The sequence below is a fragment of the Talpa europaea genome (genome assembly GCF_964194135.1).
Source record: "Talpa europaea genome assembly, chromosome: 16".
NCBI lineage: Eukaryota > Metazoa > Chordata > Mammalia > Eulipotyphla > Talpidae > Talpa > Talpa europaea.
Window position 1 is genome coordinate 28,434,125 of NC_140084.1, and position 127,388 is coordinate 28,561,512.

General features: G+C 42.8%; 4 protein-coding genes across 7 annotated transcripts; 2 read left to right on the forward strand and 2 right to left on the reverse strand.

The window, feature by feature from the left end:
- Positions 1 to 2,268: 2,268 nt before the first annotated feature.
- MT4 (metallothionein 4) lies at positions 2,269 to 4,073 on the reverse strand (the record flags this gene model as incomplete). Its single annotated transcript, XM_084257523.1, has 3 exons — positions 2,269 to 2,360; positions 2,892 to 2,957; positions 4,043 to 4,073. The coding sequence occupies 3 exons, from the start codon at positions 4,071 to 4,073 to the stop codon at positions 2,269 to 2,271; spliced, it is 189 nt and encodes a 62-aa protein (XP_084113649.1).
- A 41,958-nt stretch (positions 4,074 to 46,031) lies between these two features.
- Positions 46,032 to 72,788, forward strand: BBS2 (Bardet-Biedl syndrome 2; the record flags this gene model as incomplete). The annotated part of the gene is made up of 17 exons (XM_084257658.1): positions 46,032 to 46,148; positions 50,302 to 50,529; positions 55,614 to 55,739; positions 55,962 to 56,024; positions 57,437 to 57,514; positions 59,348 to 59,452; positions 59,537 to 59,623; positions 61,621 to 61,756; positions 62,015 to 62,154; positions 63,203 to 63,347; positions 63,434 to 63,605; positions 64,247 to 64,376; positions 65,658 to 65,789; positions 66,264 to 66,401; positions 67,077 to 67,189; positions 69,703 to 69,851; positions 72,682 to 72,788. The coding sequence occupies 17 exons, from the start codon at positions 46,032 to 46,034 to the stop codon at positions 72,786 to 72,788; spliced, it is 2,166 nt and encodes a 721-aa protein (XP_084113784.1).
- A 16,453-nt stretch (positions 72,789 to 89,241) lies between these two features.
- On the reverse strand, positions 89,242 to 105,683 carry OGFOD1 (2-oxoglutarate and iron dependent oxygenase domain containing 1; the record flags this gene model as incomplete). 4 transcript variants are annotated; one of them, XM_084257260.1, is made up of 13 exons in its annotated part: positions 89,242 to 89,841; positions 90,600 to 90,658; positions 91,426 to 91,548; positions 93,541 to 93,854; positions 94,066 to 94,145; positions 96,020 to 96,133; positions 96,415 to 96,543; positions 96,750 to 96,841; positions 97,392 to 97,508; positions 100,473 to 100,573; positions 103,587 to 103,633; positions 103,948 to 104,090; positions 105,530 to 105,683. In XM_084257260.1, 13 exons carry the CDS (start codon positions 105,681 to 105,683, stop codon positions 89,680 to 89,682), a joined length of 1,635 nt encoding a protein of 544 aa, XP_084113386.1. In that variant the 3' UTR covers positions 89,242 to 89,679. The 4 variants fall into 4 exon arrangements, with proteins under 4 accessions (XP_084113386.1, XP_084113385.1, XP_084113388.1 ...); XM_084257259.1 differs by having other exon boundaries at positions 103,948 to 104,093; XM_084257262.1 differs by lacking the exon at positions 96,415 to 96,543 and having other exon boundaries at positions 103,948 to 104,093.
- Positions 105,684 to 106,094: 411 nt separating this feature from the next.
- Positions 106,095 to 121,619, forward strand: NUDT21 (nudix hydrolase 21; the record flags this gene model as incomplete). The annotated part of the gene is made up of 7 exons (XM_084256858.1): positions 106,095 to 106,210; positions 110,880 to 111,080; positions 111,899 to 111,962; positions 117,653 to 117,742; positions 119,042 to 119,117; positions 119,801 to 119,927; positions 121,598 to 121,619. The coding sequence occupies 7 exons, from the start codon at positions 106,095 to 106,097 to the stop codon at positions 121,617 to 121,619; spliced, it is 696 nt and encodes a 231-aa protein (XP_084112984.1).
- Positions 121,620 to 127,388: the final 5,769 nt, after the last annotated feature.

Genomic DNA, 127,388 nt, shown 5'->3' on the forward strand with positions numbered 1-127,388 from the left:
CATTTTATGAGTTTGATCAAATGTTTAATGACATATACTCGCCATTAGAGTATTATAAAGAGTAGTTTCACTGCCCTAAAATTTCTGTGCTCTACCTATTCATCCCTCCCCTGTCCCAATACCTGCAAACCTCTGTTCTTTTTTTTTTCCCCCACTGTTTTTTCCATTTCCAGAATGTGATCTAGAAGGAATTATTCAATATGTGGTCTTTTCAGGTTGGCTTCCTTCATTGAGTGGTAGGCATTTAAATTTCCTACATGATTTTTCATGGCTTGATAATTCATTTTTCAGTGCCAAATAATATTCCATTGTCTGGCTGTACCACATTTATCCATTTACTCTCTGAAGGACAGCAGGGAAGAGAAGCTGGAGCATCTGCCTCCAAAGGCCAAGTGCCTTCCATTGCAGTATGCTCTTTATGTCTAAAGAGCAGCTCACAGACTGACTGAGGGTGAAAACTTTCCCAGGGAGACCCTACTGATTTCTAAACAGGGATGATGATGGTGCCCAGTACCAGGAGACACATGGTAAATCCTGCTCATTTTGCCAACTGAGTCCATCTCCACATAACACCCCGGAGCTGCCCGTGACCTTGGAGAAGTCTCCGTTCTCATCCACTTCTGCATCTCGTGGTTGTGTTGACATAGGCCAGTGTGTGTGTGTGTGTGTGTGTGTGTGTGTGTGTGTGTGTAAGACTGGTTGTGTGAGATGCTGTGTGTTAATAGAACTATACAGTAAGGGACTAGCCCACCCTGGAATGTCCCAAAGTGAGTGGCGCCTGTAGCTGTCTTGCCTAGAAGGGACCAGAGTACCAAGGTAGGACAGTAACTTTTACTTTTTGTACTACCTTTTTAATTTTTTTAAAGATTTATTTATTTATGCATACAAGAGCTGGGGTGTAGGCCAGAGGTGCATGGGATGGGGGCGTGGGTGAGAGCATTCACCAGAGACAGAGTGGGGAGCAGAACAGGAAGACTGACTGAAACACACTACTGAAGGGAGCAATTGGCAAAACAGGAGAGGTCTGCTGTGTCATGTGGGTCAGCTCCCTGGCCAGGCATCGAACTTTGTGAACTTTGTGTTGCAGTGACTGCCGATAGTTTCATTGTGCTGAGACTTAACCCTTTGTGCCCCCAGGGAGACCCTGTTTTGCACATTCTTTACATAGAATTCAGTTTTTAAAATTCAAGGATTCCTTCATGCAACCAACCCTTGGGCAGGGCCACTGCAGAGATTAAATATGTAGATCCTCTGCTCAGTGATGATGCTGGGGTATCATAAGCGCTGCTGTTATCATCAATAAACTTGACTGGCATTGTGCTGGTGTTGGGAAAGCTCTGATACATTTGTCAGCAACGGGTTGGGGCAGGGGGAATCCTAAGGCTTCAGTGTGTCTGCACATTGTCTAAAAGTCAAGAACTTCAAGGAACAGCACCGGCTTCTCCTGGTCCCTGTCTGCCCAGCACCCTGTCCTGTCGGTTGATCCAAATAACCAAGCCAGGGCAACTAACACCCTCAGTGTCTTGATGTTGGAATTTTGTTAGATCCTCACAGACTTCCTGCCTGTTCACGGAATTCAGTGCTGAAGTCCCTTACACAGTAACGTTTGCACAAGGCATGCTGGGCCAGCTGGATGCCGGGAGAACCAGGCTAAGACTGGGTTCTCCCCAAAGCAGACCTTGTACATGTGGGGAATCCTAGAGAGCACCACTAGGAGAATGGAGAAGTGAGACAGGGAAGGAAGGAAGCCAGTATGGGGCCTGTCTATGAACAGGGGACTGGAGTTGTTGCTGGGTCTTCATGGGGACAGTTTAGAGCAATTCTCTGATTTGTCCCATCGAAGTGTAAAGAGGTGGGTGTTTGTCCACTGATTCCTGGGTGCCATTAAGAGCTGGTTCCCAGGGGTTAATGCCCCAGTACTCCAGGCCTGCCCTGTGCATGTGGCCAGCAAGTTCCTACAGCAGGAGATGTCCTCAGGCAGAGTTGCAGGATCCTGGGTTCACAGCCTTCTGCCAAGGGAGGGATATGTGCTGGCACCTATGCCAGCTGTGACTGAGTCAGCCCTTCGTGGTCCTGCTCGGTTAAGACACAATGCTCTGAGCCACCAGACAACCATAAGTGAAAACTTTATTGGTCCCAGCACTTTATGTGAATGTCACCAACACCACGATGGGACTCATAATATAAAAAGCACAAACTACTATACAATTGTTCCAACTTCTCCACTAGTGCACTGTACAGACACGTCCTTGGCATGCCAGATGGGTTTCAGGGACAGCAGCTGCACTTGTCTGAGCCCCCTTTGCAGATGCAGCCCCGGGCACACTTGGCACAGCCTGGTGGGCAGCAGGGACAGCAGCCTGGAAAGGTGGAGAGATGGACAGGTCAGTTTGGGATCAATATTCTGTCTTATCACTTCCCTACCCTCTTCTGGAAGTAGAAAAAGAACATGCCCTACATTTCAATCCACAGCAGCAAAAAACCTGGGACAGGAAGTTGTGGGATTTTAGAGCTGGTGGGGGGATCTGAGGGATCATCTAGAGTCCCTCAGAGGCTCAGGGAGGGGAGGGGTTTGCCCAAGGTCATTGGACAGTGGCAGATTCAAGACTAACATCCGGCACTCATGACTGCACTCATGACTGCGAGCCTGTGCTCGATGCCCTTCACCTGCGGATAAGATCTCCCTTGAGTCCTCTTCCTACTCCAAACACCTGAAAAACCACTCCCTGGTGGGCTGCAGTCCCGTGGAGCTCAGCTTTCATTTCAGATCTCTCACACACAGGTAAAAGGCACCCAGCACGCCCTGAATCCCACCCTAGCTGGCGGGCTGGGGATGGAAGGAACAAGCTTTCTGGGCTGCTGGTCCCTGGTGCCCCAGTCACCACACTCACTTTTTCGACATGTTTTACAGTTGCAAGTTGTGCATTTACAGTTGTCTCCACAGATGCAGATTCCTCCTAGGAGAGAGGACAGAGACACAGACATGAGGACCAGGGGACGGGCTGCAGACTGTCCCAGGGGCAGGCTCTGGCAGGATGCTGCTGGACAGCAGGGGGAGATGCCTCTGAGCAAGGGGCAAGAACTGTCCAGTGGTTCTGTTACAGTCCACAGAGGGACACTGAGGTGGCTGCGCCGGCACATGGGATACTAGCTAAAATGCAGATTCACAGGACCAGCCCCTGATATAGTCTGACTTATAAGGGAATCAGCATTTTAAAAAGCAACCCAGTGACTCTGATGTACAGTCTGGGTTAAAAGCCACTGTACAGGACCAAGCCGAAGCTCCCTGACTGTCAAAGGCTTTCATAGCCTGCCCACCTTTCAAGGTAGCAACCCGGGTGGGTAGAAGCAAGCGAAAGGACATAGCAAACTCACCTCACATTCATGGCATGAAAACCAGCTACACATTAAAAAAAAAATTCATCCCCACATATTGTTTTGAGTTTCAAAATGCTGGAAGCTTCTGCCACTTTGGCAAGTGTTTGATACAGACACATCCTATCAAGGAAGTTTCTTGTTCCTATTCTAAAGGTCATAGAACCCAGGGTGGTTCTGAACCCCTCCGACCTCTCTCTCACTGGCAAACATGCTTCCAGGGAGTTAGGCCATCTCAGAGACTCGGGAATCCGCATACATTTCAAATAACTCCCTGACATCAGCCCTGCGGGGTGGGCAGCTGGGGAGGAGTAAGCCCAGTTAACAGGTGAGGAAACTGAGGTCCAGAAATAATAGATGTCACAAGCAAATGGCAGCCATGGAGCAAAACTAGGTTGCCAGGCTCCTGGCCAGAGCACCCCCCAACCCTGGTGGCTGCCCCTAAGGGCCTGCCGCTAGGTCCCCATTTGGGTCCATCTTGAGCCAGGCCATCAACTCCAGCAAATCAGGCCGGTGGCCAAAAGAGAATGGGAGCCACCCAAGAGACCACCAGAGAGAGACAAACCCCACTGGTGACTCTTAACTGGAGGAAGGGAAGCATTAACCAGAGTCAGCAGGCTCCCTGTGCAAGATGTCACAGAGTCCCAGGACAGGCCTCCTTACTCACCAGACATGCAGGTACAGTCCCCAGGGTCCATGGTCCAGGCTCTGAGCTATCTGGGAGCTATCAAGGCTGGGGAAGGGGAGCTGAGTGAGCAGCCACCAGAGGCTCCTTATTTATAGCTCTGTAGGTGTAGACTTGGGTTCACCCCGCCCCTCCCTGGGGCCAGACGCCCTGCACACGGCCCAGCCAGACACTGCAGGCTGGGGGATGGGGAGAATAGGCAAGAGGAGGGCAGAGGAGGCTGGGCACTAAGTTAAGCTCTTCACAGAGGTGCAATTGGCTACACCTGCCTCCTGCCCTCCTGCCAAGTGTCAGGAGCCAAGTTTAGGCGCTAGTGGCACTTGCAGTGTTCAGCCGACACCCAGCCATTGGGTCTCCAAGTCCCGGGCATCCTATCTGCCATTTCTGTTCCCTTCATCACAGGGGCTGCTTCCACTTCATTCTCTCTTCCCTGGTTCACTGATTTACAAGGCAGGAAGGGGGTCTCTCTCATGAGCCCTGGGCTTTAGAAGGCCCCATTCAGATCCTCTTCTGGGCAAGAAAGCCAAAAGTCAGTGCAATGTATCCTGCATCTGTTAGGGGGAAGTGATGTCCTGAGTTAATCCCATACAGGCTTTGTGGACTCCACCCCCACTCCAGACTAAAGCCATCAAGACTCTGGGAAAGACAAATCCCATCACCACCAAGGGAGGGTGGCTGGGACCTGAGGGTGGAGTTGGGCAGCCAGGTTGAATATAAAAAAACCAAACACGTGGGCCTCCTGGCTTCACTGCTCCTGGCTGGCGGCCAGCTCTCAGAGCGCCATTTTGGGATTCCTAATCGGCGGATCGGGTAGGACTCATTTAAAACTTTGTCTCCCACTTTTCTCCCAGAGCTGTACATTTCCTCATTTCCCCTTCCCTTTGTAAATAAACCTTTTATTAACCTTTCGCGTGTGCCTGCAGTAGAGCATTGATAAGTCCTTTTAAGCGCGCGGGTGAGGACCCACAGTCAGGCACCCCGTTTTGTATCGGGGTTGCTCTACAACACATCCTCTCCTAGACCATATATAGAGCACTCAGGATTCTGGAATTTTCTGTCATCTTGAGTCCACTTGCTGTCAAAGGTTTGCTCATCTGACTCCCCAGGCTCCAGGGGCGGGTGCGTACTCGGTGTGAGCCCCTCTAGATCTGAAGGGTGACTAGGGGTGGCTCTTTGTGGGGATGTGAACAGAGGGAAGGAGTTGGGGGGCGAGGAGAAGGGAAATACGGCATAGATTGGGGGTAAGGGCCACAGAACATCAGCAGGAGAATCTGGGAATTGTACATTTGAAGCTCACCCTCCAGGATTTTAGGGAAGTCTCTTTGTCAAGGTAAGAGCACAGAACATATTTCATTTGCTCATTTGATTCATAACTAAGTATCTTAGCCAGGGGGCATGTGATTTCCATTGGTGCTCTTGCTTTGTGCCTCGAAACTTCTGGGGGAGCTTGGAACTCTCCTCCTGTGGTCTCACATCCTCCTCTTCATTCTCCATACTGCCCTGGAGCTAGATCCCTAAGAACAGCATTGACCCCATTACTCTCTAGGTCAACACCTTCTATGGCTCCCATCATGAAGCCCGCACAGCTTAGCCTTGCTCTCCAGGCTCAAAGAGCACCACGCCCTCTACCTGCTCCACCCAAACCTGAGTATAAGCCCCCTGGCTTGCCTTGAACTTTCCACCTCCAGGCCTTTGCTCCTATCAGGAGCTCACCCTTCCCATCACCTTCATTAAAAAAACAAATTCTCCCCTTTTGCTGAACTCAAACTCCTTTTCTTGACTGTGGAAGCAATAGGGTGTTTAGGGGGGATTTTACCACCTTCTGCAACCTCCATCGTAGCTTCATTCTCTGACACTTTTTTTTTTTAAAGAGTTATTTATTCATGCATAAATAGCTGGGGTCTAGGCCAGAGGTATGGGAGGGTGATAAGCTTCACCAGAGACAAAGTGGGGAGCAGAACAGGTGGATCTACTGAAATGCACTGCTGAGGGGAGCAGCGGGCAAGATAGGAGAGGTCTGCTGCACCATGTGGATCAGCTCCCTGGCTGGGGATCAATCTCATGCTGCAGTGGCTGCAGATAGTTTCAGAGTGCTGCGATTTGACCCCTTGCGCTACCACGGAGGCCCCAGTCTCTGACACTTTTGACTACCTTTCGGTCTTATGTAATGCCCTCCAGTTGCTGCAGCTTCCAGCTTCCCCACAGGCTGCCGTCCTCACCACTCTCCATGCAGAAGTGATATAGCTGTGGCCCAGGATCCTTCCTCTATGGAACTGCCTCTCTCAGCTGGAAGAAATCTTTCTCTGTGTGGCTCCTCCATGATGTCTTGTAGTTTTCTCATGACGCACTCCTCTGCTGTGTGATTACCTGTGTTCATGGCTCTTTCACCCTCACCCCAATTGGGCATTCTCAGGGGCAAGGCTGTGCCTGAAGTATCTCCATACCCATGCGATGCTCTGCCCAGTGTTTAGTAGAAGAATGAGTGAATGATCAGATGACAGATTGGCTTAAGACTGAATGAGAGGGCCTCCCTGGTGGCACAGGAGGTTGGGCACAAGCGGTTGAGCACAGTGCTGTGAAGCTGTCCGTTGCCTCAGCAGTGCCAGTTCCATCCCCCCAGCCATGGAGCAACCCACATGGCGCAGAAGACCTCTCCTGTCTCACCCACTGCTCCCCTCAGCAGTGTATTTTGGTCATTCTGCCTGTTCTGTTCCCTGCTCTGTCTCTGGTGAATCCTCTCACCCTCCCGCACATCTGGACTATACCCTGGTTCTTATATAAATAAAATAAATCTTAAAAACAATAATAACAAAAAAATTTTTTAAGTTACTTTCAGAAAAAAAAAAAAAAGACTGAATGAAAGTGAGTGGGCACAGAAGTGAGCAAATGAATGAGTAAGTGACAAGTGAGCGAGCCAAGGCACGGGTCTTCTATTTGTAAGTAAACTGAGGATCTCTGCTAAAAAAATACTGTCACCATTCAGTGGGGTTTCCATTAGTCATCCATAAGGATCACTGGGGTCTCTGCTGACCCATGGAACCATGGGCTGGAAGTAAGAACTTCAAGGAGGAGAAAAGGATGCTGCCCCATGGTCAGCAGCAGGGGGCTGTGGAGGGCGGGTGAGGGGCAGCATTGGAATCATCCAACTGGTTCCTTCCCAAAAAGAGTTCCTGGCCTAGTCAGGGGTCCAGGCACCTTCATTCATGCAATGCCTTCTGAGGTCAGCCACTGTGCTGGGCACTGGGAGCCATGGGTGAGTAAGTCAGAACTGATGGTTCAGAAGGTCAGGAGGACATCCCGGCTCAGGAAACCCACGACTGGGTGGGGCTGCCCTCCCAGGTTGGATGTATCTGACTGGGCCTGCAGTCCCAACCCCTTGACAGGGCCAGCATCCCCCACCCTTCTCGGATCTGGCCCAACCAAGTGAGACTATCGAGAGGGAGGGATTTTCCTTCACCCTTATCTAAGCCATCTCTCCATTTCCTTAATACTGATGCCAGGAATGGCTCCTTGCTTAGATGATTGGCACCGCAATATTGCTTAATGCCCTAACAGAGCAATCAACCAAAATTCAGTCCCCTGGCCAGAAGATATCTCCCAGGCTGCCCCTGTGTCCACATTGGGCAGCCAAGTCCTATAGAACTGTGCTGGTACTGTCTGGCACAGTCCCCCTGCCCAGTGCTGAGGAGCACAGCCCAGGTCCCCTTTGCTGGTCTTGTGAGTCCATCTCCTGATTTCTACTTGGCGGTGGGAAAACAAGAACACAGGCCACCCCAGTACAGGCAGTGGCTGGCAGGCACAGTTTAAGTCCTTACTTAGAAAATAAATATTCCTGGGGCCTCCCTGGTGGTGCAAGAGGTTAAGTCTCAGCACTATGAAGCAATCTGCAGCCTCTGCAGCACGAGTTTGATCCCTGATCCCCGGCCAGGGAGCTGACCCACATGGCGCAGCAGACCTCTCTGTCACGCCTGCTGCTCCCCTCAGCAGTGTATTTCAGTCAATCTGCTTGTTCTACTCCCCTCTATTTCTGGTATATCCTCTCACCTGCTGTACCTCTGGCCTACACCCCAGTTCTTGTATGCATAAATAAATAAAAATAAATCCTCAAGAAAAAAATATTCCTGGGCCTCCCCGGTGGCTCAGCGGTTGAGCGCTGGGTTGTGAAGCTGCCCGCAGCCTCTGCAGAGCCGGTTTGATCCCTGGCTGCTCCCCGGCCACCGGAGGAGGGTCCCACATGGCGCGCAGACCTCTCCTGCTGCCCGCTGCTCCCCTTAGCAGTGTAGTTCTGCCTGTTCTGCTCCCTGCTCTGGCTCTGGTGAATTCTCTTACCCTCCCGCGCTTCTGACTGTACCCAGTGCTTGAATAAATAAATAAATAAATAAATACATAAATCTTTAAAAAAAAATATTCATTCAGAGGAATTCCTTGGCCTTCTTGAGGGTGCGAGGAGCCCTTTGACAGGCTAATGCAAGCTCTCAACCCTCTGTCCAGACAAAGAATACACAAATATGCAATACTTCTCCCTCAAGTGGCTCTCCTGCACCCCATCAGTGGGCCCCAAGGGGTCCTAAGCTAAGAATCCTGGCATCCAGCAGTCCTGCCTGCTGCCCTTTTCGGTCCTCACACAGCACTGTGGCTCCTTCTCCAGGTATGGCTTCTGCTTTGTGTGTGAGTGAAGTCAAGTGATTTTCTCAGAACAATGAATCACATTGTTCCAGAGAAGCAGCAAAGCTAAATATATACTCTCCCTGTGCTCAGCAGTACTGCCAGAAAGAAGTTTCTGTGACTGATGCCTCAGGAATTGACCTCAGACACACAAGGATGGCAGAGAGGGGTGCAGGGCTGAGACTTCACAAACTCTTCTGGGTTTGGGGGGTCATCCTCCTTTCCCATGCAGGGACCCTCTTGACATGTGTCTCCCCAGGAGCAGCCTGGAGCCGTCAGTTTTATGATGTTGGCTTATAAACTGACCTCTCCCTAGACCACAGGCGCTGTGCTAATTTAATCTCAGCATTCCCTCAGCCAGGCACATGAGGGCTGCCCCATGGCCGGCGCCCAGGAATTAATTTTGGGCTGATGATGAATAAGTAGTTCAGTTAACAGAGTACTGTCTGTTCTGGCTCTTGATGAAGGGATTTGTAGCAACTTGTCACTCATGGAGCGGTCGCGGTTGGGAGGTCTGGAGTCTCACTGCCAGGGTTCAGATCCCAGCTCTGCTTCTTTGCGGCACCATTTGAGGCAAGTTACTTGGCCTCTCTGAGTCTGTTTCTGAGTCTAAAGTCTGACTAATGAGAATGATAACCTTACAGCACTTGTCGTGCTTATGGATGATTATATTTTATATGTACGTATATGCAAGATTAAATGAAAGAATGCATATTAAGTACTTAGTCCAGAATCTGGTACATAAATGTTATCCCCTCCTCCTCTTCCCCTTTCCCTTTCTCTCCCCCTTGTACCCCCCCCATTACACTAAATTGGAGTGGTTCATCCACCCACCCATCTGTATGTTTCATTCTCACACATTATTCTTCAACTAGCCCCAGGCTGAGCAGGATACAGTCATCAGTAGTAAGTATTGTAAAGGTATACTCTCTGGGTTCCCTGCTTATAAGTTCAACCCAATTCCTTTTGAGTCCTGGGGTCTGGCCCACCCTTTCCTTTCTGATTGTCCTTATTGTGCTTTCCATCTGTTTGGAGGCAAAATTGGCCTTCCATCTTCAGAGTCCTCTCATGGGGTAGCTCTGGCCTGTCTACAGGATGAGGGCATGTGGGTGGACAAAATCAGAGCAGGCTGGGCCTCCCTGGTGGCTCAAGGGGTTAAGTCTCAGCACTATGACGCTAGGCAGACACTGCAGTACCAGTTTGATCCCCGGCCAGGGAGATGACCCACATGGGCAGCAGACCTCTCCTGTCTTGCCTACTGCTCCCCTCTGCAGTGTATTTCAGTAGCTCCACCTGTTCTGCTCCCCATTCTGTCTCTGGTGAATCTTCTCACCAACCCCCTGATCTCTGCGTAAGCACCCCAACTCTTTTATACATAAATAAATAAAATAAATCTTCAAAATCAGAGCAAGCAGAGGCTTGAGAGGGCGCCAACTTGAATCCTACATGATTGGCCCAGGAAGAAGCCTGAAAAGTCACAGGCCACCGCTTTGTACAAATGAGGAAACTAGGGCCAAAAAAACCAAGATCAATCCCTTGTTCCTGAGGGTAGGTGGATGACAGGGGCACTTGGACCTGGCTCCTCAGCTCATAGCCAGCGCCATGCTTTAGATCCAAGGGCCTCAGGATGGATTGTTTAGCAGTTTGGAGCCTCTTGGCTTTCTAAGCTATTGACATTAATTTTAATATAAAAAGTTCAAACACACCAAAAAGTACAAAGGACAATTATTACACATACTATGGAATCTACCAGCCAGAGTCAACAGCCAGAATCTACCAGCCAATATCAATGCTGTCATATTTGCTTCAACTTTTTTGTTTATAAGAAATAAAAGATTAACAGGCTCATGGCTTTAAACATCACCTCTGTGCTGCTGACTCCCCATTTACATCTCTAACCAGGGCCTCTCTTTTGAACTCCAGACTCATATTTCCGGCTGCTATTTAACATCCCTCAAACAGCATCTCAAACATGAAATATCCCCAAGTGAACTCCTGCTCTCCACCTCAACCCCGACCAAACCCCAGCCAGCCCCTCCTCCTGCACAGGGGCTGCCTAGTTAGAGCCAGCATCATCTCCTGTGAAGATTCAGCATTCTTCCCCTGACTGGCCCCCTTTCATCTGTCCTTGTGCTAGACCCATAACACCATGTTTTTATTTCTTATCAAAATGCTGCAAAGAACATCCCCATTCATATCATGTACAAGACTCACTCATCCCTAGAAGGAGGGTGGCTACGTTGTAGGAGGAGAAATTTGTCTCCAAAGATTCTCTTCTAATTCACCCTCCTTCTGCAATTTCTGAGCATCACCATTTCCATAACTCCTCCTCCTCCAATACTACCTATATTCAGACTTTAAAATGTGTGCTCACTGCTAGGTGTGAAGAAGTGTAATGGTGTCTCACTGAGGTATAATTTGATGGTCCCTGACTCACAACTTCACCAACCATTAACATCCAGAGAGTAAGCCATGATCCAATCTCATTAGCCTTTCACACTTCAGCAAGAGAGAGCATAGTGATAATCACGGGCTGCAGTCCTTCACACCTGTTCCAATTTGGGTTCCTACATCTGCTCGCTGTACAATCTCAGACAAGCTCAACTGTTAATGGGAATAACTGGGTCTTCTATTCATAGAGTGGTGGTAAGAATTAAGAAAAAATAAAGACCAAGTGCTTGAGAAATGGTAGATATTAAGATTTCATGCTTATGGTGAAGTGGCAAGGCAATTTGACTTGGAGTCATATATGACCGAAGTTCAATCCTAACACTGGGAAGACATGTCACCTATCCAAACATCAGTCTGTTACCTTTAGAAAGCGAATAATAATAAGTGGAAAGAGCAGGACAGGAAATAACTAGTGTAAAACTCTTGAAGAAATATGAAAACCATGAAGAAGAGAAAGGACAGACATCTTTGTCCATGGCCTGTCCTGGAGAAACATGATGCAGAGAGGTGAACCCCCACAAGCCCCAAATCCTGGCAGCTTGAGCTTTGGGTGGGAGTCTGTTTGAGAGGACCAGGGCAGCCACAGGAAAGCATCCCATAACCAGTCTTGGTAGAGGTGGGTCCTAGCACTGTGGATTGTAAAAATCAGGTCAAGGCTAATTAGGAGCCACCCTACTGGGTACCCAATCACCCATGCCCTCACCAGTTTCACAGGCTCTCTATGGCTTATGGCTGCTGGTTAATTACATGGACTCCAGCTCCAGCAGTAATTCAGTACCCACTGGGCAAGTGAAACCCTCTGCTTTGCACACGGCCCCAAGGAAGGATTGGTAAATCCAAAGCCCACAATTATCCACACTCATTGCCCCCAGCAGCAAAGTGGCTGGTCCAGATTGGCTGGCGGCCCAGATTAAGACTTTGGAGAGGGAAAAGGAAGCTCCTGTCCTCTTCCCTCCTGCCCTCCCTCCTACTCTCCCTCCCTCCTTCCTTCCACCAATCATTCAGCAAACAGTCAAGGTCTACTGTGTGCTAGGCCCTCTGGATGGGATAGGTGAGCCAGACACAGGTCAGGGGCCTCAGGAACTTGCTGTCCAGTGGGGATGATGAGCATGTCCATAGGGATCAGAAAAGGAGAAAGCAACAGGGTTTCTATGAAAGCACACGGTGCAGGAGGACACGTGAATGACCCTGAGAGCAGGTACCTCCTTAAATTTGGGGCTCTGAGTGCTTTACTTGCCTCACCCTAGTCTCAGCCCTCCATTTATCCCATTTAGGAAACTTCTGGGTTCCTGGGGGGATGTTGGGGCTGGACTGAGTTTTCACACATGCATGTTCAAAGACCAGGGGTTCACGAGGGGTGTTGTAGGGGCAGCCAAATGTGGGATGCTGAATCCCATCCTTCCCTCCTCCCTCTATTTATTTATTTTTAAAGATTTTATTTATTTTTGCATAGAACTGGGCTGCAGGCCAGAGGTGCAGGGGGTCAGAGGATTCACCAGAGACAGAGTGGGGAGCAGAACAGGTAGATATACTGAAATACATTGCTGAGGGGAGCAGCTGGCGAGACAAGAGGTGTGCTACTGGGAGTTTGAACTCAGGCAGTAGAGGTAATAGTTCTGAGACTTAATTTCTAGGCCACCAGGGAGGCCACCAGGGAGGCCCCCAGTTTCACTTTTTAAAATCGATTTTGTCCTGTGTAAATCCTCCCCCAACCCATGATGACTTTGTCTGGGGAGCGGGCACTCTGATCTTGAACCATTTAGCAAAACACTAAACACAGGCCAAGGCTTCAGGGTCAGTGCACTTGACCATGGGAATGAAGGGAAGGTGCAGTGCTGCATCTGGAATCCCCATGGCAACCCTGCCCCATGAGCTCCCTTGCTGCAGGGAGCCTTGATGCCCCAGCCAGATAAGACACTGGCAAGCAGCTAAGAAAAAGGGCCTCACACCATGGGGCCGAAGCTCAAAGAGCCTCACACTGTGGGGCTGAAGATTCCTTGTGCCTCACACCCCAGGCTGAAGATTTAACATCACTTCGTTTTTTTTTCTTGGTCATAAAAAGAGAAAAATTTATCAGAAAGTACATTCGGCAATAAATTATACATATCAGCATACTGTAAGTAAATGGCACGGAAAATTATCTGTTTAGAAATTAGTTATTAAACAATTTGGCCCACTTGACAATGGGAGACAATTTATTGAACATGCCTGAAAAGCAATCCTGCACAACAATTATAGTATGTCCTTCTTTTGCCTTTTTAGAAATTTCCTTTTTTTGTTGTTAAAGAAGTTTCTTAGGAAAGTTTTTAAATGAAGTTAATTGTGTTAAGGAGTTTCTGGGTAGAAAAAGTTCTGATAGCTGAGAAGCAGCTGGTTTCCGGCTGAAGCCCATGTGCATAGAAGAGTCTTTTGATGCTTAGGCTTTAGCTGATAGGAGTGTACCAAAAGCTATCAACTGTCTTAGAAAATTGTTTAACTGAAATAATAAGTTTTAGTGTAAGGCTTAGTTTTCTATCTATTAACCTTGAAGGCTGCCTTCTTGCGGAAGGCACATAACAACAAAAAGTCTAAGGGATGCACTGATTGTTTCTGCTTTGTTTCTATGCACATGCACTTAAAAGAAGAGTGGTATCTGCCTCATTCCCTTCCCTTCAGCCCTTAACGTGTTGCCTAGGCCCTAGGCCATCTCCTCTTTTCAGGAACCCCTGACGTGACATTTTGCTGTGGCACTCCCTTATTTCCTTTTTTTTTTTTTAATTCTGAACAATTTTTAAAACAGAGAACAGAAAATTCAATATGAAACCTTCCAGTGGCCTCCCTGGTGGCACAAGGGGTTAAGTCTCTGCACTATGAAGCTATTTCAGCAGAGTTTGATCCCTGATCCCCAGCCAGGGCGCTGACCCACATGGCACAAGAGACCTCTCCTGTCTTGCCTGCTACTCCTCTCAGCAATGGATTTCAGTCAATTTGCCTGTTCTGTTCCCCAATCTGTCTCTGGTGAATCCTCTTACCCCCCACACACCACTGGCCTGTACCCCAGGTCTTGTATGCATACATAAATAAAAATTAATCTTTAAAAAAATATGAAACCTTCCACTGTTATCAAGCATTAAGCCTTACTCATTTCCATTCATTAAAGAAACCTAACAATCATGAGAGCAGAGATCCCCCTAGAAACACCCCATGTCTCATTCACACCCCACAACTAACCTGGGAACCAATTTTATAAAATGTTTATCAGGCCTGTGCATGTTTTTCCACATTTACTACGTGTGTGTATCTATAAAAATCACATAGTCTTGTTTTACAAGTTTATACATTTTATATAAGCTGGCATAATCTTTGTATAAGCTGGCATAATCTTTGTATAGTCTTTTATTTCTCTTGGACTTTTTACTCAGCATTTTGAAATGTATGATTTTAACCACTTTATACCATCCTATTCTATGACTGTTTCAGTTTATCCTTTTTCCTGTTGAGGAGCATTTAGATGTTTCCACTTCATTATTACAAACACAGATACCACCAATATCTGTGTCTGCACACATTTCCTGGTGTGAAATGTGCCAGAGTTTTCCAGGGGAGTAACTTGAGGGGCATACTTGCGAATAGACTTGCTGGATGGAAGAGAACAGGCTTTTTCTCAGAAGTTCACACTCCATGAGCAATGGACACAAGGACCCATTTTTCTATGACCTTTTTTTTTTAATGATTTTTTTTTAAAGATTTATTTATTTATACAAGCACTGGGTACAGTCAGAAGCATGGGAGGGTGAGAGGATTCACCAGAGCCAGAGTGGAGAAGAGAACAGGCAGACTGACGAAGTACACTGCTGAGGGGAGCAGCGGGCGGCAGGAGAGGTCTGCAGGCCATGTGGGACCTTTGCCCGGTGGCCAGGGATCGAACTGGTGCTGCAGAGGTGCGGGCAGCTTCACAACCCAGCGCTCAACCGCTGCGCCAATGTGGAGGCCCTCTATGACCTTGTTAACAATTGTCAGACATAATCTGCCAGTCTGTCAGCTATGAAATGGCATTTCTCTGGTCATTGATTTGCATTTCCCTAACTGGAACTGAGGTCAAGCACACTCTTATAATATCGTTGCCCATTGGATTTCCTCTACACAGTCTGGCATTTTTTCTAACATACTGCCTCCCACGATTACCCAGAGGGGTGTAGCTCTCCCCAGTCCCACTTTGGGACCTTTCTTTATCATTTTCTCAGACACACGGCATGTCCCTGATTCCCTCCAGTATATTACTAACTTCCCAGTTCAGGAGACTCAAAGTGTCCTTGGGAGATGGAGTTGAGCATTCTGGTACATCCCAGGAAGATCATTCAGTGATCTGGGGAGAGGAAGGGGCACCCCAGAGCCACATCCTCTGTCCTCCACAGTGGTCATCAAGTCCAAAGAGTATGGTCAAGTGGCAAGATTCATCTTAGACTCCTGCTTTATCCCTTGTATTGGGAAACCTTGCTCTGCAATACCTCCCAGGGATACTTGAAGGATGAGGGCAGCAGAAAAACTACTAGAGTTCGCAGAATTTTAGAATGCCAGCCTTCCAGAGGCAATCAAGTGGTCCAAACCTCTCAGCCCTCAGGCCAGATTGGGAGCCTGAGGCTGGAGAGGGGAAATACTTGTCTGTGGTTCCGCCCTCTAGCTTACACCCCAATTTTTCTACACACACAGACAAAAAAATAGTGGTGATGATAATAAATGCTTACCTTACAGAATTTTCATGAGGATTTAATCACACAACATAATTAGAGAGTATTTTATAAACTCAACCTATATAATATTAGTTGAGATATGATGGCCAGTTAAAAAAAAAAAAAAGACCATCCCTAGGACTCAGGGTATCTGAGTCCTTTATTTATTTATTTATTTATTCATTCATTTATTTATTTATTTATTTATTTATACAAGAACCGGGGTACAGGCCAGGTGCACAGGAGGGTGAGAGGATTCATCAGAGCCAGAGCGGGGAGCAGAACAGGCAGACTGACGAAATACACTGCTGAGGGGAGCAGTGGGCGCAGCAGAGAGGTCTGCATGCCATGTGGGACCCTCGCCAGTGGCAGGGGGTCAAACCAGCGGTGCAGAGGCTGCAGGCAGCTTTGCAGCCCAGCGCTCAACCCCTGCGCCACCAGGGGAGGCCCAGTATCTGAGTCCTTTAAACTCATTCTCTGGAGTCACTCACTCAAATGTTCATTTCCCTGCCCTGGGCCTCAGTTTCCCCAAAACAGAGAGATGTTCATAGCTACATGAATTAATCCTCTCCCAGTTCTGTCCTTAGCTCTGGTAAAGGGACAACTATTGGGGGGATGCATGTCTCTAAGATTTTTATAGGGATAACCCACTCAGCCAACTTTTCCCCAAAGCAGTTTGTATCTAAATCTTTGGGATCAAAGCCACTTTTTCTAGAAACTTCACTATTAATTGCCTGCAGGTGATTTTCCTCCAAAGGTAGAGAAGTGAATTCTTCAGCTCAGGCCCAGCACCCCCTGCAGCTTGCTCTCCCCACAGTGGGCCTGCCTGAGCTCTGACATTTTCTCCAGTTCTGAAATCCTTGGGGTCTGTGGACTTGGGCTTCAGCAGCCCTTGGGCAGGGGCGTCAAGCCTCAGCCCCACAGCCCTTCCCCTCCAGTCTCACTAATGACTTGGGCTCACAGTGCACTGGTTATTTAATTTGTTGATTTCTCCAGTCTAAATAGACTTCTCTGAAAATAAGAGGGTCATTCTCCAATTAATGTTAGGGAGTAAAACAAAGACAAGTCCGAGGGTTGTAGAGGAGAATAATTATCCACTGCAATCATTTCCTGCTTCATAAAGGGGTTGATGACAGTGCCAGTTGCCTCCTCTCCCCAGTGGGTTACGGGCTTTCTCTTGCTGGGGTCTGGGAAGCCCAGTGTGACGAGGATGGCCGTGACAACTGGGCTGGGCATGAAAGCCTGATTCTACAATCCCTGGGTCACATTCAGGTCTGAATGAGGCTCAACAGACAGATTTATGCAGCCACTGCTTTGATTCACCCCCTCCTTTCAGAAGCTATTTGACCTTGGTTTCTCTGCCAATAAAATGGGGATAATAACACACCCTTCGAAGGATGCCTCTTGAGGATAATTGGCCAGCTTTTGTGGGGCACTTTGAAGAAAATTGCTGTGAAGATGCTCTGTTGGCGCTGGAATTTTTCTTGCTGCAAATATCAAACAGAAGATGGCCAGTGTTCCGATTCTGGCACTCTCAGCTGAACCATTTCTCCCAGTTCAGTTGGAAGAGAGAAAGAAGGGAGAGAAGCTGTGGTCACAGCCTGGGCCTGCCTGGAATATGAAAGGCACAGCCCTGCCTTTGATGCCTGCCTGCAACGCTTGTTAATTTTAATGGGAAGCAACTGAGGCGGGAAGGTTCTGCCTGGCAAAAGAAAAGAGGTCGAGGTCAGAGAGGATTAGTGCCAACTCAGTTCGGATCTTGTTTGACTTTGAAGTGCTGGGCCCCAGTGCTGGAGTTATAGGACAACTCTAAGAATGTCAATTGGTGGGAGGCAGGGGGCTGGAACTTTCCTGCTCAGACAGGATAAGAAGGCCTGTCTCAATTTGGGAATCATCTCACAGTCAACAAGCTGCCATGCCAGGTGATTTCTGGGGAAACTTCAAATAAAGGTGTTAAGTGTAAGTACCTTTAGGAATTAACTAGTTAATGCATGAGTGAAGTAAGCTGATTGTAAGTAACAGGGAATGGTAGGGACTGTGCCAAACTAAATCAGTTCTACATTGAATGTTGGGGTTGGGAATGGGGTCAAATTATGTCAACTTCCCTGATTTTATAGGAGAAATTCAGTATCTAGATCGAGTGTGCATATGAAATGTTCAGTTTTTTAAACACTGATCAAAATTGTTTATTATTTTGAAATAATGTCCATCAGCAACTACATTCAAAGACCAGAGTAGCTCATTGGGTCCTGTTTTGTGACCCCTCTCTTGGAATCCTAAAGCTTCCAAGAGCTTTCCATTCTCTTTAAAATACACCAAGACCTTCAGTCACCATTTTCTAGAGACTTCAGACCAACCCCCTCATTGAGAGCAACAGAATCACCTAGTAAAAGCTTTTAAAAACACAAATATTTAGGGATTCAGATTCAGTAGAATGGAATCTGTGGAGGTCCTCATCTATTTTTTAATCCTCAGATGATTCTTCTTCTTTTTAAGGTTTTATTTATTTATAGATACAAGAGCTGGGGTGCAGGCCAAAAGTGGGGGGAATGAGAGGATTCACCAGAGACAGAGTGGGGAGCAGAACAGGAAAATCTACTGAAATACACTGCTGAAGGGAACAGCAGGGAGAAGGAGAGGTCTGCTGCACCATATGGGTCAGCTCCCTGGCCAGGGATCGAATCCATGATGCAGTGGCTGTGGACAGCTTCATAGTGCTGAGGTTTAACCCCTTGCACCACTAGGCACAGAATCATCCTCAGATGATTCTGACTTGCAGCCAGAGGTAGAAATGGTGACCTCATAGTTTCCTTTCAATGATTTTTAATCATATTGAGACACTAACCCTTTTAAGAAGCCAAAGAAAGTTAGGGAAAAAGAGATGCTCAGCTAGGAAAAACTTTCCTACAATGGCAGGAGGTCTGAAGCCATCTAGAACTTCTGATGGCCATCTAAAGCCACCAAGTTAGAAAACTTAGCATTGCTAGAAGGTGGGGTCCCATTACAAGAACCATGAAAATGGCTTTTAGGGTCTCCTTTGTACTCCTTCCAGTGACAGGGAGCTTATTACCTTTGGAGATCGATGGTCTCCTTTACTCAGATCTTTAGTCTTCAGAAATATCCTTTAGGGGGTGAGCTAAAAATGGGCTGCCTCTTCCCAATAGCAGCCTTCTCCATTACTCCTAACTTTCACCCACAAGTTCCATATCTGGCAAATCTTGTTTTTCTGGGATAGAGAGAAGAGCCCCTGCAAGCCAGGGGAAGCTGGGGGTGGTGAACCACGATGAGGAGCTGTTTCTCTTGGGATCTGTGAAGTTGGGAGCAGATTCTTGACCAGATGCTGGCAATTCCTGTTTGTGTCACCTCGTCCCTTTGCCCACTTTAGAGTCCTCCTCCATTCATCATACGAAAAGCCAAAAGCATGTACTTCTGCTTTACCACCCTCTCCCTTTCTCTCCCCTTAGCCAAGCATCTCTGAGTGATTAACCCTCAAACTGGGAAGATGAACCTTTTCAACATGATTCAGGTACAGCTTGAAGCTACCAGAAGCATCAAGATAGGCGTGGTTTGAATCTGCTCAGCCCCACACTCTTGTCTTGGCCCACATGGGATAGGCACAGGGGAGAGGAATACCACTCTCCGTGATATTGTCACTTGCTCACTCAACATCAGCTAAAGGTTACACACAGTTGTAGACTGGCCTCAACCCAAAACTCAGACCTACCACTTAGGAACTTGAAATATTCTTAAACTGGTTTTTAGTCTTGTGGTAGAAAACATTACAAGTCCTTCTGAGTAAAGTGGGTTGACAGTGGTAGAGGGTGGTCTTAAATTCTTAAACTTCAAAGGAGGCCTCTCTTCTAATTGAGTTTGGGTGCCCATCATCCCTCTCTGCAGCTACTTAGGAAGTTTATAGACTGGATTCAAGCCTAGTCTCCTCTTCTTCATAGGCAGCTTCATTTTCTTTTTCTTTTTTTAAAAATTTATTTTTGCATACAAGAAATGGGGTGTAGGGGCCTCCCCGGTGGCGCAGTGGTTGAGTGCTGGGTTGCAAAGCTGCCCGCGGCCTCTGCGGCGCTGCTCCCCAGCCACCGGAGGAGGGTCCCACATGGCACGCAGACTTCTCCTGCCGCCCGCTGCTCCCCTCAGCAGTGTACTTCGGTCCTTCTGCCTGCTCTGCTCCCCGCTCTGGCTCTGGTGAATTCTCTCACCTTCCCGCGCTTCTGACTGTACCCAGTGCATGTGTAAACAAAAACAAACAAACAAACAAATAAATAAATAAAACATGCCTCTATAAAAAAAAAAAAAAAGAAATGGGGTGTAGGCCAGAGGTGGGGAGCTGGAGGTGGGTGAGAGGATTCACTAAAGACAGATTGGGGAACAGAATAGTCAGACTGACTGAAATACACTGCTGAGGGGAGCAGCGGGGAGGCAGGAGAGGTCTGCTGAGCCATGTGAGTCAGCTCCCTGGCCAGGGATCAAAATCATTTTGCAGTGGTGGAAATAGCTTCATAGTGCTGAGACTTAACCCCTTGCGCCACCAGGTAGGCCCAGGAGCCTTATGTCCTAGCTCTATCATTTCACCCTCCCTTTGGTCACTTTATTTTTTTTATTTAAAGATTTATTTATTTTTGCGTACAAGAGCTGGAGTATAGGCCAGAGGTACAGGGGAGGGGGGGGTGGGTTGAGAGGATTCACCAGAGACAGAGTCTGGAGCAGTACAGGTGGATTGACTGAAATATACTGCTGAGAGGAAGCAGCGGGTGAGGCAGGAGAGGTCTGCTGCGCCATGTGGGTCACCTCCCTGGCTAGGGGTCAAACTTGTGCTGCAGTAGCTGTGGATTGCTTCAAAGCGCAGGTGCTTAACCACTTGTGCTAGGAGGGAGGCCCCCTTTGGTCACTTTAGACACCTGCCTGCCTGACAGATACTCAAGCTTGAACACAAAGGCCTATATGTGTTTTTACCTACCGTTGAGGGAGACAATACTTGTTGTGCCTGCAAATATAGGCCCAAGTGAATCCATTGGGAGGTTGGGAAAAGGGTTGTTTCTTACCAGCTCACAGGTAGGTGGGGGTGATTGGCCACTTGTCACTGAATTGACACCCATACACCTGGCAGAGTCCCCCTCGTGTATTCATTCACATATTACGTCACAAATATTTGTAAGTTCCTAAGCTGTGCCATTTCTGGGCTGTGTGCTGCAGATGCAACAAGCAAAACACCAAGCAAATCCTTGCCCTTCTGGATTTTATATTTTATTTTATTTTTTTTTAATTTTTTTTTATAGAGGCATGTTTTATTTATTTGTTTGTTTGTTTTGTTTATACAAGCACTGGGTACAGTCAGAAGCGCGAGAGGGTGAGAGAATTCACCAGAGCCAGAGCGGGGAGCAGAGCAGGCAGAAGGACCGAAGTACACTGCTGAGGGGAGCAGCGGGCGGCAGGAGAGGTCTGCGCGCCATGCGGGACCCTCCTCTGATGGCCGGGGAGCAGCCGGGGATTGAACCGGCGCCGCAGAGGCCGCGGGCAGTTTCGCAACCCAGCGCTCAACCGCTGCGCTACCGGGGAGGCCCTGGATTTTATATTTTAATAGGGGGGACAGAAGTCAAACAAATAAGTACACCCATAAGTAATTATAAGTTGTGATATGTGGCTTAAGCGATAACTGTAGCTGTAGTACGGGAAACCAATTCAGAAAGAGGAGGTGACCCCTCCACTGAGGTTTGTGGAGGGAAGGGTGTTGCAGGCAGATAGAGTGGCACAGGCAACAGGGCTGAAGCTGAAAAGATATTGGTTTTGTCCACAAAATTCAGAGAAGGTCAATGTAGTGAGAGATAGTGACTTCAAGAGATGTGTTTCTAATGCCTACAGGGTCATGAATCCATGAAGTGAGCCAGGTCAGAGACAAAAGGGAATAGTGGGGACTATGGTAAATTGGTAAATGCATGCCATGTGCAAAGGAGGTAGCCAGTGCTCTGCTTCAGCCACTCTTACACATGTGGAGGTGGAATCTGTGAGTCTAGGGTTGCCAGACCTTTTGATTTTCAAGAGAACTCTCAAGACTAGATTTTTTAAAATATAAAACTGTATTTTTAAAGAAACACTGAGATCCTCATGACACATTTAGGACCAAACATGACCTGCCGGGTGACACCCCTGCAATCCCCAAGAATGTGCAGTAGAGGAGTGTACAGTAGAGAATTAAGGAATTGGAGAGCAGAGTGTTCCTTGATCATGTAGGTAAACTGAGGTCCTGAACATGCTCAGCTTCCAGTATTTACTTCTTTGGGTGGAACAAGCAGCCTCTCAGGGTGATTTTCTCTTAGTCCTGAGGCAAGCTTTTAACTGTGGGGCTCTTTTCTGATTTATAAATGGGAGGGTTGAGGCCCTGTTTGTTGGTTGCCCAGGGCTACAGCATGTGCAGCAATTAGAGTTTGAAGTCAACTTTGAAGCTTAAAGAGTGAATTACTCTGTAAAGTTCCTCTGGAAATTTCATGACTTGCTCTTTAAAGTGCCACTGCTATAAAAGTCCCACCCCAGCCACATCTCCGGGGTCCTTCCCAGATGGGAATGCCAGGGGTTCCAGAGAGTCCCCAGCACATACACGACCCCCACCCCCAGCCTATCTTTTATTTCCTCCCCTCTGTTCCTCTTCCTTTCCTACCCAGGTCCTCAATGATTCCTTGGATATGCCAGGCACAGACATAACTCCAGAAATATGTGGTCATGGAGCTCGCAGCCCTGCAGGAAAGCAGGAAGTCAGAAATGACACCTGCAGTGTGTATTCAAAATAGAACCTGCAGGGGATCATTAGGAGCACCTAATCCATCCAGGGGTTCAAGAACCCCACGACTAAACCATTCAGGGGTTCAGGAACCCCACTCCCATCCCGAGTAAGTGATGCTTCTGCTGAAGTTTGAATGTTGAACAAGAGTTAGCCAGAGTGGAGAGAAAGGTGGGTGAATACTCCAGAGAGAGGGAACTTCCAGGATCAGGGGTAGAGGTGGTGGAGGGAGCTTGAAATATTCTAGGATCTTAGAGAGGCCCAGCTGGCCAGGGTCCCCAGAGCCCAAGGCTCAGTGGTAGATTGGTGGCTAGGAGGGGAACAGAGGTCGGTTCAGAGACCTTAGGAACGAGAGCTAGAATTTTTTTTTTTACCTTAAGGGTAATAGGGAATTAAAAAGTCGCTAAACTTTGTTTAATCCAAAAGAAAATGTTAAGATTTGACTGCATTTTTTTTTTTCAGAGTTCCGCAAGTCCATTTCCTTGGTTTCATCTCTCTAGAGGATAAGCCTAGCCAAGAAATCCCTTTACGTTCTCTTCTGTGATCTCCAAATTCCCTTTCTGCACTTTTCTGCCTCCCAATAATACACCAGCACCTCACCTGCAAAGTAGGTACTATTGTAAATCTGTATTTGGGATGAGAAACCTGGTTCAGAAAAGTCATCTGCCAAAGGTATACATCCAGGCAGGGACAGAACAAGAATCTGAACCCTGGTCTATCTGCTTGAAAAGTTCAGACTTGGTCCACAATGCAGGCGTGGTAAAGATGAAGACCCACACCTAGAAATGACCGATCTGGCCACATCCCCAGGTAGAAGAGGCTCCTTTTGCATCCTTGTGAATGTGGATGTTGGAGGGGAAAGATCCCCTTCTAACATCAACAATTACTCCAGGCTGGGTCAAGGAGTTGCTCAGCAGCAGCTCTGCTCTGCCTACGTTTGCATACTAATGAGGCAGGGAAGCCAGGGGCTAATTAACCAGGGCCTGACCTCCAGGGTTCTTAGGATGCCAGCTTTTGTCTGAGACTGTTCTCTTTCAGAGAACACAGAGCCAGTTCCTGCAATGGAAGCAGCACAAAAGGGCCTTTCAGGGCCTCCTATGAATGAAGTGTTCTGTTCCCACCACAGTTTTTTAAAGATGTGGGGGAAAAGCAGAAACCCAGAAGGACTAAGATGTTCTGATTCTCAGAGGTGGGCAGGAGGGGCACTGCAAAGGCCAAGGACGACAGGCCCCCACAGCCTCCTGGTCCTGCGAGCTGGCTTGTGGGCTCCTTAGAGCTGGGGTGAGTCCCGTGCTCAGCACTTAGGATAAATTATTGCCCTTGGGGCCAAGCCAAAAGGAGGTTCAAGTTACTGGGCATGCCTGTGGCCCAGATGCCCCAAAAGATACAGCTCCTCTTATTTCCAGTCCCAGAGGGATTCAAAGAGGGCTCAGCCTGGATTTAATAGGGGTAGGGGAGTCCTCATGGAAGGGCTGCTTCTGATACCAAGCACCTGCCTCAGTTTCCCTCAGTCAATAGAAGGAAACAAAGTTTGAAGAGAAGGACAAACTGAGGAGGACAGCAGGCTTGTGTCTGAAAGACCCTGTTCTGCTCTTTAACAGAGGGCAGGGATATTTATATAAAGGAATAAAAAAGGGGGGGGATGGGCAAGGGTGGGGAGATTGACTAGGATGGGGTTGGCACCAGCTCTTCTTTGCTAACCCCCAGTGTTTAATTTCCATGTTATCTTCTTAGGAATGTTCTTTTCTTCCTAAAATGCAAGAAGACAAACTTGTTAAACAAGCAAACTTGTTAAATGCAAGAGATAGGGATGTTCATTTGGTGGGGCAGGAAGAGAGACCTGTCCAGTTGTTACTGCATCACATCCAGACCATTCATGTAAGTCTCTTAAATCTCACACATCAGGGAGAGATGAAAAATATATAACAAAAAAGGGTTTCCCTGGTGGCGCAGGGGTTAAAGACACAGTGCTATCAAGCTATCACCAGCCACTGCATCATGAGTTTGATCCCTGGCCAGGCAGATCTCTGGCGCAGCAGAGACCTCTCCTGTCTTGCCCGCTGATCCCCTCAGCAGTGTATTTCAGTAGATCTGCCTGTTCTGCTCCCCACTCCATCTCTGGTGAATCCTCTCACCCACCAAACCTCTGACATACACCCCAGCTCTTGTATATATAAACAAATTAATCTTTTAAATATATATATATATATATATATAACATGACTTCTAAAGCAAATGATAAGATTCTCATCTACATTTGTAGTAATGGAAATGCAAATCAAAGTGATAACATCATTTGAAAACAAGATATATCTGATTGGCAATTGTTGTGCCCAAGATCAGCAGACTCGGCAAGCATAGCCTCCAAGAATCCAAAGACAGCCATTGCAAACATAAAAGGGAGTTTATTACAGACTCGAGTCCGGGCTTACGGCACCAACCAACACAGTGGCAGATATCAAGAGCCCCGAACAAAGGGAACAGGGATCTTATATAGGGTTACAAGCAGATTTCTAAAAATTAAATCATGTTGGCAACCATTCTTTGGTTACACAGGTGCATTTCCTAACAACGGTGGGTACACAGTTTCAGTTTTTGAGCTGATTGGTCACATAGAGATGCAGCTCTATTTTATGACTAGTTTGATCCCATTAGTAGCCTGAATTGCTCAGCTCTGCTGTGGCTAGCCATCTGAGATAAGACCAGAGCGGGGTGGGGGTCGAAACCTTCTCTGGAATGCAGTCTTTCCCGGGACAGCAAAACCTAAAATTCTAAGATGGCAGTTACACACAAAATGACAAAGCAATGGCTAAGAATACTTATGCTTGGTTCCACAGCAATGATGCAAAAATGTGAACTATGCAGTGTGGGGAGGCTGTGGGGAAGTAGAAAACTACAGGATGGACTCAGTAGCTTCCAACATGTAAAAGGCACATTTGCACGAAGCCAGCACTGTGGGAAATTATCCCCTACATTTATTTACACATTGTGCACAGAGAAGCAGGTGTAATTCATTGCAATCTTGCTCGTAAAAGATTGGGAAAGGCTTAAGTGTCTATGACAATGGGGATTAGTTCAATAAATTATAACACATCTATGCAATAGAATTCTAGGCAGCTCTTTCAACATAATATGAGTTAGCTCTGTATGTCCCCATTTGGAGGATCATGAGATCAAGTGTTAGAGGAGGGAAAGCCAGGTGCTGAATTGTGTGAAGCGTGTATCTCCAGTAGTCTGTCGGGGGAAGGTACTCCTCTTCCAGGAGGTGCATGAAACAGGTAATGGTGGGGAGAGGGACTGGGATGCTGAGGTCTGTTCAGCTGGGAGGGGGACTTACACTGTATGTATTTTTTGGCATTTGAATTATTTTTACCATTGTGTTTGTATTACTTTTTAAAAAAGAGATGGAAAGGAGAGACAGAGACAGAAGAAGAAACTACAGATAGGGAAAAAGAAAGACAGCTCCATGATAATCCCCCTACTCAGAAATAAGTATAAGTAATAAGATTTTGCCTCAGGGCCTCCCCTGGTGGTGCAGTGGTTGAGTGCTGGGCTGCAGGGCTGCCCACAGCCTCTGCAGCACCGGTTCAATTCCCGGCCACCGGCGAGGGTCCCACATGGTGCGCAGACCTCTCCTGCCATGCCTGATGCTCCCCTCAGCAGTGTACTTCGTCACTCTGTTCTGCTCTCCACTCTGGCTCTGGTGAGTTCTCACCCTCCCGCACTTCTGACTGTACCCAGTGCTTGTATAAATAAATAAATAAATCTTTAAAGAAAAAAAAAAAGAGCCACTGTTAAAAAAAAAAAAGATTTTGCCTCATATCTTTCTATTACTTTTAATTAGTTTTTGATTTAAAGAAAAGTTGCAAAAATGGCATAAAGGACTCTCATATACCCTTTCTCAACTGTGGATCTCTTGCCATATCTACTTTGTAATTCTTGCCTCTCTATAGAATACATTATTGTGCATAAACATTTATTTATTATTTATGTTTTTCTCTATGAACCATTTGAGGATTAGTTGCCATTTTATACTGAATACTTCATTTTGCATTTCCTGTGAACCAGGATATTCATTTACACAGCCATTACATAATCAACCACATCAGGAAATGTAATATCGACAAAATTCTATTATCTATTCTACATCCTTTATTGAAATTTCACCACTTGTCTCACTAACCTCCTTTATAGCAATTTTTTAATGATGTGTGTGTGTGTGTGTGTGTGTGTGTGTAGAAGAACTGGGGTGTAGGCCAGAGGCGTGGGGAGACTGGAGAGGACTCACCAGAGACAGACTGAGGAGCAGAACTGGTGAATCTACTGAAATACACTGCCCAGGGGAGCAGCAGGTGAGACAGAAGAGTTCTGCTGCACCATGTGGGTCAGCTCCCTGGCCAGGATTAAACTTAGGTGGTAGCAGTGATAGCACTGAAACTTAACACCAAGGCCACCAGGGAAGTAAGTCCTCCTTTATAGCAATGATTGCTTTTCTGCTCAAGGAGCTAATCCAGGACCACACAATTACATTTTGTTGTCATGTGTTTTACTCTCATTCATCTTAAAACTCTTCTTCCACTTTCTTCTTCTTTTGTGACCTTGATCATGTTGAGAACAGAAGCCAGTCATTTTGTTTTGCCTGCTGTTTCCTTATGAGTAGATGCAGGTTCCGCATTTGGGGCAGCAACACCACAGAAGTGGCCTTGGATCCTGGATGCACCCATGAGGAGGTCTATGGTGACCATAACATGCATGCTTCCTCCTTTGAAGGATTCTTTTAGATTGTTTCTATTAATTAAAAGATTCTTTTAAACAATCTATGTTGTAACCTTACTCCCCCCTCTCCAACTCTATGCTATGATTATCCTTATTTTGAAAAGTTGGTACTATTAATTTATTCTTGAATAAATAATACAATCATAGGGTTCAAAATTCAAAGGGAATGAAAGGGGCAGCGGTGAACAGCCTCCCTCCATCCCAGGGCCAACCATGTAGCTATCCTCCTTTCTGAAACAACTGTTCCCTGGTTTTTGTGTCTCCTTCCATGGATTTTTTTTTAAAGATTTATTTATATTTATTTATGCATACAAGAACTGGGGTGTAGATCAGAGCTACAGAGGGTGAGAGGATTCACCAGAGGCAGAGTGGGGAGCAGAACAGGCAGACTGACTGAAATACACTGCCGAGGGGAGCAGCGGATGAGACAGGAGTGGTCTGCTGTGCCATGTGGGTCAGCTCCCTGGCTGGGGATCGAACTCAGATCTCAGTGGCTGGAGATAGCTTGATAGCACTGAGACTTTAACCCCTGCACCACCAAGGAGGCCCCCTTCCACCAACATTTTCTACAAGCTTCTGTCCAGAGGCACTAGGGAAGTATGCCAGGTGGGCAAGCAGGAGCCCTGTGCGTGCTGTGTTCTCTGAGGGTGACCTGGGACCCAGGCTTCCCAGGATCTCTTGGAGGCTTCTTTTGATGCTTCTCAAAAACAGCCTGAATCTCTGGGAGCCCAGGTAGATGGGTGAGGCAGCCAGTCCCTAGGGGTCAGAAAACAAGGGTCCTCTCAGACCTGCCATGAGCTTTTCTCTTGATGAATAAATGGACTTCGAAGAAGTACTCACCATTCCCTCTTTTCATGTAGTTTGCAGTATTTAAAAAATAGTTTGGGAAGTAGCATCCATGTATAAGTTTATCATGAATATGTCTTCCGTGCCTGAGAATCTTAATGTTTTTACTCTCGGAGTGAAAAAATAAAAACTTTTTACAGTGAGATTCTGACAGGAAAAAAGATAGGGTCACTGGGGCCTCCCCGGTGGCGCAGCGGTGGAGCGCTGGGTTGTGAAGCTGCCCGCAGCCTCTGCGGCGCCAGTTCGATCCCCGGCTGCTCCCCGGCCACCGGAGGAGGGTCCCACATGGCGCGCAGACCTCTCCTGCCGCCCGCTGCTCCCCTCAGCAGTGTACTTCGGTCCTTCTGCCTGTTCTGCTCCCTGCTCTGGCTCTGGTGAATTCTCTCACCCTCCCGCGCTTCTGACTGTACCCAGTGCATGTATAAACAAAACAAAACAAAAAAAGATAGGGTCACTTCCTCCAGGCTCCCTCTTTCTTTCCTTGTACCCCAGATCCTTAAACAGAGGATTTATATTATTTCACTCTATTATTCTTTAGAATTCATAACCATGTAAATTCCCTCTATGTATTTTATTGAATTCATTTCTCCTTTGCTCACCTATCTGATGCTGTATTGATGGCTCATCCAGCAGAAGAACTTGGGGGGCGGGGAGAGGAGAAGGGATTTTCCTCCCTGCCTGGACAGTTGTTTTAATAGTTTTAATTGGCTTTAATGTTTATTAGGGACAAAATGCAACTAACACATGAAACTAGTAATTTCACAAGGTTGGTGCTTACAATGAATACATTTTAACTGAGTTGATGTAATAAACAGACTAAATCCATTAGTCTTCATAGCAGAATGTAGTTATGGCACCAGTTGGGGTGAGTGTTCATGGGAGGCAGAAGTGTGGGTGATTCTGCTCTGGTTTATGGCCACTTCTGGCACCAGAAAAGGAAATTTCTGGAATGGCCTGTAAGTTCACCCTGCAGGCTACAGGCTCCTCTGCTCAGAGACTCCTGCCTTCTTCTCCCCAAACATGCCTGCCTCTTTGCTGCCAGCTGTGGGAACAGCCCTTTTTATGGGAGATGTCATCTTCAGAATGATTCAGCATTGCCAGCCAAAACCGGCCAAAAGCACTGTTTGGAAGTAGTTTGAGCACTTTGGATTTTCCTCATAACCAGCTAATTGGCAGCTGTTCTCACCAAGCTGAGTAAAGAGCCCAAATATTGTCCATGGAGCAGGCTGATGCCTTGGGCTTGGGTACCTTGCCAGCCTCGTGGTCCAGCCTCATGGTGGAGTCCCAGCTCTGAGTTCCAGAGGAGCTAGGGGATAATGACGATGAAGCTGGCTTCACTACTTCATCACATTTCTGGGAGTCTCAATTTTTTTTCTTCCGTGAAACAGGGGTGAAGGTGCTCAGATCAGACCACCCCAAGATTCTCAGAGTTGGTTTTCTCAAGATGCCTAACTCTGGTAGGCAGATTATTTTGAGCTGAGGATAATAAAGGCCCTAGAAGATTAAGAGGCCTTGCCCTTCCCTTAATTCTTCTGTCCTTCCCTAATTAAGGGGGAAGCGACTGTCACTCCCTAAGCTCCCTTCTCTCCTGTGGGTTCCCCCTTCCCTCTCCTTTACCCCATTCTTTAGCTCAGATATAATTCCCCTCTCACCTGGGGCTTACATAACCATTGGAGCCTCCTCCCATGTGCATGTTATTGTGGTGATTTTCCTTTGTTATCCATTAGATGCTGTTTGTTTTTTTTTAAAGATTCATTTATGGGCCTCCCTGGTGGTGCAAGGGGTTAAGCACCACACTATGAAGCAATCCACAGCCTCTGCAGCATGAGTTCGATCCCTAGCTGGCCAGAGAAAAACCCACATAGCGAAGCAGACCTCTCCTTTCTCGCCCGCTGCTCCCCTCAGCAGTGTGTTTCAGTCAGTCTGCCTGTTCTGTTCACCACTTTGTCTCTGGTGAATCTTCTCACTGCCCCCTCCCCCGGCCCCTTACCTCTGGCCTGTACCCCAGCTCTCGTATGCATAAATAAATAAATCTTTAAAAAAAATAAAGATTCATTTATTTATGCATACGAGAGCTGGGGTACAGGCCAGAGATGCAGGGGGTGAGAGGATTCACCAGAGACAAAGTGGGGAGCAGAACAGGCAGATCTACCAAAATACATTACTGAGGGGAGCAGCAGGCCAGACAGGAGTGGTCTGCTGTGCCATGTGGGTCAGCTTCCTGGCTGGGAATTGAACTTGTGCTGCAGTGGCTGGCGATAGCTTGATAGCATTGACCTTAACCCCTGTGCCACCGGAGAGACCCAGGGTGTTTTGATTATGTGGCCAGGCCAGTTCTATAAGAACCCAGAGGAGTGGGGATCTCCCCTGTACTCTAACAGGGGTCATCATATGAAGTGGCTGGTATGGGACAGTTACTCCACATTGGAATGTCACTTCCTCCAGGGGGCATCCCTAGACATCTCTACTCTCACCACCAGAACATTTCGTGGGTTCCTCTCTCAGCACTGATCAGTTCTCTGCCTTATATTAGGGTGAACAGTGCTCCTGTTACCGGGTGGGGCTTATGTTTAAGACATCATTATATTCCTCTCTGTAGGAAGCCCAGGCCCTGGCAGAAAAAGCAGTAAGTGTTTGCATGCCTGAGAAGCAGCGTGGTGGTGGTGTGAACAAGGAGGGCCCTGGAGCCCCACTCAGTGGGTGCAGTCTGGTTCTGACATTCATTAGCTAAGTGATCTTTGACAAGTTACTTCACCTCCTTATGCCTGGGAGTCCTGTCCTGTAAAATGGGTATTATTCATAATAGCAGCTACATCTTACAAGGGTGTCAGGAGGATTAAATAAGTTAATGTGGAGAAGGTGCTTAGAACGTGACTGCCACATGCTAAGAGCTTTTTAGCCTTTGGCTATGATCAAACTAGCATTTAGCAAAGGGCCTCCCCTCCACCCCCCGCAGAGGCCTGCATATATATATATATATATATATATATATATATATATATATATATTTGTTAAGTTGAACTGAAAAGACTATACATTCCCCTACTCTCCTGGAGTACACAGGCACTTTGGAAGGTTTCTGAAATTCTACCCTTCCTAAACCATTCTTTGGAGCCAAGGTGTTATATCTTATTGAAATGCAAATGTCTTCTTCAAATGTTAGCTGAACATTTCCAGGTGTAAAGGGCTTTGTTCAGGAATACCACTCCATGGTATTTAAAAGAAAATCAAGGATACACTCCAAAGCTTATTGCTAAGGCAAAAAACAAAGTATAAAGCTGAATGTCTAGCATGCTACCATTTATGGAGTAAATAAAAGTGAGGAAGAAGGTTATGTACAGGAAGAGAAGATTTATCTGTACTGTGTATCACAGGCTGACTGGGAAGGAGCCCCCAGAAGCTGGTCTGGGGGTGTGTGGGCCCCAGCAAGGTGACCCTGGTGGCAAGGACAGGAGTGGGATGAGAGTTCCTTTCCATTGTACATGCTTTTTAAAAATATAAGTGTCTATTGTGGTAAACTAGACATGACATCAATGTTTTCACCACTTCATTTTTATTTATTTTAAAGATTTTTAAAATTTATTTCTGCATACAAGAACTGGGATGCAGGCCAGAGGTGCGGGGGTGGGGGTCAGAAGAGTCACTAGAGACAGAGTGGGGAGAAGAACAGGCTGATCTACTGAAATAACACTGCTGAGGGGAGCAGCGGGCGAGTCAGGAGAGGTCTGCTGCACCATGTGGGTCATCTCCCTGCCCAGGGATCAAACTCGTGCTGCAGTGCCTCGGTGGATAGCTTCACAGAGCTGCATCTTAGCCCCTTGCACCACCAGGGAGGCCCCTGAATCCCTGTTTTCAATTATTTTCTGTATAAACCTAGAAGTAGAATTACTGGATCTTATGGTAATTCTTGATGTTTATTTATTTATTTTGAGAAATCATCATACTGTTTTCCATATTAGCTGTACCATCTTACATTCCTACCAGCAATTTATAAGGATGGCAACTTCTCCATATATTTATATATATGCTTTTCTACTTCTTAATTTGAAATTCTTGCTCTTACCAAGAGGGCCAGGTAGGGCTTTTTTCAACGTGCACACAGCAGGACCCTTGTTGCCCTATACGATACGGGAACTGGAGGTTCTGTGAGCCTCTGGAGCTCCGTTACCATCTCAAAGAATGCAGTTTTTTTTTTAAAGATTTATTTATGCATACAAGAACTGGGGTACAGGTCAGAGGTGTGGGGGGTGAGAGGATTCACCAGAGACAGACTGGGGAGCAGAACAGGCAGATCTACAGAAATACACTGCTGAGGGGAGCAGCAGGTGAGTCAGGAGAGGTCTGCTGTACCATGTGGGTCAGCTCCCTGGCCAGGAATCGAACTCGGGCTGCAGTGCCTGTGCATAGCTTCATAGGTTATGTCCTAACCCCTTGCACCACCAGGGAGGCCACTAGAATGCAGATTTTGAACTGAGAACAGTGAGGGCCCTGGAGGCCGAGGAGAAGCTTTTCTCTTGGCATGAGTCCTCTGCCCTTCCCTGATCAAAAAAGTCCTAAGAGATCACCACTCCCTAAACTTCTACCATTTTCCTAATAGGAAAAGGAATCACTGCTCCCCCTTTTATAACCTAGAGGAATGGAGAGAGGATTCTCATCTAGTTGTAGATTTATCAGTGAACATGTTCTTTATCTGAGAATCTCACCTTTACTCTCAGCATAAGTAACAAACAGGTCACCTCCTCTTGTCTGCAATGGGAAGTCCCCCTTTCTCTCCTCGATGCCCCAGATGCCCAAACATAGAATAAATATCCCTGATCCACCCCATTATTCTTTGGTATTTACAATCATGTACATTCTCCATGCAGTTATTGAATTTATTTCCCCCCTTTGTTAACATATCCTATGCTGTTTTGATTATTTGTCCAGCTTGCGAAAAACACAGTTCGGTATGGGATTTTTCTCCCCTGCTCCCTGACATTGTGTTTTCAAAGCATTGCCTATTAAACAATAAATTAAATATTTTAAAAAGACGTGCTAAAGAGATGTGGGTGGGTGAGTCAAAACACAAGACAGGGGCCTCCCTGGTGGCGCAAGTGGTTAAGTCTCAGCACTATGAAGCAATCCGCAGCCATTGCAGCACGAGTTCTATCCCCAGCCAGGGAGGTGACCCACATGGCACAGCAGACCTCTCCTGTCTTACCTGCTGCTCCCCACAGCAGTGTATTTCAGTACATCTGCCTGTTCTGCTCCCCACTCTGTCTCTGGTGAATCCTTTCACCTCTGAATGTCTGGCCTGCACCCCAGCTCTTGTATGAAAAATGAATAAATCTTTAAAAAAAAGCAAAACAAACAGGGCCTCCGCTGGTGGCACAGCGCTTGAGCGCTGGGCTGCGAAGCTGCCCGCAGCCTCTGCAGCTCCTGTTCGATCCATGGCCACCCGCAAGGATCCCACATGGCATGCAGACCTAGCCTGCAACGCCTGCTACTCCCCTCAGCAGTGTATTTCATCAGTCTGCCTGTTCTGTTCCCCACTTTGGCTCTGGTGAATTCTCTCACCCTCCCATGATTCTGACTGTACCCAGTGCTTGTATAAATAAATAAATCTTAAAAAAAAAAAGCAAAACAAACAAAACACAAGACAATCACATAATAAAAAGCAGCCTTGCTACTCAGAAGAAGCATATGACTGTGCATCCAGGGAGTGGAATTTTAGTCTCTGCTTTTAAGTGGCTGTATTGCTCTTTGATAGTCAGTTTCCAGTTGATGGGTCAGGCTCTCCGGAGTTCTTTTCTGCTCCCTCAGCCAAAGAGCTCATTCAGATAGGTCTTTAGGGTAGACATGTCTCCTTTCAGGTAGATTCTCAAATTGTCTCTCCCTGGTCATGGGGCTTTGGGTGCATTGCTGCCTCTGTGAATCCAGCTCCAGCAGGGACTCTCTCTGGGCTCCTGAAACAATGGTGACTTCAGGCCAAGAGCTGGGGTATTAGCTTGCTGGGGTCACCAGAGCAGAGCCATTGTTTAAACTAATGACTTAAACAACAGAAATGGATAGTTTCCTGGTTCTGGAGGCTGGAAATCAGGCATCAGGGCTGGATCCTGCCAAGTGCTGGGAGGAGACATGTTCCTTGCTCTCCCCCAGCTACTGGCACTTTGCTGGGGCATCTCTGCCACTTCTTGGCCTGTAGCAGCATCACCTGAACTCTGCCTCCACCTTGCTAAGGCATTCCCTCTGCGTGGCTGTGTCCAAGTCTCCCCCTCCTAGGAGGGCATTAGTCATATCGACAATGACACCCCAATGACCTCTTCTAACTTGATTACCTCTATAAAGACTCCATCTCCAAATAAGCTCACTTTCTGAGGTGCTGGGGGTTAGGACTCCAACATGCCTTTTTAGGGAGGTCACAATTCAGCCCCTAACTGGTGGTCACAGCTTCCACCATTGCCTCCTCCCCCACCTTGGCTTCCCATGTCCTGGCTCCCTTGTGCCATTTCTCACAGTCCCGTTGAGCTCATCTTCTGTGTCTTGCAGGGATCCACCTTGGCCAGTTGGCTTTTGACTATCTTCTCCCAAATAACCCTGATTTTGCTTCCTTGTGACTGATCTGCTGGAGAATTGTGCAGCTGCCAGACACCCTGTTCCCTGTGTTATGTTGCTGTCATCCTCCCTGGCTTACACCTGGGGTTCTCGAGGCAGGGGGAGGGAAAGGGCTTGTGTGGGTGGGGAGGGTGAGAGGCAATATGTCACAATATGTTACATCTGCTTTTAAGTTCTGTTTCTTCCTTCCAGAGCAGGCCCCTTGAGGAAGAAGTAATGGTAAAGTGTACCCTGATGGGTAAAGAAGTTAGGAGTTCCCTTCCCCCTGCTCCCCCTCCAGGAGTCCTTGAAGGGTCTACTCAGGGTGTTCAGAAGGGAAGATGTGACATCCATAAATACCAAGGAGCTGACATGGGCAGAGAGATGGAGGTGACCTGTCTATTTCGACAGAGGGAGGACATATGCCTCATTATATTTAGAGAATCATGTTCCAGTCAAATGGCCTCCATATGAGTGGTGAACCCCCCACCCCCGCCCCCTGGAAGCATTCAAATGAGCATTGGATGGCCATACTTGCCTTGGTCAGAAGTCTGGGCTGATGACTTCTCTGGCCCCTTCCTACTTGAAAAGGCCAGGAATATGAAAATGCCATTTCCTTTGATCTGCTCTGCTCCCTGGAGATCTGATACTCCTATCTGCAAAGCTGCACACTAGTTACAGCCACAAGAGTTCATACCAAGGTAGAAACACTCAAACCTTCACAGCAGGTGTCCCAGAGGTTGGCTTCCCTGGCAAATAGGTGGGTAAAGCTGAGTCAAGCCTCAGCTAGCGTCTGATGCTGCCCACACCCAGAGATGGCTCCAGGGGGCTATAAAGAGCACACTCCTTGGAAAGAAACGAACAGACTCCAGCTATCAGCTTTGATCTGAAACACGGGGGCGGGCTGAGCCAGGAGCCGGTCCCTCTGCTCTTTACATCTGGGCCTACCACCTCCTTCCCATTGTGCCTCCTGTAATTTCTAAACCACCCCAAGATTGTCGAGTCTCTCCGTTGCCCTGACAGAACTGAGACTTGTCATTGTCAGCATACCGCTGTCCACACCTTTCCATCAGTGCCACTTACCATTGCAGCTTTGGCAGGAGGAGATGAAAGCCGGAGGAGTTTTTCATCAATCCTGACAGCAAAAGATGAAAGAGAATAGATTTGCAGATTAAAAAAAAATCCCAGCTTATGTAAATTACAAAGGTATTTCAAAATCAGAAGCTTATGCTTTAAGTCAGAGTATGTTAGAGAGAACATCACCACCAAAAATTATTCAAAATGTGTTTCTTTGAGTGAATTGTTTATTAAGGCAAATATTTGAATGCTGCCAGGCCAAATCTTTCCTTTATTTTCCTAAAAAGTCTTTTAGAAGTAATACACTGGATCAAGAAGATGTGGTCTATATACACAATGGAATATTACTCAGCAATCAAAAAAGATAAACTCATGCCATTCACAGCAACATGGATGGAGCTGGAAGGGATTGTGCTCAGTGAAATAAGCCAGAAAGAAAAAAGAAAAATAGTGGATGATTTCACTCATAGGAGGAAAGTAGAGGAACCAAATAAGGGATCAGGAAAAAAAGTAATTATAATAAATTAAAAATCAAAATCAACAGGCAACTATGAATTAGGGACATTCTGCAGGGGAGGAAGAGGTAGAAGGATCAAAACAGGGGAGGGAAGAGCACAAGCGGCTATGGTGATGGTGCATGGGTCAACTGGTGGTGGGAATTTCACAGGTACTACACCTGAGAGGAGAAAGCATACATTGTACAAAAACAAAGAATGATGTAAAATAAAAGAAGTAATACACTGAATACACATTTAGTAACAGAGGATGAGATACATTTCTGCGTGGCCTTATTATTTATTTTTTAAAAAATGAAGTCTTGGTCCCAGGTGTGGAGGTGGTAATCAGCCTGCCCATGGTTTCCCTTCTTGGCTTTGGGAGTCTCTGCTTCACCCAGAATCATGAGTCATGTTCAGCATTGTACCCAGAGTCTCTAGCATGGCCTTGTGGGTGTCACGGTGCAAGACAAGAAAAGAAAGAGATGTCCCTTCTCAGTGCTCATCGGTACAAGACAACACAAACTGTTTTGTATTTTTCAGTGAGGAGAAGTTCCACAGGCCAGTCCTACAAGGTGGAATTGACAAAGCAGGGTGATGTGTGGGAGAGGCTGGGTCCTTTGGGCAGGACTCCCCAAGGTGGGGGGCACTGAGCAGAGATCTGATTGACATGTAGCAACTGGAGAGACCTGGAGAGTGGTGTCACGGGTCCTGCCAAAGGAGTGATTTAAGACACAAGAAGATCATCCTTCATTCATCAAATCTTTAAAGAGTCCTAGCTACCTGCCAGGGATGGCTAAAGCTGCCTGGATGATGTTAGGCTGGACTGTTTCCAGTGGAGGGAGTGTGGCAGCTCCTGCCTCCATGGTTGGCAATGCCACTGTTGCCACCATTGCTCGCCAGTAATTGGATGAAATAAAGAGTGGCTGTACTGTGGATGCTCACAAATAGAGTACGTAAGACCCTCTTCCCCTGTGCGCTGGACTGGACAGTCAATGACGGGTAAGATCGGGGGCAGACTAAAGAAGGCACTGGCCAGCCTCATGTCTGTGACTCCTGACGACCTAAGACAGGCGCAGTCCCCGAGGGGCTTCATCATAATAAACTTTGGCGTTCAGATCAAACAAGGCCTACAAGCCTATAAGCCCAATCTAGGCAATAAGCCTGCAGTAAAAAACCCCTTCTTTGCTTGAAAACAAGGCTGCTAAGAGCGTTGCCTACAAACAAGCCTGATGGAATTACCTACAAAGCAGTTAAACCATTTTTTTTTTAGATAATAAATTTTATTGTTATATTCCCCATACAATTGCAGCCCCCCTATTCTGACCCCAATCCCTCCCCTCCTGCCCCCGCCCCCCTAAAAGTGTCTCTGGTTCATAGTTTTTTGTTGATTTTGATTTTCACTTTCTTACAGTTATTCATTTTCCTGGTCCCTTATTTAAGTTTTCTAGATTCCTGCTATGAGTGAGACCATCCGGTATTTTTCTTTTTCTTTTTGGCTTATTTCGCTGAGCATGATCCCTTCCAGCGCCATCCATGTTGCTGCAAATTGCATGTGTTTATCTTTTTTGAATGCTGAGTAATATTCCATGGTATATATGTACCACATCTTCTTGATCCACTCATCTATTTTTGGGCATTTGGGTTGTTTCCAAAGCTTAGCTATTGTAAACAGTGCTGCTATAAACATAGGGGTGCAGGTGTTCTTTGGAATTGATGTTTCTGTGTCCTTTGGGTAAATACCTAGGAGTGGAATTGCTGGATCATATGGAAGCTCTATGTTTAGTAGGTCCAGAAATCTCCACACAGCTTTCCACAGTGGTTGGACCAGTTTACACTCCCACCAACAGTGCAGAAGAGTTCCTTTTTCTCCACACCCTCGCCAACATTTGTTGTTGCTAGTTTTTTTAATATGTGCCATTCTCACTGGTGTAAGATGGTGTCTCATTGTAGTTTTGATTTGCATTTCCCTGATGACAAGTGATGTTGAACATTTTTTCATATGCCTGTTGGCCATTTGCATTTCCTCTTCAGAGAAGTTTCTTTTTAGCTCTTCTGCCCATTTTTTGACTGGATTATTTTCTTTGTTGTTGTTGAGTCTCATCAGCTCTTTGCAGATTTTTGTGATCAGTCCTTTATCATTAGTGTTGTGTGCAAAAATGTTCTCCCAGTTGGTGGGGTTTCTCTTTGTTTTTGTTATTGTCTCTTTTGCTGTGCAGAAGCTCTTTAATTTGATGTAGTCCCAGCTGTTTATCTTTGCCTTCACTATCACTGCTTTGGGTGATGTGTCTGTAAAGATGTCTTTGATGTGCAAATCCCGTAGTGTTTCGCCTATATTTCCTTCTATATATTTTATGGTTTCAGGTCTTATGTCTAGTTCTTTAATCCATTTTGAGTTGATTTTTGTGTATGGTGTGAGGTAGTGGTCAAGCTTCATTCTTTTGCATGTAGCGACCCAGTTTTCCCAGCACCATTTATTGAACAAACTTTCTTTGCTCCAATGCATAGTCTTTGCAAAGCAGTTTAACCATTAACCAGTTAATCATTGTTTCTGAATAAGTAGTAACTTAGCAACTTGTCCATAATTAATTTTCTTACCTGACTTTTTCTATATATGTAAAAATCAGTTTCAGGAAATGTAACCACATATGCTTAGCAACTTGTAAACTATTAGCTAGAAAATTGTATTCTATGCCTAGGTAACAAGAAACATTGTTATGCTGGGAAAATAGATTTTGTGTGACCTAATGCCTTTTGAAAATGTATAAATATGTGTAATGATTTGAGCAAATTACACTCAGATTTTCACTCTCCCTTGAGTGTGTCTGTGTGTCATTCTTTCTTGTCCCCCGCCCTAATTCCTTCGACCACCTTTTGCTCGTTCTCACTCGACCCTGAGATTGTCTCAATCTCCCACCGCCGCTGAGCTGGTCTGCGGCAGGGAGCAAGAATACTGCAAGATAGCCTGGGTGTCTTTCTCCCCAGCTGCTTCACTCTTATTCTTGGGTGTGCAGCTCAGCTTCCTCTGGAGAGCTGGCCTGACTTCTCCCTGATGTGTGATATCAGAGGCCTGTCCTAGGTCTTTGCCTGAGGAGTACCTCATTCTGGGGTTCAGGAGTAGGAAGCTCATATTCTGGTAAATAGAAGTGACATTCTCCATTATCAACTGCGGCCAGGGATCACATCTGCTTGGCTTCTCTCTCTCTTTAACTACATATGCATGGAGAATGTACCAGAAGGTGGATTTTAAAGTAAATGGGCAAAATAGGGTATATGTCCTGAGCTAAGGAATGGGTTGGAGTCCAGGATTTTAAGAAGCGAGGAGGTGGACTCATCTGATAACAGGAGGGCTTAGATGATAAAGACCAGATACTCTGGAATTAGATATTTACCCTGCCGTGTAGATAGGTTTCTCTGATGGAAAGGTTATTTCTGCTGGGCCTCCCTGGTGGCACAGGGGTTAAAGTCTCAGAGCTATCAAGCTATGGCCAGCCACTGCAGCATGAGTTTGATCCCCAACCAGGGAGCTGACCCATATGGCACAGCAGACCTCTCCTGTACCACCTGCTACTCCCCTCCGCAGTGTATTTCAGCAGATCTGCCTGTTCTGCTCCCCACTCTGTCTCTGGTGAATCCTCTCACCCCCACACCTCTGGCCTACACCCCAGTTCTTTTATGCATAAATAAATAAATAAATCTTTTTTTTTTTTTTAAAAAGGTTATTTCTGCTAAAAGTATTACTCTGGGTAATATTCCCCAATTTTCATTCTTCTAGGTAGTTAAGGGATAAACATTACCCGTTGGGCTTGCAGGGTCTCAATTGCCCTTCACTTGAAATAATCCACATGTCAAAGTGACATGTCTTGGGAAGACCTGTTCTGAACATCTTGGGGAGTTCTGTCCTTCAATCTCTTCCTGAGATTATTCACAGTACTTCAGCTATAAGAGTTTAGGGATGACTGTGAACCCCAGCCTCACCTGGGAGATGGGGTGAGGGCCCTGAGAGGAGGGTATGATGCCTCAAAGGCTAGGGGCCCAGGGTGCAGGGATTGTGGTATCTCCAGGGAGTTTCAAGTCCCAGGGAAGTGCAGAGTTCCCCCAATCCAGAGGCCACAGGAGTTTGCACAAAGATACTGGAGGTATCTACAGAGACTGGAGGTCAGAGCCCCCTCTCCCTCTCTTCAGGCACCACTAGACCTTCCTGGTTCTAATGGGTCTTTGAGGGGGCAGGTAGCAGAGGAGTGGGCGATAGGGGATACCTAATACTGACTCTGATGTTATTTCCTCACCTCTTCAGTAGGAGTTAGAGAGGGGAAGAGGAGTAAGGACGTGGGAGGTAAATCCAAGTTGAAATTAGTTTCTCCCTCTGTAAAATGTGTTTAATAATGTTACCTAGCTCAGGGCCTCCCTGGTGGCACAGGGGTTAAGTCTCAGCCTACCAAGCTATCCGTAGCCACTGCAACATGAGTTCAGTCCCCAGGCATGGAGCTACCACATGGCGCAGCAGACCTCTCCTGTCTCACCCGCTGTTCCCCTCAGCAGCGTATTTCAGTAGATCTGCCTGTTCTGCTCCCCACTCTGTCTCTGATGAATCTTCTCACACCACCCCCACACCTCTGGCTTATACCCCAGTTCTTGTATGCATAATAAATAAATAAATCTTTAAAAAAAAGTTACCTAACTCATAGGATTATTGTGAAGATTAAGTGAGACAATAATACAAGAAAAGTGCCTCTTCAATTCTCACGTGGGCGAACGGGCTGACAGAGACAACCATCTAGGTCAGCGTCACCCACACCCACCCAGGAGAGTTAACAGGGAGTCGGCCATGAAGCACTGGAGGCTGGGACATTGGGAGGGCTGTGGGCTGCCTGCTCTGCCCCGGCGGTCTCCGGTTCCCCCCTCCAAGGGTCATGCCTCTAGAGTATTCAAGGGAACCTAAGACTGCGGTCCTTTGTAGACAGATTCTGGGGCAATGGGGGTGGGAGAGGCTATGGATCTGGCTCTCTGAAATTCACAGCAGCACCCCCCCAAATTACATGATTTTAAAGTTGTATATTTGAATTACGAAACAAATGTGCCATAAAAACAGCAAATACAACAGTGCATACAGGAAAAGGCAGAAATTCTTTTCCAGAGTCCCCCGCCCCCAGCCCATTCCTCAAAAGTCAGCCCTGAGACCCCTGGAGACCTTTCCTGGGGGTTCCTCTCACCCAGCTTCCCTCCAGGCCTCTCACCTGAGTTCTGAGGCTCCCAAACCTTGGTTCTTTGCACCTGCACACCCTCTAGTGGGTGCTTTGCATATAGAAGGTGAGGCAGTATGGGGAAATAGCATGGCCTCAGTTCCTCATAGATCAGGATGTAAATTCTTGTTCTTACCTTGTCTTACTAGACCTTGACTGGCTAGCCCATGCAGGACTAAGAGGGAACCAGGAACAATGTCACTGCTAAAAAGAGAACTGACCACCAAATTGTGTCATTGGTGATCCTAATGAGTCAAAGGCACAATGACAACAATAAGAAACATTTATGGAAGCTCTTATTAAGGTCCAGGCATTGCTTTAAATGCTTGATATATGTTAGCTTGTTGAAATTGTTAGTTAATATTGCTAGTTTCTCACAACAGCATCCCTCAGAAGTAGTATTATTAAGTAGCAGCTCCCCTCTGTAGTCAGATTAACCTGTGTTTGCCAACCTGATTCTGCCACTTTGCAGCCGTGTGATCTTAGGCTTACATAAACTCTCTGACTCAGTTTCCTCTCTTGTCAAATGAGGATGATGACAGGATCTCCCACAGTGGGTGACTGTAAGGATTAAATGAACTTGTCTGTTAAGTGGTTGGCACAAAGAAATGTGATTGGCTCGGGAAATGTGATGAAATTCTGGCCCTGAGTCTCAGCGAGTGACTGACAGGGGAGGAATTTGAACCCAGGTCTGCATGCCCAATAGAGCCCATCAGGTCCCCACCAAGTGTTGGGGCTTCAGAAGCCCTTTCTTTCACTGAAGTAAAGATGACAAGTGTGCCCTCTGAAGATCCATTTCTTGGGGGCCATGGGAAGTAAAGAATGTGCTGGAATCCTATTGGGGGTGAGGTCAGCTTTGTGCCAGGCTTTCCTGGGGAAAAGCCTCAAAGTGCCCCATCTTGATCATTGCTTGGCAGGGAAATTTTCTACTCGTTGGGGGATTCTGTGGATCCTAATTAGGGCTGTGATTCTAAGATTCAAATACCACCAATGTGGCAAATAATATAATTGCCAGGGGTCTCCCTGGTGGCACAAGGGTTAAAGTCTCAGTGCTATCAAGCCACTGTGGCATGAGTTTAATTCCTGGCCAACGAGCTGACACATATGGTGCAGCAGACCTCTCCTGTCTTACCTGCTACTCCTCTCAGCATTGTATTTCAGTAGATCCACCTGTTCTGCTCCCCACTCTGTCTCTGGCGAATCCTCTCACCGCCACATCTCTGGCGTACACACCAGTTCTTGTATGCATATATAAATAAATCATTTTTATTTTTTTAAAGATTTATTAATTTATGCATATAAGAGCTGGGGTCTAGGCCAGAGGATTGGGGGGTGAGAGGACTCACCTGAGACAGAGTGGGGAGCAGAACAGGCAGATCTACAGAAATACACTGCTGAGGGGAGCAGCGGGCATTACAGGGGAGGTCTGCTGCGCCATGTGGGATGCTTCCTGGTCAGGGATCGAACTTGTGCTGCAGTGGCTCCCGATAGCTTCATAGTGTTGCTACTCAACCCCCTGCACCACCAGGGAGGCCCAATAAAATATATCTTTAAAAAAATATATATGTATATAATGGCCCGGGGACCAATGAAGGCACAGAAAACAGGCAGCTGCCTCCTAAGAGCAATCAGAGAGAGGCTGTAAGGCCTGACTCTGGAGAGGGTGATGGCCATTGGTCATCAAAGATGGAAGGAAGGTAGGAAGTGAAGGGAAGGACATTCTAGTTAGAGGGCCAATGTGAGCCAAGGCAGATAAGCTAGAGGCAGCTTCTGAGAAGGGAATGAATTTGAGGCAATAAGTGGCAAAAGATGAGGCTGCAGAGGTGGGCAGAATTTGGAGCTCTGCATGTAATCTGTCAAAGAGGCTGAAATTTCTTTGGTTGAAAAACCAATGAAGAGTTGTGAAGGGAGGGAGTGACTCTGGTAATGTTATGTCATCTGCAAAATGGGATGACTCCTTCAGTGTCCTCTGTTAGTTCCTACTTATCTCATCCCTCCACCAGTAAATATGTATTTCCAGAGGGCAGCCAGAGTGAATTTCCTCTGCTGGAACAGAGGAAAGTAGGTTCACCCCCTGCTTCCTTCCACGGTCACGTCTCTTTGGGGTCTCTTCCCTGCAACCTATCTAGAATTGTACTCCCTCCCGTTATTCCTCTTCCCTCCTTTAATTTTCTCAATAATGATTCCCACCAAATGACCTACAACGGTTTTTTCTTGGTTAGTGCTCATCTCTGCCGACTACTATGTCAGCCCAGGGAAAGCAGAGTTTTTATCTTTTGGTAACTGATGTATTTTTATGGTCTAGAAAAGTGTCTGAAATATATTAGACCCTAAAAAATATATTATTGAGCAAATGAATATAATAAAGATTCTGGCAGAACTTCCAGCCCAGGTGCAATTGTAACAGGGTGGTCCCCAGGAAAGGGGGAGGTTCCCTGCCCCACCCAAGGGAGGGTGGAGCTGAGCAGGAAGAAGAGAAGCTGAAGAAGAGACTGAGGAAGGAAGCAGGATGGAGCCAGGAGACCTGGAAGAGGCGCATGGAGCCTAGAGACACTTGAAGAAACTGCGCTTGTCTTTTGGTCATGGACTGGGTGACACAGATGTGGGTGAGACCCGTGGGGAGGTGACAATGGCAGCTTTTATCTTGATGTTGATTTTGCTCTTTTCCTTCCGGGCTTGTCCGGTTGTTTGTGACCCTTTTCTGTGGGTCGCCACTGGAAGATGCTTTAGACTTTTAGCAGGCTTTGGGGCCTTGTTCTGGGCTGATCCCATATGGATGGACTTTTACCCACGAGGGGATGGGTAACTTTGGGTGCTTCATTTAGAAACTAGACTCTTTGCCTTACCTGTATTGTTTCCTAGTTTTATTAAAGTTCCTTCCCATTAAAGTGTCATATGTTTTGTGTTGATGCGGCGGATGGCAGAACCCATTTAGAATAGGCAGGTTTGTGGGGTTTGGGCTGCCCCTCTCCCTGTCCTATAACACAATGACCATTCCAATGCAGGCATAATCAACAAATTTGCTTACTTACAGCTCCTTCCTTTCAAGATTCATGGTCAGGGCCTCAGCACTCTTATCTACAACGTCGAGCAGACCGCCAAGCTGGTCTCTCTCTCCAAAGCCATCCACAGTACCAGGCATCCCTGCATCTTTCCCCCCTTGTCTTGTCCCCCTTGTCTGGGACTTTGCAATTGGTTGTGCCTGCCGAAAAGCGATGTTATCAATCGCTTGTCCATAACAGATATGGACACAGTTGTGTATAAAAGGAACCTTTGGTCTTTAACCAGGTGCTCAGACATTAAGGGGCTACCCAGGTCTGGGACCTCATGCATGGGTAATAAACTTCTCCTGACCTCACCATTCCTGAAGTACCGCTTGTTCTTCCCCTGCCTGGGTAAAAGTCTAGAACTTATTTCTGCAACAGCAGTAGCAGGGTGTGGAATGGGCTGGGAGCACATCAGTTAGGCTCTCTAAACCCCTGAGGTTGCACTGGCTCCATCATGGTCATGTGTACAATAGAGATGGTTGTGGTGTGGAATCCATAGGAGAGTTATTCCTTTGCTGTCCTGTTCGCTGCGGGTAAGTTACAAGAAAAGACAAAACTCCACCGTAGGGTAAGGTAAAAGGATCAGGCTTTTCTGCCCTCCCGCCAATTGGATAGATGAGGGAATGCTGCAGTCCTGAATGCATGCCTGATGGCAGCACCTGGAGTAGGGTGTGGGCATATGTAGATGGGATTCACCTGGGCTAAGACTGGGCTTTTAAGGGCGGCGTCACGGGGACGCCAGCAGAAGCCAAGAGAAGAGAAGCCGAGAGAGAAGCAGAACAAATGGAAGGGCAGAGAGCCGAGACCACCAGAGAATGCCTGAGAGCCCAGATACAGTGAAGATTTGCTGGGGGCTGGGAGGCCTGCCAGCCTGCCATGTGCCTGGTAAATTTAAATAAAAAACCTGCAAAGCCACTGAGGGTTCCAGGACTCCTCCTTGACCCGTTCTGCTGGATCAGAAAACCTGCCCTGTGTCATTCCTGCCCACTACATCCACCTAGAGGGAAGCATAGCCTCGCGGCTCCAAAGCAAGGGGGTAAATTTGCGCAGCCACAAAAGAGGGTGGCGGCTCTGCGCAGCCGCAAAGGAGCGGGGCGGTTCTGCGCAGCCGCAAAGAGGCGAGGCGGTTCTGCGCAGCCGCAGAAAGATCGGCGGGGCGAGGCCCACCCTCACCTGGCGCCCCTTCGCGCCCGGCCCGGCTGCCGGGCGGGCGGGTCTGGGTCCCGCGCGCCTCGCCGCGGCGGCTGAGGCCGGCTCTGCTGCGCCCGTCTCGGGTCGCCAGCCGTCCCCCTGAGCCGCCGCCGTCATGCTGCTGCCCGTGTTCACCCTGAAACTGCGCCACAAAATCAACCCCCGTATGGTGGCCGTAGGGCGCTACGATGGGATTCATCCATGCCTGGCAGCTGCCACCCAAGCGGGCAAGGTAACCGCTCCCACCCGCCCCGAGCCCGCCCCGGGGTCCTCTCGGCTCTGCAGGCCGTGCCCCTTCTACCCCGCCCCTCTGTGCCGGCCCCGCCCCAAGCTCGGGTTGCCAGGCAACCGGTTGGCTGTCACTCAGCCAGCTGCGCTCCACCCTGCGCGGATAGACGAAAAATGGATTTCCTGAGAAGTTAGCGCTATTTGGCGCCAGGCGCTTGGGCAGTGTTGGGGTTTCCATACGGAAAGGGAGCTTAGGGGGAAAAAGTTCTCTTGTGGGGGATGGGCCTGATCAGGGATAGTAGTATTAGCGGGCCCCAGGTTCGAGCCCAGAGTTTCTACCTGGTACTCTGGAAATCCTTCCACTACCTCACATTTGTCTGTCAGGCCAGTTTTACAGGGGAGCAGTTGGCGAATACAGCGACTCCTAAATGACTCACCCGCACTTTTGATTTTTATCCATGTACATACATGTCTTTTCCCATAATTTATTCGTTAAGTACCTACTAGGTGCTTATTATGTGTCAGGCACGTTGCAAGGTGTGGGAGTCACAGAGGTGGAAAAGACTAGGTCATTCAACATTCGCCGGACTTTTACTGAATACCTTGGTTGTACTGAATGTTGAGAATTCAGAGTTAAAGCTGTATTCCCTACTTTCAGTTGGTTGTAGCCCAAGTGGATAAGGGACAAGGCAAATCAAGATGCTGTGCCGATGGAGGCATGTCCGAATACATGAAATCCAGTGACACCAAGCGTAGTTACTTCTAACGCTGGCAAAGCCTTATTAATGATTTCAGCATCGCTGCAGTGCCAACGGGCAGCTGCATGACACGGCTGTGGTGGATCCTGGCTCCATTACCTACACATTTCATGACCTGAGGCAAGGCACTTAATAACAGTATCAATCACATGGGATTGTTACAAGTATTAAATAAGATAATACATGTAAAATGACATAATTGTTAGCTTTTAATAATTGCTTTTTATTACTCCCATTTTACTGGTTAGAGTAGTGGTTCAAAGTCATGGTAGCAGCTTGTCAACTAGAAAGTGGTGCAAATGTGATTTGAGTGCATGTCTCTGATTCAGTGTGGTATAAGCAAACATATAAGGATGTATAGTTTTCAAGACACTTCTGCAAATTTATCATTTCATATGATAGGCATTGTGATGTATAGGTAAAAAGCATGATTCATTTTCATTAAAGAATGAAGTGCTTAGCACAAAAGAATTTCATACTGGTTCAGCTATAGATGCACAGCAGCAAAATAAATGGATGAAAGATCCCATTGATATTAGCTCAGCATCTAATTTTTACTGGGGACTTACCTATGTGTTGGGCACTGTTCTTAGCTATGCAGTTGCAAGGGTATGGCAGACAAGTCTCAACCCCCTTGGAGTTTACATTTGAGAGGGAGAGATGAAACACATACACTGTCCTCACAGGAGGAAAAAATCCAATAAAGGGATGGGGATAAAGGGAGATTACTATTTTAGATACACAGGCCTCTGTTAAGATACCATTTGTTGTGAAGTTGGAAGGAAATGATGACACAAGCCCTGCAGATATGTGGTAAATGTCTTCCAGCAGAAGAATCAGAAGGAAATATGCTGCTTGTATTCCAGGAACACAAGGAGGCTGCTGGGGCTGGAATGAAATGAGCCAGTGAGGTAGCAGGAACCAGGTCATACAGAGGCTTGTAAGCCATGATAAAGACCTTGGTTTTGGTTAAGTGGGTGATGGGATTTGATTTATTTTAGATAAAGCATAATTTTGACTGGTACTTGGAGGATGTGCTGCAGTCAGGCTCAGGGAGGCAGTAGGAGTGGAAGCAGGGGAAGCCCTTTCACTAATGTGACCTAGAATGAGGCAGGACTCTGGAATGTAGGTCTGCTTCTGAAGATGACAAAAAAAAAAAGGTCTTGTGTAAGTTGGACCCTTTGTGTTCAGAACTTTAAACAAGTCTGTGAGTTCTGACTTGACCTTTTATCTTGAGGCTTAAAGATTTTTTTGATAATATTTTATGATCCAGGTAACACAGATATGTCCTCCTTGAAAAACAAACTTTCCAGGTAAGGCTTAAAGCCCTCCTTGATCATTCCGGACCCTCATCTTTGATTTTATTATTAGGACTCTGTTGTGAACACGGACCTTACTATCTGGGGTCTGGTCTCTGAACATGAACAAAAATACTTTGAACAGGGGTTTCTTGCTAGATGAACATTAGTGTTTACCTCTGGGGATGTTTTCCTCTTAGCCTGAATCTGAGGGGGCCTGTTGAATTTATATTGTCAGCAGCACGCCCTCAGTTAGGAGGTTGTGTGAACTTCAGTCAGTCCTTTGGTTGAAGGCGCCAGAAGTGGTCCATTTGTTTTGTGACTGAGCTTGGCCTGAAGACACAGGTAGGTCTCCTGGGAGCTTCCCTGTGTGTAGAGAACCACAGGTGGGGAATTAGGGAGAAGGCAGACTCCTGGGATTTTTGTTGCTCTTGACAATAAACTTCAAACTCTTTCATTCCAATGACAAACAATTCATGAGTTATTTCCTGTTCTTTCTCAGTATATCTAATTACTAGACTGCTCTGTGGGAATTCTTCTGTTCAGAACTGTTATAAAAGGAAGCATGAGCTCAGGGTCTGGAGGCAGACCCCGGGCATCATGTCTGAGCCCTATCACTCACCAGTCTCAAGATCCGAACCTTCTGCCATATCAGTGTGACCTTCAGTAACGTTTATAAAAGCTTGTTGTAGAGTGTTACACAAATGAGAATATGAACAGTAACCACACACCTTTTCTATGTTTCTAGTCAATTCTTTTGAAACTTATTTTTATTGAATAGACTTCCTTGTTGAGGTAACAATTAAAAGTTAGTCCTGTTTGGATTTATTCCAAAGGGATGAAGTACTCATTTAAAATGATTGAATTTTAGATTTAGAAGGGGCTTAAAGGGATTCCAGTCCAGTGCATTCCCTGCATTGTTGGTTTTTTTTTTTTTAAGTTTTTTTTTTTTTTTTTATAGAGGCATGTTTTATTTATTTATTTGTTTGTTTGTTTTTGTTTACACATGCACTGGGTACAGTCAGAAGTGCGGGAGGGTGAGAGAATTCACCAGAGCCAGAGCGGGGAGCAGAGCAGGCAGAAGGACCGAAGTACACTGCTGAGGGGAGCAGCAGGCGGCAGGAAAAGTCTGCGCGCCATGTGGGACCCTCCTCCAGTGGCCAGGGGAGCAGCTGGGGATCGAACCGGCACCGCAGAGGCTGTGGGCAGCTTCGCAACCCAGTGCTCAACCACTGCGCCACCAGGGAGGCCCGTTTTTTTTTTGTTTGTTTGTTTTTTTGTTTTTATATTCCCCCTAAAAACCTTTTTTTTAAGGCAAGAAAAATTTTCCTAATGAAATTTTATACCACAGATACACTGTTTTTGTATTGTGACCTTTGGAGGAACCTTAACTACTCTAAGATCACTCCATATTGCTTTTTTGAGAGCGCGTGTTTTAGTCTAAACCTTGTTTTCACATATGAAGCCCAAGGAAATTGGATGGTTTGTGCAGACACTGAGGTGATTGTTATAATTGAAAATGCCAAATTAATGAACTTTGAGCTAATTATTTGATTCTATCTTTACTAGTTTAGACTATGACAGTGTTCAAGAAGTTTGATTTGTATAACTTAGTTGAAACAGATTTCCTCACTAGCAGGCTTCAAAATTAACAGTTTTAACTTTTAAAAGTAACAGTTTTAAGGGTTAACAAGTGAATTTATTAGGGGCTTGGGTGAAAGATACTAACGGACATGTTTATTATTTTATTTCCAGTGATCTTGTAGCTGGTTGAATCTTCCTAAAGGTTAACCAGCAATAAGCCATTTTTATAAGACTGCTTTGACCACTAGCTGGTCAACTAGTATATGAGCTGCTCTGATAGCAAATACTGGATCTTGTCCATTACCTTGTATTTTACAAGACAAAAGCCACTGAATTTCCACCCATCATAGTGATTGAAGGCTAGTACAGAACTGTGGATAAATGTTTTAAGTTTCCTTAAGGTGATTAAGTGACTTCTTAATGTTTACATCTGTTGTAACCTGGGTCTTTAAAAAAAATAGGTTAATTTTACATTTTTGGTATTTTAAGGAAATGTAATAAACTGCTTTTGCTTTAGGTTTTTATTCACAATCCTCATAAACGGAGCCAGCATTTCAGTGTGTCCAGAGTCTTGCAGAGCCCCCTGGAGTCCGATGTTTCGCTTCTCAACATTAACCAGGCAGTCAGCTGCCTGACTGCAGGAGTGCTGAACCCTGAACTTGGCTATGACACTCTGTTAGTGGGGACACAGACTAACCTTTTGGCTTATGATGTCTACAATAATTCAGATTTGTTCTACAGAGAGGTAAGTATCCCCCTTTGTAAATATACAATTGTCATTACTCATTAATGCCCATTTGGATTTTTTATGCTTGAAAGAGAGCAGACATTTATTTTGGTTTGTTTATTAAGTGACTTATAGTTAAGTAATCAGCAAGGCTTGCCATTTACATCTGCTTTATCTACTTGACACTTATTTATTTGGTTGGTAACTACTTGGTGACACTCCAGCTTGTCTCTCATGAGATGTAGCTATAATACCGCCATCTGTCAAGATCTCCTAATGAGAATTCAGCCAAGAGCCAGAAAACCAGCAAACAAGTCTCCAGTGGCTTTGCATTAAAGTTTAGTGCAGTAGTTTATAGGAGAAGTACTTAATGTGACTTGTTATCTGTCAACTATAGGCAGCTTGAATACCCAAGTAAATTCATAATTTTATAGAAAAGATAGGGAAGCAAATAGAAAAAAAAATCAATGATATTTCTTCATGTAGAAATAACATTTTTTTTGCTTTCAGAAGAGAAAAGAACATTGTATTTAAGACGACTATTTTGAAAATTGAGGTAACATTAATTTATAGCATTATATAGGTATCAGGTGATACCTGACTCAGTTGAATTGATTTATCCAGGTTTTTTTTACTAAGTGTATATATAATTGATTTTTTTTTCCTTTTTACAAAATGGTATCATACTGTATAAGTGTAGCCTTTTACTTTTTTCCTGAAATAGTTACATTAAGATATAATTTATATACCATACAATTCAGTGGTTTTAGTTTATCCAGAGAGTTGTACAGCCATCACTACAATCAATTTTAGAAAATTTTCATTATCCCAATAGAAACCCAAGCCCATCAGTAGACACCTCCCATTTTCCCTCAACTTCTCATCCTTAGGCAACCACTCATCTACTTTCTGTCTCTATAGCTTTGCCTATTCCGGGTTTTTCATATAAATGACATCATATAATATGTGGCCTTTTGTCACTGACTTCTTTCCCTTAACGTAATATTGCCAGGCTTGATCCTTGTGGTGGCATGTACTTCATTCTTTTTGGGACTGAATAATATTTTGTTGTATGTATATACCATGTTTTATTATCCAGTTGTTAGTTAATGGACATTTGGGTTGTTTCCATTCCATGGTCTTTTTATTCAATATTATTTTGTGAACATCTTTATATGAGGTATCTCTATATCTATGTTTTATTCTTATTGATTGCATAGTATTTCATTGTGTTAATATATCAAAATTTGTTTAATTAATTCCATATAGTTGCATATTTATGTTATTTCCATAGTTCATACTTTGATATGCTCAGATTTTTGCCAGTTTCTCTATTTCCTAAGATAAGTTCCTAGAAAAGCAATTACCTTTTTTTTTTTGGTATTTTTTATTTGGGTAAAATGTACAGTGAAATGCACAGACCTTAAACTATATGACATTTTCATCACTTCAGAAAATGTTTTTGTGTCCTGTGTCAGAAAATTTCTGTTCTCCATAGACAATCACTGTTGCTCTGATAGCTATAGATTAGCTTTCCCTATTCTTGAATTCCACACAAATGGAATCATACAGAATATATTCTTTCTTGTCTGGCTTCTTTCACTCCATGTATTTGTAAAAATCATCCATGTTGTTGCTTATGACTTTAGTTCTTGGTCATTGCTAAGTGGTATTCCATTGTGAGACTATATCATAATTGCTTATTTGTTCTTTCATGATAGACTTGTGGGAGGGACACTGGAGCTGTTAATAGTTTTTGACCTCTATGAATAAAATTGCTATAAACATTTTTATATGAGTCTTTTGTGGCCTTTTTTTAAAAAGATTTATTTATTTATGCATACAGGAACTGGGGTGTAGGCCAGAGGTGTGGGGGATGAGAGAATTCACCAGAGACAGAGTGGGGAGCAGAACAGGCAGATCTACCGAAATCCACTGCTAAGGGGAGCAGCGGGTGAGACAGGCGAGGTCTGCTATGCCATGTGGGTTAGCTCCTTGGCCAGGGATTAAACTCATGTTGCAGTGGCTGGCAATAGCTTAATAGTGCTGTGTCTTTACCCCTGCACCACAAGGGAGGCCTAGTGGACATATGTTTTAATATATCTTGAGTAAATACATAGGAGTGGTTGTATCATCTTATCCTTCCATCAGAAGAGTATGAGAGTTCCAGTTGTCCCATATTCTTTGTAATTTTTGGTGCTATGTCTTTTAATTTTAGCCATTTTATTTATTTACTTATCTTAAAGATTTAATGTTTTAATGTTAAGTAGTATCTCATTGTGGTTTCATTTTGCATTTCCTCATGAACAGTGATGTAGAACAGGGCCTCCCCGGTGGCGCAGTGGTTGACCACTGGGTTGCAAAGCTGCCTGCAGCCTCTGCAGCACCGGTTTGATCCCCGGCCACTGGGTGAGCGTCGAAGACCTCTCCTGCAACCCGCTGCTCCCCTCAGCAGTGTACTTTGTCAGTCTGCCTGCTCTGCTCTCCGCTCTGACTCTGGTGAATTCTCTCATCCTCCCACACGTCTGACTGTACCCAGTGCTTGTATAAATAAATAAATAAATCTTTAAAAAAAAAAGTGATGTAGAACAGCTTTTCTGTGCTTGTTGTCTATTTATGCCTTTTACGAAGTACCTAAGTCTTTTTTCACCCGTATTTTATTGATTTGTAGACATTCCTTGTACAATTCCTTTATCAGCAAAGTTTCAACTTCAGTGAAGTTCAAATCATCAATCTTTTTCCTGAACATTTATTGTTTTTACTGTCCTTCTCAGAAATCTGTCTGTTTCAAGGTCACAAATGTACTCTCCCTATGGTTTCGAACAGGGCTGATACTGAGTTTTGGGATTACTTATACTTTTTTTTTTTTTGCTTTGAAGTGAGGTATAGGCCAGAGGTGTGGGGGCTGAGAGGATTCACCAGACAGAGTGGGGAGCAGAAGAACAGGCAGATCTACTGAAAAACACTGCTAAGGGGAGCAGTGGGTGAGACAGGAGAGGTCTGTTGTGCCAGATGTAGGCTAGCTCCCTAACTGGGGATTGAACTCAGGCTGTAAAGGGGATAGTGCTGAGACTTAACCCTAGGCCACCAGGAAGGCCCACTAGGGATTTATTCATTTTATGAAATTGGGTCACACATTTGTAAAGGATGGGTTTCGAAATTTAAAAGGTAGACTGGTCGACTGGAGGCCCAGTGAAGAGCTGATGTTGAAACTCAAATTCAGAGGCAGTCTGGTGTCAGAATCTTTCCTTCCTCTGGGGAGGGCCTTCTTTTTCCTATTTAGATCTCTACTTGTTAGATGAGGCCCACCCATATTATGGAGAGTAATTTGCTTTATACAAAGTCTACTGATTTAGGGGCTGCCCTGGTGGTGCAGGGGTTAAAGACAAAGCGCTATCAAGGCCAGCCACTTCAGCCAGGGAGCAACCCACATGACACAGCAGACCTCTCATGTCTCGCCTGCCACTCCCCTCAGCAGTGTATTTCGGTTGATCCACCTGTTCTGCTCCCCACTCTTTCTGGTGAATACTCTCACCCCCCCTCACCTCTCTGGTCTACACCCCAGTTCTTATATATATAAAATAAATAAATCTTAAAAAACAAAAACAAAGTAAATTGATTTAAAAGTCAATCTTATCTAAAAAAATACTTTCACAGAAACATCTAGAATAATGTTTGGCCAAATATCTGGGTCTGATGGTCCAGCCAAGTTAACACATAAAATTAATGATCATAAGGATTCAACTTTGTAATTGCTGAGTTAAACCTGTTTAGATGAGTTTTTTAAATAGATATTGCTAGATTCCTCTCTAGAAAGACCACCATTTTTCTATCTATTTCTCAGAATATGAAAGTACCTGTTTTATCAGACCCTAACCAGCAATGGATAGTATTGTTTTTTTTCATCTTTGCTAATCTGAAAAATGATATATTGTGAGAAGGAACATTTTTTGTGTTTGTTGGCTATTTGCATTTTTTCTTTTGTGAATTTCCTGTTAATTTTTTTGGGGGGAGCTTTAGGCACTTACTGTTCTTATTTATTTGCTCTTTACTAACTTTCTATCTTACTATAAATTACAGTTATCCTCCCTAGTACGTTGTTCACCTTTTAACTTTGTTTTTGATAGATTATTTAGCAGTTTAGTTTCTTTTTTCAGCAGTTTAGTTTCTTATGAAGGCTTTTATTTCCTTTGTAGCCACGCTTTTTCTTTATGGTTTTCTTACTTAGAGATGGTGTAAGTAAAGACTGTTTTCCCATACAGTATTAGTGCTTATAAAGATGTTCTTGAAGGGCCTCCCCGGTGGTGCAACAGGTTGAGCGCAGCGCTGTGAAGCTGTCCATGTTCTCTGCAGTGCGGATTCGATCCTGGCCTACCGGGGAGAATCCCACATGGCGAAGCAGACCTCTCCAGTCTCGCCCGCTGCTCCCCTCAGGAGTGTATTTCGTCAGTTTGCCTGTTCTGTTCCCCAATCTGTCTCTGGTGAATCCTCTCACCCTCCAGCGCCTCTAGCCTGTACCCCAGCTCTTGTATAAATAAATAAATCTTTTTAAAAAAAAGATGTTCTTGAGTCTTCCAAAAATAAATTATGCATATGTATGTCACTGAAATCTGGAATGTTTATTAATTCTGCATGGTGGTTTTATTACTCTTTGTACTTTTTAGTAACTTTACAGTTAGAATGTTAGTAAAAGAACTGGGTAATAAATAAATATTAAAAAGATTTCCATTTAAAATAAGTTACAAAAGTGGGTGTTTTAAAGGCATATGTCTTGATTCTCTGGAGAATTTTGCCTATAGAACCTGGTGGTTTTTGAGAGCCTCAGATTTTGTAGCAGTTTTTTTTGCAGTAGATTGGTGTGAGTGATCAAGGGCCCGGGTTTAAGTGGCTCTGCCCTCATCCGAGCAGAAGTTCACATAAGCCACAGTTAATGTCCTGAGTGGACAGCCGTGGCCAGCCTCTCAGGAGACCATGTGGCTTTTCGTAAAGGGTGACAGAGGAATTTAAGTACCAAAGAAAAATAAGGATCTGTGTTACCTCCAGGCTTTCTGTAAATCCTTGTATCTGAGGTTTTATGTCTCTTTATTTCTTTTCCTTATTAGGTAGCAGATGGGGCAAATGCAATTGTGCTAGGGACATTGGGAGATATTTCCTCACCTCTTGCAATTATTGGTGGAAATTGTGCTCTACAGGGTTTTGATCATAAAGGAAACGATCTCTTCTGGACGGTAAGAACAAACACTCTGACACTTAAACATTTTTAATTTAAGATTATTGACTCAAATGAATATAAAAATAAAATAGGACATTTATAATTCTGTATATTTCAAAAAGGATATGAGTACTTTGAATAGCCTGTTTGTAGTTTGTATAATCCTCTCATGTGGTTAATATATTTGCATTAAGTGAAGAAAGATGGCATTATTAATGATTTTTGGTTTTATTTTCAGGTTACTGGAGATAATGTTCAGTCCTTGGCCTTGTGTGACTTTGATGGTGATGGGAAGAAAGAGGTCTGTGGGGGAGGATGTGATTCTCTTGTGTGTTCAGCTGAAAAAATTTTCCCATGATGTTTGAGAGCTAACACTTTGTTAGCATCTCATGGTTAATTTTTTTTTAAAGATTTATTTATTTATGCATACAAGAGCTGGGGTACAGGCCAGAGGTGCAGGGGGTGAGAGGATTCACCAGAGACAGAGTGGGGAGCAGAACAGGCAGATCGATAGAAATACACTGCTGAGGGGAGCAGCGGGAGAGTCAGGAGAGGTCTGCTGCACCATGTGGGTAGCTTCCTTGCTGGGGATTGAACTCGTGCTGCAGTGGCTACAGACAGCTTCATAGTGCTGTGCTTAACCCCTTGCGCCACCAGGGAGGCCCTCATGGTTAGTTTTGGTGCTCTGTTGCCTAAATAATGAACTAACTGGCCTCATTCATCTTTCCCCTCTTTTTTGAACAACAACAAAAGAAATCCCTTCTGTTTGTCTAATATAAAGATCTAGGCCTTGATATTTCAGAGGCATGGGGTGGGGACAGAGGCCAGAACAGCTAATGGAACTACAGTCATATTCACAATCGTATGGTTGCTTCAATTCTTTGAACCATATTAATAAGTATTTTTCAATTTTCTTTCAGAATCTAGAAGTTTTAGGGATTGCCTCTTAGCCTTTGAAATTATTATAACAATTTTTTCTAGAAATTAGCTTCTTTTTTTTTAATTTTTTTTTTTTTAAGATTTATTTATTTATTTATTTATACAAGCACTGGGAACAGTCAGAAGCGCGGGAGGGTGAGAGAATTCACCAGAGCCAGAGCGGGGAGCAGAGCAGGCAGAAGGACCGAAGTACACTGCTGAGGGGAGCAGCGGGCGGCAGGAGAGGTCTGTGCGCCATGTGGGACCCTCCTCCGGTGGCCGGGGAGCAGCCGGGGATGGAACCGGCGCTGCAGAGGCTGCCGGCAGCTTCGTAACCCAGCGCTCAACCGCTGCGCCACCGGGGAGGCCCTAGAAATTAGTTTCTTGAGTAGCCATTGAAGTGCTGTGTGGGATACTAACTTACCCCCTGCTCTCCATGAATACTGAGTTCTTGCCTTTGGATTGGGCTTCCATCTACAGGAAAAAGGGCACTAAACCAGGAACCTGTTTCAGGTGCTTAATGAAAGAACGAGACCTGGCTGGCTGTGTAGCACACAGGGCAGGGTGAAGTCTGTAACTGCCGTTTGTTCGTCACTGGATGAACCTGTGACCCTCCCATGACAGGGTCCCTCCCTGAGCATCGAGTTACTGGGAGATTGGAGCTCTTGGGTGGCAGTAGCAACATACCAAGTATTATGCAATTTTTATGTTTTATTTGTGGAAATTCTGTTGTGTGCACTGGTTGAACTAAATATGCATGATATCTCCCTCCCACCCCCCACCCCCCCCATTTAGCTTCTTGTTGGCTCTGAGGATTTTGATATCCGGGTTTTTAAAGAAGATGAGATTGTGGCAGAAATGACAGAAATAGAGGTAAGAAGCGCACCACATACTTCTGCTTACTGTGGCAAGAGAGGTCAGCACGTCAGAAGTGCAGCATCAAGTGAGAGTGCTGGACATCTGCTCACAACTCAGGGAATCAGGAGGCACTGACAGTGGGGAATAGATAGAGCTGTACATCACAGAGGAAGGAAGCCTTTCAACATCCTGTATCGCTTCCTTTTGGCCGGAACCACTCTCTTGTAGGAGACAGCCAAAATGACCAACCCAAATGAAGGAGGAAGAGAGTCATCCTAGTCCACGAAAGAGAGAAACCATGAACTGATCAAGACCAGGGGTTAGGGAATCTGGAACCAATTGATAAAAATGTGGACTTAATGAAATCTTTATTTCAGGGCCATTTTCCTGTCCTCTCAGTTTTATTTTACTCTGAACTCAAATGTCTTTTCCTAGCTCAGCAAAATCATAATTATCATCTGGCAGCTGAACAGTACTAAGTATTGCCAAAAGAATGTCTTGAGCTAAATCATTCTGAAATCCTACATACCACTTTGTATTCAGAGTTAGTGAAGTGGGTGGTTGTGTCAAAAATGTGTAGGTGTAAAGGAAATTACATAAGTATTCTCTGCTTTATATTTTCCTTAATATCTCCCGTATTAGGGTCAGAATTAGAAAGTAAATCTGCAAGATGACAGATCTCATCATACTTTGATTGTAACTTTAAAGGATAGTTTCGTTCGGTATCTCACATTTTTTTAACTTTTTTAAAATTTGTTTTTGTGTAGAAGAACTGGGTTGTAGGCCAGAGGTATTGGGGGAGGGGGGTTGTGAGAGGATTCACCAGAGACAGAGTGGGGAGTAGAACAGGCACATCTACTGAAATATACTGCTAAGAGGGACAGGGGGCAAGACAGGAGAGGTCTGCTGCGCTATATGTGTGTTAGCTCCCTGGCTGGGTATCGAACTCAGGCTGTAGAGGTGATAGTGCTGAGACTTAACCCCTAGGCTACCATGGAGGCCACAGTATCTAAAATTTTATCCTTTTAAGGAGGTCAGCTCCTTGAACAGTCCTAGAAATATTTCTGGTAACACACATTTGAATATTGTTATGTACACATACTTAAGTCCTTAGGTTTTCATATTTGAAAACCTTTCCCTAGCATTCTTGAAAACCTTTCCCTGGCAAAGATAATTTAATTGTGGATTTTGCAAATCTTTAAAATTTAGACTGTAGGATATTACAAGTTAAGGAAACTGGAATAACCATTAAGTATCTTGAGTTAATGTGTATAACATCTATTGTACATAATCTAGATCATGTATGCCAGTTTATTTCCTCCTTAATTCCTGAATCTTACCATGGGTTTTTTTTTTTTTTAAAGATTTATTTATTTGTGCATACAAGAACTGGGGTACAGGCCAGAGGTGTGGGGCGGGGTGAGAGGATTCACCAGAGACAGAGAGGGGAACAGATCAGGCACATTGACTGAAATACACTGCTGAGGGGAGCAGTGGGCGAGACAGAAGAGGTCTGCTGTGCTGTGTGGGTAGTTCCCTGGCCAGGGATTGAACTCGTGCTGCAGAAGCTATGGATAGCCTTATAGTGCTGTGCTCAACCCCTTGTGCCACCAGGGAGGCCCACTCTGGTTGTTTTTTTTAATTAATAATATGCTTAAATAATTCTGAGGGTCCATGTCATCTTGTGGATCACAGTGAAGGGGAAAACATTCCCAGTTAATGAATTGGAAGTGCATTGATACCTAGTTTTAACAGATTTGTAGCAAGACATAAAATTTTATAAAGCCATGCTTCACATTAAAATGAACCTTAATGGACAGGTGTATTTTTGTTTATTATTTTTTGCAGAAAATCACCTCTCTTTGCCCCATGTATGGCAGTCGATTTGGCTATGCCCTTTCCAATGGCACAGTTGGAGTTTATGACAAAACATCCCGCTATTGGAGAATTAAAGTTAGTATGACTTAGCCTCTCAATATTCAATAATTTGATCGTTATTGAGAGGCTTCTATATAAATTGTTGAAATTCCTTTTCAGTCCAAAAATTATGCGGTGAGCATTCATGCTTTTGACCTTAATTCTGATGGAGTATGTGAACTGATAACTGGTTGGTCCAATGGGAAGGTAAGTCTAAATAGCAGCGTTCTGAGTATTAACTGTCTGAGATGTATCAGCTATGTGATTCAGAACAGTAACTTGAGAATACAAGCATGTATTGCTGGACTGTGTTTTCAACCTTAACTTCATCCTCTTTCCACATTTTTTTTTCTGTAGTGGTCAGTACTGTTGAGTACTTACTTAAAATGAACCTTAATGGACAGGTGTATTTTTGTTTATTATTTTTTGCAGAAAATCACCTCTGGTCGTATAAGCCCTATTTGGGGGGAAATCTCCAGGAAGGTTTTTCTCTAAATCTCATCTTTGAAGGAATGAGGATCCATTCAACTAGGTTGATCCTAATAAAAAAGGGAACTTTAATAAGCTAATAATGAACTGTTTCTATAGTTGTTTTAATAAGTCTTTGAGAGTTTCTGAAAAATAATGGGAACAATTATGTTATATTGTTTTTCTAGCTGTGACTTCAAAGTAAAACCTTTTTGCTTTCTTTCCTTTTTTAACTTCCAATCAGAATTTCTGCAGTCTTGGCAAGTCAGGATTGTCTTGCTAGAAACTAAAAGGTTGCCAGATCTCCATGGATACCATGTTCCTACTTTTCTGATCTGTCAGTGCTGCATTGCTGGCGAGATCAGTTAATTCCTGTCTTTTCTTTGATTTTCCTTGGCTTTTGCCTGGTACCATATAACCTTCCTTTTGTGCTGTATAAAGAACAGGGTCTAAGCCAGCTATTATGTTGGTTCCTGTTTCTCCACCTGATAGAGTCTTTGGTGTGGATATTAAAAACTGTAAGATGAGACTGTGTAGTTACTTGTTAAGAAACTTCAAAGTCTGTAAAATGGACCATATTCTGTGGGAATATAAATTATATTTGATTCAAGAATTAGAAAATACTGGTCTTCAGCTAGCCTTTTGTTGCTAATATATGTGTTCTTGTATGGAACAAAATCATTTTTGTTGTTTGGAGATACATTTGGTTTCTGATCAGTCAGTTGTTTACCTCTCTTTTTTTTTAAAAAAAGATTTATTTATTTATTTATACAAGCACTGGGTACAGTCAGAAGCACGGGAGGGTGAGAGAATTCACCAGAGCCAGAGCGGGGAGCAGAAGAGGCAGACCGATGAAATATACTGCTGAGGGGAGCAGCGGGTGCGCCAGGAGAAGTCTGCGTGCCATGTAGGACCCTCGCCTGTGGCCGGGGATCAAACCGGCACTGCAGAGGCTGCGGGCAGCTTCACAGCCCAGCACTCAACCTCTGCACCAGGAAGGCCCTGTTTGCCTCTCTTGAGGAGACTGAAAGAGAACAGGAGAAAGTAAAATATCTGGGTGGTTTTGATTGGAAGAGGAGGGTATCTAAAGTGGGTATTATAGAATGTTACGGTGGAAGATTGGGCTAGCTTAAAATTTTTCAAACTTTAGATATAAATATACTTTATACATTTCTATGTAATAAAAATAACCTTTTAAACAGAGCTGACATTTCTTGCATCGTTATGGGTCAGACCTGTTCCCAGTGCTTTACATGTGTTAACTCTTTTAGGACTCTATAACTCTGTGAGGTGCATGTGCTGTTATTTTCATTTTCTTCTTGTTCCCTGGATGAGAAGCCCAAGCTCAGGATGGTTAAGAAACTTGCCTGAGATCCCATAGGTAGTAAGTAGCAGAGCTGAAATCTGTTTGGGCTTTTGTACTAGGCTGTGTGTACTGTATGTACTGCCTCTCAGCCAATGCATTTCCTCAAATGAAATGTTATATGAAGATCATGATGTAAAATGGCTCCTATTTATTTATTTTAAAGGAAGAAAGCAAGCTGGTTGAGGCCCCTTAATGTCCCACTGACCCCAATGGTCTTAAGTACCTTCTGAGAAGTCAGAGGCCTCCAGAGGGTGCTCTCGAAAACTGCTAGACAAACTGACATTTGCAACTAATTTCAACTCTAAAAAACTAGCCTAGGCAGTTTTTCAATTTCTTATTTTTTGATTTTTTTTTTTTTTTTTTTTTGCAGGTCGATGCTCGAAGTGACCGAACAGGGGAAGTCATCTTTAAAGACAACTTTTCTTCTGCAGTTGCTGGTGTGGTAGAGGGAGATTACCGGATGGATGGCCGCATGCAGTTAATCTGCTGCTCTGTGGATGGGGAAAGTAAATGGGGATGAGGAAAGTAAACAGGGTTGAGCTAAATCCTTGAAAAGTCAGACTTTTAATTTGATTGGGTGGGAATACAAGTTATCCCACTATGAAGCATTAGTATTGATATTCTCTTATTCTAATAATTTCACCCAAGTTGGGGAGATGAAAACATAGGTTTTTGGTTTTTAAGGACATGTAATTGATGACTTGCTACTAGACCTAGCCATGTTGTGACGTTCCTTGTTCTGATGAGTGTTTCTTTTGGTGCAGTCCGGGGCTACCTGCCAGGCACAGCTGAAATGAGAGGGAATCTCATGGACACCAGCATAGAGCAGGACCTGATCCGAGAGCTGAGCCAGAAAAAACAAAATCTGTTGCTGGAACTCCGAAACTATGAGGAAAACGCCAAGGTAGGTCCTAAAGTGAAGGGAATGGGATCTGAAAAGTTTAGAATGACCAGAAGGATTGGCAAATGAGTGTTGATGTCTACCAGAGCCTGGGCTCCCCCCAACTCGCTGGCAGATGTGCCACTGCTTTAGCTTCTTTGCCAGGGCCAGGATTAAGGGGGCATGTATTTGGTCTAGAAATTCTCCATGTATATAACCTAAACTATAGAAATATTTGCAAGGGTATTCAAAGACATTTACTACAGCACTATTTGTAGGAATAAATAGTTGCAGGCCACTTAAATGTTGATCTGTAGTAGGGAGTATGTGCTAGGGAATTGTAATAAGCAGCTTAAAAGAATAAAGTGCCTATATACTTGGTCTGATAGGGAAGGATATCTGTGGTATTAAGTGAAAAAGCAAGAACAAATACCTTTTTCTTTTTTTTTTCCCTTTGCGTAGAAGAACTGGGGTGTAAGCCAGAGGTACGTGGGGTGAGAGGACTCACCAGAGACAGAGGAGCAATACAGGTGGATCCACTGAAATCTACTAAGGGCAGCAGCAGGAGAGATAGGAGAGGTCTGCTGCATAATCAAATTCAGGCGGTAGAGATGATAGCGCTGAGACTTAACCCCTAGGCCACCAGGAAGGCCTTGTGGCCATATTATTTAAAATTGGCTGGGCCTCCCCAGTGGCGCAGCGGTTGAGCGCTGGGTTGCGAAGCTGCCCGCGGCCTCTGCGGTGACGGTTCGATCCCCGGCTGGATCCCCGGCTGCTCCCCGGCCACCGGAGGAGGGTCCCACATGGCGCGCAGACCTCTCCTGCCGCCCGCTGCTCCCCTCAGCAGTCTACTTCGGTCCTTCTGCCTGCTCTGCTCCCCGCTCTGGCTCTGGTGAATTCTCTCACCCTCCCGCGCTTCTGACTGTACCCAGTGCATGTGTAAACAAAACAAACAAATAAATAAATAAATAAAACATGCCTCTATTAAAAAAAAAATAAAAAAAAAAAAATAAAATTGGTGTTAGTTCACTGTTTTGGTGACTGAGTTGGAAGTGAATGGGGTGTTTTGCAGGCTGACTTGAGCAGCCCACTGAATGAGGCTGATGGGCATCGGGGCATCATCCCAGCCAATACCAAGCTCCACACTGCCCTCTCGGTGAATCTGGGGAGTGAGATTCAAGCTGCTCATGCAGAATTGTGTATTTCCACATCTAATGGTAAGAAATTATTTATTGCTGGCTTTGTAGGCACCTGTGCCATCTTGGAGTGATTCTTGAGATGCTGTTTTCTCTCTTCTTTGCAGACACTATCATCCGAGCAGTATTGATTTTTGCAGAGGGAATTTTTCTGGGTGAAAGCCATGTGGTACACCCCAGCATTCACAACCTCTCCAGTTCAATCCGCATCCCAATCTCACCTCCCAAGGATGTCCCTGTGGACCTGCACTTGAAGGTCTTCGTGGGTTACAGAAGCAGGTGACCCTTTTCACGTTTCAGTTCATTTCCAGATTGCAATTAGAGGGTGGAGGATGTGTAGACATCCCAGTATGTGATGGATTTCTGGGGCAGACAAGCCATTTAATGGTCCTACCCTTCCAGGCAAGCTTTTCTATCACCTTTTATTTAAGGGGGAAAAAGGGCATTTAAATTTTAGTTGGTATTTTCTGGTTTTAGTCAGATGATCTTATAATCTTAAGAGTTCCAAAAATGTGGCTACATGATGATTTATAAACTTCTAATGTTAGCCACTTAGATTACAAGATTTTGACTGTACCTCTTTTTTTTTTTTTTGGCTGTACCTCTTTAGTAAAGTTATACAGAACCTCACAAGTGAGGAGATGCCACTAGATTTGTAGAAGATGCAGCCTTTTCACGTTCCTTTTAGGGTGTTTTAGTCCCTTTAGTGTCACTGTAAAACTCCTGTTATTTCTAAGTCCCAAGACCTGTGAGTAGTGCTTGAACAAACCTCACATTTTTCTAGGGTTTCTTTTTTAGTGAAACCCTTCGATATCAACATGATGACCCAGTAGTGGTTTTACATTTATTTTGTGGACCTTACATTTTTTGAAATAATGTTCTGTACCAAACAATTCTCCTCTTCCACGGATTGGCCACAGCACCCAGTTTCATGTATTTGAGTTGACAAGACAGCTCCCCCGATTCTCCACGTATGCCCTGACCAGCCCAGATGCTGCCAGCGAACCACTCGGTTATGTGAACTTTGTTATTGCAGAACGTGCTCAGAGGGTGAGTGTCTGGCTTTTTTCTTGCGGTACTTCTGCATTTTAGAATCCTTCAGCTGTTATTTTCTAGGTAGGGGGATGTTACATGAATGTGTCACTTGGTGCAGTGATTATGACATGAAAGTTATGTGGTTTGGAGTTGGCTTATGACCTGTAACAAAAATATTGCTGAAATGGCTTCTCTCATTTTGAAAAACTATACCTGTTATTTACCTGAGCAATTCCTTAATTACAGGTAAATTTTTACCAGTTTTTCATTCCCCTTTTTCTTTTGTTAGGGTCTTAGTATGTTCTTGACGCAGAGTGTCAAGAGCAGCCCATATCAAAATGGAAAGAGACGGGCTTGCAGCTAGGAACACTCTTGGATTCAAGTGTTACCTTAATTAATTAAATTCCTGGCGATCTGGGGAAACTCCCTTGTCTGTTAGTGGGGGTAGTTTTGTAATGAAGTGAACCCCTGATGATCACATAATTAGTGTGACAGTACCTACTATAGCTTAAAGGACTAACAACCAGCGGACTTTTAACCTTGGCTGGACTTGAGAATTCTCCGTGAGGGTTTTCAATGGTGTAGAATTCAGGATCCTTTTCAGGTTATAGAATCAGAAACTCTAGAGGTAGACTCTTCCAGAAGGCCTCACAGGTGGTTCTTACGTGACACCTGTGTAGCAAACCTCTGTAAAGTATTATTATAATTAATACAAAAACTTATTGTGTAGGTGTAGTCTGTGCTGAGTGTGCATACAGGCTTCATTTAAATTTTTTTAAAGAATGGAATTTTTTTTTAAAGATTTATTTATGCATATGAGAACTGGGGTACAGGCCAGAGGTGCAGGGGGGGGGGGTGAGAGGATTTACCAGAGACAGAGAGGGGAACAGAACAGGCAGATTGAAATACACTGCTGAGGGGAGCAGTAGGTGAGTCAGGAGAGGTCTACGCCATGTGGGTAGCTCCATGGCCAGCCAGGGATCAAACTTGTGCTGCAAAGGCTGCTGATAGCTTCACAGTGCTCTGCTCAACCCCTGCGCTACCAGGGAGGCCCTGGAATGGAATACTTTTAAGTAGATTACATTATCCAGGAGATAGCACCAGATAGCTATCATGTAAACAGGATTAGCATTATGCCCAAGTCATTTCTATATTGTGTGTGAGATTATGTGTAAGTAGAAAATGAAAATTGTAGGACCAGATGTAACTACAAAGGTTACTTAAGAACATGTATAAGGTGGGAAGAGGGAACGTACTTTAAAAATGGAAATTCATTGCATCCTATTCATTTTTAAGGTTGTTATGTGGCTCAGCCAGAACTTTCTGTTACCAGAAGACATTAACATTCAGAATGCTCCATTTCAAGTGTGTTTCACATCCTTACGGAATGGTGGCCAGCTGTATATAAAAATAAGACTTAACGGAGAGGTAATGTTTATTGTGATGGACATAGATTTTGTATGCAGTATTTACCTTTTAGTGCAAAGTGAGGCACCAATTTCAAGGTCATAAAATCACATTTCAGTTTAGTCTGTTGTGTTATCTTTGTAGGCACTGAGGTATAATCTATCTAGAACAGTGGTTTTCTGTCTTCCTCCTTCTTACGCTGTACCTCTTCTAATTTGGAAAGGGTTGGGACTATAGAGGAAAGCACTTTCACTGTTCGAGTGATTTTGTTATTTATTTTGGAAGGCTAGAATATCCATCTTTTAGCCTGCTGCTAGAAATAATGAATTTGATTTGTAATTTCCTTGAGGGCTATCCTTATCTTAGTCATCACCACATATAAATGTAAGCTCCATAAATATGTTGAATATGGGGAAATTTAGTCCCATTTCAGCTAAATTTGTATGAGACAATATCTGAGATTGCTAAACTTGTCTCTTTTTTTTCTCTGGATAGATCACCATAAATACTGATGATATTGATCTGGCTGGCGATATCATCCAGTCGATGGCGTCATATTTTGCTATTGAAGACCTTCAGGTAGAAGCTAATTTCCCCGTCTACTTTGAGGAATTACGAAAGGTGCTGGTTAAGGTGAGGACGCCAAGTAGAGGCATTTGTGAGAACATGATCATCCAATAGTCTTTGAAACATCTTTGAAACATTTCTCTTAGAATATTAACAATACCACAAATACATGTAGACGATAGTCATGTTTTAAAGTAGTTATGCAAATTCATAAAGTCAAAATTGAACAAGTATTGGAGAATCTACTCATTAAAGAATTTCTTCTATAAAAGTGAGTGGTTGGCTCTTGACTGTCTGCTTTCTTGCTTAGTTTTGGGGGACACTTTACATTTTTAATAGCATTTTCCTTTGCAAGTCCTCCATCTTGTCCCTAGTATTTATTTGCCTCCCTGGTTTCGTGCTTTAAACAACCCAAAATCAAAAGAAAAAAAGAAAAACAAGGATTGTGACCTGTTCCAGTTATGACGGCATTGCCACCCAGGTCCCTGGAGTGTTAATATGTGTGTTGCTAGGACTGGGAGTGCTAAGACAGGGGACGGATCCAAGTGGAAGGTTGTCTTCAGTGTGGGAGGCAACGCAGACTGTCTCAGTGAGGAGCCAAAGCATGAGAGAGAGAGAAGATGGCATCCTCAGACAGGGGAAAAAGAAGGCCAGTGTGTTGTAGACAGTGTCTTCCTAATCTGATTAGTTTTAAAGAAGTTTGTGAGGCCTTTTTGATTCCTCAGTGTTTGTGGTCTCTAGGTGGATGAATATCATTCAGTGCACCAAAAGCTCAGTGCCGACATGGCTGACAATTCTAATCTGATCCGAAGTTTGCTGGTCCGTGCTGAGGATGCTCGTCTGATGAGGGACATGTGAGTATTTATCATGACCAGGACAGATGTAGGGTTAAAAATGTCAGCACTATGGAATAGCAGCTCTTGGATGCTACTGGTAGGTGCGTGAATTGGTACATTGACTGTGGAAAATAACTTGGTGTTGTCAGTAAAGTTGAGAATGTGCACTCCTTATGACCCAGCAATTCCACTCTTGGTTTATAACTTAAAGAAACTCATGTACATATAAACCAGGACATTTTTTTTTAAATCTTTTTTTGGTGAAGTATTGGGGTGTAGGCCAGAGGTACAGGGAGTGAGAGGATTCACCAGCGACAGAGTGGGAAGCAGAACAGGCGGATTGACTGAAATACACTGCTTAGGGGAACAGCGGGCAAGACAGGAAAGGTCTGCTGTGCCATGTGGGTCAGCTCCCTGGCCGGGATTCGAACTCAGGCCATAGAGGTGAAAGAGATGAGATTTAACCCTTAGGCCACCATGGAGGCCTTAAACCAAGCTTTTTGGTGTAAGTATGCTTATAAAGGCATTGTTCATAAGAATACCAAATGGGGGCCTCCCCGGTGGCACAGCGGTTGAGTACTGGGCTGCAAAGCTGCCTGCAGCCTCTACAGCACCGGTTTGATCCCCGGCCACCAGCGAGGGTCCCACATGGCACGCAGACCTCTCCTCTCGCGCCCGCTGCTCCTCTCAGCAGTGTACTTCATCAGTCTTCCTGTTCTGCTCCCCGCTCTGGCTCTGGTGAATTTTCTCACCCTCCTGTGCTTCTGACTGTACCCAGTGCTTGTATAAATAAATAAATAAATCTTTAAAAAAAAATATACCAAATAGGAACAATTCAAACTAACCTCACCAGAGTGATTGCCCTGTTATGATGTGTCCACACGGTGGAATGCTGCAGCACCACAAGAATGCAGGTATCACGGTGACATGTAACGTGGACAGATCTCAGAAATGTAATGAAGATTGGAAGATGTAAGACTCAAAAGACTATGTAAAAAATGCTTCCATTTATATAATTTGGAAATGGACAAGATTAAACCATATCATTGGGAAGCATACACAGGTGATAAAAAAATATAAAGAAATGCAGGGAACAGACTATCATATGAGAGAGTGTTTTCTCCCAGGGGAGGAGGGACTTCTGAGAAAGAACATACTGGGAAAGTGCTGGGATGCTGGCACTCTCCTGCCTCTGACCTGGTCAGCACATAACTTCCTCTGTCACTGGTGAAAAATTTTACTGAATCAGTCTGTTTATTCTGTCCCCCTCCAGGAATTATTATATCATTTTGCGTTCCCTTCAGTACTCTAAGAGAGTCCCTGTTTGCCTTTAACCTTGCCTTGATTATTTACTGATTTGATGGATGAGAAATGGTCTCGTTTTAATTTAATTAAATTTTTAAAAAAATTTATTTATTTATACAAGCACCGGTGAAGCTATCCGCAGCCACTGCAGCATGAGTTCAATCCCCCGCCAGGGATCTGACCCACATGGTGCAGCAAATCTCTTCTGACTCACCTGCTGCTCCCCTCAGCAGTGTGTTTCAGTCCATCTGCCTGTTCTGTTCCCCACTCTGTCTCTAGTGAATCCTCTTACCCCACACCTCTGGCCTGTACTCCAGTTCTTATATGTATAAATAAATAAATCTTTAAAAAAAAAGATGTCATATAAAGGAATAAATCATAGCGTATAGACTCTTGAGTCTGACTTTTATTTGCCCTGATGGCTTTGAAGTTCATCCATGTTGTGACAGTAAGTGTTTTGCTTACCCAGTCACCAGTTCACATGTGGGTTGTTTCCAGACTTTGGTGGTTGTGAATAAAACTGTTAGAAACATTTGCATACAGGTTTTTTTGCTCACATGTTTTCATTCATTTGGGGTAAATATTTTGCATAGTGGGATTGCTGTGTTGTAAAGTGGGTATATGTAACTTTATAAGAAACTCCCCAAATCCTTTTCCAAAGTAGCTGTCCCACTTTGCATTCCCATCAGTTGTGCAGGTGACCTCCAGTTGTTCCATGTTCTTCCACCATTTGGTATTACTATTTATTTTATTTTATTCCTTTTCATCATTGTACAGTAATGTCTTACTATGGTTTCAATTTTATGCATTTGATTTTAAAACCTAGATAAAATATGAAGCTGAATTGTTTAGTTATGTCAAGGAGGTTTATTTTTTATTAAAAATAGGTCAGTTTTGTTTAGTGATTATTACTCTGAAATTTGGGTTCTAGCCTGTCACCTTGCTCACTATCCTCCCAGCACAGCGGGCATATAAAACATAGTAATTCTTGGTTCCTAATTTCAAACAAATGCTGGATTAATAACCAAAGGATTTGTCTTCCATTTATTTGGAAGAAATAGAATATTTGATAGAAAAATTTTTAATATTCTCAAGGCAAATTGTTGTAATGACTATATACTAAATATCTTCTGATTTCCTTTCATGGCTAAGAAATTTACAAATGTTTCCATTTAAGCCTGCCATATTGATGTACAATGATGTTAAATTTCTCTTGATTTATGCAGGAAAACAATGAAGAGTCGCTATATGGAACTCTATGATCTTAATAAAGACTTGCTAAATGAATATAAAATTCGCTGTAATAATCACACAGAACTGTTGGGAAACCTCAAAGCAGTAAACCAGGCAATTCAGAGAGCAGGACGTCTGCGTGGTAAGTCTCTTTTTCTAGCATTGTAATTAGACTGTAATTTTGAGGTGAGAACCATTGAAGATGGTGGTGGATTCAAGAACTCATATTAGTAAACCAATGGCACCTTAATAAATGAAAAAAAGCAAAAAAGAATTCACAATGGGACTAAAGTAGCATACTTTAACACTCATGTTGGTGCTGGCCACTTGAGTTTCAGTTTATCATTTGGCTTTAGTCTCCATACTTTTTTTTTTTTAAGTTTTTTTTTTTTTTAAAGATTTGTTTATTTATTTATTTATACAAGCACTGGGTACAGTCAGAAGTGCGGGAGGGTGAGAGAATTCACCAGAGCCAGAGCAGGGAGCAGAGCAGGCAGAAGGACCGAAGGACACTGCTGAGGGGAGCAGTGGGCGGCAGGAGAGGTCTGCGCGCCATGTGGGACCATCCTCCGGTGGCTGGGGAGCAGCTGGGGATCGAACCATCGCTGCAGAGGCTGCGGGCAGCTTCGCAACCCAGTGCTCAATCGCTGCGCCACCGGGGAGGCTCTAGTCTCCATACTTTAAAGGGAAAAAAAACTTTCACCTCTTTTTTTAGACTTTGTATCTTCCAAAGATAAGCTTCATAATCACATATCCAAGAGGCAAGACTTAAATACCCCTATTAGAAAAAAGAGATACTGAGAATTAATGAGTTGTGTCCAACTTAAAATTTCAAAAAAGAGCATTCTTTTTTTTTTAATTTAAATTTTATTTTTAGGGCCTCCCCGGAGGCGCAGTGGTTGATCGCTGGGTTGCGAAGCTGCCCGCAGCCTCTGCAGCACCGGTTCGATCCCCGGCTGCTCCCCGGCCACCAGAGGAGGGTCCCACATGGCGTGCAGACCTCTCCTGCCGCCCACTGCTCCCCTCAGCAGTGTATTCTTCATCAGTGTATTCTTCTTCTGCCTGCTCTGCTACCCGCTCTGACTCTGGTGAATTCTCTCACACTCCCGCATTTCTGACTGTACCCAGTGCTTGTATAAATAAATAAATAAATCTTTAAAAAAAAATAAAATAAAATAAATTTTATTTTTATATTCGCCATACAATTACAACCCCATTATTTTGACCCCAATCCTGCCTTTCCCTGCCCCCCACCCCCCATAGAGTGTCTCTGGTTCATAGTTCTTTGTTGATTTTGATATTTTCTTTCTTATAGTTATTCTTTTTCCTGGTCCCTTATTTGAGTTTTCTAGATTCCTGCTATGAGTGAGACAATCCGGTATTTTTCTTTTTCTTTCTGGCTTATTTCACTGAGCATGATCCCTTCCAGTTCCATCCATGTTGCTGCAAATTGCATGTGTTTATCTTTTTTGAATGCTGAGTAATATTCCATGGTGTATATGTACCTCATCTTCTTGATCCAGTCATCTATTTTTGGGCATTTGGGCTGTTTCCAAAACTTAGCTATTGTAAACAGTGCTGCTATAATCATAGGGGTGCAGGTGCTCTTTGGAATTGATGTTTCTGTGTCCTTTGGGCAAATACCTAGGAGTGGAATTGCTGGATCATATGGAAGCTCTATGTTTAGTAGGTCCAGAAATCTCCACACAGCTCTCCATAGTGGTTGGACCAGTTTGTACTCCCACCAACCGTGCAGGAGAATTCCTTTTTCTCCACAACCTCGCCAACATTTGTTGTTGCTAGTTTTTTTAATATGTGCCATTCTCACTGGTGTAAGATGGTATCTCATTGTAGTTTTGATTTGCATTTCCCTGATTACAAGTGATGTTGAACATTTTTTCATATGCCTTTTGGCCATTTGCATTTCCTCTTCAGAGAAGTTTCTTTTTAGCTCTTCTGCCCATTTTTTGACTGGATTATTTTCTTTGTTGTTGTTGAGTCTCATCAGCTCTTTGCAGATTTTTGTGATCAGTCCTTTATCATTAGCGTTGTGTGCAAAATTGTTCTCCCAGTTGGTGGGGTTTCTCTTTGTTTTTGTTATTGTCTCTTTTGCTGTGCAGAAGCTCTTTAATTTGATGTAGTCCCAGCTGTTTATCTTTGCCTTCACTATCACTGCTTTGGGTGATGTGTCTGTAAAGATGTCTTTGATGTGCATATCATGTAGTGTTTCACCTATATTTCCTTCTATGTATTTTATGGTTTCAGGTCTTATGTCTAGTTCTTTAATCTATTTTGAGTTGGTTTTTGTGCATGGTGTTAGGTAGTAGTCAAGCTTCATTCTTTTGCCTGTAGCGACCCAGTTTTCCCAGCACCATTTATTGAACAAACTTTTTTTTGCTCCAATGGATATTCTTTGCTCCTTTGTCAAAGATTAGTTGACCATAAATCTGTGGGTTTATTTCTGGATTTTCTATTCAATTCCATTGGTCTGTGTGTCTGTTTTTGTTCCAGTACCATGCAGTTTTGATGATTATGGCTTTGTAGTATAGTTTGAAGTCTGGGAGTGTGATGCCTCCATTCCCTTTTCAAAAAAGAACATTCTAACATAAAGGAAGGAATATAGCTAGAAAGGTATGCCAGAAATCTGCTGTTTTAAGTCAATGCTTTGACCTCCTCTTAGAAATAATCTTTGTTAAGGGGGGATGAGCTTTGATTCTTTTCTATAAAACTGACTTTTGGTTTTTAGGTTTGAGATGATTTTTAGGTTTGGTTTTGATGCATTCCCTTATGAAGGTATCTCTTTTAGGGACTGGGTGAAAGAAATTAGTTTAATTTGCATACCATATAACTCTTTTCTCTACCCTATTTTGCTTTAAAACTGACCTCTGATTTTTAAACTTCACTATATATTTTTTAACTTTATTTTTAGTAATCTTTTGGAGTGTATTGATTTCTTGTGTCCTTTCATACAGTTGGGAAGCCAAAGAACCAAGTGATCACTGCGTGTCGGGATGCAATTCGAAGCAACAATATCAACACGCTGTTCAGAATCATGCGAGTGGGGACAGCATCCTCATAGCAGATGAAGAAGAGATATTGAGATTCCTCGAAAACGGTTTTTCTTAAAAATTTGGGCTGGTTTGTTTTGGATCATATCCTGGTATACCTGGTGACCTGAGGGTGAAAACAGCCTTTGTGAGCTGTACAAATGAATGACAAAGCATTGCATCTGAAAGATATTCTCGTGTTATTTTTAAATCATTGCTGAGTAGTAGTAGGCTTGTATGGAAACTGGTGAATGGTTTTGAAGCCTTAGGATGTCAGGGTCCAATTTTTCTGTATGTATGTGAAGTCAGTGTATATAGATACATCTTTTTTCTTGAAATTATAATTTGTAATTTTAAAATAAACGATCTACCTTTTCACTAAAATGTAAAGGTATATATACTTTGTTGCTGAGTGATTTTAACATCACCATATCAGAATTGAATAAATCGTTTCTATTATGTGGAGAAAAATAAAAATAAGGATTATTTGTGTGCTCACTGAGAGGTAGGTGTAAACAAAACATTTGTTAAGGAAGAGTTAATTGATGGTGATTTATTAATTGGACTAGTGTAAGCTGCCAAACAAGTAGATCTCAAAATTCACAATGTACTTCTTTTTCATGTAAGTATTTCTCTATAATTATTCAGGGACCCTGGTTCCTTGACTCATGTAGCTCTGTCATCCTCTAGGCCAACTTTTCTCGCCTGAGTTCTCTAGAAAAATAACTTCAGGAAATTGATTTGAGTAATTATATCACATTCATTGTGTACAGTGGATACTTTAGGGCATTGAAGTTTAATTCTCTTACTTGGAACCCTATTTGAGAAGGGTTATCTTAGGGCCTTGTGGTTATTTATATCCAAGTCAGTAGAAAAGAAAACGCTTTTGAAAGATGTGGTGTGGACAAAGTACTCTATCATTTCTGCCACATTCCCTTAGCTAACATGGCTACACCTTACTGCTTCCAGATGAGGAAATGTTATCCAGCATGTGGCTGTGAGGAAGACAAAGCTGCTGTTTATTCCAACAGCTCATAACTCCTTCCCTAAGAATTAAAAATTGCCTTAAGGTAGTGTTCAGGGTTGCTACAGGGATTACATTAGTCAGTCTTTAAATCTTTCGCATAGAAGAACTGGGGTGCAGGCCAGAGATGTGGGGGGTGGGGGTGAGAGGATTCACCAGAGACAGAGTGGGGAGCAGAACAGGCAGATTTACTCTGATGCACTGCTGAGGGGAGCAGTGGGAGAGACAGGAGAGGTCTGCTGCGCCATGTGGGTCAGCTCCCTGGCCAGGGATCAAACTGAGACTGTAGAGGTGATAGTGCTGAGACTTAAATCCCTAGGGGGGTGGGGGTGAGAGGATTCACCAGAGACAGAGTGGGGAGCAGAACAGGCAGATTTACTCTGATGCACTGCTGAGGGGAGCAGTGGGAGAGACAGGAGAGGTCTGCTGCGCCATGTGGGTCAGCTCCCTGGCCAGGGATCAAACTGAGACTGTAGAGGTGATAGTGCTGAGATTTAAATCCCTAGGCTACCAGGGAGGCCCTCAGTCTTTATATCTTAATGATACTCGTAAGAAGTTAGGGAGAGTAGCCTTTCCCCTGTGGTGGTCCAATTTTACTCATTTCTTCCTTCTGGTCTTTTAGGATTACCTCTTCTATATTTGAAGTATGACCTTTATGGAGTCCTAATTTTAATGAAACTGTATACCCTGTCATACATTTGTTTTACATTTTCTTTTTTTTTTTTTAAATAATAGATTTTATTTTTATATTCCCCCATACAATTGCAAACGCCCCATTCTGACCCCAATCCTTCCCCTCCCGCCCTCCACCCCCCAAAAAGTGTCTCTGGTTCATAGTTTTTTGTTGATTTTGATTTTCACTTTCTTATATTCATTTTCCTGGTCCCTTATTTAAGTTTTCTAGATTCCTGCTATGAGTGAGACCATCCGGTATTTTTCTTTTTCTTTTTGGCTTATTTCGCTGAGCATGATCCCTTCCAGCGCCATCCATGTTGCTGCAAATTGCATGTGTTTATCTTTTTTGAATGCTGAGTAATATTCCATGGTATATATGTACCACATCTTCTTGATCCAGTCATCTATTTTTGGGCATTTGGGTTGTTTCCAAAGCTTAGCTATTGTAAACAGTGCTGCTATAAACATAGGGGTGCAGGTGTTCTTTGGAATTGATGTTTCTGTGTCCTTTGGGTAAATACCTAGGAGTGGAATTGCTGGATCATATGGAAGCTCTATGTTTAGTAGGTCCAGAAATCTCCACACAGCTCTCCATAGTGGTTGGACCAGTTTGCACTCCCACCAACAGTGCAGAAGAGTTCCTTTTTCTCCACACCCTCGCCAACATTTGTTGTTGCTAGTTTTTTTAATATGTGCCATTCTCACTGGTGTGAGATGGTATCTCATGGTAGTTTTGATTTGCATTTCCCTGATTACAAGTGATGTTGAACATTTTTTCATATGTCTGTTGGCCATTTGCATTTCCTCTTCAGAGAAGTTTCTTTTTAGCTCTTCTGCCCATTTTTTGACTGGATTATTTTCTTTGTTGTTGCTGAGTCTCATCAGCTCTTTGCAGATTTTTGTGATCAGTCCTTTATCATTAGTGTTGGGTGCAAAAATGTTCTCCCAGTTGGTGGGGTTTCTCTTTGTTTTTGTTATTGTCTCTTTTGCTGTGCAGAAGCTCTTTAATTTGATGTAGTCCCAGCTGTTTATCTTTGTCTTCAGTATCACTGCTTTGGGTGATGTGTCTGTAAAGATGTCTTTGATGTGCAAATCCCATAGCGTTTCGCCTATATTTCCTTCTATGTATTTTATGGTTTCAGGTCTTATGTCTAGTTCTTTAATCCATTTTGAGTTGATTTTTGTGTATGGTGTGAGGTAGTGGTCAAGCTTCATTCTTTTGCATGTAGCGACCCAGTTTTCCCAGCACCATTTATTGAACAAACTTTCTTTGCTCCAATGCATAGTCTTTGCTCCTTTGTCAAAGATTAGTTGACCATAAATCTGTGGGTTTATTTCTCGATTTTCTATTCGATTCCATTGGTCTGTATGTCTGTTCTTGTTCCAATACCATGCAGTTTTGATGATTATGGCTTTGTAATATAGTTTGAAGTCTGGGAGTGTGATGCCTCCATTTCCTTCTTTTTTTTTCAGTAGAGCTTTGGCTATTCGGGGTTTTTGGTGATTCCATATGAATTTCATCAATAATTGTTCTATTTCTTTGAAGAATGCCATTGAGATTTTGATTGGAATAGCATTGAATCTGTATATTGCCTTTGGTAGGATGGCCATTTTAATAATGTTTATTCTTCCAATCCATGAGCAGGGGATGTCTTTCCATTTCTTTGTGTCTTCTTCTATTTCTTTTAACAGTGTTTTATAGTTTTCTTTGTATAGGTCCTTTACCTCTTTTGTTAGATTTATTCCCAAATATTTGATTTTTTTTGTTTCGATAATAAAAGGGATGGTTTTTTTGATTTCTTCTTCTTCAGATTTATTGTTTGTGTATAGGAAGGCTACTGACTTTTGCGTGTTGATTTTGTATCCTGCCACTTTACTGAATTGATTGATGAGTTGAATTAGTTTTTCTGTGGAGATTTTGGGGTTCTCTATGTATATTATCATATCATCTGCAAATAGTGATAGTTTGACTTCTTCTTTTCCTATTTGGATTCCTTGGATGTCTTTCTCTTGTCTTATTGCTCTGGCTAGGACTTCCAGTATTATATTGAAAAGCAGTGGTGAGAGTGGACATCCTTGTCTTGTTCCAGATCTTAATGGAATTGCTTTCAGCTTTTCACCATTGAGAATGATACTGGCTGTTGGCTTGTCATAGATGGCCTTTATGATGTTGAGGTATGTTCCTTGTATCCCAAGAATTTCAAGGGCTTTTATCATGAATGGGTGTTGCACTTTGTCGAAAGCTTTCTCAGCATCTATTGATATTATCATATGGTTTTTATATTTCTTTTTGTTGATGTGTTGGATAACGTTGATTGATTTTCGGATGTTAAACCATCCTTGTGCCCCTGGAATGAATCTAACTTGGTCGTGGTGAATTATCTTATGGATACATTGTTGGATTCTGATAGCTAAAATTTTATTGAGGATTTTTGCATCAGTGTTCATTAGGGAGATTGGCCTATAGTTTTCCTTTTTTGTGTTGTCCTTATTCGGTTTTGGTATTAGTATAATATTGGCTTCATAGAACGTGTTTGGTATTGTCCCTTCCTTCTCAATGTTTTGGAAGAGTTTGTGAAGGATAGGCACCAATTCGTCTCTGAATGTTTGGTAGAATTCATTTGTAAATCCATCAGGTCCTGGGCTTTTGTTTTTGGGGAGGTTTTTGATTACCATTTCAATTTCGCTAATTGTAATTGGTCTGTTTAGGTGTTCTATTTCTTCTTTATCTAGCTTTGGGTGATTGTAGAGTTGTAGGAATTTGTCCATCTCCTCTAGATTGTTGAACTTGTTTCCATATAACTGTTCATAGTAGTTACTGATTATTCTTTTGATTTCTGCTGTGTCCGTTGTGATTTCTCCTCTTTCATTTATGATCCTGTGTATTTGTGCTTTCTCCCTTTTTTCCTTTGTGAGCCTGGCTAGGGGTTTGTCTATTTATTTTTTCAAAGAACCAGCTCTTGGTTTCATTGATCTTTTGGATTGTTTTTTTAGTTTCAATTTCATTTATTTCTGCTTTGGTTTTTATTATTTCTTTTCTTCTACTGGTTTTGGGGTTTTTTTGTTCTTTTTCTAGATCTTTGAGCTTCGAGATTAGGTTGTTTCTTTGAGTTCTTTCTTGTTTTTTGATGTGAGCTTCTATTGCTATATATTTTCCTCTTATTACTGCTTTTGCTGCATCCCATACATTTAGGATATTGGTGTCCTCCTTGTCATTTAATTCAAAGAATTTTTTAATTTCTTTTTTGATCTCCTCGTTAGTCCAGTGGTCTTTCAGTAGTGTGGCTTTTAATCTCCATGAGGTAGGATAGTTCCTTGCCTTCTTTTTATGATTTATTTCTAGTTTGATGCCTTCGTGGTCAGAAAAGATGGTTGGTATGATTTCAATCTTGGTGTATCTGTTGATGTTTGTCTTGTGCCCCAGTATGTGATCGATCCTGGAGAATAATCCGTGTGCGCTTGAGAAAAATGTGTACTCCGTTTTTTTTGGGTTTAGTGTTCTATAGATGTCTGTTAAGCCCAAATGCTCTAGGTCCTTATTTAGAGCTTTAGTTTCTTTACTTATTTTTTGTCTTGTTGATCTATCCATTGTTGATAGTGGTGTGTTGAAGTCTCCCACTACGTATGTGTTTTCTCTGATGTCTGTTTTCAGAGAGGACAACAGTTGTCTGATATATTTTGGTGCTCTTTCGTTTGGTGAGTATATGTTAATGAGTGTTATTTCTTCTTGAAGTATTGTCCCCTTAATCATAATGTAGTGACCATTGGGGTCTCTTTTTATTTTTTTGAGTTTGAAGTCTGTTTTATCTGATATAAGTATAGCTGTTCCTGCTTTCTTTTTTGGCCCATTTGCTTGTAGGATTGTTTTCCATCCTTTGACTTTGAGCCTATTTTTATCTTTTGTAGCTAAATGTGTTTCCTGGAGACAGCAAAAGGTTGGGTTTTGTTTCTTAATCCAGGCTGTAACTCTGTGTCTTTTTATTGAAGAGTTTAGTCCATTTACATTTAGAGTTAATATTGATATGTTAGCATCTGTATTTGCCATTATGTTTGTCTTTCCTTTGATTTTATTTATTTATTCTTTTAATAACTTTTTTTTTTTTTTTTTTTGGGTCTTCTTTCGTTGTTATTCGTCCCTCTGAGGTTCTGGCTTTAGGATTCCTTGTAGTATTTTTTGGAGTGGGGGTTTAGTCGTAATGAAATTCCGGAGTTTCTCTTTGTCTGGGAAGGTCCATATTCTTTCTTCATGGAGGAAAGAGAGCTTTGCGGGATAGAGTATTCTTGGTTGGCATCTGTTTTCTTGGAGTCTGTTGACTATGTCCCTCCACTCTCTCCTTGCCCGTAGTGTTTCTTCAGAGAAGTCTGATGTCAGCCTGATTGGTTTTCCTTTGAATGTTATCTGTTTCTTCCCTCTTGTCAGCTTCATTATTTTTTCCTTGTCCTGGATTCTTGGGAGCTTTACTATTATGTGTCTTGCTGTGTTTTTCCTTTCGTCGTGGAAGTTTGGTGTTCTTCTTGCTTCTTGTATATCAATTTTCAGCTCCTTCTTCGCATTTGGGAAGTTCTCTTCAATTATATCCATGAATATTTTCTCTGTTCCTACATCTCTCTCTCCTTCTGGAATTCCTATAACTCTTATATTTCCTTTCCTCATGGAGTCAGATAGTTCCCGAAGTCTTTCTTCATTCTTTTTCCTTCGTACTTCTCTTTCCTTTTCTGTTTTGGTTCTTTTTATTTCTGTGTCTTCAAGAGTACTTATTCGCTCTTCCATTTCACCTATTCTGCTTTCATTGCTTTTCCCAGAGTTCTTTAGTTCCTCCATTAATTCTTTGATCTCCTGCATTTCTTTTACTTCCCTCTTTAGGGACTCAATTTCCTTCTTCTGATCTATCACTTTTTTAATCATGGCAATTTTAAATTCTCTTTCTGGAAGGCTCAGAGGTTCTTCCAAGTTGCTGTCGTTGCAATCTGGGGAGTGGTTTTCTTTTTGTGGTGTGCTTCTTTCCTGAGGAGTTGTTAGGTTGCGTGTGGTTCTTCTACTCCCTACTGTCTGTTTTCTAATTTGTCGTATGCGTTGGGACACTGTGTTGCTCGGACTGATTGGCATCTTGGGTGAACTTCTCCGCTCCCCTCTGGCTCTTCCAGGAGCCATCTCTGTCTTCTGGGGGAGCTTTCTGCTGGTTTTAGGCAGTTTTTACTGAAGAAATGTCCCTGTTCTAAAATGGTGAAGCGGGATGCAGTCCCTGCGCCTCCGGTTTCAGGCACACTCTTCTGCGCACACGGTCTGCCCCGCACGTGGGTGCCTGCTCCCTCTGTGGGCTCAGACTGCTGGTCGGAAGGGGCCTGGCGTGGGCTAACTTCCCGGCTGGCCACTGGGTCCTCCAGAAGCCTTCTGCCCTTTTCAAGCAGTCTTAAGAAACTTCCTGTTCTATGGGGTGTTAGTGACTTTTTTTTCCTGGTCGCTAGGTGGCGCCAGAGATCTCTCCTATTGTCCTTGGGGGGCTGTTTTTAGCCTCCCCCCACCCCGTGGGACAGGGAACAGAGCGGGAATGGTAGGGTACACCTCAACAGCTTTGGGGTGCTGTGTCTGCCTTGTGCCCCGCCGTCGTGGAGAACCCACGCCCCGAATTTTTGTGCCCCGGGTCTCAGTTCAAAGCCCTCAGTTCCAGGACGCGGGCTGTAGCCCAGTTCAGTGGCGCGGGAATGGCGCCTTTTGCACCGCTCCCGTGCCTGGGCGCCTGGTTCCTGCTTACTCAGGGAGGGACCTTCACCTCAGTGAGGACCTCCACGCGTCTCCCCGCAAGCCTAGGTCGCAGGCGCGGGGACCTGGGCAGCCGAGATCCCGGTCTGCACTTGCTTTTCAAGCGCGCCCAGCGGGCCGCTTTTCCCGGCAGCCCGGGCTGTGCGCGCGTCTCCCGGGGTCTTTGTTCTTCTCTAATGGCGCCCGGAGCCGTTCGCTCACCGCCGCGGCGAATCCTGCAGGGTTCGCCTCAGCTCCCGTTCACGGGGTGTGGTGGCTGCAATAGTTCCTTTCCACTCACAGTCCCGCTTGCTGCGTCGTTTGTTCTTGTTGGCCGTTTTGGTTTGTTGTTTCCCTCCTCTCTGCCGGTCGGAGAGTGCCGCCTCTGTGGGCGGGGGAGGGGAGCAGGGTTCTGTGCTTTCCTCCCTTCTGGTCCTCTTTTATGGCCACTTTCTTCTTCGGGTAGTTTGCTGGAGTCACCCGTTTATCTTCCGTGTCCCAGTTCTCACTGGGACCTGCCGCTTTTCCTCCCTATTAACTTTTTTTAATGGGAGATCTTACTCGCAGCGTCTCCTCGCCGCCATGTTGCTCCGCCCCCTCTCTTGTTTTACATTTTCAACCTATAGACTAAAAAGACACCCACATCTGCTGTATTTTTTTTTGTAATCCCCAAAATAGTAATATATACCTGCTTCAGAGATGAGGAAAACAAAGTGTAGAAGTTTATTGCTAGCCACAGTTACAGAATTACTGGCAAAACTTGAGTCTTGCCATTGAGTCTTATTTATCTTAACCATAGACTAACCTGTACCTCTTGTTAGTTGGTGCTGGTTTAAAGTTGTATGATACCCCTTATTGTTAGGGACCTTAATAGAAAATCTCACCAAAGGTCATCTTTGCTCTTCAATCAAATTTACTTTTTAGAGTATAAAACAATATAAAGACATTCATGAGGAGGCTTGACAGGGTCAACAGTCAGCAAGATATCTTTAAATAAATAGTCCCTAAATAGTTATAGGGCCTCCCTGGTGGCGCAGCGGTTGAGCGCTAGGTTGCAAAGCTGCTCGCAGCCTCTGCAGTGCCAGTTCGATCCCCGGCCACCAGTGAGGGTCCCACATGGCGCGCAGACCTCTCCTGCCGCCCACTGCTCCCCTCAGCAGTGTACTTTGTCACTCTGCCTGTTCTACTCTCCGCTCTGGCTCTGGTGAATACTCTCACCCTCCCGTGCCTCTGACTGTACCCAGTGCTTGTATAAATAAATAATAAATAAATAAATAAATAAATAAATAAATCTTTTAAAAATAATAGTTATATAGGTTATTTTCACATTAATTTCTTCCTCCTAATGCTCATATCTCTGAGCTCAGAGGCAGAATGTTGATAAAGTGTTTCCCTCCGCTTGGTAAGTCAGGGTGTAGAGGTTTAAAATCAAGTAGTCATACACTTTCAGCTATCCAAACTAGTTCCAGTTAAGTGAAGCCCGGGTAAGATGAAAATGTTACATCTGTTACATCCAATCATTTTTTCCCCTCTTAGAAGTTATCATGTTCAACTTAGGGATGAGAAATATTGTTTACTTTTATTCAGTTACTTCTCTATTTTGCTGCCATAATTCTCTCTCCTGGTAGAATCTGGGTGACTTAAACCATAGAAATTATAGTTTCAGCGCTATTCTGTGATTGAATGTTGTTGTAGTTTTTTTTTTAATATAAATTATTTTTTATTTATTTTAACATTTATCATTTTTTTAAATTTTTTAGACAATATTTGCTTCCCCTCACCCCCTCAGATTGAGTCCGCCCCCATAGAATTTCCTTCCCCAAGGCACCCGTGTACCATCACCACAGTCCCCTGAGCTCCTCCCTCCCTTCCTCTCATCCCTCTCTCTCCTCCTCCCCTGCAGTATGTCTTTGGTTTATAATTGTCTGTTTTTACTTTGTTGTGTTTTGTACTGTTATTATTATTTTTTTACACTGATGTCTTATTTGGTTCCCCTATATTCCTGTTATAAGTGAAACCATCCAATATTTTTCTTTTTCCTTCTGGCTTATTTCACTGAGCATAATTCCTTCCAGTTCCATCCACATTGCTGCAAATGGCATGAGTTTCTCTTTTTTGATTGCTGGATAATATTCCATTGTGTATATATACCACATCTTCTTGATCCAGTCATCTATTTTTGGGCATTTGGACATGAAGATCAAAATCATTCCAACTATCTTCTCCGATCATAAAGGCATCAAGCTAGAAATAAATCATGAAAAGAAAACGAGGAACCCTCCCACTTCATGGAAATTGAAATCCACATGACTGGAAGACCACTGGACTAATGAGGGGATCAAAGAAGAAATTAAAAATTACTTTGAGCTGAATGACAAGGACACCGCTTTCCAGAATGTATGGGATTCAGCAAAAGCAGTAATAAGAGGAAAATATATAGCAATACAGGCTCACATCAACAAACAAGAAAGAACTCAAAGAAATAACCTAATCTCACATCTCAAAGAGCTAGAAAAAGAACAACAAAAACCCTAAAGCCAGTAGAAGAAAGGAAATAATAAAAATCAAAGCAGAAATAAATGAATTAGAAATTAAAAAAACAATCCACAAAGGATCAGTGAAACCAAAAGTTGATTCTTTGAAAAGTAAACAAAATAGACAAACCTCTAGCCAGGCTCACATAGAAAAAACGGGAGAAAACACATATAAATAGGATTACAAATGAAAGAGGAGAAATAACAACAGACTCAGTAGAAATCAAAAGAATAATCAGAGATTACTATGAATACTTATATGCAAACAAATTCAGCAACCTAGAAGAGATGGACAGATTCCTAGAACGATATCATCCAAAGCTGGACAAAGAAGAAATAGAACTAAACAGACCAATTACAAGCAGCGATATTGAAGCAGTAATCAAAGCACTCCCCAAAAACAAAAGGCCAGGTCCAGACAGCTTCACAAATGTTGTAGTTTTTTAAGTGATCATTCTGCCTTCATTTAAAAGCTGATCTTCAGGGCCTCCCTGGTGGCGCAGCTGGGCTGCAAAGCTGCCTGCAGCCTCTGCACCGCTGGTTCAATCCCCGGCCACCGCCAGCGAGGGTTCCACATGGCACACAGACCTCTCCTGCCGCACCCACTGCTCCCCTCAGCAGTGTATTTGGTCAGTCTGCCTGCTCTGCTCTCCCCTCTGACTCTGGTGAATTCTCTCACCCTCTCGTGCTTCTGACTGTACCCAGTGCTTGCATAAATAAATAAATAAATCTTTAAAAAAAACAAAAAAAAGCTGATCTTTGGATTTTTGGCACCTAAGAAAGTCTTTTTTTTTTTTTTTTAAATCTCCCAATCCCAAACTTAGGTACTCTGTAGTTTGGACAGTATGGTTTTTATCATTTCCCACTATGTCTGCCTTTCCAGATATGTCAAGGCTCAGCTCAAATGCTCTCTCCTCAGGAGACTTTCCTATGTCTATCCCTTTTTTTTTACTTTTCAATTTTTTTTTATGTGGGTGAACTATGGGAGTTAAGTCATAGGGACTAAAACAGAAAATAAAGCTACTATATATGGGATACAGAAGGATGGTCTTACAGACTACAGCGAGGCTGGAGGTTTGGCAGTGAGTGAATTCACCAGAGACAGTGGAGAATAGAAAAGGTGGATGTATTGAAGTACCCTGCTAAGAGAAGCAGCAGGCAAGTCAGGAGAAGCCTGCTGTTCCATGTCTATCCATTAACCCTTATTATATTTTGTGAAGAGCCCTGCTGTCCCATGTCTATCCCTTAACTCTTACTATATTTTGTTTCGATATAAATCTTAATCCTCTTGGGGCCTCCCTGGTGGCGTAGGGGTTAAGTCTCTGTGCTAACACACTATTGCCACTGTGGCCTGAGGATCCCCGGCCAGGGAGCTGACCCACATAGGGCACAGCAGACCTCTCCTCTCACCCACTGCTCCCCTTGGCAGTGGATTTCAGTGGATCTGCCTGTTTGCTCCCCACTCTGTCTCTGGTGGATTCTCTCACTCCCTACACCTCTGGCCTATACCCCAGTTCTTGTATGCATAAATAAATAAAAACAAAATCTTAAAAAAAATCTTAATCCCATTTTAAATGAGGACAGAGGCTGTGTCTTAATCAGCTGTGTCCTCCCCATGAGCCAATGCATCTGCTGCTCGTCATGGGATCCTCTATTCTCAGGAATCCTGCAGGAACTTCAGAAATCAAAGAACAAAGAGCTTTAAACTATTACATAATCCAAGAAGTGCTTTTCAAGATGATTTTCAACATTGTTTCAAGCTTTATGATTAGCATTACATCTGCCAATGCATGGAACTAAATTATCTCCAGTTTCACTTGACGCTAAAGCACAATCAGACATCTGTTGCAGCCTGATTTGTGTTTTGCCTCTTTCCCCTCTGGCCTTTGCCCACACTGTGTGCTCTAGCTCCTTAGCCACCTTTTCCTTTGTATTCCTAATATGATGCCACACGGACAGGTCCCAAGTAATTTTTAGAACTGTCCCTGTGGACTGATTTTATATCAACTGGAAGGAATTATCTGTTTTTGTAGGGATATCCAATTCATGAAGGATGGAAAGCTGCTTTCTGGGGTCACTGTGTCTATCCAGGACCGTTTTAACGGGCTTTACATTTTCCTATTCAGTGTTCATAGTGATAAGTATAGAGTGATGTGGAAGAAATGCTGCAGCCACAAACTTCTTGTTGAAGAAATTCCTGGTCCAGGAGAAGTGTTGACTTTTTGATATCCTGTGGGAAGGAAATCACCCATTCAATGCTGTTTGGGAGGCAAGCAAAGCCAGGTTGAAAGCCTTTTTCTCTTCTTGGCTCATTTTAAAATTAGATACTGAAGTTAATTATTCATAGGGTTTGTCCTTAAATATTACATTTTTCCTCCTAGCAGAAAAATAAAAGCTCTCAAAGTAACTTTATGAAAATGTTCTTAATTGCTATCATGGGTGAATTATAGAAGGAATTTTTTTTTTATGCATGCAAGAACTGGGGTGTAGGCCAGAGATATGGGGGGGTTGGTGAGAGGATTCACCAGACACAGAGTGGGGAGCAGAACAGGCAGATTCACTGGAATACATTGCTGAGGGGAGCAGCAAGGAAACAGAAGAGGTCTGCTGGGCCATGTAGGTCACCTCCCTGGCCAGGGATTGAACTCATGCTGCAGTGGGTGCTAGTAGGGTCATAGTGCTGAGACTTAACCCCTTGGGCCACCAGGGAGGTCTCATAGGAGGGATTTGTAATGGGGATTTGACCATACAGTTGTGGAAAGTGGTGAAGTTGTCTTTGTAGCACTGCCCTCCCCTGCTAGATGCTGGAACTTGAAGCCCCAAGGGATGGACAGCAGGTATAGTTGGGGAGACCAAGAACAAGCTGGCATTCAAAAGCATGAGCTGGAGCCCAGGAGAATGTGCTAAAATTCATGTCAGTTCACACCGCTGATCTTGATGGTGGGCATCGTGTAGAAACTGAGCTCCTTCGGGAAGCTGAAGGAAGATCCATGTGCAGAGCTGCAGGCTCAGATGCTGACTCACACCAAGGAGCAAGCCAGGAGGTAAGTCACAATGTGTGGGAGTTGTAAAGTGGTGCTGATTCATCTGGGCCCTCCAAATCTTGCACAAGAATTTGTGGTTCTTTCTCACTGGAAGTATGGGGATAGGAATTCTTGGAAATGTAGTTTAGGGAATTCTAGGAAATGTAGTTCAGTCTAGTCTGGAGTAAACATTAAAAAGCACAATGGCTGTGACGAGATGGTAGGATTTCAGGTAACCATACTTTATAGTTTTACATTTTTTTTTTTAAGATTTATTTATTTATGCATACAAGAACTGGGGTACAGGCCAGAGGTATGTGTGTGTGTGTTAGGACTTACCAGAGACAGAGTAGGGAACAGAACAGGCAGACTAACTGAAATACACTGCTGAGGGGAGCAGCAGGCATGACAGGAGAGGTCTGCTGCGTCATGTGGGTCAACTCCCTGGCCAGGGATCAAACTCGTGCTGCAGTAGCTGTGGACTGCTTCACAGTGCTGTGCTTAAAGCCTTGCGCCTCCAGGGAGACCTACATGTTGTTTTAATTCTTTGCAAAAAACATGTATGATTTATATAATCTGAAAAATATAAAACTTCTTTTGCGGGGGAAAAATCTTCCTTTAATAAAGGGAGTTAGAAGAATTGAAGGTAAACTATTAAGAATTGAGAGACGAGGCCATCTATACAGGTGAATGTCACTGATTTTACCTGAAAGAAGTATAAAAAAAAAGCCCATGTTTCTATGTCTTTTACTTAATGGTTTTTGACAATGGCTGTAGTCTCTGAAAATCCAATGACATTGTTCTCAGGAAGAGCAATTTCTCAATCACTGTGCATCTCCCAGTGCAGAGCAGTGACTGTGACTGGAAGTTACAATATCCTTTGCAGTCTGCCTAGTGCTGCTGCAGATGATGTAATTGGCAGAAACATCATTCTGGCTCTCAAGGATTCTCTCCTTGCAACCAAAATCCTTTTCTGGAGTGTACAGAAGAGCATGTGTGTCAAGATTATAAACACAGAAATTGAGAAACTAACGACTCTTCTTAGTGTGCTAAGATTTAGATTCGGCACTCCAGAACTGGAACAGTTGGATGGCCTCTTAATTGTCACCTGGAACCGAATCTCAGACTATCTTCTAAGCTAGGCACGTGGGACATTTTCACCTACCCAGCATTCCCCTGAGGTTTCCTGAGGTTATGCCACTGACAGGGTGTTAACTAGAACATCACCCTTTCTCCTCTCCACTCATGAAAAAGTCAGAAAGTAAGTGAGTGAAAGTAACACTGTAGGGAGGACTTTTCAGTTAATAGGAACTTAACAGAAAAGGCAAACTGAAATTTCAAATCATTAGTAATAATTTGTTATCCCACTTGAGTATCACTACACTAAGTAAAAAAATTGTGGTCGCCAAATTAGTATCCATGTAAAATATGGGTGTGTGGGCCTCCCTGGTGGCCCAGGGGTTAAGTCTCAGTGCTATCACCTCTACGGCCCCTGAGTTCGATCCTGGGCCAGGGAGCTAATTCACATATGGCACAGCAGACCTCTTCTGTCTTGCCCGCTGCTCCCCTTAGCAGTGTATTTCAGTATATCTGCCTATTCTGCTCCCTACTCTGTCTTGGTGAATCCTCTCAACAACCTCCCCCCACCACACCCCAATCCCCTGCACCTCTGGCCTATACCTCAGTTTTTCTATGCAAAATTAAATAAAACATAATTTTTTTAAAATGTGATGTGGGAAGATAGAACCAGTTGTAGATATATCTTTTTATCTCATCCTTTAAAGATTAGTGTTTGATAGATAAAGCAAACATCCATATAATAGACATACACACTTAAACCTTTTTTAGTGACAGCATTGTCAAGTCAGAATAAGTCTGAAACCATTACCTTAAAAGAAAAACATTTTCTTCATTGAAATACAAACTTTAGGAGTTAGTACTCAAATTTTTATATTAAAGCAGCCCAGTACTTTCCTGTTAACTAGTAAAACCCCAAATAAAAGCTATTATAGTTGGTAGGAAACTGGGAAACAGTACTGGAATGGAATAAGGGCAGCATCTTTCAATTAAAGATGCCATCACACCTACATCCACCCTTGTACACCCACACACAAAGGCAGTAGTTGTAGAATACCCTCAAACAGCTCAGGAAAAAAAGAATGTTACAAATGGACAGCCTCTTGGCATTTTGATGGTTTTTTAATTTTTTTAGCACTTGCTCTCTTAAAGAAAAAAAAGGCAATTAGTTTTATTTTTTTAGTTTTATTTTTGCGTAGAACTGGGGTGTAGGCTAGCGGTGCAGGGGTGTGAGAGGATTCACCAGAGGCAAAGTGGGAAGAACAGGCGGATCTACTGAAATACACTGCTGAGGGGAGCAGTGGGCGAGACAGGAGATGTCTGCGCCATGTGGGTCACCTCCCAGGCCGGGGATAGAACTCATGCTATAGCAGTGAGAGAGCTGACACTTAACCCCTAGGCTACCAGGGAGGCCTGGCAACTAGTTTTTTTTTTTTTTTTTTTAAGATTTATTTTTATTTTTATACAAGAGCTGGGATACAGGCCAGAGGCGCGGGAGGGTGAGTGGATTCAGTAGAGACAGAGTGGGGAACAGACCAGGCAGACGATGGAAATAAACTGCTGAGGGGAGCAGCAGGCGTGACAGGAGAGGTCTGCCATGCCATGTGGGATTCTTGCCTGCTGGCCGGGATCAAAACCACACTACAGAGGCTGCAGACAGTTCCACAGTGGTGCCCTCAACCCGCTGTCCCACCAGGGAGGCCCGCAACTAGTTTTATAGTTGACTCAAGAGCATTCAGGAAACAGAAAGCTACATGTGGAGCTAAAATCATCTAGTTTTACAGAAGCCACAACTCCAGGATGGAAATGCAGGGGTATCTGGCACTGACTCCATGTGGTCTAGTGGTCAGTCTGCCTTCTTTGCGGAGCGAAAGTCACCTGAGGCCGCGTGGTACAAGCTGTTTCCAAGGGCACTTGATCCACCATCTAAGTGCACACTCTCCTGGGAGAGTGACAGTGCAGCAAAGCCAGAAACACCAGGAGGAACTGTGATGGGCTGAGCTTGAACAGGATGTAAGATTCTGTCATTCCCTAAACCAGTGTGATTAGCTCATTTTAAGTATTTTTTTTAAAAAAAAAGATGACGCATGGATGAACCTTGTAAACTTTACGTCAATTGAAATAAGCTAGTCACAAAAGGATAGATACTGTGATTCCACTTATGAAGATACAAGTAGTCCAATTCCCAGACACAGACGTAGACTAGGAGTGAGAGTGGGAGTTAATGCTTAATGGGGACAGTTTCATATGGGGAAGCTGGGAAAGTTCTGGAGATGGTGGTGATGATGGTCACATAGTAGTACGAATGTCCTTAATGCCCCTGAACTGTATACCAAAAAAAGGTTAAAATGGCAAATTTTATGTATATTTTACTACAAGAAAAAAATATGTCACTGAAGAAGCCACTGTGGGAAATGAAGCATTGAGTTAAAAAGAAAAGAAGAAAAATCTTTTTTTTTTTTTTTTTTAAATCAAAATAAGGGGGTTGCAATTGTATGGGTACATAAAGATTAAAAAAAAAAAAAAAAAAAAAAGGAAAAAATAAATAAATAAAAACCCTTATCACCCCCTGCTCGGGGCTGCTCCCTAGGAGAGGGACGGCTGCCTGCCACTAATAAAGGCTTTCTCTAAATCTGAAAAAATAAAATAAAATAAAATAAATCAAAGTAAGTACCTAGCACCAAGTTCAAGGTCTAGGATGAAGACAATCATGAGTGCTTTTAAGGGCCAGCCACGCAGCTCAGGAACACTGTCAGACAGGTCACTTTGTGGCTCTTTTCTCTGTGCTTGGCACTTCCAGACTTTCCAGTACTGAAGAAGTTTCCTTTTTTTCAGCTTTGCCCAGCCCTGTCATTCATAATAGACGAATGAAAAGTCCCAGAAACCTGTTCTATTTGGGAAGGTTTTCTTTTGTTCTAGGCTTCGGTGGTTAATATGCTTCACGAATTTCAGAGTCTCTCTGTCTCTGTAGACTAGTGCCAAAGAATTGTTTTCTGGATTCACTGTTAGCAGCTGAAATAAGCAAAAACGGTGACACATCAGACCAACAGCTTATGCTCAACGCTTCTTACTGATTTACTACTGAAAAGATTATTTCCATATCAAGTACTTCTAAAAGACTTGAGATAGATAGTGGAGCTTCTAAAAGATCCTTTATGAAAAAAAGCTTTTGCTCTGGTTGTCTAAATATTTTCCAGTAAGCCCTATTCCAACATATATCCAGAAAGGTCTTACCTAATGCATTTCTTTTTTTTTAAAGATTTATTTTATTTATGCATACAAGAACTGGGGTGTATGCCAGAAGTGTGGGGAGGTGAGAGGATTCACCAGAGACAGAGTGGGGAGCAGAACAGGCAGACTGAAATAACACTGCTGAGGGAAGCAGCGGGCAAGACAGGAGAGGTCTGCTGTGCCATGTGGGTAGCTCCCTGGCCTGAGCTCAAACTCATGCTGCAGTGGCTGTAGATAGCCTCATAGTGCTGAGACTTAACCCCTTCTGCCACCAGGGAGGACCTGATACATTTATTTCTTACTACATTGAAAGATTTGTGGGAAATCACTATGTAGCTCTTAATTTCTATGGAATTTCTCAGTAGGGCAGAATAAATAATGATTGTCCTTTAGCATCTTTATTATTTTCTACTATTGATAGAAATGAGAACTGCCAGGCAGAACAACATGGATTTAATCTGCTAAAGACACTGGCAGTAGGTCATAAAAATCAGGTCTCTAAAAAATGACTTCTTCAAGAATTAAAAAAAGCAACTTACCTCTTCATCTTCACCTTTGGCAATGTAGGAAGTAAAGCCACCATATTCTGGCTCCCAGCCTTAAAAGGGGAAAACAGACAGCATTTAGAAAACTCACGAGGAGAGTTACAACATCTGCTTAAATCATTAATCAGATGATGCTTAATACTGGAGGATCAGAGAGTTCAGAGATACTGTAAGTCTGAATTTACCATTCAATCAACCCTAAGAACTGAAAACTAATAATTAAATGTAAAATATATCTGAAAGGGCAATTACATAAAAGCCTTAGATGGGGGGCCTCCCTGGTGGTGTAAGGGGTTAAGCATAGCACTATGAAGCAATCCGCAGCCTCTGGAGCATGAGTTCAATCCCCGGCCAGCCAGGGAGCTACCCACATGACACAGCAGAACTCTCCTGCCTTGCCCGCAGCTCCCCTCAGCAGTGTATTTCAGTCAGTCTGCCTGTTCTGTTGCCCGCTCTGTCTCTGGTGAATCCTCTCACCCCAGTGCGCCTCTGGTCTGTATCCCAGTCCTTGTATGCATAAATAAATAAATCTTTAAAAAAGAAAAAGTTCTTAAAAAAAAAAAAAGCCTTAGATGGGGGTGGGGAGTTACTTGGTAGGAAGTTATGATTGGGTCTATCTCCCATATTCTAGACCAGATATAAATTCAACTTTGGATTTGGAAACTAAAATTCATGACTCTTAAGATTTCTGCCAACATTGAGCTCCTATGACCTGAGATCCTGGCCAAGGCAAATGACTTCTGAATTCGTTCAGCTGCAGAGGGTCACTAAAAGAAATGAGCCTCTTAAGAAACAATTCACTGCTTTCTTTCTTCCTTACCTTCACAGCCACAGTACAGAATTAGGTCCAGGGCAAATTCAGTCTTGCTGTTGTCATGAATTAAAGTGTAGTGACCAGTTTTCCAATGCCTCAGTTCCCCCTGGCAGGTAGGAACACTTGATTCTAACAAAAAAATGACAAGAGGTTAGAAAAGTTTAAAACAACCTTAATGCTGCTACTATATTGCAAGTGGATGATAATTAGGAATAATACAGCATGAAAGAAACCATTCCCATAAGCCTTCAACTGAAACACTGTTCCACCAAACCAGTCTTATCTTCAGGTCTGAGCCACATGCAAAAGAATGAAAGTAGGTCACTATCTTTTTTTTAAAGATATATTTATGCACAGAAGAAGTGGGGTACAGGCCAGAGGTACGGGGGGTGACAGGATTCACCAGAGAGAGTGGGGCACACGACAGGCAGACTGACTGAAATACACTGCTGAGGGGAACAGCAGGCAAGACAGGAGAGGTCTGCTGCGTCATGTAGGTAGCTCCCTGGGGATCTAACTCGGGCTGCAGAGGGTGGATAGCTTCATAGTGCTGTGCTTAACCCCTTGCACCACCAGGGAAGCCGAGTAGGTCACTATCTTACTCCCTAAACTAAAATCAGTTCAACTGGTTTAAAGACTTGAACGTAAGATCTGAAACAATAACAAAGATGGTAAGTTTATTAACACTGACCTTAATGATGTTTTTGTGGACTCGTTTCCAAAAGCATGAGAAACAAGAATACAAACAAATGGGGCTACATCAAACTAAAAAGCTGCACAGCAAAAGACACCAGCCTTAAAATGAAAAGGCAGTGCAAGCGGGAGAAGGTATTTGAAAGCTGTAAGTTAAACAAGGGTTAATATCCAAAATCTACAAACAACTCATTTGACTCAACAACAAAAGACACAATTTGATTGAAAAATGTTCAGAAGATCTTAAATAGGCATTTCACCAAAGATACACAGAGGGACAAGAGACACATGAAAAGATGTTCTATATGGCTTATCATCAGGGAAATACAAATCAACACCCCAAAGAGATTTCACTTCACACTGATTAGAATGGCCATTATTAAAAAAGTCAAGAAACATTAAGTGTTGCAAGGATATAGAGAAAAAGGAACCCTTGTGTGCTGCTGGTAGGAATGTAAATTGATGCAACCACTTTGGGAAACATTATGGACCTTCCTCAAAAAATTAAAAATAGAACTACCATATTATCCAGGAGTCCCACTTCTAGGTACTGACTTGAACGATGTGAAAACATGAATGTGAAAAGAACATGCATGCGTACACTCACTGTGGCACTATGTACAATCACCCACATACAGAAGTAACCTAAGCGCTGAGGATGGACGAACAGATGAAGAAAATGTGACATATACCACCCAGCCATAAAAAAATAGGACATCTCGCCATCATATGTGTATCTTAAGCTATATACTATTGAGCCATAAAAGGAACTATTACTCAGCCATAAAAAAGATAAAATCTTGCCATTTTGACAACATGGATTGTCCTTGAAGGAATTAGGCTAAGTGAAATAAATCAAAAGGAGAAAGACAAATAGCATGTGATTCCATACATTTGTGGGATATAAGAAAGCCAAAAGCAATCACCAAAACCCTTAGACTCTCGGGCCTCCCTGGTGGCACAAGAGGTTAAGTCTCAGCACTATGAAGCTATCCTCAGCCACTGCAGCATGAGTTCGATCCCGGCCAGGGAGGTGAACCCACATGGCACAGCAGACCTCTCCTGTCTCGCCTGCTGCTCCCCTCAGCAGCGCATTTCAGTAGATCTGCCTGTTCTGCTCCCCACTCTGTCTCTGGTGAATCCTCTCATTACCCACACCCCCAACTTCTGGCCTACACCCAGTTGTTCTATGTATATATAAATAAATAAATCAATATTCATAAAAAAAAGATAAGAAAAGAAAAATCTACTGAGACTTAATTTGTGGTCTAACATATGGTGTATCCTGGAACATGCCCCTAGATGTCACTTAAATTCCTGAAACAGGAGCTAGCATACAAAAATGCTGGAGAAATATTTACTGAATGGATGAACGAATGAACAGCGAATGTTTAATGGTAAACAAGGACAAATCAGGACACAGCTCACCTTCCTTTGCTTCCTTTTCCTCCTGCTCCGTGTCGGTCCGCTCACTGCCGTGGGGGCTATCGCAGCTGACTGCTGCCCGATGAGCCTCCAGCTGGGATGAGCTGTGGCTAGTCCCTTCTTCGGTGCTATCAGCAGCAGAAGCTGCTTCTCCTTCTTTTTTGTCCTCAATCTCATCATCATCTGAAGGAGCCAAGAAGTGGAACTTCAGGCCTGTGAAGTTGGAAAGCAGCAAGAACAGTGCTTCCGAGCGAAATAATCCCATGCACTCCTTCAGTACTTCAGGAAGCTTGCTCTCCTCAGCTTTCTCATAAAACCTAAAAAGGAACAATATCTAGTTGTTTGCCTCAGCCAGAGAAATAACTTTGCTCATGGAATAAAAGCTGACGCTACCTTTCCCTAAGACTTGGCATAGCTATGGAGGTCCCTGGGAGGAGCACCCTTTGGCCTAATACCCTATCAGTGCAGGTGAGCCTAGCAGCTAAACAGGCAGGTGCAGAAGCAACTGTCTTAGATGGCAGGTTCTACCTTTTGTTAGGGGGACCTCGGCTGTTCCATTCCACATCTCCTTTCTCCAGAGCCTCACAGACCTTTGCAAATTTTTCAGGCTGAAAAAGAAGCAAGTAAAGAAGTAGTCAGCAAATCTCCCTATGATACTACACAGTCTAAAGATGTAGCAGCTCTGCTCTGGCTGATTCCTAACAGCGCCATTCGATTCTCACCCTTTTACATAAGATGTCCCAGGCCTGATAGGGGTAAGTCAGGGCCAAGACTGGGTAAAGCCAGCACACTTTGGCCAAGATACCCAAGTATCATTTTGGGCCATTTCCTTAAGTGTATACATTTCATGTCAACTTGCTGAGCCTCTCAAATACCTGCATTTATAAAATTATAATACAGACTCTTTAATTCATAAGATGTGAAGAAAAGAACTGCATCACTCCGTTTCATTACAATGAGTATCTCTGCAACAAGATTCTCTAGGTCTCAGTTCATTCCCTTTCATTGGCATTCTAAATTAAAACAGTAAAGTTCAGTACAAGAAGCTGATTAAATCTACCAAAATACTCTCTACCGGAGGGTTAATATTTACTTAATGCAGTTTCTCAAGGAGATTTCTGAAAACATCAGTCCGATCCCTTGTAAATAAGTCTGAGGATTCCATAGCATGGTTTAAGTAAACTACATGAAATAGGGTTAAGCAAGTAATTCTCAAAAAAAATTTTTTTTTATATTTCTTTCTTTCTTTTTATTTTTAAAGATTTATTTACTTAGGTGGCCTTCCTGGTGGTGCAGGGGTTAAAGACACAGGGCTATCAGGCTGTCTCCAGCCATAGCAGCACTGAGTTCGATCCCTGGCTAGTGAGGGAGCTAACCCACATGGCGCAGCAGACCTCTCCTGTCTTGCCCGCTATTCCCCTCAGCAGTGTGTTTCAGTGGATCCGCCTGTTCTGTTCCCCACTCTGTCTGTGGCGAATCCTCTCACCTCCCTCCCACCCTACACCTCTGGTCTACACCCCAGCTCTAGAAAGAAAAAAAGATTTATTTATTTATGCATAAAAGAAGTGGGCCATGTGGGGGGTGATTCACCAGAGACAGTGGGGAACAGAACAGACAGAATGACAGAAACACACTGTTGAGGGGAGCAGCAGAGACCAGGAAAGGTCTGCTGCGCCATGTGGTAACCCGGCCGGGTATCGAACTTGTGCTGCAGTGGCTGCTGATAGCTTCATAGTGCTGTGTCTTACTTAACTCCTTGAGCCACCAGGGAGGCCCCTAATTCTCAAATTCTTTAATATGCTCATGTTAGCTATAAAACAGAGACGAGATGGGCAGACAGTATGCAGTCTCTCTCAATCATTTTTTCATGGAGGAACAGTTCCACAGACTGACTGCCTGGGATCCCATTCCAGCATACGTGATCTCATTTGGCCCTCACAAGACCTCTTCAGGAGGGGCAAGGCAGGGGCATCATCAGTTTAACTGACAATGAAGCAAAAACTGAGAGAAATTTAGTGAGGTGCTCAGATTAAGAAGACAGAGCCAGGACATGAACATAGGTTTTCTGAATTCAGATCTTGCTATATTTCCACTGTAACATGGTGTCCACTATGGCTACCTCCTCCCACCAAACAGTGTTACCAGGTGTTAATAAAGTAGTAATCTGTTTAGTACTAAAAATAATAGTAAGCATGACATTCATCAAGTGAAAAGGAAGGGAACTAACCACAAGTCTCTCTCACTGTGTATGTACTGTTAAGCTTCTAGAGAACTGGGAAATACCCAAGGAACTCTTAACCCACAAGGCTTACAACTAATACTAATGCTAGCTATTATCACCTTTATATTTTATTTGAAGAAGAGGATGACAAACATTCTAACCAGGAGCAAAACAAAAATTCTCTTACAATGCCTGTCCACTCACCCAAGAATCAAGACCACAAGTCAAACATGATATACAGAATAGGTCAGGCTGGCCTACCTTAAGGAAGTCCTTTAGGAGAATTTCAGATCTTTCTTCAAATTCTTCTTGAATTTGGACTTGGTAATCCATGTTCAGATAAGTAGGGTTGATCCAATCATATAAAATTTCATGCTTATGAAGGAGCAGATGCATGAAATGAGTTAATAATTCCTATCGCTTTGATTGTTACATTACTTCACACTAGTAAAATATATGCCAATCCTCACTTTTCATTTTCTCCTTGTTAAACACAGAGTGCTAGGAAATTGCCAGAGAAAGACATTAGCAGAAGTTTAAGAGAAGTGGAAGAGCAAGCTCAAAGTCTAGTTGCATTTTCAGGAATAGCCACTTTTAAACCCAAAAAACTAACAACAAGGTGCGTGGGAATCCGAGCCACCAGAATTTATCCTTACGTCTTGTGGGATATGGGGGCTCCGAGGCAGGAGAGGTTCACAGTAGCTTGGAGGTCTGGTCAGCGAAGGGCCATGAAACCAGCCACTAATAGACAATCGGGACTTTTCCTCAGACAGGACTTCAGACACCTGAAAGGACAAGATGCGCAGCACATCAACTCGAAGAACAAGGAGGGAGACCACCAGCGAGGGCACACTAATTTCAGGATCCTTCACTCGAGGTGTGTAAACAACCTGGCCAGATTAGTCCAACAAGAAGCTGTCACATTTAGGTAACGGGTGACTAAAAAGCACGGTCCTTAGGAGGCCACAGATTTGTGATTTACAATCTTTACCTGGTGAAAGGATACTGGAGACACTTCAAAGAAAACCAGTGTGTTCCACGAAGGGACAAGAGACTTGACAATCTGCTTTGGCTGAAGGTGTTCTGCACCAGGAGAGAACACATCCATAAGTGGGATTTCGTTACCACTGACCGCTTCCCAGCAGCCTCCTTTCACCTTCATATTTCTCAAATTTCTAAGGGTATCCAGGTGTACCTTTCAGATGGCAAAATGCCACCCCCTTCCGTCTGCTTCACTAGAACTTGCTAGTTTTGCTAGGTGACATCTTTTCTTACTGTGCCATCCATCCATTATTGATGAAGGCTGGAATAAGTTCTGAGGTTTTCTGGAGTCAACCTCTGATGTCAGTCATTAAAGAAAAACAACCCTGACTCCTTGCTGAACAGACTGATCCTGGCAGACTACAGCCACAGGCAGTTTTACACCTCTCTATGCTCCCGTGGCCAGTACTCAGAAACAGGGTCTGGCTGATCTCATCTTAAATTGGCTCTCATTTATCTCTAGAATAATGATCATTTCAAAGACAACTTAAGCGAGGTGGTGGTCAGGGGTGGCATTTCTTTCTCTTGAGGTCATCAATGGCTTCCATACCTCTAAGAAGTACAAGAACTCAGAAGTAGCTGCTTATCTTACCATCAACATTGTACAGGTCCAGAGTGCCTCCGAAGCTCTTGTCCCAGTGGGGGACCAGGTAAAGAATGAAGGCGATTCGGCGCCCTTCCAGCTCGTCATCATGGCACAAGAGGGCATCTGCAACAATGGAATGTACACTTCAGCGTCCTGCCCAGACAGGGCAGCTGATAGCTGACCTGTCTATCTGCAGCATCAGCTTAAAAATGACATGTTTCTCTCTTCTTTTATAATTATAGATACAAAACTTAGTCAATTATAGAAAATTTTCTTTTTTATTCATTTATTTTTATAAACATTCTTATTCATTTTTTAATATAGAAAATTTTAGAAACTCTGTAGGACACACACAGGTCCAGAGATAATCACAATATTTTTGCATATTTCTTCCGGTATTTTTTGTATATAAATATACTTGCTTTTTAAAAAAATGCCGTCCTACAGTGATTGTTGCATGGTCTGCCTTTTTTTTTCTTTTTATTACATCAAGTGTCTTTCCATATTAGTAGACACATTTGTCATTACCTTTTTTTTTTTAAGATTTATTTATTTATTTATACAAGCACTGGGGACAGTCAGAAGCACGGAAGGGTGAGAGAATTCACCAGAGCCAGAGCGGGGAACAGAACAGAGACTGACGAAATACACTGGTGAGGGGAGCAGCGGGCGTGGCAGGAGAGGTCTACATGCCATGTGGGACCCTTGCCGGCGGCTGAGGATCAAACCAATGCTACAGAGGCTACAGGCAGCTTCGCAGCCCAGCGCTCAACCACTGCGCCACCAGGGAGGCCCTTGTCATCACTTCTAATGGCTCCGTGATTGTTCGACTATATGGATTATGAATACACTCTTTCCTTTTTCATCTTCTATTAATATTTGTTAATAGTCATTTCTATTTCTTGTCTATTATATAAAGAATGCTTTAATGAACATAAAATGAACAGTTATTTTATATTGGTTCATATTAATTTTGCAAGACAGGCATCTTGCTTGGGAGGGAGGGAAGGAACATTATGGTGAACTGAGATCGTTTTTTGTTTTTTTTTTTTTAAAGATTTATTTATTTATTTATACAAGCATTGGGTACAGTCAGAAGCGCAGGAGGGTGAGAGAATTCACCAGAGTCAGAGTGGAGAACAGAGCAGGCAGACTGACGAAACATACTGCTGAGGGGAGCAGCGGGTCTGTGCGCCATATGGGACCCTCACCCAGTGGCCAGGGATTGAACCAGTGCTGCAGAGGCTGCGGGCAGCTTTGCAACCCAGTGCTCAACCGCTGCGCCACTGGGGAGGCCCTGAACTGAGATCTTTTACACATGGAGGAATCATCTTGACAAATACATTAAAGATAATAGAAGTCTGGATTCTAACTGCTGAAGAATAGAATTACTACCATGGAAAAGGCTGCTACCTCCTTCCACTGAAAGGTCCTGGGAGCATGGACAACCTAATAAACACCTGGAGTTCAAATCTTAATTTTGAAGTATTATTCTTCATTAAAAGGAACCAGAGTTCTGTGGCAGAAAGCCCAATTCCAGTTCTAGAGCACGGGAAACATAAGCCTGGAAAATCTTGTTTTGCCAGAAAGTAAGATAACATTAAGAATGATGGTGGCCGGGGCCTCCCCGGTGGCGCAGCGGTTGAGCGCTGGGTTGCGATGCTGCCCGAGGCCTCTGCGGTGCCAGTTCGATCCCCGGCTGCTCCCCGGCCACAGGAGGAGGGTCCCACATGGCACGCAGACCTCTCCTGCCGCCCGCTGCTCCCCTCAGCAGTGTACTTTGGTCCTTCTGCCTGCTCTGCTCCCCGCTCTGGCTCTGGTGAATTCTCTCACCCTCCCGCGCTTCTGACTGTACCCAGTGCATGTATAAACAAAACAAACAAACAAATAAATAAAACATGCCTCTATTAAAAAAAAAAAAAGAATGATGGTGGCCTAGGAAAAGGACACAGAAGTCATCTTAAAGGGGCTCCTTTTGATGAAATCAGGGACAATATGGCCATTAATATAATGATAGTGACACCCAGAAGTGGGCTTATGGGTCCATATGGCAGCCCTATTTTTAGTTTGTTGAAGAAGGTCCATACCATTTTCTAAAATGGCTGCACCAATTTATATTCCCCCACTATATAAGGGTTCCTCTTATATCACATCCACACCAGCACTTGTTGGTAGCAGTCTTTTGGACAGAAACCATTTTCACAGATGTGAGATGATACCTCATTGTAGTTTCGATTTTCATTTTTTTAATATGAGTTGATGAAGGATAGTTTGTCAGATGCCCATAGAAAGACCAGTTCCAGGTCTGGAGTACATTTTAGAAAAATGTCTATTCATATTTTCTCATTTTTAAACTGGGTTTTTTTTTGTGTTTTTTTTTAAAAGATTTATTTATTTATTTATACAAGCACTGGGCACAGTCAGAAGCGTGGGAGGGTGAGAGAATTCACCAGAGCCAGAGTGGGAAACAGTACAGGCAGACTGATGATACACTGCTGAGGAGAGCAGCGGGTGGCAGGAGAGATCTGCGCACCATGTGGGACCTCGCCAGGCGGCCGGGATCAAACTGGCGCTGCAGTGGCTGGGGGCAGCTTCGCAACCCAGCGTTCAACCGCTATGCCACCAAGGAGGCCCTAAACTGGGTTTTTAATTGCCATTTTGGGTAAATTCTTCATATTCACTGGCTCTGTGCCCCTTATTGAATGTGTAATGTACAAATATCTCCTTCCATTCAGTAGGTTTATTTTTTTTTTTAAAGAATAGATCATATTCATGTTTTTTTTTTTTTAAGATTTATTTATGTACGCATACAAGAACTGGGGTATAGGCCAGAGGTGTAGGGGTGAGAGGATTCACCAGAGACAGAGTAGGGAGCAGAACAGGCGGATCTACTGAAATATACCGCTGAGGGGAGCAGCGGGCAAGACAGGAGAGGTCTGCTACATTATGTGGGTAGCTCTCTGGCTGGGGATCAAACTCATGCTGCAGTGGCTGTGGAAAGCTTCATAGGTTGTGTCTTAACTCCTTGAGCCACCAGGGAGGCCTTAAGTCTTTAAATCTTACAGGTATCATGGCTATTTTTCTTACCTGAGAATTCATATTTAGCACAGGACATGTCAATGGTTGATTCCAGGTCAATCTTGGAAATGTCAGAAAGCCAGGTCCGGAAATTTTCAAATAGAATTTTCCTATAAATATAAATATATATAACTTTCTATATTATTGTGCAGGTTCCATTTGGATCTATGCCATGACTGCTTCTTCCTTGAGATTGCATTCTATTCAAGAGATTAATTCTGAGAATGTTCTTCACTCTAAACTTGCATAGCTCAGGGCCTCCCCTGGTAGTGCAGTGGTTAAGCGCTGGGCTGCGAGGCTGCCCGCAACCTCTGCAGCGCCGGTTCGTTCCCCGGCTGCCGGCGAGGGTCCCACAAAAAAAAAAATAAATAAACTTGCACAGTTCAGAAGCAATGTTCCCAAAGAAATGTAAATGTATCTATGGTAACATATTTTTGCTCTACTCTTTTATTTTCTTCCTAACCGTATATAGTATGCCCTGTCAAAGCAGAAATTTGGCCTCTGCCATAAGAATTGATCACACCAATGTTCCATTAAAAAGTTAGATTTTTGGACATGGTTTTCCAAACTAATAATCGTAATATTGCACTGTTCAAGGAAACTTAAGTAAAACTCTTGGAAATTAAACATTTTAAATTACAATAATGGTGAATATTATGCTAACTGTGCAATAATCAGTAACATCCTTTACAGAAGTTCTGATACTAGTATCAATAAAATTGAGTGAACTTTTTTAAATACCAGCTAAAATGGCTCTTGTGGAGAAATCTCCAACATAAAACTTAATTTTAACTATGAGATGATGTTAACTTTGATGAATTCAAAACATATTAAAGGATTTGTGTTTATTTCAAATTTTTCACATGAAGACAATATTTTTTGAAACATTACATAATTGAAATCCCCCCAAAAAATGCTATGGTGCTGACCCACTAAAGTCTCCATGCTGACCCACTAAAATTTTATTACCTTTTTATACTATACACTACCCACATGAAAAAAATCCATAAAATACTGTGCATGGTTAGTCCAAGCAGAAGTGCAATATAATTTTGAAAGGCAAAGTGTCAAATTATACAGAATGGGTGAGCATAGCAACCAGGCTTCAGATATGGATGGTACACATTTTTGCTAAAACTTGAAGCTTTAAGCAACCAGTAGTATCAAAAATCCTAAATCCTGCTTTTACTGGTAACACCACCTTCCACAAATTTATCGATAAAGAAACTCTTCCTCTAGCCACCCTATGAAAGCATCACAGGGACAAGCTTGTTTCCTGTTGCCATTCTCATTTGCTAATTGGATCCCTGAGAGAACGTGCAAAACTGAACTGGGAAATAAAAAGATCATTTTTCTGCAGAGATCAAGGAATTCTGTTTCACACACCATCTGGCTCTTGCCTTTTGGGTATAGAATGTACTTAGTCCCAGAGGAAATGCTTACCTAAGGGATCCTGTGAACTAACAAGATAATGCCTTAAAGCATGAGAACCTCTCTTTGGGGGAGAAAAAGTCTAAATATATATTACAAATTACAGTTAACACATGAGTAATACTTCAGGATTTAGAAGAAATAACCTGTGTAGACTACCACCATACTATGGAAATGTCACAAAGAAAAAAAGAATGCATAGATAGATGAAAGACAGTTACTATTGCAGCAAAACTAGGAAAAAGAACTATATAAAAAGAAACTGAAAAATTCTATAATCTTACTAGCCAGATTTAAACATTCCATTCTTTCAAGTCTTTTCCTTTGAATGCACAGTATCCAAATATGTCTCTTTTTAAAAATGGGGGTATACTATGTGCTATCTTTTTTTTCCTCAAATTTTATTGACTTGTCAATCATTTACCTATAATATATAGGTATACATATTATATTATATATGGCCCCCTATATTATATTATGCCCACACCATATTATATATTACACCTATATAACATAGGTGCACAATATAGGTATATACTATATGTAACATTGTACATGTTATGTAATACATATATATCATGTACATGTAATATTATATACATATACAAAAATAGTTTTGGGAGTAAATCTTCACACCTCCATTTCACGTGTGCTATTTTAACTTCTTTTCTCTTGACAAGCGTATTTCATTGACTTGAATATACATTTGACTGTGAAAGGTATCATTATTTTTTGTATCGCTTGTAAACAAGTAAATCTTGGAATTGTTGTACCAGAGACTTTACCATATGTGTATATTAAAGTTCAAACACATCATATTCAATGACTGTGTGTTTTTTCACTTTATTTTGTACCATTATCTACATAAATCTCCATCAGTGGTCTTTTAATTTGTACATAATTTTTCACTATTATCAACAGCATTATGACAAACAATCTAGTATGGAGCTTTGAGCACTTTCTTTTTTTTTTTAAAAAAGATTTATTTTTTTATGTATACAAGAACTGGGATATAGGCCAGAGGTGTGAAAGGTGAGAGGATTCTTCAGGGACAGAGTGGGGAACAGAATAGGCAGATAGATCGAAACACTCTGCTGAGAGGAGGTGGGGGTGAGTCAGGAGAGGTCTGCTGAGCCATATGGGTACCTCCCTGGCTGGGATCGAACTCGTGCTGCAGTGGCTGCGGATAGTTTCATAGGTTGCATCTTAACCCCTTGCACCACCAGGGAGACCCCTTGAACACATTCTAAATTATATCCTTAGGATAAATTTTTATAGATGGAATTACAATATAAAAAGATGCATAATTTTAAGAGTTTTCATACATCTAAGGAAGATTATAGCCATGTATAAAGGAATTATATATACTTCTGTCAACACTGAGATTTTGCCTTTTGCTGTAAGTCAACTTATGAAAAAAATTGTACCTCCAGCATTGATTTGCTTCCTTGATTACTAAGAACATTTTAACACTGAAAACTTGGGTTTTAGAATTAGACAGACTTGGTTTGTATCTTAGCTCCCTCAATTTTCACCTCAGCAGAACTGACAAATTACTTAATTTCTCAGAATCTATTTTCTCCTTTATAAAATGGAATAATGCCAACTAAGATCATGTGGCCTAACATTTAAAACACCTACCACTCTGCCTGCCAAATATTAGACACCCAACAAATACCATTACTTTTTTACCTTAAAGCACAGATGTGAGGCTCTCTTCTCTTCTTCAAATCATCAGACTTGATCATGAAAAGAGAAAAAAAATATTTCCTTCATATATTTTCACATATGTACTTACTAACACTTGTTATATTCTTTGATTATCCGTCACCATCACTAACCCTCTAAGATTTTAAAGTCTTAGAAGGCAGGTACTCCCAAGTGTCAAGACTCCTACATGGTAGTTACAGCATGTAACACATAGTGAAAACTCAATTTATGTCAAATGAATGAATGAATGCATGTTAAAAAGTGAGAACTCTCCAGGTATTAAATGAATATAAAGGTAATGAATTTCTGAAGTGGAAGAACTAGTGTGAAAAAGCATATATACCTGCTGGAACTTATATAAATCATTATATTTTTCATGGAAATCCAAGTTCAAAAGTTCCTTCTGAAGTCCTTCCAAGAAGTTTGGGCTTTGGATAAAGTTTGGGATCACACAGTGAAGAAAGGGATCCATGTCCATGGCAATGGCTTCTGTTGAAAGGAAAATATCACCCATGGTTTTTCCTTTTGTGTTTTGAACACCCCAAGCGGTAAAGCAGAAAGAACACAGAAGGGCATTATCATGAATTTTCAGGAATCTAGTACCTAAAATCTAAGACTGGGGGAAGAACAGTAAACTTGCTTTTTTTTCCGTTAGCAGTCAATTGACTACTTAAAGATATCATTTTTAAAATACCAGTTCTTTCCAAAATGACTGATGTTTTTATTTAAAAAAATTTTTTATTTACCTCAGAGTGATTACTTACTGAAATGGATGTATTTTAGATTCTTAGTTCATCCTCCCCCTCCCCAAACTTAAAATGAGAGTAGAAAATTAAAAACCAGAATAACAATACTGGCTGGCATTTATTCCTTCAACCCTGCTACTTCTTTCTCTAAGTTACTGGTAAAGGAAGTTACAACACACATACTTTTTTTTCTTTTTATTAAGTTCAGGCATAATCTCTACTAGTTCTTTGACTTCTACCTCAATATTTTACCTCTAGTAGCCCAGTAGTAATCATCACCACCACCACCTCCCAAGTGCTACCAGGCAACTGTGGTGCTTTACATGCATTACATGTTTAATTTTCTCAATGACCTTAAGGTAGACTATTCCACTAGCTTCACCCTACAGATGAGGAAATTAAGAGGTCCTCCCGTACACAGGGAGGTGAGTTTAAAAGCACCTAGAAACTGAACAGAATGAGTGGGAAACGAGGATGACAAGCATCATGCATTAAGCAGGTCTCTAATCCTGTGAGGTGGTATTTGAAACTGAGGCTGCAAACGTACAAAGTAGGTTCCTTTCCTTGCTCAACACACACCTAGTTTTCTAGGTCACACAGTCAAACTAGAGGCACATAAAAATAAGTAGGCTCAGGTGCCTGATGTGGCAGCTCACAGCACAGGCTCTGGTTACACAATCTTGAGACAACTGGGGGATTATTCAGAGAACAGATCACACAAGACTCTCAAATCAGTGTCCAAATGTTTACTGGTCTGTACTCTTGGTGACATTTACTGACTCTCACGGGCATTAACTTAATAATCTCTTTCAGCATCTCTTGAAGGTAAATAGGTTATCTCATTTTACACTAGCAGTATCTGAGATTAAAAAACAACCACCACCACCACAACACTGCCCAGCAACGGCCAATCAGTGGCTAGGTTTCTAGCTCAGTAACCTGATTCCAGAATTCTGCCGAGAAATTGCATGCCCTCTGCTTCCCGAAACTCTCTGGCCTGCATTTCTTCCTCTTCTCGAGTTTCTAAATCCAAGCTCAGATTGGAATGAGAGGGGGCAGCCGGCCGGGCAGGAGGGCCGGAGGGGGCCGAGGTCACACCCTCCCCAGGCGCCTCTCCCCGTGGGTCCCGCCAGGCCCCAGACACGGCGCGGCGGCTCCCCCTGCACAGCGCCCGGTTACCGTGGCGGAACGGCGTCCTGCGGCTCCAAGCCTGAGCCACTTGCTTTTTCAGGGTTTCCTCCGTGACAGCGTCCGAAAACTCCGCCACCAACTCCTTCTTTCCCCTTTTCCCTGCCCGGCCTGGGCCGGGCTCAGCAGGCCGTTTCCCATTCATGTCTTCAGCTTCGCATCCGCGCCACGCTCGCCCAGCGGCCGCCTCCTCGCCCAGACTACAATTCCCAGAACACCCCCTTTCCGGGGGGGGGGGTCCCTAGCGCCATCCAATAGAAAGTACCAAAGTTAGAGGAGGCGGAACCACGTGGAATTTACCAATAGAAGCTCCAGATATTGAGACCATCCTTCCAGCGATTGGTCAAAGCACGCTCGCCCGGCTACGTCACCGCCTCGCTACTTCCTGCCGCCAGAGGCTCAGGGCGCACTTCCGGCGGGCGTACGCCGCCACTTGCGCTCTCATGTTAATGGCGGGTGGTGGCCGCTGAGAGGGCCGCAGATAACCGCTACCGGCACAGGGAGCGTCTCCCTGCTTCCCCCTCTCCGCCTGCCGCGTGTGTCCGAGCTCGCCAGCATGTCCGTGGTGCCGCCCAATCGTTCGCAGACCGGCTGGCCCCGGGGGGTCAACCAGTTCGGAAACAAGTACATTCAGCAGACCAAGCCCCTCACCCTGGAGCGCACCATCAACCTGTAAGTGCGGCCTGGCCTTCGCGCGCCGCCCTCCCGGGCTTGCCTTCCTCGAGGGCGCCCCTGAGGACTCCAGGTCGTCTTCTGGCGCCGCCCCCGGCCCTCGGCGGGCTCCACGCCTCCCCGCGAGCCCCACAGCCGCCCGCGCGTGCGCGCCTTTTTAGCGCGCTCAGGCTCTTTCCTCATCCTCCCGCGCCTGAGGGTCAGAGGCCGACGTGAGAGTGTTTTACCATAAAGCTGGCTCGTGCTCATGCCCTTGTATGCAGTCGGCGTCGGAAGGACCCAACTTTGCTTTAAACTCAGACTTCCCTAGCCTCCCCAGAGGGAACTGAACGCGGTGTTTCTGTTTTCGTCCAGTGTCTCATGCTTTCACATCACGCCTGTGCTAGTTATTGTTTCATGTCTTTTTATGTGATATGAATGGTGCAGTGTTGTCCTTTTTTGGGGGTTCGGTTTCCCCACCTTTTTCACTTGGGTGCAGATTTCGAGGTCTGGCAGTAATGCACAGGTTTCGGTTTTTGTGGCTAACTTATGTCCTGTATTTCAGGTCGTGAATACACCACATTTTGTTTATTTGCCCGGGACTACCTGGAGTGTCCTAAGGTTAAAGTGTCATTTCTGTCGCAGCCACGGCATCCGAGCACCCGGAAGAACGCAGCATGGGCGGGCGGATGCTGTTTTGGGCGGGGGAGCCCTTTCAAGCCTTGTGGGGAACCAGATTGCAGTTCCAGAGCACCCGCTGGAATGCGTTTTATTTTCTACATCTTTCTAAGCATTTCAAGCCATAGAATACTCGGAATAGTAAATTTGCTGTGGCAGTTAATTGACATTTGGACTGTTCCTTGCTCGAAATTTTTTTTCTGTTTCTGAGAATTGTGACGCACAATTGTAGCTTCTAATTCAAAGAAAGTGATCAGTTTATGCTGGTCATTGTTTAAAAGGAGCAGGGGTTTACTGGTAATGGTGTTTCAGTGGGATACTTTAGGTGTTCTCTGTTTTGTATTCCAGTAAATAAACTTCTCTCCCTTACAAACAGATGCTGGCTTGGAAACCTAGGGAATAAAGATGTTGGGCTTATGAAGTCTGGAATTAGTTGGTACTTGTATACACAAGTTAATATCTCTGTAACTGTTACATTGACATAGTAGGATTTTAATTGCACATCACTTTAAAAAATCATAGGTGAATACTGCTGTGAAATGAAGGACCACCTACCCTCCTTTTAAAAAATGTGAAGGTCAGTTTCTAGATAGCTTCTAATGGTCATTAGAGCTGGGACTCACAGCTTTCGCTTGGTTTGCCTTGATTACTGGATCAATTTGCATCAAGCCATTATGTACAATTAACTTGGTTAAAATGTTTATTCTTTGCCCCATTGAAGTTATGGGTTGATGCATTTGCAGTACTTTTTCTCATGTAAATATGGTACTCAGAAATAGTGATGGTGTTAAGAATGCAACTCAGGGGCCTCCCTGGTGGCGCAAGGGGTTAAGTTGTTGGATCCTCCCTGCCTGGGAGCTAACCCACATGGCCCCCTGCTCCTTCTGCTCTGCCTGTTTTGCTCCCCATTGTCTCTGGTGAATTCTCTCACACACATACCCTGCACCTCTGGCCTACACCCTAGCTTTTTTTTTTTTTTTTTTAATTTATACAAGCACTGGGTACAGTCAGAGATGCGGGAGGGTGAGAGAATTCACCAGAGCGGAGAGTAGAACAGGCATAGTGACGAAGTACACTGCTGAGGGGAGCAGTGGGCTGCAGGAGAGGTCTGCACACCATGTGGGACCCTCGCCAGTGGCCGGGGATTGAACCGGCGCTGCAGAGGCTGCGGGCAACTTTGCAACCCAGCGCTCAACCGCTGCGCCACCTGGGAGGCCCTACACCCCAGCTTTTGTGTGCAGAAATAAATAAAATAAATCTTTTTAAAAAAATAAATAAAAAGAATTCAATTCATGTGGCTGAGCAGTGATTTAAATTGGAAACAAATCCACTCTCTCCCAATTTATTTTTCTTTAAAGAAATAATGCATGAATGCCGGCTTTATACCAGGCACTGGCAAAATGCTGGGTATACAGTGGTGAGGAAGTAAGATGCAGCAGTCGGGCTTTACAAAGCTCACAGTATGATGAGAATAATGTGTGTGTGTGTCTAGGCTGGCACTCTGATTTCAAAGCTGAAAATTCTTTGATTTCATCTTGAAGACATCTTACTGATTGGCTACTTCAATTGAGATGTGTTATGACTAGCCTTAATTCTAACTCAAGTTGTGAGAACTAAATGTTAAGCATTAAAAAAAAAATTGTCCTAGGGGTTAAGTCTGAGTGCTATCATGATATCACCTCTGCCGCCCAAGTTGGATCCCCCACAGGGAGCTAACCCACATAAGGCCCAGCAGACCTCTCCTGTCTTACCACTGCTCCCCTTAGCCCTGTATTTCATTAAACACGCCTGTTCTGCTCCCCACTCTGTCACTGGTGAATTCTCTTACCTCTGGCACCTACACCCCAGTTCTCGTACACAAAATTAAATAAATTTTTTTAAAAGCTACTCAGATAAAACTTACTTTAAAAATTGATGTTAATTCCTTAGCCCATATTTTCTTTCTTTTTTTTTTTTTTTAAAGATTATTTATTTTTACGAGATCCGGGGTACAGATCAGATGCGTGGGAGGGTGAGAGGATTCACCAGAGACAGAGCGGGAAACAGAACAGTTCAACTGACAAAAATACACTTCTGAGGGGAGCAGGGGCGAGACAGGAGAGATCTGCTGCGATCTGCTGTTCCATGTGGGATTGTTGCCTGCCAGGATCGAACCTGCGCTGCAGAGGCTGCAGACAGCTTTACAGTGCGGTGCTCAACCGCCTGAGCCACCAGGGTGGCCCCATTGGCCCATATTTTCATTAAAAAAGAAAAAGAGGAGAAGAAAGAAGAGCAGAAAAATGAAAACTAAAAAGTATTGACTCTATATTTGTCGAGCATTCTGTATGAAGCAAGAACTCTTCTAAGTGTTTTCCACATAGTAACTCATTTAATCACCCAACAACTCACTTTACAGATGAGAAAGCTAAGATCTAGGAAGTTTCAATAAATCTTAAATAAGTTTCAAAAATTTTTGTCAGATTCCGAGTTTATATCTCTAACTGATTACTGGATATTTCCTCTTAGATGATTCACAGATCTAAGGTGTAAAATTGAAGGAATTCTATTCTACTGCTCAATTGCCAACAATTCCAGTATGTGTTCTCTTTCTCTCTCACTCTTTCTCTCTCTCATTTCTACCCTTGAATTTCCCTTATCATTTAGAATGACATCAACATCATTTCAACCCCTAATATGGAATTCTCAAATTGGAATTAGAATTTGGGGAAGAATTGTTGATTCTTGTTGATTCTTTCTTTTTTTCTTTTTTTTTTTTTCTTTTTTTTTTTTTTTTTGGTGGGACCCTCGTTGGCGGCCGGGGAGCAAACTGGTGCTGCAGAGGCTGCCAGCAGCCTCGCAGCCCAGTGCTCAAACGCTGCACCACCAGGGAAGGCCCAATTGTTGATTCTTTCTCACTCTATTAACCCAGTTGGTTTCCAAAACTTAATACTACTAGCAAATCGCTCTAAAATGTCTTTCTTGACATGGAGTATGCTAAACTACGAGAGCAAATAGATAAAAAATGTAGTGATTCAAACACAACAAAAGTGGTGCGTAGTGGTGTATGAGATTGCTATTCCTAACTATGTTAGAGTCAGCTTTGGGTCTACGAAGTATTTTTTGAAATTGAAAGCATGCTGGAAATGATATATTTTAGTTTAGAGCTGCTTAATTCATGCCTAGAATTTGACTTCTAGAATTAATTATAAAGTTTTGGTAATCTTGACTTGCTCCCCTTTCAGGAATAACTGGATGAATTGGTTATGTATTTGTTGACTATGAATGTTAAGGTGTTTTGATAGAATAGATTCCTTGGGGATAGATAGGCAAACTTGGACTTCTTACTGTAAGGCTTATGATCAAGAGGTTGTAACATGATACACGCAATGAAATAGAAGTGTGGGATTTTTTAACAGATATATCTTGAAGGAAAATTTTGAGTTTATTTACTAAATAAGATGAAAACTTTCAATAATAACCTAGATCGGGTGGGCAGAAGATTTAAATGAAAAGGGAAGAATAGAGATACTGAATATAATTAGTGTAAAAGATTTCGAGGGAAAAGAAAAGTTTATCTGAAGAGGAAAGAGTGTCATATCAGAAAAACCTGAGGATAGTTGACTGGAAGAAATAGAAAATAATATCTGAAGAGATAATGGGAAGTGGTGGCTCATCTTGTAGAAAAAAAGAATACCCTTTAGTTCCTACAATTGACGGAATTTATAATTAGGATAGTGAGGGGGTGGGGGAAAGGGGGGGGTACATTAGCCAGGTTGGCAGTGCTGTATAGAGTAGCAGCCTGATCTAACATCAGAGGATTAGCAGATATCTAGATATCTAGATAGCCACTTCTCTAAGCATTTAGGGACCTTAGGGTAAGTATTATTTGTGCTTGAAAGATCAAATATGTAGTAGCCGCTTGATCCAGCCAATGGAATAGTGGCTTTCCAGTCCAAAGAGCCTGATTCTAATCCGCTGTGTGGTATCTGTCGTGATTATTTAGGATCTTTGGTTGTTTGTCTTTGGATTACAGGTACCCTCTTACCAATTACACTTTTGGTACAAAAGAGCCCCTCTATGAGAAGGATAGTTCTGTTGCAGCCAGATTTCAGCGCATGAGGGAGGAATTTGATAAAATTGGAATGAGGAGGACTGTAGAAGGGGTTCTGATTGTACATGAGCACCGGCTACCCCATGTGTTACTGCTGCAGCTGGGAACAACTTTCTTCAAATTGTAAGTGTCATTGGAAATTAACAAGACAACTTTTAATAGATTGCTGTTTTTTGCAACTTTGAAATACAATTTTAACCTTTAGTCCTTTATTTTAATAAACTGCTATTAATTGAATCTTTAGAAAAAGAAAATAACAAGTGATTTTTTCTCTTGTGCAGTGCTCATTTACTGTCTAGCTAGATATCTGCATGTTTCCGTACATTGCTGATGTTAATAATTGAGGGTAAAAGCTCTGTGAAACAAATTAGTTTAAGCTCAATTTTTAGATAGCATTGTAACATTACTAAAAACTCATTTCTTTCCTGAAATGAATACTTTTTACCTTTTTATAGATAACATCTAGTTTCATCACTTAAACTCATAAATCTCTCAGTGTACATTTAGGCCTCAACTATTTGACCAGATTGTGCCAAAAAAAGAGGTCTCAAACACTTAGATTGGAGTTCTTGAAAAGTAACTCATTCTTCAGACCTAGAGATGTGGTCTGTTCCCTCTCTGGTTTAGACTCCATTATCACTACATAGCTTCTAGAGAGAAGAGATTGGAATGGGCTGGTGATCAGCCATTATTTTTTATTTACATTGTATTTTGTTTATTTAAAACTAGGGTTTCTGCAACTCTGGTGAATTAACATTATGAATTCAACTTTCCAGCATATTCTCCCCCCTCGCCCCCTTTGACATTTGTTTGCTTTGATTGCCTTATCATTTGACTCTGAAATAGGTTAAGTTACTTGGTAGAATTAACTGTTATTGTGTTCTTCCTATTATCCTAAAATTGTGTTAAGTTGAAAGCTGAAATTCTTAACCTTTATGCAGACCTGGTGGTGAACTTAACCCAGGAGAAGATGAAGTTGAAGGATTAAAACGCTTAATGACAGAGGTATTTGTCTGTTTGACCATTTTGACAGTTTCATTCTTGCCTATCTGAATATCATTGACTTAATGAATACTTAGGCTTTTTATGTCTTGTGAAAAGGATGTTTTTATTTTGAATATGTAGTTTTGAATAAATAAAACTTAAAACTCAGGTTGTTGGTATCATGTTTATTTTCTGAAAATTGAAACTTAAGTTTTTTTTATTTTTCATTGAAATGTTGAAATAACAGTAATGGTTAGCAAAAGCCAACATTTTTTGAATACTTGCTGTGTTGGGCACTATTCTAGATGCTTTATATGCAGTAATTCTAATTATCACAACAGTACTAGGGAGTAGATGTTGTTAATCTCATTCTGCCAATAAGGATACCAGGACACAGAAACTTGAAGTGATATGCTTGATATTAAACAGCTAGTGTGTTGTGCAGCTAGAGATTTGAATGCATGTAGGTTTCTTCCAGAGTAGGCCTCTAAAATTTTGGCCAGAGATTCTTAACCTATTTTCATTTTGCATGTGTCTTAGGCTTTGCCCAAGTTGTACTAGTGCTCACTTCAGCAGCACATCTACTAAAATTGGAACAATACGAGAAGATTAGCATGACCCCTGTGCAAGGATGACACGCAAATTTGTGAAGTGTTCCTTTTTTTTTTTTAAAAGATTGATTTATTTATTTATACAAGCAGTGGGTACAGTCAGAAGCATGAGAGGGTGAGAGGATTCACCAGAGCCAGAGTGGGGAACAGAACAGGCAGACTGACGAAGTAACTGCTGAGGGGAGCAGCAGGCGGCAGGAGAGGTCTGCGCGCCATGTGGGACCCTCGCCAGTGGCCAGGGATTGAACTGGTGCTGCAGAGGCTGCAGGCAGCTTTGCAGCCCAGCGCTCAACTGCTGCGCCACTGGGGAGGCCCTGTTCCATATTTTTTTTTTAAGATTTATTTATTTATGCATACAAGAGCTAGGGTACAGGTCAGAGATTGGGGGGGGTGTGAGAGGATTCACCAGAGAGAGTGGGGAGCAGAACAGGCAGACTGACTGAAATACACTGCTGAGGGGAGGAGCGGGCAAGACAGGAGAGGTCTGCTGCGCCATGTGGGTAGCTCCCTCGCCGGCCGGGGATCAAACTCGTGCTGCAGAGGCTGCAGATTGCTTCACAGTGCGGTGTTAACCCTTTGTGCCACCAGGGAGACCCAGTGTTCCATATTTTTGCAGCAACATGGATGGAGCTGAAAGGGATTATGCTCAGTGAAATAAGTCAGAAGGAAAAAGAAAAAATACCAGATTGTATCACTTATAGGAGGAATATAGGGGAACTGAAGAAGAGATGGGGAGTCGGGGGGGCAAAGGAAAGAAAAAACTAGCAGGAAACTATAAATCTGAGACTTTCGGAGGGGGAGGGGAAAGGAGAAGGATGAAAACAGTTGGAAAAGCACAATAGACTATGGTGATGGTTCACGGGTGACTTGGTGGGAATTCTGTGGGGACTAGTGAGGAGAAGAAATGAAATATTGTTCAAAAATAAATAATGATATAAAGTGTATACACACACACACTATATATATAAACCAAAAAAGAAAAGTCATTCTAATGTCTGCCTCTGAAGACTTGGGGCCAAATAAATTAAATGAATACATGGTTGCTGGAGGTTCTTTTTTTTTAAGATTTATTTATTTATGCATACAAGAGCTGGGGTGCAGGCCAGAGTGTGAGGGGTGAGAGATTTCACCAGAGATAGAGTGGGGAGCAGAACTGAAGTAGATAGAGTGGGGATCTACTGAAATATACTGCTGAGGGGAGCAGGGGGAAAGACAGAAGAGGTCTGCTGCGCCATGTGGGTCAGCTCTCTGGCTGGCTATTGGGCTTATGGAGTGGCTACCAATAGCTTGATCACGCTGTGTCTTTAATCCCTGTGCCACCAGGGAGGGTCCTGCTGGGGTTTCTTGAGACTAGAATGTTATCATTAAATTTTTTTTTTTTATAGCTTGCATTCCTTCTTCTTAGTTACAAACTAATATATATTTTGCCAAATCCAGAAAAGCAGGAGAAACAATTAAAATCACCTGTAATTTAAAAATATATAAATCCAGTAGGATTAAGGAAGTGTGAAATGAGACAGTAGCAAGAAAAGGTTTTAGGCTCTGGAAAGCAGATGGAGAAATCATAACTAAGCAGAAACCTCAGTTAAGCAGAAGGGCAGTTCAGGACCCAGCCCTGCAGAATACCACAAGACTGAGGAATTGGAGGAATTGCCAGGTGCTTATAAAAGTGGGGGCATGCCTGGATCGAAAACTGAATTGACTGGACAGTTTGTATAGGGTGTGTTATATACTTAGAATCTCTTCCTCGCTTTGTGCCTGGTACATGATTTCTCTGTAGAAATAAATTGGAAAACACTAAGCATTGAAAAATTCAAGGGTATGGGAAGAATAAATGAAAATTTACATCCTGAATAGTGAGACTTCTGGACTTCTAGATTGATAGAATGCTGACAGCTAGAGATGACAGTTCAGCATCTTTTTGCTTTGCTCTTAGTTGTGAGTAGATAACTAAGTATCACCAGACTTTTGGAGAAAGCTTCTAAACAAAGAGATGAAAAGTAGTAAGAGAAACTCCATAGAAACAGAAAATTAAGCAATCAACAAGATTATGATCAGTATTTTTATAAAGATTTATTTATTTAAACAAGCACTGGGTACAGTCAGAAATGAGGGAGGGTAAGAGAATTCACCAGATCCACAGCGGGGAACAGAACAGGCAGAAGGACCGAAGCACACAGCTGAGGGGAGCAGCGGGCGTGGCAGGAGAGGTCTGCATGCCATGTGGGACCCTCCCCGGTGGCTGGGGATCGAACCAGCGCTGCAGAGGCTGCGAGCACTCAACCGCTGCACCACCAGGGGAGGCCCAATGATCAGTATTTTTAGTATGATAAAAGGAGAGAATGTCTCTGTGGAATGGTGTGCCATTAAAAAAGACTATTAAGCCAATAAAAACTCATGAATATATTTTTAAAATGTTAATAGAATGAAAAATTATTGGAGGGCTAGAAGACAGAATTGAAGAAATCAACCACAGTGGAATAAAAATAGAGAATATAGTCAAAAAAAAGAAAGATAAAATCAGTGGACCATTCCAGAAGGAGCAATATCAACTATAGATAAATAGAACAGAGGAAAAGGAAGAATTAGCAAAGCAATAATTCAAAAAACTTTACTGAAATAACAAATTTCAGGTTGACCTGCCTTTTGTAGAGAATATTAAGGCTTATCATCATGAAATTTTAAATTAATAAAGATAAAGAGAAGATTCTAAAGGTTTCCAAAGTTGGGGAGAGAGGATGGGGAGATATTAAATACAAAGCATCAAAATCAGAAATGGCATTGACTTTCCAGGAAACCAAAAGATCATGGAACATGCCTTCACAATTCTGCAAGAACTTGACTTCTGTGGTAGAATTTTCTAGTTAAATTATAAGTCAGGTAAAATAAAGTTATTTCTAGACATAGTTCCAAAAATGTGAACTCTTTGTACCTTTCCTCAGGAAGCTGCGCAAGGTGTTCACCTAAATGAAAAAAATAAGAAAGAAGATACAAGATTTAGAATGTATAGAGTCTCACAACACAGCAGAGAGGCAGAGAGAAGCCCTGGAGCTCTACCTGTGTAGGGGAGCTGAGAGTATCTGCAGATTGGAGCAGATTGATAGAAAAATGTTTCTTAGGAAAGGTGAAGTTGATGTGAAGAAATTCAAGCCTAAAGGATGTGGGGATGGATTAGTTATAGCAAATGAAACAGCTGTTAATTCTGAAGAAATGAGTTAGTTATATAAGTAAGGAAATGTACTTATAGTTTACTACATACTCTGTTGCTTACTTTAAAGTTTAATGATAGTTTACTAAATGTTCTTATTCACCTAGTCATGTTTAATTAAAAATATTATTGACTTAATCAAATACTGATACTGGGAGGATGGTAGAAGAGCAAGTATGAATGAGGGATGTAGGTTTAAGATCTAATTCTCATCCACAGTAGAGGGCGTTTTTTTGTTTTTTATAGGTTCTTAAAAATGAAAAGTAATCAAGAAATGGTCATAAAGAATGTGTTAAAAATGTAACTTTACCGTGGAAAACCTGATAGACACTACCGGAGCCAGGTGATCAAGGTTAATATCCAAGAAAAATAATGTTGATAGAATGTGCCCTTGACATGCTGTGATGAGAATGGCACGTTACCTCTGTGATCTTCCCACACTCCAAAATCCTAGTCTAATTGAGGGATTTCTACAAACTGGCCAGTACTCAAAACTATCAAGATCAAAAAGAAAGTCTGAGAAACTGTCACAGTTTCACAGCCTAAGGTGAAATGACAACTAAATGTAATACGGTACTAGATAAAGTAAAGCTGTTTTAGTAAAGCTAAAATATTAACAGTTTATTGAAAAATAAGAAAGTTTTTTTTTTTTTTTTTTAATAAGAATGCTTTTTAAAGCAGGTAACTGAGGTGGTGGGGAGGAAGCAAAGAGTTGAAAGTTATAGCCAGTGGTGTGATTAGGTGAAATGGGACAGGAAACTACTCTTACTACAAATCTTATAAACATTTTTGACCAATTATAATGTATAAAGTATAACCTTGATTAAAAGAACTTAAGAATAATGTTATGCTATATAGACTGATAAAAATGAAAATTGTGAATTTTGAATACTTATTTCTATAACTTGCTTAGGTCTAGGGTGATTCTCAGAAGTTAGTTGATTCCAGAAAAACTGTTGTGTGCCATTGACTAAGTAAACACTTGATTATCTTTGATTTTCCATCTGAGAAAGGCATATCATCATGAAATTTTATTTATTTTTGCCAGATGTGCGGGAGGGTGAGAGGATTCACCAGAGACAGAGCGGGGAACAGAACAGACAGACTGACGAAATACACTGTTGAGGGGAGCAGCAGGCGAGACGGGAGAGGTCTGCTCGCCATGTGGGTTGCTCCGACAACCACCTGTACCACCAGGGAGGCCCCCCAATTTTATTAAAGTTTTTTTTTTTTATTCATGCATACAAGAACCAGGGTACAGGCCAGATGTACAGGAGGGTGAAAGGATTCACCAGAGACAGAGTGGGGAACAGAATAGGCAGACAGACTGAAATAGACTGCTGAGGGGAGCAGTGGGCGAGGCGGGAGAGGTCTACCTCGCCATGTGGGCATCTCACTGGCCGGCCGGGATCGAACCCACGTTGCAGAGGCTTCAGACAGCTTCCCAGAGAGGAGAGGAGGGGGGACATGGGTTAAATACAAAGCATCAAGATCAGAAATAAAATCAGAAATAGCATTGACTTCCCAGGGAGCCAAAAGATCATGGAACATGCCATCGTAATTCTGAGAGAATTGACTTCTATCATGGAATTCTCTAGGTAAACTGTAAGTCAGGTGTGCAGCTAGGGTATTACAATAGATCTGTTCCTGTATAGTTACGTGATGTTAGATTGCCAATATTTGAACTAGTACTAATTTGTCTTGGATAAAGTGACATAGATAATAATAAACAGGAAATTACAGAGAGAAAATCTGCATGGAGGGCACAGTAGCACTGTCTATTAGGGGTGCTGCCAAAACTTCACCAAAGAAGGGTATTGATGGGGATATATATTTGGTGGTTTATTGGCTATATGATTTTATTATTTTTTTTTTTTTTTTTTTTTTTACAGATACTAGGTCGTCAAGATGGAGTCCTGCAGGACTGGGTCATTGATGACTGCATCGGTAACTGGTGGAGACCAAATTTTGAACCTCCTCAGGTAAGTGCTCACTTTGTTTTCTGGGCATTTGGGGAAATAGAAAATTGATTTAATTCCAGCCTTTTAGAAGATCCTAGCAGAAATTGGATTGAAATTTCCTCTTTTTCCTTCTTTAATTTAGATAAAAACTTTAGAAGCATTTTTTCTTTTAAGGGAAAATTTCAAACATATAAGAGTAGAGAAGCTAGTGAGTGAATCCTGTTATTTCAATTCAATAGTTAGCAATTCATAGTCAAACTTCATCAACCCTCCCCCCCCACCCAACCTCTATACCCTCACCTTGGATTATTTTGAAGCAAATCCTACATATAATTTTAATTGTAAATGAAAATCATTGTATAAATGAAATCATTGTACATCTCTGAAAGATAGGACCTTTTAAAAGATATAGAACAGTACTACCACTATCATACTGAAAATTCCCCTAAGATCACTAAATAAGTAGTCACTCCTGATGGTTTAAAATCTTTATTTTTATAACTTGTTTGAATGAGGATAGGCTCTTAAGTCTCTTTCAGATCTATACCTTGGCTGTCTCTTTTTCCTTCTCAGAAGTTGCTGTGTTTGTTCTGTTCCTCTCCTTCTGACTCGCTCGTATAGCTGAGGGATAGGAAGATAGGGTGCTATGGGAGTTGGTGTAGTGCTTACTACCCGAGAGTTGTCTCCACAATTACAGTTTCTCCAATTTCCCAAGCCATTTGATGCTGTTTGGCTGGCAGATCCCCATTTAGACTGCTTGTCTGGTGTTCCTGAAGCATGTGGGGTGTGTAGGGGTGGTGTTGAAGGGAGGAATGTCTCATAAAGTATCTTTCCCACAATATTTAAACTCTTCATATAGTAAACATGTCCATACCAAGTTTCTAGAAAATTTAACTTGGTAATAGTAAAAAAAATTATTTTACTAAAACACTAATATTGTAGTTCATTGATTTATAAATTTCTCAAGTTGTAAATCCTGTGAGTACATGCTTAATTTTCTTGTGGGTGAATGGTTTACTACTTGTTATTTTAAATTTATTAAGGCATGTGTTTATTAGTACATCATTAGATGCTAGGTCCTGATAAAGGAAATACTGGAAAGGATTTTACTTCTTGCAGTGGTTTACACTCTATTGGAGCATAAACATGTAAAGAAAGTAAGTGTTGGATACGTGTTAAAATTTTGTTAGAGATATGAGGAGCTTGGTCTCAGAAGTGTTGATATTTGAGCTTAATGTCTTAAATGGGAGAACTTGGTAGAGGTATGGAGGTATAAGGGATGTCTTGGTAATGACGGGTTGTTCTCATTTGTTATTTTAGTATCCATACATTCCTGCACATATTACAAAACCCAAGGAACATAAGAAGTTGTTTTTGGTTCAGCTTCAAGAGAAAGGTAAGTTAGTTCATTTCTGAAGGCAGCCATCTGACAATGTTTGTGGAGTAATTTCATGGAAATGTCTATTTGTGTTTTCTCCAAGATCCTTGAATTTTTGACTTCAGTGTAAAACCAAAACCAACAAATCATGTCTATACAGAATTGCCTCGTTTTTCTCATAGATGTTCCAGTTATGCTTCTGGGGAGGGTGAGGAGAGAATGTAGGTTTAACTAGCATCTAAAATACCTATTATTTTTAATAACTGTTTAGTGACTGGTATTGATTTTCACGATGTGACAAACTATTGAAAATTATAGGAGACAGGTGAATTGATTTTTTTCAAATGGCATCTTAATGCCTATTGTGTATTTTAATAAGTCATTATTCTATTTCTTTTAATAGTCTTATATCCCAAATAAATTACAAACTCAGGGCTCTTCTCGCTCCTCTTTCTCCCAGGGCCAGCACTTACAATATGCTCTTAGTTGTTAATAGCATAATAACTGACTTCATTAGAGAGTCAGTCAGTTTCAAAGTTGTGGCTGTGAACTTTGCTTAAATCAAAATGTATTGATGAAGATTCTTTTTTTTTTCCCCAAAAGTTTCTCAAATGTAAAATTGGTGATTACTTTTAACTTGAAATATAGCAGTGTTTATATCAGAAATTACAGAAAATCAATTCTGTTTTGTTGTATTTTAGCCTTGTTTGCAGTCCCTAAAAATTACAAGCTGGTAGCGGCACCATTGTTTGAATTGTATGACAATGCACCAGGATATGGACCTATCATTTCTAGTCTCCCTCAGCTTTTGAGCAGGTATGGAAAATTGTACATTTTGTTGATCTGTAAATTGATTGAAGCTACTCTAAATCACTTGAGAAGGGCTAATTCATGAATTTTGGTCAGTTAAATACAGTGAGAAGTGTCCACAGACCCTGAATTGCAGCATTACATTCTGGCATTTGTATTCAGTGCTGTTCCCCACATCTGATATTTTCTACTGATAAGTTTCAAGTATTTATTCAAAAAAGGGGTGGTAAAATAGTAGTCAGCAATGTATAACAAATATGAGGGGAGGTGACTACATGGAAGTGTGGTGATTGACTCTTTCGGTGTAATAGATTCTCTTTCCCTTTTGAAACCAACTCTTATTTAGGCTCCAAATTGGGTCTTGTGGGATTAAGTCTTGAATTTTCACATGGAGTTTCTCTCTCTCTCTTCCTCCCTCCCTTCCTCCCCTCCCCTTTCTCTCTCTTTCTTTCCTTTCTTTCTTCCTTTCTTTCCTTTCTTTCTCTTTCTCTCGCCCTCCCTCCCTCCCTTCTTCCCTCCCTTTTCTTTCTCCCTCCCCCTCCCTCCCTCCCTCCCTTCTTTCTTGTAGAATGATGAAATGTTTTGTTTTAAGGTTGAATTGCTCAGAACCAACTATAATAGGGATTGAAGAATAACTTGATGGTTAAGAAAATATTTTGTAGTTAATGTTTGGATTTCAATTCCACAATGCCCTGGCACTGTGACATCACACAAATTATTATAACTGCTGGCCTATTTCTTAACCCCTAAAGGGAGGCGGTAATCCCCACTCCCTGTGAGGACTAAGTAAAATAAAGCATATAAAGTGTTTAGAACAGTGCCAGGCATTTGGTAAGTGTATGTATTTAATGAATGCTAGTTTCAGAACAAGCCTACCAGAGGTTTTGGTCTTATATGAGCACTTCTTGAGTATGAAATTATTTTTTCTACTTTCTCCACACTAATCAAACTTTGCCTTTGGCTCCTTTACTTTGGCCCACTGAAGGGTTACAACTTTAACTATGGAACATAAAGAAAAGGACTTTATTACTCATTCACGTAACATCACCACTCCATTGTCAGGAACTTGCGAGTGGTCAGAGTACAGTGAAGAATAAAAGCTTTTTCACCAGGGAACATAGTAGGGGATAATTAATCAAAGTTATACTCTTATACTTTTTAAAAATTAGTATTCAGCAACACTTATTGTTTAAAGTGACAGATGAGAGCAGTGTTTCTTGGTATAGAAAATGCCCAAAATGTCAAGGGAGAGTAGAAATTATAAATACATTTATCTTCTCTAAGGTAGAATCCATGTAAATAATGCTGTTTTTCATAAAGATATTGTTCTTTTTAAAATATAGGTTCAATTTTATATACAACTGAATTCCTGCACAGCGGAGAAGTAAAAGAAGCCGTCTCTGTGAGCACAGCTATACACATGGTGTAGAATAAAATGGTAGAAAAAAATCTTTGGTTTTCTCTCTTTCCCCAACCCTAAATTGCCATCCACTTTCTGTTGTTTGAATAGTAAAGTTAATATGAATACTAGATAGTGGTGTAAACAAATGTGATGTTTAGTTTATTTTTGGGTTCTCATACTTTTTTGTACATTAAGGAAAAGTGGACTTGTATTTGTTTTGTTTTGTTTTTTCACATTAAACTTTTAAAATTCTTACAGGTGAGGATTGTTTCTTTTCTCCCCCTAGGCTGGTCAATGTTAAGGGATAATGGCAGTTTTAGGCCAGTGAAGATTATGGGACTCTAGCTCCAGTACTACTCTTGGGGTATACACCAAGACAGTGTTATGTGATGTGGCTTGTCTTGTTACTTTTGGAAACTAGATTGGCTTAAGTCTACAGTACAACTCCTGTGCCTTGTCTTACATTCTAGTCATGCACATTCTAATAAGTAGTATTGTAGCAGAGATCCCAGGATATTATTGACACATACTTTTTATATTGATATATCTAGACTTTAGTTGACAAGTGACAGACCTTAAACATGGGAGAAATTGTTAAAATTGGCTAGGTTGGCAAAATTATGGGAATTGGTATAAAAAGAGACTTATCTCGAGCTCACTTAGTTACCTTTTCTTCACATAATGGGAGTATTGTGAGATTATGTGTTCTAGCTACTCTTACGGCTATGGTGAAATCATCATCTGTGAGGGAAGTTTCTAAGTCTGTTCAATTTGGTACTCATAGATTACGAAGTTTTTATTTCAATTAACTTGAAGTTATATTTACTGAGTCGAAATTTAGGTTTTAGCAAGTGACACAAAGCCTTTACAAAATCTTTTGTAATAATCTGCATAAACTCAAATGTTAAGGACTGCATAAGGAATAGATTTTGTCAGCCAAAGAGGAATTATCAAATTTTAAAGAATTTTTAAAAACACTGCTAAACTTGGATCAAATTTTGTTGAATGAAAACAATATAGGGCAGAGGAGTTTGCTGGCTCTGTAACTTCTTAGTGATCAAAGTATACTGGGTATGTTTTATTACAGACTCGATGACTGTAGGCTTAATGTAAAGGATATTTTATATAAAACGCAGCTACTTAAAAGAAGAGGTTGGTATTGTTAAGTTTTTAATAGATACATAGAAATGAACTTTGGATTAGTTCTTACATTTTTATGGTGCTGATCACAAGGATATTCTGAATAGTGGGTGATGTAAAAGGTTTATCATATATTCTTTCCTATTTTAGACTTGAGAAAATCAGACCAAGAGCAACTGAGTGATTACATTCATAGGCATTCAATTTTGTTTATTTAGTTGAGGTCCTTTCACACCTTCACACGTCTGCGTAGCAAGCAGTGAGTGTAACTGTGCCTATGCTTAGGTGAACACCATTCTCCAGGACCAAAAATGACCAGTGATTTCTTTTGAAAAAACCACTAGTTCTGTGACTGGTCATCTAAGAGACCTGCCTCTTTGGTTTACAGTAGCATGTTTCTCACTACAATTATACTGTTGAGCTCATTGACTGAGTCCATCAAGATTGAAGGAGGCAAAGATGGAAATGACTTGATCCAGCCCACCTTCCATGAAAAGTTACGGTGACCACAATTCAAATGTGTTAGCTCTTGCCATTGGGGAGGGTGGAGAGAAGTAGACTTTTTCTTTGTATGATTTATAAAGTACAGTCAATAAATAGTGTGTGAGTTGAATATTTATGTGATTCAAGGCCACTCATGCCCTTTGTAACTTAAGCTTTGACCTCGAAATTCTTGATCACTACTATTCAGTGAAAAAAAAGTTTTGATTAATTGAAGTTGGCTGGGTTACCAACCTTGGAATGTAAGAGGTTGAGTTTTGAATATAAATACATAACACAAATAACTCTTTTTGAGCCAGTTAGTTAAAGTTGTATCCTAATACTTTTTTGTTTTACGTTTTCAGACCTAATACAGTACAAGGATACAGGGGTTCTATTTATAAACAGGTCATTGATATGCAAATTCACACTTTAAGAACTACCAGTCTTAAATTGTGCATTCCAATTCTCTACATTTTAAAATACTGAAGTTTTAAAATGAGTTCTTGATTAATTGATTTATTTTTTAATACCTTTTATGTCCCAGGTTTGTTTATAAATGAGAGCCCTCTAGTGCATGTTGCACTACAGCATATGCCATGTGATTTTCCCTGAGTGATCCAAGTAGTACATATTCTACCTAAAACTATCATATGGCACAGGAAAATATTCAGGAACCTGGGGGGAAAACTAAAAAGTTTTACTTAAATGTTTTAAATCATATTTAAAATTGACAACCCTTTGAAAAAAAAGTAAATTTTGTTTTTTCCCCCGAAGTGAAAAAACTGGTCTTAACAAAGATACACAATAAAGGGTAGATAATATTTACATAGCATTATGGTAATTCCGTATGGATTTGTGCTTTTTATCATTGTCTTATAATTTGTATTACAGGAGTCAGTTATTTTGGATTTTTAATGCTGCCCTTAAGTATTTTATTTAGCTAAAAGAACAAAATTAACTAGTCTATTTTAATGCTTAATTAGTTTTCCAGATTCAGCAGGTCAGCAAGCAATCAGCTTAACATTCCCTTTCTTAAAGGAGGAGACCCAAGTTTTTAATGGCCTTATTTTTTTTTTAAGTACTTGAGAGGAAATGCTTGGTCACTTTTCCATGTGGAGTTCCCCAAACTTAGTATTTACTGGTTCATAGTGTTTGCAACAAAATGTACAGATCTCCAAGACTGCCATAGAGAGCACAAGATTTTGTATGTTGCATTGCCAGAGAAGACTGAGGCTTGATATTCCATGATCATTCCATTTGTTTTACATATTATTTGGGTTCAACTGGACTCATTTCAAGCAGTTTGCTTTTGTTGTTTAAATGTATGATGAGAAACATACTGTAATTCAACTTGAGACATACAGTTCTTTAGTATTAGCTTGTATTATATTTGTCAAACTTGTGTTTGTGGAAAAAAAAACTGACTAAAACCTAAGATAATCTAGATTAGGCTAGTTTAAGTGTAATTTGTATTTTAGTGTTGGATTATGAGGCTAGAGATAAATTGGGAAAATACTGATTATGCTGTTCTGTTGAGGGAAAGATTAGTGCATTTAACTTCTGGTTCTTGTGTTCACATCATAGTCAGATCATTTATAGTTTGACTTTGAGACTTTTCCTGACATTAAGTTTATAGAAAATGTATAAAAACAACTGTTTGAAGTTTTGGTTATATTTTTATATTTGTAAAGTAAAACTTTAATATGGTCACTGTTCTTTTTAAATTTTATTTTATTGTCATTTCAATAAAAAAAAAATAAAACAGAAGGACTCTGTGTGACTACTGACCTTAGTGTGCTGTTAGAAGTCCTGCATGGTCTTTTCAGCTTCCCTGGCCAGCTGCCGTTAGGTAAGATACAGCCTGGCATAACAGCAAGGGGCCTGGGACACTGATGTCCTCCTGAACCTCTCTCCATTGCGCGATAGCGGAGTTCTCAGGTTGATTCAGTTTCCTGCAACGTGAAGGCATCGCTGCATTTGGAACCTGGAGATGGATTTCGAAATTGCCCCACAGTTGTCTTGACGGCATATCATATCCTTGGGGGCTCAGTTTCCTCATCTGCAATGAGAGTTTAGTTTTTTCTCAAATTTACCTGAAAGTTAGGATGTTCCATGTATACTGTATAATTTCAGGATCTTAATATTCAAAATAGAAGGCTGTGTAATAAAGCCATAGCCTGAGGTTTTATATCTGCACAAAAATGGAACAAAATCTGAAGTTACTGTAGCGCTTTTCTGAAAATTTTGCTACTTGTATATTTTATAATAGGTACCAAAAAAGTTATGAAAAAAGCTAAAAATTGAAATATACCCATTTAACTTAGTTTCTCTACATACTTGATGGTTATCACCCTCTCACCTCTGCTAGATTAACCCTTTGCACTCCGAACCGTTTTACGATATTTTGATTTAATGTCTTGTGCCATTTCAAGATAAAACTTCAGGGAAACATGCATGTCTCAAAAAGTTGCGTTGAAATAACCTCAATTCCCTGTAATCACTAATAAATTGCAATGTCCCCTGAGAGGGGACATCTGAGTGATATGCTAGAATTCCGATGTCCCCTGAGAGGGGACAGCGGAGTGCAAAGGGTTTTAAGTAGTGAAAAACATTGGTCTAGCTAATGCAGCCCCAGTATTCCAGGGGAGTACATTTTAAGGCTACTGAAATAGGTAAAAGGCTCAGCTTCTAGGATGTTAAACACCTTAACTACTCAGCCTTTCTCATAGGATGGTGAAAATCAAATGAGGTCAGGAATGTTGAAAGGATTTCATATATTTAAAAAATGAAAATAGAAAAAATGTTTCTAGGTGTCAAACCAAATCACAGCATCCCACAAAGCTGGTAGAAAATTCAGCCTCACAAATTGACCCAAAGTCTTACAGGGATCCAGAAGCATAAATGGTATGTTGAAGTGAAGGTGGGCATGAGGAGAGCTCTAGCTTCTGCCATGGATTCCCTGGGTACTTACTGGGCCAGTTCCCTAAAGTCTGGTGCCAGTGCCTCCCTGCTACATTTAAGGCTTAGGGCTCAGCTGACATGGGTAACTGTTCAAGGTCTACCCTTCTGGGCACTAAACGTTCTGTACTTTTCCTCTTCTGGTCCTCTCCTGGAGTAGGATGCAAAGAGCCAGCAGCACTGGTTCCGTCTTTGCTCAGAACATTCCTTAAGAGGAGAAAGTAAAAGAGCCAGGCTATCTTGGACTGGGAGTGGAAAAAGTGTCAGTGGAGGGCCTTCCTGGTGGCGCAGGGGTTAAAGAGCACTATCAAGCTATCGCCAGCCCCTGCAGCATGACTTCGATCCCCAGCCTGACTGGGAGCAACACAGATGGCGCTACAGACATGTCTGGCCTGCTGCTCCCCTCAGCAGTGTATTTCAGTAGATCTGCCTGTTCTTTTCCCCACTCTGGTGATTCTCTCTCTTTCTCTCTCTCTCTCTCTCTCTCTCACACACACCCACACACACACACACACACACACACACACGAAGCTCCTCTAGCCTATACCCCAGTTATATGCATAAATAAATCTTTAAAAAAAAGTAGGTAGAATACAATTATTCTAGTAAAACATCCACACAAACCTTTAAAATCTAACAGTTCATTTCACCTATTGAACCTTCAGTAAGTTCAAGTTTCTAAAAGTTGAAAATTTGGTTTTTATATAGTCAGAACCAAAACCTGATTGCTTCAATGGAATATTACTCAGCAATCAAAAACGATAAACACATGCAGTTTGCAGCAACATGGATGGAGCTAGAAGGGATCATGCGTCAGCGAAATAAGTCAGAAAGAAAAAAAAAAACTACCGGATGGTCTCACTCATAGCAGGAATTTAGAAAACCAAAATAAGGGACCAAGAAAAAGACTAATTAATACAAAGTAAAAATCAAAATCAACAAGCAACTATAAACCAGAGACACTGGAGGGGAGAGGAAAGACTTAGGGTCAAAATGAGGGGGGGGTACAATTGCATGGGGAATATAACCAAAATGATAATGCATACATTGTGCAAAACCCTTTCATCCCAACTTGACATCCTTCCTTGGCCTGGATCCCTTTTGAGGATGCTAGAGGGTTCAAGATGGGGGCCTTTTCCTTAATTCTGCCAAGCCACTGCAGTCATTCGGCACTGAGTGCGGCTCCAATGTGGGTTGTGGTTCTTTTCCTTCTTGGCCCAGGGTTGCCTTCCTGCTGATAGCCTTCTGCTGGGCCAGTGTTCTCAACACTGCCTTGGCACAAGACAACTGAGAACTCTCAGCAGTTTTCTGAGCCCAGCCCACTAATGCAGACCGTCTTCTCTGCCATCTTGAGGAATCTGGCCTGTTCTCCAGGGGAAGGGGTGGGGTATCTGAAATAGGTTTGAGAGCTCTTCATGCTGGGATAGTTGGGAGAGGAGAGGCAGAGCTGTATTCTCTGAATACAGCTGTGTGACTTACCCAGTTGATTTGTTTTT